Source organism: Myodes glareolus, chromosome 14 (genome assembly GCF_982192425.1).
Source record: "Myodes glareolus chromosome 14, mMyoGla1.1, whole genome shotgun sequence".
Classification (NCBI taxonomy): Eukaryota; Metazoa; Chordata; class Mammalia; order Rodentia; family Cricetidae; genus Myodes; species Myodes glareolus.
In genome coordinates this window covers 66,330,743-66,474,012 of record NC_142039.1, presented here as the reverse complement: position 1 = coordinate 66,474,012, position 143,270 = coordinate 66,330,743, and the positions used below count along the sequence as shown (strand labels likewise).

At 43.9% G+C, this 143,270-nt stretch overlaps 3 protein-coding genes, 2 long non-coding RNA genes and 1 pseudogene across 13 annotated transcripts; 3 read left to right on the top strand and 3 right to left on the bottom strand.

Moving 5' to 3' along the window:
* The first annotated feature begins 24,355 nt into the window (after positions 1 to 24,355).
* Positions 24,356 to 27,932, top strand: LOC148119904 (sperm motility kinase 4A-like; annotated as a pseudogene).
* Positions 27,933 to 35,767: 7,835 nt separating this feature from the next.
* Positions 35,768 to 53,261, top strand: LOC146892080 (uncharacterized). Of its 4 annotated transcripts, XM_087896588.1 has the most exons (10): positions 35,768 to 36,258; positions 42,700 to 45,216; positions 45,351 to 48,195; positions 48,577 to 48,697; positions 49,469 to 49,897; positions 50,431 to 50,608; positions 50,702 to 51,585; positions 52,377 to 52,511; positions 52,674 to 52,781; positions 52,955 to 53,261. In XM_087896588.1, the coding sequence occupies exon 2, from the start codon at positions 42,727 to 42,729 to the stop codon at positions 45,175 to 45,177; it is 2,451 nt and encodes an 816-aa protein (XP_087752714.1). In that variant the 5' UTR covers positions 35,768 to 36,258; positions 42,700 to 42,726; the 3' UTR covers positions 45,178 to 45,216; positions 45,351 to 48,195; positions 48,577 to 48,697; positions 49,469 to 49,897; positions 50,431 to 50,608; positions 50,702 to 51,585; positions 52,377 to 52,511; positions 52,674 to 52,781; positions 52,955 to 53,261. The 4 variants fall into 4 exon arrangements, with proteins under 4 accessions (XP_087752714.1, XP_087752710.1, XP_087752713.1 ...); XM_087896584.1 differs by having other exon boundaries at positions 49,469 to 50,608; XM_087896586.1 differs by lacking the exon at positions 35,768 to 36,258 and adding an exon at positions 41,061 to 41,504 and having other exon boundaries at positions 49,469 to 50,608.
* Positions 53,262 to 63,847: 10,586 nt separating this feature from the next.
* On the bottom strand, positions 63,848 to 76,610 carry LOC146892076 (uncharacterized). 2 transcript variants are annotated; one of them, XR_015734901.1, is made up of 5 exons: positions 76,468 to 76,610; positions 74,168 to 74,348; positions 69,192 to 72,973; positions 66,590 to 67,107; positions 63,848 to 66,030 (listed from the first exon to the last, which is right to left on the bottom strand). It is a non-coding gene; the product is annotated as an uncharacterized LOC146892076 (long non-coding RNA). The 2 variants fall into 2 exon arrangements; XR_015005202.2 differs by having other exon boundaries at positions 63,848 to 67,107.
* Positions 76,611 to 76,916: 306 nt separating this feature from the next.
* On the top strand, positions 76,917 to 117,993 carry Kdm1b (lysine demethylase 1B). 4 transcript variants are annotated; one of them, XM_087896582.1, is made up of 21 exons: positions 76,917 to 77,034; positions 81,466 to 81,566; positions 82,526 to 82,653; positions 84,044 to 84,133; positions 85,184 to 85,295; positions 87,896 to 88,012; positions 92,688 to 92,726; positions 93,556 to 93,772; positions 95,451 to 95,635; positions 96,706 to 96,882; positions 97,211 to 97,285; positions 100,323 to 100,460; positions 101,370 to 101,541; positions 105,017 to 105,144; positions 107,240 to 107,371; positions 107,735 to 107,809; positions 110,512 to 110,628; positions 111,865 to 111,990; positions 112,737 to 112,853; positions 114,118 to 114,270; positions 116,130 to 117,993. In XM_087896582.1, the coding sequence occupies exons 2-21, from the start codon at positions 81,480 to 81,482 to the stop codon at positions 116,211 to 116,213; spliced, it is 2,469 nt and encodes an 822-aa protein (XP_087752708.1). In that variant the 5' UTR covers positions 76,917 to 77,034; positions 81,466 to 81,479; the 3' UTR covers positions 116,214 to 117,993. The 4 variants fall into 4 exon arrangements, with proteins under 4 accessions (XP_087752708.1, XP_087752706.1, XP_087752709.1 ...); XM_087896580.1 differs by having other exon boundaries at positions 112,734 to 112,853; XM_087896581.1 differs by lacking the exon at positions 76,917 to 77,034 and adding an exon at positions 79,269 to 79,287 and having other exon boundaries at positions 112,734 to 112,853.
* LOC125399544 (uncharacterized) lies at positions 111,726 to 115,981 on the bottom strand. Its single transcript, XR_015005201.2, has 2 exons — positions 115,921 to 115,981; positions 111,726 to 113,152 (listed from the first exon to the last, which is right to left on the bottom strand). It is a non-coding gene; the product is annotated as an uncharacterized LOC125399544 (long non-coding RNA).
* Positions 117,994 to 118,139: 146 nt separating the features above from the next.
* Dek (DEK proto-oncogene) lies at positions 118,140 to 140,694 on the bottom strand. 2 transcript variants are annotated; one of them, XM_085699496.2, is made up of 11 exons: positions 140,574 to 140,694; positions 140,014 to 140,176; positions 137,333 to 137,434; positions 136,954 to 137,063; positions 135,471 to 135,565; positions 134,613 to 134,733; positions 133,134 to 133,319; positions 122,961 to 123,099; positions 122,521 to 122,669; positions 119,944 to 120,012; positions 118,140 to 119,521 (listed from the first exon to the last, which is right to left on the bottom strand). In XM_085699496.2, exons 2-11 carry the CDS (start codon positions 140,162 to 140,164, stop codon positions 119,510 to 119,512), a joined length of 1,134 nt encoding a protein of 377 aa, XP_085555622.1. In that variant the 5' UTR covers positions 140,165 to 140,176; positions 140,574 to 140,694; the 3' UTR covers positions 118,140 to 119,509. The 2 variants fall into 2 exon arrangements, with proteins under 2 accessions (XP_085555622.1, XP_085555621.1); XM_085699495.1 differs by lacking the exon at positions 118,140 to 119,521 and having other exon boundaries at positions 119,914 to 120,012.
* Between the last annotated feature and the right edge of the window lie 2,576 nt (positions 140,695 to 143,270).

Genomic DNA, 143,270 nt, shown 5'->3' with positions numbered 1-143,270 from the left:
CATAGTTGAACAAATGCTAAGACATTTTTATGAGATCGCCTAGGAACATTCCCAGGAGCCTGCTTAGATATTCGGGTTAATTTTCCAAACCTGTGACTTTGATGGTAGAGAACTAGGCAGTCTGCTCTAACAGGGAGCAGGGGAGTGAAGGTGCAGAAGGACCTACTGCAGCTGTGAGGAGGATGCTTCCGGAAAGAGCTGGTGCTCTACAGTTGGTGAGAACAGCTTTTAGAGTTGGCCTTCTTTAAGAAGATAGACCTGTTTTATGTTGGTTTGTTTGTTTTTGCTTTTGTTTTAGCTATGAGTGGCTACTGTAGTTGCTGACGGAAGCCAAGGTCTTGTCCTGTATCTGAGCTCTAGTGTGTGTAAGTGTAAGAGAATCATGAGTGGGAAATAGTTGTCCACACAACATTTTATATGGCCAAGTACAATGTCCCAGAACTGTGGTCCCTGAAATGTTAAGGAAACATAATTTTAGTTTTGGTTATATTTTCCCACTGGGTGCTCAAGATTATCTAGGTAACCAAAATTAATTTTAAGTTTTGTACCATTAAGGAGTCCTCAAGGGCTCCTGTGGCTTTTGAGGAACCTCTGGCTCCTTGAACTGATCTTCACCAGTTGCCCATCTATGTGAGGATAAGCAAAGGCTTTTCCCACCCTGGCTGTGGCTTCCCTGGAAGCACAGAAGTGATCATCCCTCTGTGCTGACCCTCTTTGTAGACTGGACTCTATTAAACTCATTAGGGGTCTCCATGGTCTCCCTGAACAAGAGAACAGGTGATTTTCACAGTTACAGAACATTTCTAGAGATGATCAGAGACCCCTGGGACCTCATTAATCTTGTGGGTCAGGGAAAGGTATTTTTCCTTTTAGTCCCTCTGACCATATGAGAATAACCTTCAAGGATGGTTCCTAACATCCAGAAGACTAGTTACACCCGTGCTTTTAGCTATGATTTGATATTTTATTAGTCAGATACTTTTAGATAAACTTTGATAAGACTTAGATTTTATCCAGTTTTTGTAATTGTTGTTGATAGACGTCAAGATATTTAATACCATATATAGTATCTTTAAGTCTTATTCTTTATGCACCTTAAATTACTTACTCAGACCTTCATAACTTCCAAAAGCTTAATCTTCATACACAAATCTTTCTGTATTTAAACAATTTCCATCTTTTCATCATTATAACATTTTTATTTCTTTTTAAATTGATTTTTATTGAGCTCTACATTTTCCTGTTTCCCCTCTCTGTCTCCCCCATCCCCGTTCAAGGTCCCCCCCCCAAGGTTCCCATGCTTCCAGTTTACTCAGGAGATCTTGTCTTTTTCTACTTCCCGTGTAGATTAGATCTATGTAAGTCTCTCTTAGTGTCCTCATTGTTGTCCAATGGGATTGTGGTTTGTAGCCTAATTTTCTTTGCTTTATATTTAAAAACCACCTATGGGTGAGTACATGTGATAATTGTCTTTCTGTGTCTGGGTTACCTCACTCAAAATAATTTTTTCTAGCTCCATCCATTTTCCTGCAAAATTCAAGATGTCATTATTTTTTTCTGCTGTGTAGTACTCCATTGTGTAAATGTACCACATTTTCCTTATCCATTCTTCAGTCAAGGGGCATTTAGGTTGTTTCCAGGTTCTGACTATGACAAACAATGCTGCTATGAATATAGTTGAGCACATGTCCTTGTGGCACGATTGGGCATCCTTTGGATATATATATCCAAAAGTGTTATTACTGGGTCTTGAGGAAGATTGTTTCCTAATTATCTGAGAAATGCCACACTGACATCCAAAGGGGCTGTACCAGCTTGCATTCCCACCAGCAATGCAGAAGTGTTCCCTTTTCCCCACAACCTCTCCAGCGTAAGTTGTCATCAGTGTTTTTGATCTTGGCCATTCTTAAAGGTATAAGATGGAATCTCAGAGTTGTTTTGATTTGCATTTCTCTTATGACTAAGGATGTTGAACATTTCCTTAAGTGTATTTCAGCCATTTTAGATTCCTCTGTTGAGAGTTCTCTGTTTAGGTCTGTACTTGATTTTTAAATTGAATTATTTGTTCTTTTGATGACAAATTTCTTGAGTTCTTTATATATTTTGGAGATCAGACCTCTGTCTAATGTGGGGTTAGTGAAGATCTTTTCCCATTCTGTAGGCTGTCATTCTGTCTTGCTGACCATATCCTTTGCTTTACAGAAGTTTTTCAGTTTCAGGGGGTCTTATTAATTGTTTCTCTCAGTGTCTGTGCTGCTGGGGTTATATTTAGGAAGTTGTCTCCTGTGCCAATGTGTTCAAATGTACTTCCCACTTTCTCTTCTATAAGGTTCAGTGTGGCTGGCTTTATCTTGGGGTCTTTGATCCATTTGGACTTGGGTTTTGTGCATGTTGATAGATAGGGTCTATTTTCATTCTTCATGTTGATATCCAGTTATGCCAGCACTATTTGTTAATATGCTTTATTTTTTTCCATTTGATATTTTTTGCTTCTTTGTCAAAAATCAGGTGTTTGAAGGTGTGTGGATTAATATCCGGGTCTTCTATTCAGTTCCATTGGTCCCTCTGTCTGTTCTTATGCCAATACCAGGCTGTTTTCAATACTGTAGCTCTGTAGTAGAGTTTGAAGTCAGGGATTGTGATGCCTCTAGAAGTTTTTTTTTCTGTACATGATTGTTTTGGCTATCCTGGGTTTTTTTTTTTTTTTTGCTTTCTCATATGAAGTTGAATATCATTCTTTCAAGGTCTGTGAATTTTGCTGGGATTTTGATGGACATTGCATTGAATTTGTAGATTGCTTTTGGTAAGATTGCCATTTTTACTATGTTAATTCTGCCTACCCAAGAGCATGGGAGATCTTTCCACTTTCTGCTGTCTTCTTCGATTTCTTTCTTTAAAGATTTAAAGATCTTGTCATACAAGTCTTCTACTTGTTTGGTTAAAGTTATTCTGAGGTATTTTATGCTATTTGTGGCTATTATGAAGGGTGTTGTTTCTCTGATTTCTTTCCCAGCCCTTTTATCATCTATGTATTGGGGGGCTACTGATTTGGAGTTAAATCTTGTATGCTGCTACATTACTGAAAGTGTTTATGAGTTGTAGAACTTTCTTGGTAGAATTTTTGGGATCACTTATGTAAACTATCATATCATCAGCAAATAGTGAGAGTTGACTTCTTCTTTTCTGATCTGTCCCCCCACACCCTGATCTCCTTTTGGTGTCTTATTGCTATTGCTAGGATCTCAAGAACTATATTGAATAGATATGGAGAGAGAGAGTGGACAACCTTGTCTTGTTCCTGATTTCAGTGGAATCACTGGGAGTTTCTCTCCATTTATTTTGATGTTGGCTGTTGGCTTGCTGTATGTATATTGATGGAGGAGGGTCATCTGTCTATGTGTTACTTTCGTTAGTTAATAAAGAAAGTGCTTAGCCTGATAGGTCAGAACATAGGTGGAGTAGACAAAACAGAATTGTGGGAAAAAGAAAGCAGAGGCAGGCAGACGCTATAGCTCTCCTCTTCAAAATGGATGCAGATTAAGATTCTTCCCGGTAAGCCACCACCTCGTGGTGCTACACAGATTATTAGGAATGGGTTAATCAAGATGTGAGAGTTAGCCAATAAGAGGCTGAAACTAATGGGCCAAGCAGTGTTTTAAATGAATACAGTTTCCGTGTAATTATTTTGGGGGTAAGCTAGCCGGGATCCAGGCAGGAATGCAGCCCGCTGCTCTTTCTACAGTATATTGCCTTTATTATGTTTAGGTATGTTCCTGGTAGCCCTGCTTTCTCCAAGACCTTTGTCATGAAGGGATGTGGTATTTTTGTCAAAAGCTTTTTCAGCATCTAATGAGATGATCATGTGGTTTTTATTTTTCAGTTTGTTTATATGGTGGATTACATTGAGAGATTTTCGTATGTTGAACCATCCCTGCATCTGTGGGATGAAGCTGACTGATGTGTTCTTGGATTCAATTTGTCAGTATTTTATTTAGTATTTTTGCATCAATGTTCATGACTGAGATTGGTCTGTAATTCTCTTTCTTAGTAATGTCTGTCTGGTGGTTTGGGTATGAGGGTAATTGTAGTCTCATAAAAAGAGTTTGGCATTGTTCCTTCTGTTTCTATTGTATGGAATAATTTGAAGAGTATTGGTATTAGTTCTTCTTTGAAAGTCTTATAGGATTCTGAACTAAAACCGTCTGGTCCTGGGATTTTTTTGGTTGGGAGACTTTTGATGACTGTTTCTATTTTTCCAGCAGTTATAGGTCTGTTTAATTTGCTTGTCTGATCTTGATTTAATTTTGGTAAGTGATAGTTATCCAGAAAGTTGTCCATTTCTTTTAGGTTTCCCAATTTTGTGGAGTACAGGTATTCAAAATATGACCTGACGATTCTCTGTATTTCCTCTGTGTCTGTTGTTATGTTCCCCCTTTCATTGCTGATTTTGTTAATTTGGATATTTCTCTCTGTTTTTTGGTTAGTTTGGATAAGTGTTTATCTATTTTGTTGATTTTCTTGAAGAACCAACTCTTTGTCTCATTGATTCTTTGTATTGTTTTCTTTGTTTCTATTTTGTTGATTTCAGCTCTCAATTTGATTAATTCCTGCCATCTAGTTCTCTTAGGTGAGTTTGCTCCATTTTGTTCTAAAGTTTTAAAATGTTCTGCTAATTCACTAGTGTGGGATTTTTCCAGCTTCTTTATGTAGGCATTAAGTGCTATGAACTTTCCTCTTAACACTGCTTTCATTGTGTCCCATAAATTTGGGTATGTTGTGTGATCATTTTCATTGACTTTTAGTAAGTCTTTAATTTCTTCCTTTATTTCTTCCTTGACCCATTGATGATTCAGGTGAGCATTGTTTAATTTTCATGTGTTTGTGGGTTTTCTGGAATTAGTATTGCTGTTGACTTCTAGTTTTAAACCATGGTGGTCTGATAAGGTACATTGGGTTATTCCAATTATTTTGTATCTGTTGAGGTTTGTTTTGTTACCAAGTATATGGTCAGTTTTTGAGAAGTTTCCATGAGGTGCTGAGAAGAAGGTATATTCTTTTCTGTTTGGATGGAATATTCTATAGATGTCTGTTAAGTTCATTTGAGTTATAACATATGTTAGTTCTCTTATTTCGCTATTTAATTTTTGTCCGACTGACCTGTCCAGTGGTAAGAGGGGAGTGTTGAAGTCTCCCACTATTAGTGTGTAGGGTTTAATATATGATTTAAGCTTTAGAAGTGTTTCTTTTACATATTTGGAGCATAGATGTTCAGTATTGATATTTCCTCTTGATGGATTTTTTCTGTGACTAATATGAAATGACCTTCTTTGTCTCTTTTGATTGATTTTAGCTTGAAATATATTTTTTTTAGATATTAGAATAGCTCCACCTACTTATTTCTTAGGTCCATTTGAGTGGTATATTTTTTTCCCAACCTTTTACTCTGAGATGATATCTGTCTTTGAGGTTGAGATGTGTTTCTGGTATGCAGAAGAAGGATGGATTCTGTTTTCATATCCAGTCTGTTAGCTTTTTTTTAATAGGTGAGTTGAGTCCATTTACATTAAGGGATATTAATTACCAGTGATTTATATCTCTTGTTAATTTAGTTTTTATTGTTGGTGATGTTAATTTGTGTGTTTTTCCCTTCTTTGGGATTTGCTGCTATGAGACAATCAATTGTCTATGTTTTTGTTGGTGTAGCCAACTTCCTTGGGTTGGAGTTTTCCTTCTAGTATTTTATGGAGAACTGGGTTTCTGGCTAGGTATTGGTGAAATCTAGTTTTGTCATGGAATATCTTGCTTTGTTCTTGTACGGTGATTGAAAGTTTTGTTGGGTATAGTAGTCAGGGCTGGCATCCGTGGTCTTTTAATGTCTGCACAACGCTTAACCATGACCTTCTGGTTTTCATTGTTTTCAATGAGAAATGAGGTGTAATTCTGATAGGCCTACCCTTATAAGTTTGTTACTTGGCCTTTTTCCTTTGCAGCTCTTACTATTCTTTCTTTACTCTGTATATTTAGTGTTTTGATTATTATGTGGCGAGAGGTTTTTTTTGGATTCAGTCTATTTCATGTTCTGTAAGCTTCTTGTATCTTCATAGGCACATCTTTCTTTAGGTTGGGAAAGTTTTCTTCTATGATTTTGTTAAATATATTTTCTGTGCTTTTGAGGTGAAATTCTTCTCCTTCTTCTATACCTATTCTTAGTTTTGGCCTTTTCATGGTACCCCATTTTTCCTGGATATTTTGGGTTAAGCTTTTGTTAGATTCAATGTTTTCTTTAATTGATAAGTCTATTTCCTCTATAATATCTTCAGTTCTTGAGATTCTCTCTTCCATCTCTTGTATTCTGCTGTTCATGCTTGCGTTTGTGGTTCCTGATCATTTTCTCATAATTTCTGTTTCTATAATTCCCTTGGCTTGTGTTTTCTTTATTATCTATATTTCAGTTTTCAAGTCTTGAATAGTTTTTTTCATGTTTGATTTCTTTTTCTTGGTTTCCTTTGAGGGATTTGCTGATATTTCCAATTTTTAGTTTGTCTTTTCCTCCATTTCTTTAAGGGAATTTCTCATTTTCTCTTTCAGAGTTTCAAACAGTCTCTTGAGGTTATCTTTTAGGTTATTTCTTCTGCTTCATCTATATTTGGTTCAGGTCTTGCTGTTGTAGTGTCTTTAGGTTTTACTGGTGTTGTGTTGCTTTTAGTGGTGTTGCCTGTGTTCTTACCTTTTCTACTCACCTTTTCCTCTAAGAGATGTGGTTGGGGCTGTCTGGGAGTCTGTTAACTAATCTTCTGTTGAAGTGGAGATTGCTTCTGACTCTGGATCAGGTTGCTGGCTCAATAATCCTGGTCTGCCAGTGTCCCAGGACTGGATTGGCTCCTGGGACCGGATTGGCTCCTGCCTTCTGCTCCCCTGGAGCTTATTTCCTCAGGCCCACTCTGTCCTAGGTAGCTGTGTGATCTAGTCAAATGGAAAGTGACCTCTGAACTAGAGGTCAGACAATTATGATAGGGAGGAAGAGTGAGAGAAGCAGGGGTAGAGAAAATGAGAGGAAGGTAGAAGAAAAACAGTCTAGCCATCACCCAAGCAAATGAGCTGGGTTTACATAGAGCTCCATTAAAGCCCAAAGAGACTGTGTCTGGGGACTTGACCTGTTCACAGAGGTAGAGGCCACAAAGATCAGAGCTCTCAAGTAGGCTGGAGGCTGTTTAGCCTTTATATTAAGATCACCAAATATGTCTGTGCTCCTGTAGGAATAGATCTCAAGAGTAGGCAAGTGCAGGAAGGCAAATTAAGAAGAAAGACCATGAACCACCAGTGGGCAGTGGCCCCAGAAGTTCTCCCATGTTTTGGAAGCAAATGTTAGATTTAGAATGCAGGATATAGAAGCAAAAGTCAGGAAATAGTCAGGATCTGACCTCAAGAGATGAGGCTTAGAGCACACAGCAAGGGCAGACTCTCTCCTGTAGGAACGGATGTCTGTACAAAGGAGGGAGCTGGTCAGGACTCATGAGTGGGGGTGGGAGACATAGGAATAAAAGTTGATAGGACTGTGGCGGGTACATGCAGTCTAAGACAGTCTTAAGGAAGACTCCTCATGACCTTCTTTACTAAGAACTGTTTTGCTCAGGCAAAATGTAATATTTTGAGAAATTGCTTGTCTCAATAAACAGTCCTGTCTGAGATATGACTGTGACTGACCAGTAACAGTTGAATAATGACAGAAAGACAGTCTAGTCTGAGGGGACTTCCGGTTTTCTTCAGCCAGGCATTTTATCACTTACAGACTGTTCCTGTCATGGATAGTGCCGGTCCCTTCAGAGGAGGTGGGCTTTCAACTGACATCCAAGTGCAGGACAGCAGCAAATGAGAGGAGATCCTGCCCTGCCTCCAAGAGCCCCAAACACCCAGGATCCAGGTAGGAGCCTGGGGGCTGTGAGACAGAGCACAGGTGTTATGGAGAAGGCTCCAATTTCCTCTGCTCTTCCCCCAGCAGTAGTTTAAGTCCATCTGCTCCCGAAACAGAAGATCTCAGGTGGGACATCCTAGAAGATCAAGCATCCAGAAACTAATGAGAGCAACAGGAAAAATAGAATACACTACGTACACAACAAGTGGTCTAACAGGATGGGCTCCCATGTCTCCTATCTCTGCCATCCCTGCCCTGTGCCTCCTTCACCACGGGCATAGCCAGGATAGGAACATGCTTCTCCCAAAAGCCTGTTTTACCATGTACTTAGTTTCAGTAGATAAATAAGATGCAAGAATATGTGTGGGAGGGGCTGGAGAGATGGCTCAGAGGTTAAGAGCATTGCCTGCTCTTCCAAAGGTCCTGAATTCAACTCCCAGCAACCACATGGTGGCTCACAACCATCTGTAATGAGGTCTGGTGCCCTCTTCTGGTCTGCAGGCATACACATAGACAGAATATTGTATACATAATAAATAAATATTTTAAAAAAAAGAATATGTGTGGGAGTGTAAGCACCCCTAAAGCTGAATAGTTTACTAGAGCAAGGGTGGCAGCATGTGTCACACGCTCCCCTGTTTAGGAAGTCCATGAAGAGAGTGGGGCTGCTGCAGCTCATCAGCCAAAACCACCTGAAGTCTCTTGCTTTGCAGAATTTTTGCTGTTAATCTCTCTAAAGAAATTACTGAGAGCTTTTTTGCCAATGTTTACTTTCTTCCCATAATGAGGTCATTTCAACATTAGTAAAAGGTACCACAATTTCTGCTGGGTCTATTCCTGCTAGTTGATGAAGTCCCATTTTTGCTTTCTGAATCAAACCTTTTCTACATTGGTTTTTAATTTCCTACTCTGTTGGTATGGTAAAAATATCCATTCTAAGGTACCATCTTCTCTGTGCATAAGAATTCCTGTGGAAGAGTGAGTAGAAGGCAAAGTAACTAAGACAGAATCAAGCTTTGGATTCAAGCAGTGCACGTGTGGATCCTGCAGCCTCTTTTCTACCAGAGTCAATTCTCTGTATGTCTCTGCTGATAATTCTCTTGGACTATTTAAGTCCTTATCACAGTGTAAGACTTGAAATAAATTGCTTGGCTCTTGGGTTGTTTACTTAATTGTGGGGCTTAGCCAATTAATTTCTCCCATCAATTTTTGAAATCATTAGGAGTTTGTAATTGATCTCTCCTTATTTGTACCTTCTGTGGCCAAATTTTCAGTAAGTCTATCTTATGTCCTAGGTAATTCAAAGAATCTCCTCTTTGTATATTTTTCAGGAACAAATTGTAATTCCCAACAAGGCAAAATTCTCTTTACTTCATCAAACATTTTTAATAAGGTATCTGTTTCTGAATCAGCCAGTAAGTTATCATCCATATAATGATAAATTATAGATTGAGGAAACAATTTATGAATTATTTCTAATGATTTTGTACAACGTATTGATATAAGGTAGGACCGTTTAACATTTTCTCTGGCAAGATCCTACAATGGGACCTTTGAACAGGTTGAGAATTATTATAAGTAGGCATTGTGAAATCAAATTTTTATCTTGCTCATGCAAAGGGACCATGAAAAAGCAATCTTTTAAATCAATTACTATATAGGCTATGCCTCATGTAAAAAAGAAGTTAGTGGGATTCTGGTTGTAAGGAACTAATTGGCTGAATGACTTTATTGATTGCTCTCACATCTGCTAACATCCTCCATTTCCTAGATTTCTTTTTAATGACAATTAAATTCTCCCATATGGAGAATTCCTAGGGCTGATGAACTCTTTTATATGTTGAGCCTCCAGCTGCTCTTGGAATAGCTGTTCTAATGCCTGTAACTTTTGTCATATAGTAACCAAATAAGCTAATGTTGGTTTTTCTAACAACTTTTGACTGGCCATCTTATATTTCATTATATGGTGATGTGGTGGCTCTTCTCTTAATCCTCCTGTCTCTGTCTTAGTATCTTTCTCATTGTTATTTATAAGTCTAATTTTTCTTCTAAGGCATGTCTTTTATCAATCCACATTTTATGTTTTTCTTTTTCCTGTATTTTTAAAGCTTTGTTTTCCTTTGAGAGGGCACAGAAAGCCACTGTGGCTATTAGAATAAACTATGAGGTGCCAGAATGAGAGTAATCTAATCAGTGTTATGCCAATCTCAGTTAAGTTCTTTATCTCTTCATTTTTTGTTTCTGTTTTTAAAACATCTAATGTAGCACTATACAGGGTCCAAATGCCCTGTTATGGTATTTCCCATCTTTACATGGCTTATTCTTTTTATATTGATTTTTTTCTCTTTAAGAATTTCACTTTATTATTTTCAAATATTTTTTCTATGACTGTCTATACCCATTTCTTTTTTTCTTCAACTCCTAAGCACATTTTCAAGCATACTTACTGCACCTCTTCAGAGGTTTTCTTGGTTTGAACCTGGCCCTCCGCATGCCTGTAGCTGTTCTCTGACCATGTGAGCCAAGCCTTAAAGGACCAGGCCACTCACCACAACCTACCCAACAGGAAGAGGTGGCTGCATAGGTAGATGCATACACCGAGCACTCACAAGCTTGCCAGAGAGAATGGGGCAAGTGCACCATGGTCCCGGGAAGTGTTTGTTTTGCCTTTCCATGCATCTGCAGGCTCCTTCTGTGGCTCCACTTGGCACATGGCACTGGCAGCTGGCTCTCCCTCCCACGTATGTCTTTCTAGCAGGCTACCCTACTGGTTCTGGTATGCAGCAATTGCTTGCCCTTCTGTGAGGGTTGAGCCTTATGCCTGTGGGCACTGGCCTGGGGTGCCTACCTGCCCCTGCTCTGGAAAGTTGCTAGGCCGATGCTGGGGCTGGCATTTCCACCTAGCTTTCACTTAAGTAGTAGGGAGCACAACAGCTGCTCACAGGCCCCACTCAAGTGCTTGGCTGCACAGCGAGGCCTCTTAAAGGAGCCGTGCTTCTGTATATCACAAGGACAGAGCCTGTCTGAGGAACTGCTATTGCTAGGGAGCCACATCCAGCTCCTTGTCTGGAGCTTCTCTCAGCTTTTTCGGGCACTATGCCTGGATAAATGTGCTTCACATTGGGCACCAAATATAACAACTCTTTCTTTGGACCACCAGCTCCTGAATAATGACATGGAGACTTAATTATGAAAGCTTGGATTTAGCTTAGGCTTGTTGTAAACTAGCTCCTAAATTTACTCATTTATATTATCCTATGGCCTGCCACGTGGTTAATTATCTCTCCTCTCCTCACTACCATAGATCAAACTCCTTTACATCTGGTTGAGGAATCTCCTGTGTCTCAGATTCTTTCCCAGAGTTCCTATCTCTCCTTGGAAGTCCCTCCTATCTTCTCCTGCCTATCTATCGGCCATTCACCTCTTTATTACGCTAATCAATAGGTACCTTAGGCAGGTAAGGAAGGACAGACATACATGTTCACACAGTGTACAAAAAGATTGAACATCCTAATTTTGAGGTGGAGTGAGTGACCACCAACTTGTTTATGTCTTGATCAACAGTCAACAATTATTGCCATCTCTTGATCCTGATTCAGGCTATTGAGCAGGCACAGATACTATTCTTTTTTTTTTTAATTATTTGCCTTTGTTTTTTTGAGATGGGGTTTCTCTGTATAATAGCCTCCCATTCTGGAATTTACTTTGTAGGCCAGGCTGGCCTGGAACTCAAGAGATTTGCCTGCCTCTGCCTCCTGAGTGCTGGGATTAAACTGTGTGCTACCATGAGCAGCTACAGATACTGCTCTTATGTTCTATGTTGAGGCTTCTGTTTGGCAGTTCATTGAAAAGCTAGTCATCTGCCTAATACAGGTACCATAAACTATAATGCAAACAGTAGAGGATCATGGAATCTGCTGTATCATTGGTGCCATTTAGACACCGTCTAATCTGTGCTGTAGAAGCATGGAGGGTCCATACATAGAATGAAGCATGAACAAGCCTATGCCATCACACCATAGTGGTGCTCATTGGCCCCTTATAGAGCATGAGGGCTCAATGAGTTTTGTGTCTGTAGATTGAGCACCACACACAAACATACCTGTTCCAGCATTCAGACATATAAATACATGTGTGTGTTCACAGGCACACACATGCACATGCACACATAAAAAGATTTAAACAAACCAGAAAGCAGCAATGCACGGCGGTCATCAGTCACTGTCATCTACAGATGAGCACTCCTGCCTGCTCCTGACTTTCTACAATTCAACAGGTTGTGAAATAATTCAGGTATCCATGAAAGACACATGAGGTGATGGAGCAAAACCTATGTCCATTAATCTTTTATTACCCATTTTAATAATTTACCGTTATCTACAAGCTTCCTAAAAGTTATATAAAATCAAAAGTGGGAAAACGTCACATTTACTAGTTTCCTCTTTTTAAAAAATCACTTCTAACATACATGTATCAAAGGAAACATATTTCCTTTAGATAAGTAAATCAAACAAAAACCACCAGAAAAAATAGAATGTGTGCTTAATTTTTGAATAGAATAAACCATTTTATTGGTTTTCCTAGGATAAAAATATTAGAAACACTGGCTTAAGACAGTCCACCATCTTCTAAGCCACTGAGGCCCACTGAAAGGCAGCCATGTTTGAGGTCCTTGGGGGAAACATTCAAACTCATGAAGCTCGCAAGGCTAACATCCTTGGGCCTATCACTGTATACTCCACCTGTTGACCTTCTGAGCCACCTTCTCTTTCCCTCCTAGGGCCTTTGTGGGTTCAAAACATTCACCTACTACTTGTGGAAACCCCAGATTACCCTAGCCTCTTGCCCCACACTGAGCCCCGCAACCTCTCCCAACCTTGTCTTCCCCCCAAACCCCCTCTTACTTCTGCTCAAAAGCAGTGGAGACCCTCTGCTCTCCCTGGCCTGGGCTTTTGAACCAAACATTTGCAGATCCTGCCTCACTACCTTTGTAGATGGGAGCTCACTCATGGACAGATCAGGAAACTGCCAACAATCTATGCAGTGGTCATCCATACCAAGATTGTGGAGGCAGTCTGTCTACCAGCGAAGACCATGTCACAAAAGGCGGAGCTGATTGCCCTCACTCGGGCACTCCAGATAGCTAAAGGGGAGGGTCAACATCTATACTGACTCAAAATATGCTTTCTTAAAAGCCCACACCAATTCTGTCTTATGGAAAGAAAGAGACTTCCTCACTACCAAGGGCAATCCCATTGTCAATGGACCCCTTATAGCCAAACCCTTGGAGGCCCTCCAGCTCCCAGCAGAGGTAGCTATAATCTACCATCTGGGGCACCCAGGCCTCCAAGGATCCAGTGGCCTTGAGCAATGCCAGGGCCAACTAGGTGACCCAGAGTCTGGCCTCCAGTTCCACCGAATCCATGAGATATGCATTTTATACTTCCTCCTATTAACTCTGTTACCAACCAGAGGAAAGAGACAAAATCCCAAATAAAGGCCACACAGACAAAGATGGATGCTCCACCTAAAGAACTGCCTCATCCTTCCCAGGACCAGGCACTCCTCATCATTTCTGACATCCACGACACCCCACATATAGGTCCCAAGGCTTTGTTCCACTCCTTAGAGCCCTTCTTTGATCTCACCAATCTTCAAACCCATATATTTTTTTTTTTTACAGATTCACTCTTCCTGCCAGAGATGGCTGGGGAAAGCAGAAGGATGCCCTAAACCTTAGGTGGGCCCTGAAGAACAGAAGGACACCCTGAACCTTAGGTGGGCCCCAGATGGTAAATCATTTTGTCACTCTCCACAGGGCATCATGTTGTAAGACTGGGTGGCAAAAATGACCTGGCTCCTAGAGCCAGTGCTACACTCCCTAGGAGGCCCTACCCACATCACAGACACCACAGCTCCTCAGTGACAGCATTAGCTTAAGGAGCCACGGGAGACATGTTACAACCACACTTACTGTCAGAAATTCCCCATAGCAAGGGCTGTGTACATGGCAGAGAATGCCGAGTGTGTGGGATTCAGGGACTAAAGGGGGAAATACAGTGCCCTTCCTATGTGACCTCTTTCAGTGGACACCAGCAGGGAAAGCTCAGGGACTTCTGTCTGCAGGAATGAGCTTGGCCTGGCTGGACCTCAGCTGACCAGAACCAGTTTCCCATCAACATGGGACAAGCTCTTGGAAACAATGTTTCTCTTCTGCCGGAAGCTGCTCAGATTCTCATTATGGTTGTACTACACAGGACCACAGGACACACTCTTGGAAACCGTTTCTCTTCTGCAGGCTGCTGCTCTGGATCTTCTCATGGCCATGCTGCATGGGCCACAGGACATGCTCTTGAAGCCCTGCTTTTCTGAAATCTGATGCTCAGATTCTCATAGTTGTTCCGCACGTGACCACGGGGCATGCTCTTGGAAGCTCCATTTCTCTTCTGCAAGCTCCTCTTTAAGAGCTGCTCATCAAGGTCACATTGCACAGGACCACAAGTCACGATCTTTGAAGCCATGCTTCTTTGCAGGCCGCTACTCTGGAACTGCTCACAGTCATGCTGTACAAGACCACAGGCCATGCTTTGGATGCCATGCTTCTCTTCTGCAGGTTCTTTCTCAGGAACTGCTCATGGTCATGCCGCAAGGACCACAGGACACGATCTTGGAAGCCATGCTTCTCTGCAGGTTCTTCTCAGCTTCTCATCATGGTGATACTCTACAGGACACTAAACAGGCTCTTTGAAGCTACCCATCTCTTCTGCAAGCTGCTGCTCAGGAGCTCCTTGTGATTAGGCTGCACAGGATCACTGCACACAGTTTGGCAGCCCTGCTTCTCTTTGGCAGGCTGCTGCTCATGATCTGTTCATGACCATGCCACAAAGGACCACAGGACATGTTCTTGGAAGCCCTGCTTCTCTTCTGGAAGATGCTGCTCAGATTTTCATCATGATTGTGTTGCAGGGGGCCACAGGACATGCTCTTGGAAGCCACACATCTCTTCTGCAAGCTGCCTCTCTGGAGATTCTCATCATGGCTGGGCTGCACAGGACCACAGGACATGCTTTGGGAAGACATGCTTCTCTTCTGCAAGCTGCTGCTCAGGAACTGCTCACTGTCATGCAGTATAGGACTACAGAACATGCCCTTGTAAGCCACACTTGTCTTCTGCAAGATGCTTCTTGGGAGATGCTCATCATGATTGGGCTGCACAGACCCACAAAACGTGCTCTTGGAAGCCCTGCTTTCCATCTCTAAGACCATGCTCATGGGGTGTTTTTCATGGTGTGCTGCACCACACCAAAGGACATGCTCGAGGAAACCCTGTTGATCTTCTGCAGGCTGCTGCTCAGGAACCATGCATAGTTAGGCTGCATAGGACCACAACACACACTTGGAAGCCCTGCTTCTCTTCTGCAAGCTAATACTCAGATTCTCATCGTGGTCATGCTGCACAGGACCCCGGGACACATTCTGGAAAGACCTGCTTCTCTTCTGCTGGCTGCTACTAACAAAATGCTCATTATGGTCATGTGCACAGCACAACTGGGCACGTACTTTGAAGACATTCTTATCTTCTGCAGGCTGCTCGGGAACTGCTCATAGACATGGTGTACAGAAACAAATGACATACTCTAGGAAGCCATGCTTCTCTTCTGCAGGCTGCTGCTTAAGGGATGCTCACAGTCATGCAGCACAAGACCACAGGACACACTCTTGGAAGCCACACTTTTCTTCTGCAACCTCATCATGGTTGGACTGCACAGAATCAGAGGACATGCTCTTGGAATCCACATTTCTTTCTGCAAGCTCCTACTCAGGAGCTGCTCATCATGGTCATGGTGCATAGGACCACAGGACACATTCTGGGAAGCCCTGCTTGACTTTTGCAGGCTGCTACTCAGGAGCTACTCATGGTCATTTTGCCCAGGACCACTGGACATGCTCTTGGAAGCCAGGCTTCTCTTCTGCAGGGTGTGGCTCAGCCTCTTATCACAGTTACGCTCTACAGGATAACGGAACATGCTCTCAGAAGCCACGCATCTCTTCTGCAAGCTGCCTCTCTGGAGATTCTCATCATGGTTGGTCTGCATAGGACCACAGGACATGCTTTTGGAAGACATGCTTCTCTTCTGCAAGCTGCTGTTCAGGAGCTGCTCATGGTAAGGCTGCACAGGACCACCAGGCACGCTTTGGCAGCCCTGCTTCTATTCTGTAGGCTGCTGATCACTTGTTCATCATGGTTGTTCTCCACAGGACCACAGGGCGCACTCTTGGAAGTCCTTCTTCTCTTCTGCAGGCTGATGGTCAGGAGTTGTTCACAGCCATGCTGCACAGGACCACAGGACAGGCTCTTGGAAACCCTGTTCCTCTTCTGTAGAGTGCTTCTCAAAAGCTGATCATGGTAAGGCTGCACAGGACCACAGGACATGCTCTTAGAAGCACTGTTTCTCTAATGTAGGCTGCTGATCACTTTCTCATCATAGTTGTTCTGCACAGGACCATGGGACAAGCTCTTGGAAACAATGTTTCTCCTCTGCAGGCTGTTGCTCAGATTTTTCTCATGGTTGTGCTACACAGGCCACAGGACACATTCTAGGAAGCCCTGCTTGACTCTTGCAGGCTGCTACTCAGGAGCTACTCATGGGCTTTTTGCCCAGGACCACAGGATACATTCTGGGAAGCCCTGCATATTTCCAGCAGGATGCTACTTAGGAGCCTGCTCACAGTCATGCTGCACAGGACAACAGGACACACTCTTGGAAACCCTGTTTCTCTTCTGCAAGCTGCCTCTCTGGAGATTCTCATCATGGTTGGGCTGCATAGGAACACAGAACATGCCCTTGGAAGACATGCTTTTCTTCTGCAAGCTGCTGCTCAGGAGCTTCTCATCATGTTTGAGCTGCACCAGAACACATGACACACTCTTGGAAACCCTGATTCTCTTCTGCATGCTGATGCTCAGGAGCTGCTTGGGGTTTAGTCTGCACAGGACCATAGGACATGCACTTGGAAGCCCTGCTTCTCTTCTGTAGGCTGCTACTCAGTTGTTAATCATGGTTGTTCTGCACAGGACCATGTGATATGCTCTTAAAAACAAAGTTTCTCTTCTGCAGGCTGCTGCTCTGGAGGTGTTCATGGTCATACTGCATAGTTCCATAGGTGTCCCACGCTGCCGTCTCGCCAGCAAGAACGACGCGGGACACTTTAGGATCCTTCTGCAGAAAAGCTTTTAATGCGTCTTGAGAGAGAGAGCATAAGCTTACATGGCGGAGACCCAGAACGAGGGGAACCCAGCCCTTATAAAGGAAACAGTCCTCACGTCGGACGTGTCACTCTTGGATTGGTCCGCTGCCCATTATCCCAGATGATGCCTCGGGAGTAGGCAGGGACAGTAGTGGAAAATTACCGAGCACATGTGCGTTACCTTGTTCACCTGGCGGTGAAACCAGGTGCTAGTGCCATCTTGTGGTGGAGAATGTGGTTGTGGTCCTCTACACATAGAAAGCCCTGCTTCTCTTCTGTAAGCTACTGCTCATGAGGTGTTAAATCATCGTTGTGCTGCACAGGACTTGGAAACCCCGTTTCTCTTCTGCAACCTGCAGGTCAGGAGCTGCTCATGGTTAGGCTGCACAGGACCTCAGAACATGCTCTTGGAAGTCCTGCTTATGTTCTGTAGGCTGCTCATTATGGTTGTGCTGCGCAGGACCACAGAAAATACTCTTGGAAGCCAAGCTTCTCTTCTGCAGGCCGCGACTCAGGAGCTGCTCACCATGGTCTGCTGCACAGGACCACACTGGGTGACTGAGGGGTGAGGTAGGCTTTACTATTGGCAAGAGGGGATTGTGGAATGCTGTGATTCTTGCTGTCGTTCTTCTTTACAAGTTTGTGATCACCATGAGATTGATATTTTGCTGTCAGGGTAGAGGTGGAATTGTCGAGATCACTCCCTATACTCTTTAGGACGTAATGGCAGGTGGGAGGATCTGCGGATGCCAGGGCAATATTGGGCTGCATGAGCTTGCCATTATGGTTGGTGTTGTCCACACAGGGCAACTGATGTTATCAAATTAAGTAAGTTGCCATGATGCTGTTAAAATTTTTTTCAGGTAAGGAGTTTCTAATGTCCTTTGGGCTATAGGTTATGCACCAAATGGCTGCCATAATACTGAGGTTGGACTTGTTGGGGAGTGTTTCTAGGGACAGGGTCGGTTTTGAAAACTCTTCACTGCCCTTGAGCCACTGATGTTCCATAACGTCATGTATCTTGGGCCTCTGCCCAGGATCTGTAGTGAACATCTGCACGATGAGACCGGCAATCTGTCCTGGGAGCTTTGGCGGAATGCAGCAATGTGGCTTTTGCATTTCCTCCATCTTTTCATAAGTTGTTGCTTTGAATGTGTAGTGCAGAACATTTCAGACATGAAGGGACCACTAGACATGGAAGCAATAGCCAAAACTAAGGATATATGAAAAACGCATGTGAAAACACGATCATATAAGCTTATTAAAAACTATAATCTAAAAAGGAAATTTGTATGATAGTGTCCTCAATGAATGAATAGATTTCCTTCTAATAGCCATAGGTTAAGTAAATAACCCAGTGTCAGATACTGTCAGCCAAGGAAACCCCAAAACTCTCAAAACAATACAGACCATAGCCACTGTTCTTGGTTGTTCACCAGACTTGGTGATGAGATCCTATTACTGGACACCACTCACTTGGTCGCAGAACGTACAGAAATCAAGTTGAAGATGAGCTGCAAGTTTTCTCCCCGTGGGCTACTCCTCACAGTGCCAAAGGATGCTCTGCAGACTGCTGGGGGAGAAGAGTCACCAACAGTCTGACCCAGCTGTGAACCCAGGAGCTACAATAATGACTTCCCAAGCAAGACATGCTCTCTAGTGAAACTGTGGCTTAACTGGTATGAGGTTGACAACCACTTTCTGATTGGAGGGAACTCATGTCTGATTCTGAAAACCGGTCAAGAACCCTTAGTAGGGAAGGTCATGGGCCCAGGGGGAACCTGCTGCTGTTGTTGACTTCATGTTGTCAGGTGACCTTCTAAATACACACGTTGATATTCATAAATTCATAGATTGATGCTGCAGCCAACCGTCAGTGAAGCTTCCTACTACTGCAACCAAAGTGACGAGATTAAGAGATAGATGGTGGGGTGCTCAGCCCTAACTCAGACAGTTCTATCACCCCCTCCAAGACTCCGGGAATACAGTCAAAGAGAGGCAAAGAGATGCCTCTGGACATGGTATGGCTTTCACATTCATGAACTCACTTCATGCAGTCATCCACACAAGCCTGGGCTCCTCAACTCTTTATCATTGGTAGGGGAGGGGTCTATGAGACCCCATGGCCTTCTGAGGGACTACTGGAAGGTACCATTGGTTGGAAAGGAATCATTTTCTTCAGTGACGTAGCCACTGTTAAGATGCCCTTGCTCAGGGGAACACTCCTCCATTGCTTCTGGGAGTGCAAATCTATACAGCAGCTGTTCAGAATCCTACCACAAGGTCACTCTTGCTCAACTATGTTCATTGCAGCTTTGTGCATAATAGTCAGAAACTGAAACTACCTAGACATCCCTCAACCAAAGAATGAATAAAGAAAATATGGTACACTTATACAATGGAGTATTACTCAGTTGTTAAAAATGACATCATGAAACTTGCAGGCAAAGGGATGGAACTAGAAAAAATCATCCTGAACAAGGTAATCCAGATTCAGAAACTCAAACATAATATATATTCACCTATAAGTGGATATTAGCTGTTAAGTAAACGATAACCACACTATAATCCACAGACCCAGAGAGGCTAAGTAGCAAGAGGGGGCTCTAGTGAAGGGGTACATGGATCTCTCTAGGAATGGGAAATAAAAAGATTTTGTGGGTGGACCTGGGGCAGGTGAGGATGAGAACAGGACAAATCAAGTTGGGGAGGGAGATGGGAGAGAGTACTGGGAGAGATGATTGGAATTGAGGGCATTTGGTGGGCGATGTGGAAAACTCGTCCAGAGAAACTACCTGGAACCTATGAGGGTGACCCTAGTGAGGACTCCTAGTAATGAAGGATACAGAGCCTGAATTGTCCATCTGTGATCCTGGTAAGGTTCCCAGTAGTGGGACTGGGACATCAACCCAGCCACAAATCCTTCAATCTACAACCTATCCTGCCTGTAAGATGTGCTGGGGTAATGGTGGCTCAGAGCTTGTGGGAGTGGTCAACCAATGGCTGGTCTAACTTAAGACCCTCACCAAGAGAAGGAGCTCAGGCCCTGACACTGCCTGGATCCCAGAAAGCTGGATCTCCCAGAGACCTAGGATAGAACCAAACATGACTGGCAAAAGAAAAGTGAATGAAATGATTCCTAATGATATTCTGCTATACTCATAGACTGATGTTTAGCCCAGTCATCACAGAGAGACTTCCTCCCACAGTTGATGGGAGCAGAGGCAGAGACCCACAGCCAAACATTAGGTGGAGCTCAGGGAACCCCAAGGAAGAGGAGGAAGAAGGATTGTAGGAACCAGAAGGGTTGAGGATACCAGGAAAACACAGCCCACAGAGTCAACTAAGCAGGACTCGTAGGAGCTCACAGAAACTGAAGCAGCAAGCACAGAGCCTGCATGGGGCTATTCTAGATCTTCTATAAATGTGCTGTGTTTGTTTAGCTTGGGTTTTTTTTTTTGTGGGACTCCTAACAGTGGGGGTGAAGGTGTCTCTGAGTCTTTTCCCTGCTCTTGGGACCCTTTTCCTGCTACTGAATTGCCTCATCCAGCCTTGATATGAGGGTTTATGTTTCCTAGTCTTAATGCATCTTTATGTCTCATTGTCATCTTTATTGTTATGGCATCAGGTGATATCCTTGGGAGGTCTATTGTTTTGAAGGGAAAGAGAGGAGGAATGTATATGAAAGAAGAGAGGGAGCTGGGAGGAACTGGAGGAGTGGAAGAAGGGGAGGGTGTGGTTGGAATGTTTTGTGTGAGCGAATAATAAACAAAAAACCCCAGGCAAACAGGGGGATGCCCTTGCTCTGGCAAATACTCTCTCAAACACACCAGAACAATACTTTTTAATGAAACTTAGGAAGCCACACTTTAAAAAGAAGGTATGTATGTTGGAGGGGGGCTTATTGAGAAAAAGGGCTCAGGCAGGACAGGGAGAGGCATGGGAATGAGAAAGGGGACGGGAATTCGAAGGAGTAAAATTCATCCTATAACTATCAAACAATAATCAGAACTATACTAACCAACCTAATGATGCACTTCAGGCCATAGAAAACAGAGCAAACCAGTTCCTAAGTAGTGGGCAGCAATGCATAAAAAAGAACAAAACTGAAATTAACAAAATGTTACCAGAAAGAAAAAGAAAAAGGAACAAAGCTATTTGAAAAAAACATACAAAACTGAAAACCCTTTATCCAAAACTAACCAAGAAAGAGGAAACACAAATTCATATTATTAGAGAAAAAAGGAGACAATATCATTTCAGGTACTATTCAAATCCAGGACTCCTAGGAAATGTTTTGAAAACATACTTTAGTGAACTGGAGAATCTGGAATTAGCAGGCACATTTCTAGGCACACACGGTCTATCAAAATTGAAGCAACAATTTGTAAAACATATTAGTAGATCAATAATACAGTTGAAAAGATAATAAAAAAAATCCCTAAAGAGAAGAAAATTCCAGTGCCACAATGAAATGTGGAGAGAGCCTATAAGACATACTGAAGAAATGATCCTTGGACTAGTCCATTGAAAGGGACAGAATGCTTCCAAACTGCTTCCTCAGAACCAGACCACCTTGATGTAACGAGGAGCTGTGGGCAGGCCTGCTTTTCGTCCCACCCAGCTCCCGCACAGCTAGCTTAGCCCCGGAAATAACAACACACAAATTGTATTCATTTAAACACTGCCTGGCCCATTTCCTCTAGAGAGCTAGGTACTGGCTAACTCTCACATCTTGATTAACCCATTTCTAATAATCTGTGTAGCACCACAAGGTGGTGGCTTACCGGGAAAGATTCAGCATGTCTGACTTGGTGGCTGGCTCCATGGCTTCTGCCTCATTGCCCTCTTTCCGGCATTCTGTTCTGTTTACTCCGCCTACCTAATTTGCTGTCCTATCAAAGGGCCAAGGCAGTCTCTTTATTAACCAATGAAAATAACACATAGACAGAAGGCCCACCTACATCACCCTGATACCAAAACCTAATAAAGATGTCATAAATAGGAAAAATTATAAGCCTATTTCCTCCATGAGGCTTGGCTTGAAAATCTTAAGTGAGAATACTCAGTATATTCTAGAATATTGAGAATATTCTAGGCTGAAATGTAGAATCTGAACCTAACTGAATATGTGTTAAGAGGTAACATGATAGAGTATCCCACGGAGCTTTACATCTCACAGCGTTTGTGGAGGTCAGTGTGCAGCAGTGAATAACACTTCGTAGTATATTCTGCTTGGCAGCACCAGGAGAGGATGATGTCTTCCAGGTTCTGATGCCCAGCAGTGTGTATGTGGAGGCAGAAACTATCCAGCAGGGTCTGATACTCTATGTATATGGAGAGGAGCCCAGGAGGGCATAACGTGTTCCAGTGTGTGTAGGGAGTTGATGGGGGTTATCATCCAGGGTATGGCAACCACCAGCATATGTAGGGTGTTGTGAGGGAGGGTGTAGCCAGGAGTGATAGCTCACCATTTTTGAAGGTACATTGGGGGTGTTTTCCAGGGCCTGATACTTCATAGGGTATATAGAGCAGTTGAGTGTAGGGAGCCGCCAGGATGTCTCCTTGGCGAGATAGTGCCAGCAGTCCTACAGCCTGGAGGTATACAAATCCTTTGATGCTGCCGTCCAGGCCAGTGTGCTTGGAGTCTTGCTTTGCATTTCAGAGACTTGGTTCCCTGACCTGTCCTGTGGCCTTGGGCCCTAGCAGAATGGCATCAACCAATCAGCATTCGAGCCTCTCACCCTAGAAAAAACGGCTGTCTTTGGGTTTTTCGCTCTCTCTCTAAGCTCTCTCTAAGCTCTCTCTAATCTTTCTCTCGTATCTTTCTCTCATCCCTGCGCTCTCTCTTCTCTCCCTTGCTCTCCCTTTCTCTGTCTTTTCTCTCTCTTCCCTTCCCCCAATTTTCCTCAACCGAGTGCTCCGAATAAAGACGTGATAGGGAAGGAATCTCGTTTTCGTGGCGTTCATTCCTGCTGGTCAGGAAGCGTGTCGCAGTTGAGTTCAGGTCATTCAGGACTTGATGCATGGCAATGTACTCAGGGTGCCTATGGTAGAGGGAGAGGTGTCTAACAAGGCTTGGTATCTAGCAGTAAAATTGGATGGTGGTAGGTGGCAGGTGGAATCCGGCAGGACCTAACTGTACTGGATTGAGATAGCATAAAATGGTGTAATATTTTATAGAGACATTAATTCTCTTGTAACATTTATTATTTCTTATATTTTTTTGCCAATAAATAAAATTCAATTTTCCATCCATCCACTGGACACTTAGGCTTGTTCCATCTCCCCCTTGCTGTAAGCAGAGCAGCAGTGAATATGGAAGTACAGGTAAATCTATGTAGGGACGAAGTCCTTTGGGGAGATGCCCAAAAATGGGATACTTGAATCGTATAGCAGTTCTATACTTTGATTCTGAGGACTCTACAAACTGATTTCTATGGTGGCTGTACCCATTCATACTCCCACACACCCGTTCATGCTCCCATACACACGTCATACTCCAATACAACGTTCATACTCCCACACACCCGTTCATACTCTTACACACCTGTTCCTACTCCCAGAGACCTGTTCATACTCCCATATACTTGCTAATAATCCCACACACCTGTACATACACACCTGTTAATACTCCCACACACCCGTTCATACGCCCACACACACATTCGTACTCCCACTCACAGTGAATAAAGGTTCCTCTTCCCTAAATCCTTGCTGGCTCCTGGCATTTCTACTGATTTGCTTTCCTGATAATACTCATTCTGATTGTAGTGCAATAAAATTCCAAAGCTCTTTTAAATTTGCATTTCCACTTGTTTTGAGCACTTGCTGCTAAATTCCTTAGGCTGTTTTGAATCAGATTGTTTATATCTCTGATTGTTTTATGAGGGAATTTACTGATGTGAACTTCCCCCTTAAAAAATGTCCTTCATAGGCTCACATATTTGAACACTTAGTCTCCAGTTTATGGAACTGTTTGAGGTTACTGAACATTTAGGAGTTCAGCCTTGCTAGAGTCCATCCCTTGGGGTGAGCTTTGAGCATTTATAGCCTCCCCTGCTTTGCTCTTCTGTGTGGCTAACATATGACCTCTTAGCTATTTGCTTCTTCTGTCTTCAACCACACCTTGCCTGCCATTATGAATGCTCCCTCTGGAAGCCAAAATCAACTCTGCTATATGTAGTTTACAGCCATAGTAATTTAATATAACAATAAAAATGTAACAGAACTGCTTTTGATTTTTTTTACATCTAGTGTTGTGAGTTGGTACTGAGAGAGACAATGGATGGAAGCAGGGCAGAGGAGGCGATGATGCAGCAGGATCCTCAGGACAGATGCTCTGAAGAGGATGTCATCATGGATCACTACAAGATCCTCAAGACCCTCGGCACAGGAAACTTTGCTCAGGTGAAACTGGCCGTCCACCTCCTCACAGAGGTACCAGTTGCTCTGAAGATGCTAAAAAAGGGTAAAACAAATTCTACTCTTATTGAAAATGAGCTAGAGATTATGAAATTCCTCGAACACCCTAATATAATCTAATTGTTCCATGTCATGGAAACCACTGAACACATCTACTTAGTTTTGGAATATGCCTCTGGGGGTGATCTGGCTAATCGTATCTTAGAAGTGGGCTATATGCCGGAAGTGGAGGTCTGGCACATATTCACACAACTGGTGTGTGCCGTTAAATACTGCCACGAGAATGATATTGCACATAGAGACATCAAACCAGAAAACATTCTGATGGATGCAAATAAAAATGTTAAGCTGTGTGATTTTATAAGTCAATGTGAGTACTGAGCCAGAGTCAAGAGTGTTCTGTGGCACCCTTCCCTATTGTGCCCCAGAGCTCTTCAGCAGCCAAGGCTATGATCCCAGGACACTGGACATCTGGAGCATGGGAGTGGTTCTATATATCATGGTGATAAAACACTACTCTTTCAGAGCAACAATTTAGGAAAAGATAAAGAAGGAAATGCAAGAGCCACGTTGCTACATTCCACCAAAGATCCCAGGACACATTGCCAGTCTCATCATAAAGTTGTTCACTACTGATCCTGGGCAGAGGCCCAAGATACATGATGCTATAGAACACCAGAGGCTCAAGGACAGTGAAGAGTTTTCAAAACCCACCCTTTCAATAGAAGCACTCCTCAGAAAGCACAAGCCCAGTATTATGGCAGCCATGTGGGACGTGGGCTATAGTCCCAAGGACATTAGAGACTCCTTATATGGAAAAATTTTAACTGCTTCCTAACAAGTTAATTTTCAAACATCAGTCACCCTGGGTGGTCAACACTAACTAACTAAGCTCATGCAGCCCAATATTGCCATGGCACCCGCAGATCCTCCCACCTGCCATTACTTCCTGAAGAGCACGGTGAGTGAGCCCAACAATTCCACCTCTACCCTGCCAGCAAAATATCAGTCTCATGGTGATGGCAAACTTGCAGGAAAAAAGACAGCAAGAATCACAGCATGCCTGTATCCACTGCTGCCAGCAAAAAGTCAACCCCACCCAACAGATACCAGTGTGCATACTAATGGCATTAGCATCCATTACAGACAGACTGAGAGTTAACATGCACCACATCATTGCTGGACAACCTGTGCTACCTCGAGGACACTGATTATGAATTCTAACCCCACCCACAGGGTAAGAACGCTGTGGATGCCTAGAGCAGGAACACTAGTTCCCAGCAGATTGACAATGACATAACATTCAGAAATTCATCCCTTGACATACTGTGTTACCTGGAGGATGTGACCTGCCATAGTAACCCCGTCTATGAGCGATGCTGTGTCTGCTAATAGCGGCAATAGCACTTTTGAGGAGATTGAAATCAAATATCACTGATGATATATGCTACATAACTCACCCAGAATGGGAAAAACAAAAATGAAAAGAGTTGATGAGGGTTTTTACTCCAATGAACCATCACCAGCTGTCATCAACAAGGATCAGACTCAAGTGGGACCCACAGACCCTAAGACCACCAGACGAATAAGTTGGAAGGGGATAAGGAGGCAAACCATTCACATGTGTTCCTGTTTATTCTGCTGCCTTTCTATCCAAGTAAAAGCAGTACTTTCCTCAAGTAGGGGGCAGCAAAGAAAGAAAATGTGGTCCCATGGGAAACACAGCAAATGCGTGACCACCAACATTCACCTGTGCATGTGATCTTTGCTTTGTAAAGGCTCTTTGCCAATGACAGGCTGCACCCATTGATAAAACGTGAATTTTAAGACATCTTAGGACGTGAATCTTAAGACATCTTTCACATTAGAATCTTTCTTCCTATATCCTGTTGGGTCAAAATTATCTCAGGGCCTTTACATCAAGGCCTGTAAGACAGGAAAAAGCCTGGCTGGAGATAGAAGGATATTCTCAATTATCATTTGAAGCAACAACTTGTGAAAAGATGAAGGAGGAAATCCAAGAACCACGTTACTACATTCTGCCAAAGCTCCCAGGACACATTGCCGGTCTCATCATGCAGTTGTTCACCACTCATCCTGGGCAGAGGCCCAAGATACATGACGTTATGGAACATCAGTGGTTCAAGGGCAATGAAGAGTTTTCAAAACCCACCCTTTCAATGGAAACACTCCCCAACAAGCCCAATCCCAGTAATGGCTGCCATGTGGGCCAGGGGACTTAGCCCCAAGGATATTAGAGACTCTTTACATGAAAAAATTTTAACAACATCATTGCAACTTTACTTAATTTTTAAGATATCAGTCACCCTCGTTGGACAACACTAACCATAATGCTAAGCTCATGCAGCCCAATCTTGTCATGGCACCCACAGAACCTCCCACCTGCCATTACTTCCTGAAGAGCATAGGGAGTGAGCCTGACAATGCCACCTCTACCCTGCCAGCAAATTATCAGTCTCATGGTTATGACAAACTTGTAAAAAAGAAAGATAGCAAGAATCCCAGCATATCTGCCTCTACTGCTGCCAGCAAAAAAGCCAACCTCAACCCACAGGTGCCAAGTATGGTCTTTTGCAGCATGACCATGAGCAGCCCCTGAGCAGCAGCCTACAGAAGAGAAGCATGGTATCCAAAAGCGTGCCCTGTGTTCTGTGCAACACAACAATAATTAGCATCTCCTGAGCAGGAGCTTGCAGAAGAGAAGCGTGGATTCCATGAGCATGTCCTGTGGTCCTGTGCAGCCCAACCATACTGAGCAGCTCCTGAGCAGCAGCAGCCTGCAGAAGAGAAGCAAGGATTCAAGAGCGTGTCCTGTGGTCCTGTGCAGCATGACCATGATGAGAAACTGAGCAGCAGCTTACAGAAGAGAAACATGGTTTCCAAGAGTGTACCACATTCCCACCAATACCAGAGTAACCGCCAAGGTCTAGAACAAGTTTATCAACAAGCTCCCAGGGAGCACCTCTTGGTGGACCTCATGAAAAGACAACAGCCTTATACCTGGAGGCTATTTCAGTTAGTGAGCAAAGCAGCAAAAGCGTTTTATGCACAGAATTTGTTCAGGGGAGATTGGGTCAACCTCATAAGCAGCTTTTGGACTTACAAGGAAGGAGGTGCACCCCACTTCCCAGCAGGTGGTGCCCACAGTTGAGTACCTTCATAAAAGAACTATCAGCCACTGGGACATAAAATTCAAAAACATCCTACAGATGTGGCTGGAAATACCAAACCATGTGACGTTGGAATGGCAATCAAAGCTGTCATTTGCCAGATGTCACAGAAGATTAGTGGCACATATCATTACTTAGCACAGGAGGTTGGGGAGGGCAGAGGCTACCACGGACTAGCCAATGACACATGGTGCCTTGATTCACTTTGTAATACACAGTACCAGGGGAACATCATCTCCCAACGCGTCTGACTCCACACAACTCCACACATGTGGCAAACCTTATCTCCTACTTTACTGTTGTAGATCCCACATGAAGGTTGAGTATCTGCCAGCTTGTGGGGCACCCATGGCTATGTCTCTGAGAAGGTTTGCCACTGGCCTACAGAAAAACAGCTTCCATGATTCCAGTGGCCATGGTTGTGGAAGCCATTGGAAGCATGGGATACAAAGGTCAAGAAATCATGTGAATTCTAGGAAAGCAAAGTCTTAAAGATGCCATGGCTACCCACAATAAATATTCATTAAGTAGTGGATACATTTTTAAATGAACAGGGAAGCTTGTACAGCTTAGCTCAAACATGAGCCCGTCAGGTGGTCCCACCTGCTTTGCCCACTTTCATCTAATCTGGGAAGAATCAACTGCAGGAGGTGGATGAAGAAGGAAGGAGCAAAGCTGCTCAGGGCTCAGCTGACATGATCTGCAATGATTCCTGGACTCCAGCTGCCCTTGGAATTCTGCTCTACAGAGTGACAATGTGCATGTTAATGGCATTAGCATCCATTGCCAATGGACTGAGAATTAACTCACACCACATCATTGCTGGGCATCCCATGCTACCTCAAGGACACCGATTATGAATTCTAATCCGACCCGACAGGGTAAAAACGCTGTGGATGCCTAGAGCATGAACACCAGTTTCCAGGAGATTGACAATGACATAACATTCAGTAATTCATCCCTTGACATACTGTGTTACCTGGAGGATACGACCTGCCATTACAACCCTGTCCCACAGAGCGATGCTGTGGCTGCTAATAGCAGCAATAGCACTTTGGAGGAGATTGAAATCAAATATCACTAATGATATATGCTACATGACCCTCCACAGAATGGGAAAAACAAGAATGAAAAGAGTTGATGAGAGTTTGTACTCCAAAGAACCATCACCAGCTCCTATCATCAACAAGGATCAGATTCAAGTGGTACCCACAGACCCCAAGACAACCAAACATAGGGGCTGGAAGGGGATGAGGAGTCAAATCATTCACATGTGTTCCTGTTTATTCTGCCGTTTTCCTACCCAATGAAAAGCAGTACTCTCCTCAGGTAAGGGGCAGCAAGGAAAGAAAAATGTGGTCCCATGGGAAGCACAGCATAGGCGTGATCACCAACAATCATTGTGCATGTGATCTTTGCTTTTTTTTTTAAGACCCTTTGCCAATGACAGGTTGCATCCATTTATAGGATGTGAATCTTAAGACATTATTCACCTTAAAAATCTTTCTTCCTGCATCCTGTTGTGCCAAAATTGTCTCAGGGTCTGTACCTCAAGGCCTGTAAGACAGACAAATCCTGGCTTGAGTTTGTAGTATAGTCTCAACTATCATTCAAAGCAACAACTTATGAAAAGATGAAGGAGGAAATTCAAGAGCCACATTGCTACATTTTGCCAAAGCATCCAGTGCACATTGTCAGTCTCATCATGCAGGTTTTCACTACTCATCGTGAGAAGAACCAAGATACATGACATTATGGAACATCAGTGGCTCAAGGGCAGTGAAGAGTTTTCAAAACCCACCCTGTTCCTAGAAACACTTCCCAACAAGCCAAACCCCAGTGTTACGGCAGCCATGTTTCTTTTACATATGAACAACCTGTACCTCTGTGAGGAGGTGGACGGCCAGTTTCATCTGAGCAAAGTTTGCTGTGCCAAGGGTCTTGAGGATCTTGTAATGATCCATGATGACATCCTCTTCAGAGTGTCTGTCCTGAGGATCCAGCTGCATCATCGCCTCCTCTGCCCTGCTTCCATTCATTGTCTCTCTCAGTTCCATCTCACAACACTAGATATAAAAAAATCAAAAGCAATTCTGTTACCTTTTTGTTGTTATATTAAATTACTATGGCTGTAAACTACATACAGCAGAGTTGATTTTGGCTTCCAGAGGGAGCATGCATAATGGTAGGTAAGTGTGGTCAAAGATGGAAAAAGCAAAAAGCTAAGAGGTCATATGTTAGCCATATAGAAGAGCAAAGAAGGTGAGGGTATAAATGCTCAAAGCTCTGGTGCATGAGAATTGTCTGTATTCTGTCAATCATCTTTTAAAAAATGCTGATTGGCCTGGCAGGAAGTATATGTGGGAAAACCAGACAGGAAGTAGAGGCAGGGCAATGAGAACAGGAGAATTCTGGGAAGGAGAAAACCCTTTCCTCCGCAGTCCTGCCCAGATCATGGAAGAAGCAGGATGTGACCTGCCCTGCTGAAAAAGGTACCAAGCCATGTTGCTAACATAAATAAGAATAATTGGTTAATATAAGCTACAAGAGCTAATACAAAGCTTGAGCTAATGGGCCAATCTATAACTTATGGAGACCTCTGTGTGATTTTCTTTGGTTTCTTGGTAGCAGCAATTTCTCAGGTCTGCTCTGCTTGCTAGAAGCAAGCAAACACTCTCATTTAAGAGAGGCTTCCTGACTCAGATTTAGCTGCAAAATCTTGCAGCTCTTTTAAAAGGTCCTGCCACAAAACACTTAAATGTTGTTGATGAAAAGTTGACCACATGCTTTTTGGTTTTCAGAAAAAATAGCTGCAATGTTTTAAAATGCTGGCTTTCTGGGCCATCCTGCCAGGGCAAATTCTGATTCTTTCAGGCAGGAGTTCTAACTATGAAGCATTTGAATGTGGTTTGCTAGCACACTGCGGCAGCTTGCTTGCTGATAGGGACCTTGAAATGCCATAGAGTTGTGGCAATAAACATGGCTCTGGCTGGTACCTCTGCCATGAGGCTGGAAAGCTAAGGAACGGGCTGGATCCAGCCATCAAAGTTATGGCTTTAATCCTACCCATATTGCTTAGTAAATTAAAGACTTTTGTAGTCAGAAAAAGAGAGATATACAATAAAGAGAAATTCAAAGGAAAAAAACCTATCAACAGTTTACTGTATGTTAATAAAATATGCAGGCTTGAAAAAAATGGTTAAAGCCCTTAAAATAAGAAAGATAGTAGTTGGGTGTGGCAGTACACACTTTTAATCCCAACACTTGAGAAGCAGAGGTAGATGGACCTCTGTGTGTTCAAGGTGTGGTAGCACATGCCTTTAATCCCAAAGCTTGGGAGGCAAAGGCAGACAGATCTCTGTGAATTCAAGGTGTGGTGTCAGACATCTTTAATCCCAGCACTTGGGAGGCAGAGACAAGCAGATCTCTGTGAGTACAAGGACAGCCTGGTCTACAGAGTGAGTTCCAGGACAAAGATACACAGAAATCCTGTTCTCAAAAAGCCAAAAATTAAAAAATAAAAGAAATAGTTTAAAATAAAGCTGCATAAAAATGGAAAATACACAGAGAATCTTGATACTGTATGCTATTATGCTCTCTTTGAACTATTTTAATGCTGAGGAAGGAGCAACAGCTGCTAAAAGATACTTGTTTATAAATGCTGCTAAACTCATTCAAGACAGGTATTTTGAAAATAAGGTACCTTGACTTCAAAAGTCAAAAGGTATGTTACTTTGGAGAAGAGATTTTGCTTTTGTTTCCACAGGAAATGAGAGGCTGTGGATTCATTCTGAGTTAAAAAAAAATTAGGTTTGATCAAGGAAGACCACCTGAGAAATCTCTGGCATGAACAGATGGCCCAGAATGGATTCAAAATGCTGCCTGAGATGATCAAGCCTCACAGGATACTCCACTCAGGACTTGATCATAACTCTAAATTTTCTTTAGGTTTCCATAAGATTATGAGTGTCCCCAGCCAACTGGAAGTAGCCTGGAATACTACACCCACATTCCCAAAAGAAATGGACTATGGGTATTTTCTTTTGTTTAAAAAAAAGAGGGGGGGGGGGAGTATGAACGGGTACCGTCACATTAGAAATCAGTTTGTAGAGTCCTCAGAATCAAAGTATAGAACTGCTATACAACTCAAGTAGCTCACTTTTGGGCATCTTCTCAAAGGATTCCGTCCCTACATAGATTTACCTGTACTTCTATGTTCATTGCAGCTCTGCTTACAGCAGGGGGAAGATGGAACAAGCCTAAGTGTCCAGTGGATGGATGGAAAATTGAATTTTATTTATTGGCAAAGAAATATAAGAAATAATAAAATTTACAAGAGAATTAATGTCTCTATAAAATATTACACCATTTTATGCTATCTCAATCCAGTACAATTAGGTCCTGCCAGATGCAACCTGCCACCTACCACCATCCAATTCTACTGCTAGATACCAAGCCTTGTTAGAACCTCTCCCTCTGCCATAAGCACCTTGAGTACACTGCCATGTATCAAGTCCTAAATGACCTGAACTCAACTGCTCTATATACCCTATGAAGTATCAGGCCCTGGAAAACACCCCCGGATCCCCTCAAAAATGGTGAGCTATCACTCCTGGCTACACCCTCCTTCACAACACCCTACATATGCTGGTGGTTGCCATACCCTGGATGATAACCCCCATCAACTCCCTACACACACTGGAACACGTTATGCCCTCCTGGGCTCCTCTCCATATACATAGAGTATCAGACCCTGCTGGATAGTTTCTGCCTCCACATACACACTGCTGGGCATCAGAACCTGGAAGACATCATCCTCTCCTGGTGCTGCCAAGCAGAATATACTACGAAGTGTTATTCACTGCTGCACACTGACCTCCACAAACGCTGTGAGATGTAAAGCTCCGTGGGATACTCTATCATGTTACCTCTTAACACATATTCAGTTAGGTTCAGATTCTACTTTTCAGCCTAGCATTGCCCAACATCAACTTGTAAGTGTAAGGCCTTTCTAGGTACTCCCGTCCTGCTCTCAACGCTCTTACACTGCTACATATAAGGTCCTGCCCTCCATAATGTATCAGAAAGCATGTCCTCCTGAACACCCTGATCGCTGGAGATGACCCACATAAACTGCTACATTAAGACCCTGATGGACAAAAACCTGGCCTGCTACATCATGTATACCGCCATGTATCAGGCCCTGCTGGACACTCAAGTGCACTCTTAGGTTTAAGGCTCTCCTGGGTACCACCACACTGTGGCTATTTCACTACAAGACTAGGAATCGTGTGGGATGCATGTGGGGTGGGGGAGTAGGACCTGATCCACAGAGGTTTGGAGGTGGTGATATGGAGGCTTCTACCGGTAGAGTCTCATGAAGAGCAGTGCATGTTGAGAGTCCCCAGGAGCGTATGTAGCAGAGCAGGATACCTAGCACATTATGTATGGTGGAAGGGGTGTGCAGCTGGAATGGATATGCAGAACTGTTTTTGCAGCTACAGTGGAGAAAGGTCCAGAAGGGTCTAATACCTAATTGAGTATGTGGGCACACCCATTATGTGCCATCCTGGATGCACTGCTAGGCATCAGACCTGGCTGGACATCCCATAGTTGACACCCCCCCCACAGTTTTAACTCTCCCAGGCCTTTGGACTCAAGATAGCTTTTAGCTCAAGACTGGGTAGGTACAGGGCTGTCCTTAACTGCTGGACCATTTTCATAGTAACACATTATGATCTTGGGGATTCTGGAAGCCCAGTTCTAGTGCCCACCTCCAGCCTAAGCCTATGGATTAGGGCCACCATGAATTTGCCAAGGTTTCTGTGTGACCTACATAGCAGTGTGCTGTCATCTTTCATAGTGAAGAGCAGGGATGCCTCAAACTCTGTCTATTCATGACCGTTTTCATCCAAGAAAATTTCTCTCCACCCAGGTCTACCTAATATAAAGATATCAATCAACTGTGTACTGATAGTAAATCTTAAAACATTTACTATAGATTTAATTAGACTATAAAACATTATTGTGTATGTGTCTACCATTCAGTAAGGACAAGTGCAGTTTGCACACTGTTGGGATGAACGTCGTTATTCACTCTCGTGTAATACATTAATTAGATCTTGGCTGAATGGTTACTGTAGAACCTCCTCAGTGTTTTCCGAACTTGGTAGGCATTTTGATTTCATAATAGCCAGTGTTGAGAACACTTTCCATCTTACCCTCTACCCCAGCTTTTCTCAACCTATGGGTTGTGACCCCAAAAGCAGTCGCACATAAGATATACTGCATATCAGATGTTTACATCATGTTTCATAACAGTAGCAAAATTGCAATTATGAGGTAGCAACGAAATAATTTGATGTTTGGGGGCGGGGTCACCACATCATGAGGAATTGTATTAAAGGATCACAGTGTTAGGAAGTTTGAGAACTACTACTCTGGCCAAATTTCATTCAAGGTTTGTTTTTTTTTTTAACAAAATTCTTGTTTTAAGCCTATGTCTCTTGAAAGCTGGCAAGTTCTCAAACCGCTAAAAGAAGCAGGTGGCTGATGTGTTTTTGCTTCAGTGGAGCATGGTTTACAAACTCAGTATAGTGTTTCAGAATGTAGATTCGAAGGGACACTCCTGAAACTGTATCCAGGCCCTCTGGGAAGCTTATTTTCCATCATAAAATCATCTGTAGCCATCAACATTCACAAGGACCATTTCCTGCCCTGTTCCTATGGTAACGTCAGTAAAATGTGAATACCTTTACCCTTAAACAGAGATGCATCACAATTGCTTTGTTGAAGTAACATGTCCAAATTGACAGGTTTGGGAGCCGTGGAGATGACTCAGTGGTTAAGAATGTTTCCTCTTGCAGTGAACCTGTATTCAATCCCCAAATCTACATGATGACCACAACTGTTTATAACTCTAGTTGAGGGAGAGCATCTGGTACCCACTTTTGACCTCTGACAGGCATACATGTAAGCAAAACACTCATCCACATAAACACAATTTAAAATATCTAATTTAAAAAAGAATCAGCGAGTCCCTTTTTAAAAATTTATTCTTCTTTCATACAATATATCCCAGGCACAGTTTCCCCTGTTATCCAATAGCACAGTTTTAAGAGCCATGGATCATTATGAAAACAATAAAGAAAAGAAGATTCCTGCTCAGTTAAAAGTATAACAAGGTCACCTTTCAGTTCACTCCAGCTACGCACGTAGTAATCAGCTTCTGAAATTGGAGCCTGTGTTTTTGCAGAGGCTTGGAAACAAATGGCTGCTGACCACACAGCTTTGCACAAAGTTCCCTATTTTCATAGCACCCTGCTACATAACCTCTTCAGAGTCCTCAGAGAGATGAGAGAATATTATCCATCCAGCAAGCAAAAACTGGATACTTTAAAAGGAGTGTTTAAACAGGAATATTAAATAAGCATATAAAGGAATAAAATCACAAATGGAGATCTGGAGGCAAAACTCAGGGCATCAATAAAGCGTAACAAGAAATTGAGGACAGATTGAAAAAGAGGATGAAAGCGTTTTCAGATACAGCAAACGAGAGATAGTTTATGAGATGTTTGCGGGAAAGTTTCCAAGTCTGAGAAACAGAAATGTGTGTTGAGAAACGGCCCATCACATACTCAGGGCAGAGACTAGAAAAAGACTCAGAGTGAGGAAAATTCTTCAATTTTTTAAAGATGTTGGACACCGCAAGAAGGTGCATAAGCCATGACTTTTTATGATGTAAACTTGGAATTCACTAAGAAAAGGTTTTTTAACATAGATTGGGCAGAGGCACTAAGGAGGAGAGAGGGGCAGGGGTGGGCATGGTACACACTCGGGCTCCTCAAGGGAGAGCACTTGTCCTTTTAGACAACCAGCTCCTTGAAGCCATGACTATCTGCAGTCCTGTTGGTCCCTGACTCCAGCAGCTGACAGAGACCCACCCAGTAGTGAACAGTTTCTTGTCTGCCATGTTCCTCAGAAAGAATGCTAGTGGCTGGAGAAAAATCCAACCTCCAACCTTCAGAAAGTCAGTGCAGGTTCTTTACATGTGAGATGGGGACTGGGGAGGGAAGAAGTGTGCCCTGAATTCTGTGGACAGAGGTCAGAAAGGTGGGGGAGGCGGCAGGAGCAGGCACAGCCCTGGGGAGCAGTCACAATGAATACTCATGTTGTGTCACTCACCCCGCCCTCCTTAAAGCCTCCTCACTACAGACCCACGCAGGTCACATGACTTCAGCCTTCCCAATCAGATGAGCTCTCCCGGCTTGGCTGGCTTGATTGGTCAGGTTCTGCGCATGTGACCAATTTGGTCGTGAATCAGGACTCATAGTTGGAAGTTGGGCTTAGATAGCTGAGACAGTTGGCGTCCATCTTGTATTTAAAGCAGAGCTTTCGGTACAAGGACGCCAGTGGCGAAGACAGTGTGCAGAGTCACACATTTCGGAGAGGCGTTTTCTGTTTTCCTCATCCAACACCCAGGTACAGTCTTGCCTGTTGGCATTTTGTAATGAGCATGGAAACAGATCCCTCTGAAAAAATAAAAAAAGGAATCTGTAGTGTAGGTAAAGTAGGAACGCTGTAGTATACGGATAATAATATAGTATAAGGATAAGCATAATATAGAAAATATATAAGTATAATTTAGAAAATAGAAAATTAAGTAACTAAACTGTGAAGTAGCAAATTATTTTTTTATATTTATTTATTTATTATGTATACAATATTCTGTCTGTGTGTATGTCTGCAGGCCAGAAGAGGTCACCAGACCTCATTACAGATGGTTGTGAGCCACCATGTGGTTGCTGGGAATTGAACTCAGGACCTTTGGAAGAGCAGGCAATGCTCTTAAACCACTGAGCCATCTCTCCAGCCCGAAGTAGCAAATTATTAAGGAGGAATATTAAGGGAACATTTTTCCCACTTGGAGGCTGTCACACCCATCTGGCCCTGCCAGAGGGGAAAGCTGCAGCCAGTAACCTTGGAATGACAGTAATCTTGTCACACGAGAAGGACCCCACCCTCCTGTGTTAGGTCGATACTGATAGCCTAGGACTTCTGGCTATTAGAGGGATCGGACGGGAGGCCGTTTCCCATGGGCATAAAAAGAGAGGGCAGAAGCAAGGCAGTTACCTCACTTTCGTGATGGCCCTGGCATGTTGCTGAGCCTCGTGGTGGGAACCTCCAAACGCCTGCCTTCTGAGAGTACAGCCATGTCTCCTGAAAGTAGAGCTTGCTTCCTGAGAGCAGAGCCTCGTAACAGCACCATGGCAGAGCAGATGGAACGCTTTGCCTCTTGGGAGCAGACCCCAGAGCAGACCATCGCCAGACCATACAGATTACGTGGTCAAGAGTTGAGCTTCCTGCGGTCGGGCATACAGTCTGAAGAAACCCAAAAGTCCCTTTCAGGACTGAAGACATCTTTTTAAAAAAAAAAATCAATTTATTTATTTATTTATTCATTCATTCATTCATTTATTATGTATACAATATTTTGTCTACATGTATGCCTGCAGGCCAGAAGAGGGCACCAGACCTTATTACAGATGGTTGTGAGCCACCATGTGGTTGCTGGGAATTGAACTCAGGACCTTTGGAAGAGCAGGCAATACTCTTAACCACTGAACCCTCTCTCTAGCCCAGGACTGAAGAAATCTTACAGAGCATATCAAGTCATAAAATGCCATTTAAAGATTAGGAAATGTTATTTGATAAGTTTTATTAAGGTTAAGAAAGGTTTTATAATTGGTAAAATTAGGAAATGTTAATTGATGAGTTGTATTAAGGTTAAGAAATGCTTTATAGATAATTGGTATGTCAAATGGAGGTTAGGAATTGGTTTTATGCATTAGGATTAGTAGGATTAATAATAGTGATATGGAATTATTTATGTGTTGTCTATTGCATGAGTGCTAAGAGTGTGAACCCCCTTAATGCATTGGCTATAGAAGCTACTAGTAAAGAATCATTATAAAGACAATTCTCTTGCTTGTTCTGGTTACTCATCGCTCTCTGGGGAGAACCTTGAGCTGAGAAAAGTCACAGTGACTAAAGTAACTAAACCCAACAGCTCATGACACATTTGCCATTACACTGCTGGCATGTATCCTTCACTCTGATTGTTTCATGGTTTGTCAAAGCCTCATTGGGTTGGGTTTTATGTTACTGGCTACTGCTCCTACAGGCTACCTAGGTCACTTCTTCCATATACCTCTCCTCTCCCCTTTCTCTCTCTCTCTCTCCTCTCTCCCTCCACCCCCTCTCATTTTCTCCCCACCTCTGATTATGACACTGGCTAGTCACATGATACACAATCACCTCCAGCTTCTGAGAATTGTCTACATTTTATTCTTCTTTATGGTGAGCATGTGAATTTTCTGTGGATTCTGTTTATACGCAGTATCCCTTATCAGTCTGAGTGTGTGGAACCATCCCTGAATTGATGAGCCCTGGATGAACTCACTCCATTGTGACCTGGATGGCCTGTCTCATGTGTTGCTGAAATTGGTGTGAAATACTGAGTATTCACACTTAAGATTTTCAAGCCAAGCCTCATGGAGGAAATAGATTTATAATTGTTCCTATTTATGGCATCTTTATTAGGTTTTGGTATCAGGGTGGTCTGGTTTTGAAGAAGCAGTTTGGAAGCATTCTGTCCCTTTCAATGGACTAGTCCAAGGATCATTTCTTCAGTATGTCTTATAGGCTTTCTCCACATTTCATTGTGGCACTGGAATTTTCTTCTGTTTAGGGATTTTTTTCATTATCTTTTCAACATTATTATTGATCTACTAATATGTTTTACAAATTGTTGCTTCAATTTTGATAGACTGTGTGTGCCTAGAAATGTGCCCACTTATTCCAGATTCTCCAGTTCACTAAAGTATGTTTTCAAAACATTTCCTAGCAGTCCTGGATTTCCCTTCAGAAAAGAGCAGACCCCCCCACACACAGAGATATCACCTGATGCCATAACAATAAAGATGACAATGGGACATAAAAATGCAATAAGACTAGGAAACATAAACCCTCATATCAAGGCTGGATGAGGCAATCCAGTAGCAGAAAAGGGTCCCAAGAGCAGGGAAAAGACTCAGAGACACCTTCACCCCCACTGTTAGGAGTCCCATAAAAACCCCAAGCTAAACAAACACAGCACATTTATAGAAGATCTAGAATAGCCCCATGCAGGCTCTGTGCTTGCTGCTTCAGTTTCTGTGAGCTCCTACGAGCACTGCTTAGTTGACTCTGTGGGCTGTGTTTTCCTGGTATCCTCAACCCTTCTGGTTCCTACAATCCTTCTTCCCCCTCTTCCTCGGGGTTCCCTGAGCTCCACCTAATGTTTGGCTGTGGGTCTCTGCCTCTGCTCCCATCAACTGTGGGAGGAAGTCTCTCTGATGATGACTTGGCTAAACTCAGTCTATGAGTATAGCAGAATATCATTAGGAATCATTTCATTCTCTTTTCTTTTGCCAGTCATGTTTGGTTCTATCCTAGGTCTCTGGGAGATCCAGCTTTCTGGGATCCAGGCAGTGTCAGGGCCTGAGCTCCTTCTCTTGGTGAGGGTCTTAAGTTAGACCAGCCACTGGTTGACCACTCCCACAAGCTCTGAGCCGCCATTACCCAGCACATCTTACAGGCAGGATAGGTTGTAGATTGAAGGGTTTGTGGCTGGGTTGATGTCCCAGTTCCACTACTGGGAACCTTACCAGGTTACACAGATGGACAATTCAGGTTCTGTATCCTTCATTACTAGGAGTCCTCACTAGGGTCACCCTCATAGGTTCCAGGTAGTTTCTCTGGACGAGTTTTCCCCATCGCCCACCAAATGCCCCCAGTTCCAATCATGTCTCCAGTACTGTCTCCCATCTCTCCCTCCCCAACTTGATTTGTCCTGTTCTCATCCTCACCTGCCCCAGGTCCACCCACAGAAGCCTTTTTATTTCCCATTCCTAGAGAGATCCATGTACCCCTTCACTAGAGCCCCCTCTTGCTACTTAGCCTCTCTGGGTCTGTGGATTATAGCATGGTTATCTTTTACTTAACAGCTAATATCCACTTATAGGTGAATATATATTATGTTTGAGTTTCTGAATCTGGGTTGCCTTGTTCAGGATGATTTTTTCTAGTTCCATCCCTTTGCCTGCAAGTTTCATGATGTCATTTTTAACAGCTGAGTAATAATTTATTGTATAAGTATACCACATTTTCTTTATTCATTCTTTGGTTTAGGGGTGTCTAGGTAGTTTCAGTTTCTGACTATTATGCACAAAGCTGCAATGAACATAGTTGAGCAAGAGTGACCTTGTGGAAGGATTCTGAACAGCTGCTGTATGGATTTCCATAGTGATAATGAAGTTTGCACTCCCAGAAGCAATGGAGGAGTGTTCCCCTGAGCAAGGGCATCTTAACAGTGGCTACATCACTGAAGGAAATGATTCCTTTCCAACCAATGGTACCTTCCAGTAGTCCCTCAGAAGGCCGTGGGGTCTCATAGACCCCTCCCCTACCAATGATAAAGAGTTGAGGAGCCCATGCTTGTGTGGATGACTGCATGAAGTGAATTCATGAGTGTGAAAGCCATGCCATGTCCAGAGGCATCTCTTTGCCTCTTTGACTGCATTCCTGGAGTCTTGGAGGGGGTGATAGAACTGTCTGAGTTAGGGCTGAGCACCCCACCATCTATCTCTTAATCTCATCACTTTGGCTGCAGCAGTAGGAAGCTTCACTGATGGTTGGCTACAGCATCAATCTATGAATCTATGAATGTCAACGTGTGTATTTAGAAGGTCACCTGACAACATGAAATCAACAACAGCAGCAGGTTCCCCCTGGGCCCATGACCTTCCCTACTAAGGGTTCTTGACCGGTTTTCAGAATCAAACATGAGTTCCCTCCACTCAGAAAGTGGTTGTTAACCCCATACCAGTTAAGCCAGTTTCACTAGAGAGCATGTCTTGCTTGGGAAGTCATTATTGTAGCTCCTGGGTTCACAGCTGGGTCAGACTGTTGGTGACTCTTCTCCCCCAGCAGTCTGCAGAGCATCCTTTGACACTGTGGAGAGTCGCCCATGGGGAGAAAACATGCAGCTCATCTTCAACTTGATTTCTGTACGTTCTGCGACCAAGTGAGTGGTGTCCAGTAGTAGGATCTCACCACCAAGGTGGTGAACAACCAAGAACAGTGGCTATGGTCTGTATTGTTTTGAGAGTTTTGGGGTTTCCTTGACTGACAGTATCTGACACTGGGATATTTAATTAACCTATGGCTATTAGAAGGAAATGTATTCATTCATTGAGGACACTATCATACAAATTTCCCTTTTAGATTGTAATTTTTAATAAGCTCATATGATCATGTTTTCACATGCGTTTTTCATATATCCTTAGTTTTGGCTACTGCTCCCATGTCTAGCAGTCCCTTCTTCCCCCTTCATGTCTCATATGTTCTGCTATCCCCTTCCCCTTAAGGCCTCTTTCATGACTCCATCCATCTAATGGTCCCTTTATCTTTCTGGCCATCACTAGCATTAAATGTTAAACAAGTAACTTTAAAAATGTATTGCTGAAATTGACCTGTAGGAGACTTCTCATGGCATCTGTCTCTCCCAGTGTGATATTTTACGGAGCCATCCATTCACCTGTAAATTTCATTCATCCACTGGACACTGAGGCTTATTCCATCTCCCCCCTGCTATAAGCAGAGCAGCAGTGAACGTGGAAGTACAGGTAAATCTATGTAGGGACGGAGTTCTTTGGGGAGATGCCCCAAAGTGGGATACTTTAATTGTATAGCTGTTCTATACAAAGATTTTGAGGACTCTATAAATTGATTTCTATGGTGGCCACACCCATTCATATTCCCACATACTCGTTCATACTCCCACACATGCGTACATACTCCCACACATGCATTCATATTCCCACACACCTGTTTGTACTCCCACATACCAGTTCATACTCCCATACAACAGTTCATACTCCCACATACATGTTCATACTCCCACACATGCGTACATACTCCCACACACTCATTCACGCTCCCATATACTTGTTCATACTCCCACACACCTGTTTGTACTCCCACATACCAGTTCATACTCCCACACACCCACTCATACTCCCACACATTCGTTCATGCTCCCATACACCCGTTCAAACTCCCACACACCCGTTCACACTCACATACACCCATTCACACTCCCAGACACCCGTTCACACTCCCACACACCCGTTCATAGTCCCACACACCTGCTTGTACTCCCACACACCTGCTTGTACTCCCACGCTCCCATTCGTACTCCCACTCACAGTGAATAAAGGTTCCTCTTCCCTAAATCCTTGCTGGCTCCTGGCATTTCTACTGATTTGTATTTCTAATAATACTCATTCTGATTGCAGTGCAATGAAATTTCAAATCTCCTTTAAATTTGCATTTCCATGGTGGCAAAGGATGATAAACACTTAAAATGTTTATTAACCACTTGTTTTGAGCACTTGCTGCTAAGTTCCTTAGGCTGTTTTGATCAGATTGTTTATATCTCTGATTGTTTTATGAGGGAATTTACTGATATGAACTTCCCCCTTAAAAAATGTCCTTCATAGGCTCACATATTTGAACACTTGATCCCCAGTTGGTGGAACTGTTTGAGATTATTGAACATTTAGGAGTTCAGCCTTGCTAGAGTCCATCCCTTGGGGTGAGCTTTGAGCATTTATAACCTCCCCTGCTTTGCTCTTCTGTGTGGCTAACATATGACCTCTTAGCTTTTTGCTTCTTCCATCTTTGACCACATCTTGTCTGCCATTATGGATGCTCCTCTGGAAGCCAAAATCAACTCTGCTGTATGTAGTTTACAGCCATAGTAATTTAATATAACAATAAAAATGTAACAGAACTGCTTTTGATTTTTTTTGCATCTAGTGTTGTGAGTTGGTACTGAGAGAGACAATGGATGGAAGCAGGGCAGAGGAGGTGATGATGCAGCAGGATCCTCAGGACAGATGCTCTGAAGAGAATGTCATCATGGATCACTACAAGATCCTCAAGACCCTCGGCACAGGAAACTTTGCTCAGGTGAAACTGGCCATCCACCTCCTCACAGAGGTACCAGTTGCTCTGAAGATGCTAGAAAAGGATAAAACAAATTCTAAAATAATTGGAAATGAGGTAGAGATTATGAAATTCCTCGATCACCCTAATATAATCAAATTGTTCCATGTCATGGAAACCACTGAACACATCTACTTGGTTTTGGAATATGCCTCTGGGGGTGATCTGTCTAGTCGTATCTTAGAAGTAGGCTATATGCCGGAAGTGGAGGTCCGGCACATATTCACACAACTGGTGTGTGCCGTTAAATACTGCCACGAGAACGATATTGCACATAGGGACATCAAACCAGAAAACATTCTGATGGATGCAAATAAGAATGTTAAGCTGTGTGATTTTGGCTTAGCCGTCAATGTGAGTACTGAGCCAGAGTCAAGAGTGTTCTGTGGCACCCTTCCCTATTGTGCCCCAGAGCTCTTCAGCAGCCAAGGCTATGATCCCAGGGCACTGGACATCTGGAGCATGGGAGTGGTTCTATATATCATGATGACAAAGCACTACCCTTTCAGAGCAAAAACTTATGAACAGATGCAGATAGAAATGCAGGAGCCACATTACTACATTCCACCAAAGATCCCAGGACACATTGCCAGTCTCATCATAAAGTTGTTCACTACTGATCCTAGGCAGAGACCCAAGATACATAATATTATGGAATATCCGTGGCTCAAGGGCAGTGAAGAATTTTTAAAACCTAACCTGTCCCTAGAAACACTCCCCAACAAGCCCGACCCCAGTATTATGACAGCCATGTGGGGCATGGGCTATAGCCCCAAGGACATTAGGGACTCTCTACGTGATAACAACTTTGACAACATAATGGCAACTTACTTACTATTACAACATCAGTCGCCCTGTGTGGACAACACCAACCATAATGGTAAGCACATGCAGCCCAATATTGGCATGGCACCCGCAGATCCTCCCACCTGCCATTACTTCCTGAAGAGCATGGGGAGTGAGCCTGACAATTCCACCTCTGCCCTGCCAGCAAAATATCCATCTCATGATGATGAAAAACAGAAAGACAGAAAAAATCACAGCATGCCTGCCGTCCACAGCTGCCAGCACAAAAGCCAACTTCACTCCACAGGTGTGCAGTGTTCTTCTTTGCAGCATGGCCATGAGCAGCTCCTGAGCAGCAGGGCTTCCAAGGGCCTGTCCTGTGGTCCTGTGGAGCATGTCCATGAATACCACCTGTGCAGCAGCCTGCAGAAGAGGGACATTGTTACCAAGAGCATGTCCTGTGGTCCTGTGGAGCATGTCCATGAATACCACCTGTGCAGCAGCCTACTAAAGAGAAGCAGGGCTTCCAAGGACCTGTCCTGTGGTCCTTTGCAGCATGGCCATGAGCATCTTCTGAGTAGCAGGGCTTTCAAGAGCGTGCCCTGTGGTCCTGTGCTGCATGCCCATGAATACCACCTGTGCAACAGCCTGCAGAAGTGGGACATTGTTCCCAAGAGCATGTCCTGTGGTCCTGTGCTGCATGGTCATAAATACCACCTGTGTAGCAGCCTGCAGAAGAGGGACATTCTTCCCAAGAGTATGTCAGGTGGTCCTGTGCTGCATGGCCATGAATACCACCTGTGCAGCAGCCTGCAGAAGAGGGACATTGTTCCCAAGAGTATATCAGGTGGTCCTGTGCTGCATGGCCATGAATACCACCTGTGCAGGAGCCTGCAGAAGAGGGACGTTGTTCCCAAGAGCATGTCCTGTGGTCCTGTGGAGCACAACCAAGACGAACACCTTCTGAGCATCACCTTACAGGAGAGAAGCAGGGCTTTCAAGAGCTTGTCCTGTGGTCCCATGCAGCCCAACCATGATGAGCAGCTCCTGAGAAGGAGCCTGCAGAAGAGAAGCAGGGCTTCCAAGAGTGTGTTCTGTGGCCCTGTGCAGCATGACCTTGAGCAGCACCTGGATATTCTTTCTGAAAACCTCATCACCCAGGTGGAGGCCCAGAATGAAAATCCCCCTAAGAGCGGCTCATTCCTCCAGCATACACCATCTTCGAGGAGCTCCGAAGAGGGACTTGAGAATGTGACCACCACAGATGCTCATCAGGACAAGAACTTGACCCCCCAGAAAACATCGGGACCAAACCTCACCAGTGCCCAACCCCAGAGAGTGACCATAGCCTCTCCTCGCCGATGGGGTGGATGGAAGCAGGTGAAGAGGAGACTAGTGAAGGGCTTACGAAGATTATGCTGCTGTTTGCCAGCTGAGAGGAGAAGCTGTACTTTCCAGAGAAGAGTGGCTCCACAGGAAGGAGGGGACAATCGAGTCGCATAAAACAACGTGTAAGGGAAACAGGGGAGTACCACAAACCAGGTAAGGGGGACCAAGATGCACTTCTGTATTTTATTTAATTTATGCATTTCTAACATCCTTTGGTAACTGGCACGTGGCAGTTGCACTTGCTTCTGGAATATTCACCTTAACATATGTCCTGTGGTTCTGTGCAGCCTCACCATGAGCAACTCTTGAGTAGCAGTTTGTAGAAGAGAAGCACAGCTTCCAAGGGGCTGTCCAGTGGTCCTCTGCAACATGGCCTTGGTGAGCAGCTCCTGAGTAGCAGGCTGCAGAAGAGAAGCAGGGCTTCCCAGAATGTATCCTGTGGTCCTGCACAGCATGACCATGGTATCTCTTGAGTAGGAGCTTGCAGAAGAGAAACGTGGCTTCCAAGAGCATTTCCTCTGGCCTTGTGCGGGATAACCATGATGAGCATATCCTGAGAGGCTGCTTGCAGAAGAAATGCATGGCTTCCAAGAGCATGCCCTGTTGTTCTGTACGGCATGACCATGACAAGAAGTTGAGCAGCACCCTGCAGAAAATATTCAGGGCTTCCAAGAATGTATCTTGTGGTTCTGTGAAGGTTGACCATGATGAGCAGCTATTGAGAAAGAGCTTGCAGAAGAGAAACGTAGCTTCCAAGAGCATGTCCTGTGGTCCTGTGCAGAACAACCATGATGAACAGCTACTGAGCATCAGCTTGCAAAAGAGATGGGTGGCTTCAAAGAGCCTTTCCAGTGTCCTGTAGAGTATGACCATGATGACAGCTGAGAGGAACCTGCAGAGAAGCAGGGCTTCCAAGATCGTGTCCTGTGGTCCTTGCGGCATGACCATGAGCAGCTCCTGATCAGGAACCTGCAGAAGAGAAGCATGGCATCCAAAGCATGGCCTGTGGTCTTGGACAGCATGACTGTGAGCAGTTCCAGAGTAGCGGCCTGCAAAGAAGCATGGCTTCAAAGATTGTGACTTGTGGTCCTGTGCAATGTGACCTTGATGAGCAGCTCTTAAAGAGGAGCTTGCAGAAGAGAAATGGAGCTTCCAAGAGTGTGTCCTGTTGTCCTGTGCAGCACAACCATGAGGAGAATCTGAGCATCAGGTTTCAGAAAGAAGGGATTCCAAGAACATGTCCTGTGGTCTTTTGCGGCATGGCCATGAACAGATCATAAGCAGTAGCCTGCAGAGGAGAAACAGGGTTTCCAAGAGTGTTTCTTGTGGTCCTGTGCAGCCCAAACATGAAGAACAGCTCCTGAGCAACAGCTTGCAGAAGTGTGGTGTGGATTCCAAGAGTGTGTCCTGTGATCCCATGAAGCCCAACCATGATGAGCAGCTCCAGAGGAACAGCTTGCAGTAGAGATGCATGGCTTCCAAGACCGTGTCCTGTGGTCCTGTACAATATGACTGTTGTAAGAAGCTGAGTGGCAGCCTGCAGAAGAGAAACAGGGCTTCCAAGAACATGTCCTGTGGTCCTGGGCAAAATGCCTGTGAGTAGCTCCACAGTAGCAGCCTGCAAATGTCAAGCAGGGCTTCCCAGAATGTGTCCTGTGGCCTGTGTAGCATGGCCATAAGCAGATCCTGAGGAGCAGCCTGCAGAAGAGAAACAGGGTTTCCAAGAGTGTGTCCTGTGGTCCTGTGTAGCACAACCAGGAGGAGAATCTGAGCAGCAGCCTGCAGAAGAGAAACATTGTTTCCAAGAGCTTGTCCCATGGTCGTGTGCAGATCAACTATGATGAGCAAGTGATCAGCAGCCTACATTAGAGAAACAGTGCTTCTAAGAGCATGTCCTGTGGTCCTGTGCAGCCTTACCATGATCAGCTTTTGAGAAGCATTCTACAGAAGAGAAACAGGGCCTCCAAGAGCCTGTCCTGTGGTCCTGTGCAGCACAAGGATGACAAACACCTCCTGAGAAGCTGCTTACAGAAGAGAAGGGCTCCCAAGAGCATGTCCTGTGGTCCTGTACAGCCCAACCATGATGAGCAGCTCCTGAGTGGCAGCCTGAAGAAGAGGAGCATGGCTTCCAAGACCATGTACTGTGGTCCTATACATCATGACTGTGAGCAGCTTCTGAGAAGCAGCCTGAATAAAGAAGCATGGCTTCCAAGATCTTGTCCTTTGGTCCTGTCCAGTGTGACCTTGACGAGCAGCTCCTGAGTAGCAGCCTACAGAAGAGGAGCAGGGCTTCCCATAATGTGACCAGTGGTCCTGTACAGGATGACCATGATGAGCACCTCCTGTGAAGGAGCTTGCAGAAGAGAAACGTGGCTATCAAGAGCATGTCCTGTGGTCCCGTGCAGCACAACCACGATGAAGATCTGAGCATCACTTCCAGAAGAGAAGCAGGGCTTCCAAGAACATGTCCTGTGGTCCTGTTCAGCATGACCATGAACTCCTCCTGAGCATCAGCCTACAGAAGAGGAGCAGGGCTTCCAAGAGTGTGTCCTATGGTCCATGCAGCATGACCATGATGAGCAGCTCCTGAGTAGCAGCCTGCAGAAGAGAAGCAGAACTTCCAAAAAATATGTCTTGTAGTCCTGTGTAGTATGACCATGATGAGCAGTTTCTGAGTAGCACCTTGCAGAAGAGAACCATGGCTTCCAAGAGCATGTCCTGTGGTCCTGTGCAGCACAACCATAATAAGAAGCTGAGCAGCAGCTTAGAGAAGAGAAGCAGGGCTTCCAAGAGTGTGTTTGTGACCCTGTGCAGCATGACCTTGAGCAGTACCTGGGTATTCTTTCTTGAAACCACATCACCCAGTTGGAACCCCAGAATGAATAACCCCCTAAGAGCAGCTCATTCCTCCATCAAACACCATCTTCAAGGAGCTCTGAAGAGGGACTAGGGAACGTGACCACCACAGATGCTCATGAGGACAAGAGACAGACCCCTAGGGACATCTGAACCAAACCATACCAGTGCTCAACCCCAGAGAGTGACCATAGCCTCTCCTCACCTATGGTGTGGATGGAAGCAGTTGAAGAGGACAGTAGTGAAGGGTTATGAAGATTATTCTGCTCTTTGCTGGTATAGAAGTTTTTTTCTGTTTATGCATTGTTTTCATTGGTTAATGAATAAAGAAACTGCCTTGGCCTTTTGAGAGGGCAGAACTTAGGTAGGTAGGGAAAGCAGCTTTGAATGTTGGGAGAAGGAAGGCAGAGAGACAGAGAGCAGCCATGGATCCACCACCAGAGTAAGACATGCTGCCGAAACTTAGCCTGTGAGCCACTGCCACATGGCGATACACAGATTAATAGAAATGGGTGAAACTAAGATGTAAGCATTAGCCAATAAGAAGTTAGAGCTAATGAGCCAAGCAGTGCATTAATGAATACAGTTCTGCATGGTTATTTTGAGACTAAGCTAGCCAGGTGGCTGGGAAGAACAAGTGGCCCTCCCTTGCAACAGTTTGCCAGCACAAAGAAGAAGCTGTACTTCCAAGAGAAGAGGGGCTCCACAGGAAGGAGGGGACAATCGAGTCACATAAAACAAGGTGTAAGGGGAACAGGAAAGTCTCCCACAAAACCAGGTAAGGGGGACCAAAATGCACTTCTGTATTTTATTTAATTTATGCAGTTTCTAACATCCTTTGGTAACTGATACATGGTAATTTTACCTGCTTCTGGGATATGCACCTTAACATATGTCTCATATCCTGTGCTGCCAGCAGTTGAGGACCCAATCTCACATCACTCTTCTTAATGTGGAACCTGAGAAAGTTGATTGTAAACAGAAGTTTCTGTCCTGCCTGGTCCTGCAGCCATTCAGTTCCAAAGAAACACACAAAGGCTTATATTAATTATAAACTGTTTGGCCTATTAGCTCAGGCTTATTATCAACTAGCTCTTGCAACTTAAATTAACTCATTATTCTTATCTATGTTTAGCCACGTGACTTGTTAACTTATCTCAGTGAAGCAATTTTGTCTTGCTTCCTCAGTGTCTGAGTAGCGACTGCAGATTGAGCCTTTCCTTTTCCCAGAATTTTCCTAGTCTCATTGGCCCACCTATATTTTCTGCCTGGCTACTGGCCAATCAGCTTTTTATTAAACCAATATGAGTGACAAATCTTGGCAGGGTACAAGAGCATTATCCCACAGCAGTTGACTAGAGGTAGACAACAGAGGATGGTGACCAGAGGCTGGGGGAAAGGGCAACTGGGGGGCTGTTGGCTAAAGGGAGCAAAGATGAAGGTAGGAGTCGGGTGGGGCCTATGCACAGCAGGACCGGCACAGTCAGCAGTAAATTCCGTGGGTTTCAGCCACAAGACAGTGCCTTTCATGTGTCTTTCTGCTTTTAAGCAATGAGCCTCCATGGATGCCGAACCACAGGGTGAGTGGGGATCTGCCTGGGGTGGACTGAGACAGTTGCAGCAGGAGTCAGGCAGGACATCTCGGTGGCAGTGTGTCTACATGTCCTGCACAGAAGGCTTTGTCCAATACAGGAGGAGGTAAGTGAACTATCACAGGCTTCTCCCCAGGAAATCTCAGCCAGGAGCAATCTGGCCCAGCATTTCACAGTGTCCTGCTTGGAGTGGGATTGACTGCCTGGGTGAGAAGCACCTGTAGTCCTTACTTGGAGCAAGCATCAAAGGTACCTGATGGAGCACATCCCCCTGCCCTGCTCACCTGTCTTTTTCTCGTGTGTGAGAGGAGATGGCTTAGAACGTTGGAGCAATGATCTTCTTACCAGACAGATGGTTACTACCTCCCTACCCCAGCTGAGCCTAGGTAGGTTAGCCTGATTGAGTCCACACCCCCAAGCGGTCTTTTGTGACAAGTTATTGACACTTGTCAGGGTGGACAGTCCTACAAAAACAGTTTCAGAGACCTCCTGACACAGGTGGTGAGCTCTTTGTAGACTTTGGTGAGGCCCTTGTCCCTTTAGGGACTCAGAGTTCCTCCTTCTATATTGCCTTGACAACGGTGTTACTCGTAGTCTTGCCAAGGTAGAGTCACCTTAGGGGGATGCTGGTCTCAACCTGTCACACAATAGAAGCTGCATCTATTGGTGCTGTAGGATTTGGATTCCAGTGTGGCCAGGTTAGTGGATGTCATGTGTGGTCAGGAGGCAGATGAATTCCTGTGTTAGAACGCCTCTTGGTATTCTTCTCAGTATGGCTGAGTCCTGTGGCTCAGTTCAGAGCAAAGCCTGGGTAAACCTGAGCTTGACAGTGTCCCCAGAGTGCTGTATGTCCTTACTCCCCAGACTCCCCGGCAGGTGTTGGTTTTGCTTCCTGTTCCATGGCCTTCATCCCTTCCAGGATAGAGGACCCAGTCTCATGTCATTCTGGGCCAGTGAGTCACAAGGAGGAAGCAGCCCCTTTTGCATGGACTTAAATCAGAGTCAAGCCTGTCTTCTGTCTGTCAGGACAGTGCTGGCAAGCTGGAGAAGAATGTATGTCACTTTGGATGGCTGAAATTGTGCTCCGCTTTGTAGAGGTGAGTGGGCCTTGCCAGGCCTAGGGCATAGCAACTCCAGATGCTATTTGTTAGTAGCTGTTGAACTAATTTGAACCCCATGTCCACATTTAGGATCAGGCCTAGACAGAAACATTGATCATCATCGGGCTAGGGGTTTTAGCCACACTGTCAGCTTGTCCTGTGCAGCATGACCTTTAATAGCTCCTGAGCAGCAGCCTGCATAAGAGAAGCATGGCATGCAAGAATATGTCCTTTGGTCCTGTCCAGTGTGACCATGACGAGCAGCTCCTGAGTAGCAGCCTGCAGAAGAGAAACAGGGCTTCCCATAATGTGACCAGTGGTCCTGTACAGGGTGACCATGACGAGCATCTCCTGTGAAGGAGCTTGCAGAAGAGAAACGTGGCTATCAAGAGCATGTCCCATGGTCCCGTGCAGCACAACCATGATAAAGATCTGAGCATCACTTCCAGAAGAGAAGCAGGGCTTCCCATAATGTGACCAGTGGTCCTGTACAGGGTGACCATGATGAGCACCTCCTGTGAAGGAGCTTACAGAAGAGAAACGTGGCTATCAAGAGCATGTCCTGTGGTCCCGTGCAGCACAACCACAATGAAGATCTGAGCATCACTTCCAGAAGAGAAGCAGGGCTTCCAAGAATATGTCCTGTGGTCCTGTGCAGCATGACCATGAACTCCTCCTGAGCATCAGCCTACAGAAGAGAAGCAGGGCTTCCAAGAGTGTGTTTATGGCCCTGTACAGCATGACCTTGAGCAGTACTTGGGTATTCTTTCTGGAAACCACATCACCTAGATGGAACCCCAGAATGACCCAATCTTATGTCATTCTGGGCCAATGAGTCACAAGGAGGAAGCAGCCCCTTTTGCATGGACTTAAATCAGAGTCAAGCCTGTCTTCTGTCTGTCAGGACAGTGCCGGGGAGCTGGAGAAGAATGTGTGTCACTTTGGATGGCTGAAATTGTCTCTGTTTTGGAGAGGTGAGTGGGCCTTGCCAGGTAGGACACAGCAACCCCAGATGCTGTTCTTAGTAGCTGTGGAACTAATTTGAATGCCGTGTCCACATTTAATGTCAGCCCTAGACAGAAATGTTGATCACCATCAGGCTAGGGGTTTTAGCCAGCACTGTCAGCTTGTATGTCTTGCTGTACGAGTTGTGTGCATGTTCTCCTGGGTAGAGAGTGGCTCCTTGCATTTAAGAGTGGCCAACCACACAGTGTTGAATGCAGGGGCCAAATGTATGGGGCTCTCACTGCTGAAGATGTCACTGAGTCCTTTGGGAAAAGATAAGCTGCAGGGGTCTGATCTAACCTCACTACTGGCCTGAGTACAAAGGGAAGTATGAGGTTGCTGAGGCCAGCCTGCCTCGTCCCCAGGAACAACTGTCACTGGCCTGCCCTACAAGGGAGGACAGGGAGAAGGCATAGGTGTGACTTTGAAAGGGTCTTGAGGACAGCTCACCTTCACCCTGGCCTTCTATGCTGCAGTGGTTTGAAAAAAACAGCCACCAAAGGGATTGGCACTATTGGGAGGTGTAGCTTTGTTGGAGGAGGGGTGGCCTTGTTGGAGGAAGTGTGTCACTGTGGGGCGGGCTTTGAGGGCACATATATGCTCAAGTCACACCTAATATCTCAGATCATTTCTTGTTGCTTTCTGATCAAGACCCAGTCAGCACCATGTCTGCCTGCACACTGCCATGACCCGCCATGATGATAATGGACTGAACCTCTGAAATACAAGACACCACAGTTAAAAGCTTTTCTTTTATAAGGGTTGCCATGGTCATGGTGCTCTTCACAGCAGTAGAAACCCTAAGACATGTGCCTAGACCATCATGGAGAAAAGCTTGTACAGCCATCCTGTATCACTGCCATGAGGATCAGCCTCCAAGAGCTCAGCCTAAGGAGTCAGTGGATCTTTGACTTCTCTGAGGGAGTAAAACTTAACTTGGGGCCTGCAATGAAAGGAAACACACACGCACACGCACGCGCACGCACACGCACGCGCACGCACACGCACACACACACACATCTCCCCCGCATCTCCAACATCTCCGGATCTCCCCCAGGGTGCTGATGAATGGCAAGCCTTCAGCGGGTCAGGGAGACTGAAGAGGAGATGCAGAGCAGGTGAACTAGCGGACACAGACACAGGAGGACTTTTCTGAGGGCCAGAGGTTAGTTCTTCATTTTATTACTCTTTCTGTCACTTGATCTTCTCTATTTTTGTTTCCTTTTTGTCTCTCTTGACGTCTTCCTTCTAACTTTCCTTGTACATCTTTTCGTATGTTTTCCTTTCCTCCTTTTGGATGTTTTCCTTCTAACTAACTTTATTTTTTCTCCCTTATAGGTTATATACCCCAGAAAACTGTTTCAAGCAATGTAAAAATTACAATGTGGCTATATTCTCTTTTTCAAGAATGATTAAAATTTAAATTACAAGTTAAAAAAACACCATGTTTTCCATGTCCCTTACATGATAAGATGTTTTATGTATTACAAGTGAAAAACAAGATGTCCCAAAACCCACGTACATTCATACCCAAGCAACTCACTATCGATTAACAGTGTAAGAAATCAAGGTATTTTTCTCAGCCATTTTTTTTTTGCTGGCAGGCACCACTTTGCAGTTAAAAAGAAAGAACTAGTGCTAGAGAGATGGCTCAGAGGTTAAGAGCACTGACTGCTCTTCCAGAGGTCTTGAGTTCAATTCCCAGCAACCACATGGTGGCTCACAATCATCTGTAATGAGATCTGGTGCCCTCTTCTGGCCTGCAGGCATATACACAGACAGAATATTGTATACATAATAAATAAATTTAAAAAAGGAAAGAACCAATCATTTAATTATTTATCTCAAAAGATTATCTTGTAAAGAATATCTTATAAAGAATCTTAAAGTAATCACAAACCTAAACTTTCATAGATGAAAAACAGTTGTCTTTAAGTTCTCAGGGTGCATACCCACTCATCAACAGGATTTTTTTTTTTAATCTGAAATCTAAGGGCAGAAGTGGATACAAGAAATTAATCATCGCCTTTGGTCACCAACCAATCCTGGCAAGAAAGGCATGTCACTTCATAATATTTGGGTAGTGCGGGAGAATTATCTGTATTCTGTCAATCATGTATTTTAATAAAACGCTGATTGGCCAGGCAGGAAGTATAGGCGGGTCAATGAGAATAGGAGAAGGCTAGGGAGGAGGATGCTCCCTCCACCACTCCTGCGCAGACCACAGAAGAGGCAGGACGTAACCTGCCCAGCTGAGAAAGGTACTGAGCCGTGTGGCTAATGTAGATAAGGATAATGGGGTAATATATGTTATAAGAGCTAATAAGTAGCCAGAGCTAAAGGCCAATCAGTTTATAATCTTATGGAGTCCTGTGTGTGATTTTCCTTAGGGCTTACCGGCTGTCCAGCCCTCACTACATTTGGGCTGCTTTGTTCTTGTTCGCCAACGTTAATGAGTCCCTAACTCAACCATGTGCCTTTCTAAACTTTAGATTAGTTCCTTGGGTTTTTCACCTCAAAACTGTTAACAAAACATATGAATATAGCCTTAAGTCATTTTCATAGCTTTGTTTCAGCTATGATGTACTCTGAAACCTGTGAACACATCTCCCAATATTGAGACTGAAAGAGTTTAAGCTACTGGGACACAAGTCCTTAATCATTAACTTAAGTTACAGCCTCTACAGCCCCTCAACAGAAGCTCATGCGTTCTAGCTGTGTGATACTTCCTACTTTTATTTTTTATTCTCTGGAGCCTCTGCTTTATCAGAGGCAGGGACAACATTTTATCTACCTGTATTTACCCAGGTTAATTTTTCCACTAAACTAACCTCTTTCGTAATCCCTTACTATGTTTATTAAAAATCATCAAATTCCTATTTAAACTAACACTATTATTATATAAGATCATTGCTTCAGTTAAACAGCTTAGGAGGAAATCACCTTCACAGTAATCCACAGGAGAAAATGCCCAGTAGAATAGGATATTTCCAAGACTACATGGAGGGCAGCGGGGATCTTCCCATGCCCATTCATGCCATGTCAGATACCAGAGAAAGATGACAGTGGCACACAAGCAAAGGCACAGCAGTAGCAAGAGACATGCTGGGGCTGAGGTTGCCGGGGCCTTTGCTATTGGAGATTTACCCAGCAGAGCTTCATCCACCAGAGCTTTCCTTCCTGGTGGGCCCATGCTCTGAGGTCAATGGCTCCCTGCTGCTCCTCTGATGTGGCCTCTGGCAATTCTGTCCCTGGCCAGACAGTTCATCTGAATGGGACCAGGGTCATGAGTAGGAGGCAAACCTCACACAGCCTAGCCCTGAGCTTGTTAGTGGGGCCAGAGTGAGTCCGGGTCATTGGATAACTACTGAGTTAGGCCCTTGGGCCAGCCACACCCCAGTAAAGTCAGGGCCTGGACAAGGGGAAGGTGGCAGCTATGTCCTGTTAGCCCCTAGACAGATGCTCCAGAGAGTCAAGAGCTTGAGCACTAACTCGGTGGTCTTTTCTGAAAGAGGCTTTATCCAAAGACCATAGGGGTAGCTGGGTAGCTCTGTGGGGGTGGGGGATGATGTTCTCTCTGCTTAGTAAACCGTGTTGTTGCTTTTAGTCTTCAACATGAGAGAAGATAGTCAGGCGATGAGCAGGTCCACAAACCCAACACCACACTCAGTGCCTGGCTGCACAATACCCACGCTGCTGGAGGGATGTGTGCAGTCACCAGAAGCTACTGTGCACCAGGATCTTTACATACACCATTCCAAAGTAGCCCTGATGTCCACCCCACAGGGGAAGAAGCTGAGTCTCAGAGATGCTCAGTAACTTGCTCACTGGGACAGAGGATGTTTGGTGGGGATGCTCTTTAAGTTATGAGCCAGGCCATTTGGTCCCAGCAACAATGTCTGCTGTGGCAACATCCAGGCCCCTTGGAGTTTCCAAAGTGCACGCCAGTGCTTTGCTTTCAGAGCTTTTAGCTCAACAGCTGTGGTGGGGTGTGACCTGGAAGCTTCTTTGACCACATGTTTACCCCGACTCAGGTGGAGAAGCATCAGGCAGAGTACAGCAAGGCAGAGGGCCCAGGTGTAATCACGTTGATGGGGAACTGGTTCTGGCCAGCTGAAGTCCAGCCAGGCCAAGCTCATTCTTGCAGACAGAAGTCCCTGAACTTTCCCTGCTGGTGTCCATTGAAAGAGCTCACATAGGAAGGAGGCGGGCACTGTATTTCCCCCTTTAGTCCCTGAATCCCACACACTCAGCATTCTCTGCCATGTACACAGTCCTTGCTATGGGGAATTTCTGACAGTAGGTGTGGTTGTAACATGTCGCCCGTGGCTCCTTAAGCTAATGTTGTCACTGAGGAGCAGTGGTGTCTATGATGTGGGTAGGGCCTCCTAGGGAGAGTAGCACTGGCTCTGGGAGCCAGGTCATTTTTGCCACCCAGTCTTACAACATGATGCCCTGTGGAGAGTGACAAAACCATTTACCTTTCCGGGGCCCACCTAAGGTTCAGGGTGTCCTTCTTGTTTCCCCCGGGGCCCACCTAAGGTTCAGGGCGTCCTTCTTGTTTCCCGAGCCAGATCTGAGGTTTAGCAGAGGCTCTCCTTGGGAAGGAGGAAGGTCTCAGTGGGAAACTTGGTGTGAGAGGACAATTCCCTTGAGCCCTGTTTGCCTTGTCCCAGTCAGGTCGCTCGTCTCTGGCTGCTGGGCTGGCTCTCCTGAGGAGGGCAGTGACCATGGGCTCCGTCCCCCGTCATCCAGGTGGGCCATCTCTCTCTGGTATCACATAGATACAGTTTCCCACAGACCCTAACACTGCAGCACTAGAGGAGAAATCCAGAGTAGTTGACATACATTGGCATTGAGAACACTGCGGCATGGCTGGAAGAATCTAAAGGGGTAGACACTCAGCGCCCTGTTCTTCAGCCCCACAGTTGTTAAGGTAACAGATCTTTTGAACTTCATCTATAGACTCAGAAGTATGATAAACTGATGCCCAACACATCAAATGTAGCTACAAGCAACTAGGCTTAAATTGGAAGAGTTGGTAGAAGTTGGAAGACCCCTGAAGACCCTGTACTTAGGTCCCAGCACTCACAAAAGCCTCAGTGATGCAGAAAGTCCTCAGGGGAAAGAATGAAGGCCTGACAGATGGAGCCGCCCACAGAGTCCAGCAACAGACCCCCTAAATCAAGTCATCTAATTTTGTCAGAGGCAACCATGGAAATCAAGGCAGAGAAAATGGTCTGTCCACAAATGACTGCAGAACAAGTATTAGAAAAGCAAACAATACAAAATCCATGTGGAAAAATTCCCTGTCACAAAGATCATGGTTGATATAAGTCTAAAACTTCAAACATGATGTGGAAGGTGTAAAAATCATAGAAGAAACCCGCACAGCCTTGTGCCCTATGACCAGGAAGCCTGAGACACAGAATCCCACAGGGAAGATGACCTGAGGACACTGGAGCTCTGCTGCCACCAGCCTAGGAAACAGAAGCTGGAGGTTGACTGGAGCAGACCCCCCCCCAAGGCCACTAGAGGACTTGGACCTGCCACACCCCAGGACCTCAGATCTTGGAGAAATTCCTGTTCTAAGCCATCTGGGTTGTTTGTCGATCTCACTGCACAGGAATTGGTTCAGGCAAATGTACTCTGCCCTTCTTCCTTGTCCATAGGTGCCTCTCCATCCTCCATCCTGCAGTATGAGGGGTTGGGCTAGGAGCAGAACCCTTCCAAAGACTAGGTTGGGCTATTTCCAGCTCTGACGGTCTTGGGCCCTGCCCAGGGCTGCAAAAATGCCTTGGCCTGATGAAAGAATTTAGCTGAGAAGGGAGAAGAGGTGGAACATGGAACTGGGAGTCTCCACCCTGCTGTGTTTAAAGACCAGAAAGGCTAGGGCTAAACACACCATCACTGCTCCACATCCTAAGTATTAACTTCCACTGAACAAACCATCCTGCAGCTGCACATCAACACTGTTAGGCACCAGGCCCTGCTGGATATGCCCGTGCCCCACAGGAACCTGCCTGCTGCCCCATGTCCGCTGCTACGAATCAGCACCTACTGTCGTCCCCAGCCACCCCTCATACACTCCTAGATGTACACTCTGGTGCTGGCATGCATGCATTGTGACGTGGCAGGCTCAGTTTGATACTGTCACCCTACATGCCACATACAGAAAACTAGGTATATTGTGGGTCCCCTGACCCCAGTCGGACATTGTGCACCAGTGGTCCCAGGATTCGGAGGAACTGAGGAACAGGATCTCAGGTAGCAGTGAGTATGGCACATATGAATGACCCAGGAGACTGTTTTGAGGACAGCTAATATATTGGAATAGTGGGGCTAGCCTATATAGCGTGGCCCCACCCCTGCTGCCACCTCACATACAGTGCCAGGTATCAGGCCCTGATGGATATCCCCAACCGCCCCACATACGACCGTAGTTATTGGGTTCTGCTGGCCACTTCCCCACCTGCGGTTGCCACATACTTAGTGCTTGACATTATGCCCGGCTGGACACCCTACGGTTTCCATGGTCATGCATATATTCCTAAGTACCAGAGGCTGCCAGCCATGCCTCCCGTAACGAATCCACACATAGTGCTAGGCACATAGTGCATAGGTCCTACTGGGTACCTCACCCCATCATACCACAAGCCACTAAGTACCTACCCTGATACACAACTTCCTCAGTTCATAAATACTTCTAAGTATTGACTCTGCTATATACTCATTAGACTCTGCTCTAAATGCAATATCAGACATAGGCCCTGCAAGATCCCTCCCACATAGGCTGCTGACACCCATGCTGGAAGCTCTCTCAGCACCTGCACAAAACACAAAAGTTACTATGTATTTGGTTCTGATGGACATCCTTCCCTGCTGATGTCATTCTTACACAGCTTAACACAGGTGCTGGATCCCTTCTACCATCCCACACAAAGTGTTACCCATCAGGCCCTCTTAGCATTCAAAACGCACCACTCCTTTCCAGCCATGATGAACAGTTCTCTGCCATGGCCTAGTAGCGTATGTGGTATAGCAGAAAGGTAGGGCATCAAGCCAGGCCGGATACCTACAAGTTTATATGTGGCAGTGACCTGCATTCCAGCAGTGCCTGATAAATAGCCAAGTCAGGGTGGGATGGCACAGTGATGCCTACTGTATTATGTGTGATGGAGGAGTGTCCGTGTGCAGCTGGACCAGACACAGAGCACTGTATGTGCACTCGCCGTGGAGGTGAGGTCATATTCAGCTTGACCTGATTCCTAAAAGTTACATAAAATCAAAAGTGGGAAAACCACTAGCTACCAGTATCTTAATAATTCCCATATTTGCTTCCTTTTGTCTACGCTACGGGTGTCTGTCTATGTAGAGCACTGGTTCTCAACCTTCCCTATGCTGCGACCCTTCAATACCGTTTCTCATGTTGTGGTGACCTCCCCAACAAAATTATTTTCGTTGCTACTTCAAAACTGTAATTTTGCTACCGAGTGGTGTCTCAGTTTCTAAGACCATCAGAAATATGTGATTTTCAATGGCTGCGACCCACAGGTTGAGAACCAATGATCTACTGAGTAACATCTTCAAACAAAAAAGTTCCTTAAAAGTTTTAGTATAAGCACAACAATAAATAACCCCACGGTTTTACAAAGATCACTACCTCAATCCTCTGCCTCCACCATCAGACTGGCCTGCTGCAGTCTCGCTGGAGGACCTCAGTCCCTGTGTCCCTCGGAGGCTGCAGCCACCCACACCGGTTCAGGGCTCTTTGGACACCAAGGAGGCCTTCGGGGTGCCAGGAACTGAGCCTTGCTAAGCTCCGCGGTCAGAGGCAGCAGCGAAGCGGAGGGCGAGAAGGAACCGCAGCTCCAACGTGTCCAGTCCGTGATCACTGGACTCAACGACTGTTGTACATTAGGTCTGGCTCCGTCCCCGACACAGGCCCACCCCTTCACAGGACCCCGCTTCTGGCATCTAGCCCCACCCCTTTCCCAGCGTGTTGTCCCGCCCACCAGCAGCTCCACCCCAAATTATCAAGAAGGCTCCTCCCTTAATGGACTGTGAACTGAAAGATGAAACAAACCCTTCGCTTCCCTAGGCTGCTTTTGGTCAGTGTTTTGTGGCAGCAACAGAAAAGCAAATCAATATCTGTATCTGGTCTTTGCAGCAGTTGGGGAGCTGCTTTCGGGTTTTCTGGTTTGAAACCCTCTCAGTATGTATGCCTGGATAGATGAGAACTACAGTTCTACAGCCTCAAACTACCAAGTGCTTGGATTCCACAGCACCACTGTGATGGATCTGTTTTTTATTAACTAATTGCCCTTATTCTTGAATTCATACATATATACAGTGAAATAGGATTATGTCTACTCCTGTTTCCTCCCTCCAGTTCCCCTCCATCCCTCCCCGGCAGAGCCCTTCCCAACTCCATGTTCTCTTCTAGCTGTTTCTATATGTCTGCGGCCGGTGGCTAAGAGAAAGTCAGGCAGAAAGAACGCAGCCCCCTGAGCTGCATGAACAGCCCTGAGCTTTCTGCTGTGAGCCCTTTGAGCAGTCTTTCAGCGTCTTCCATATGTGCTACTTGGTAAATAAAATGTGTGGTGCAATTAGCACTAAAGTAGGAAATGAACAGTTTAAAAAGTCTGCTTGAGAACAGAGTTAAGAATTTGCCCCAGTGCTGTCACTCCAGAATCCTCATAATCCTTTCAAAAAGTTCCACTCCTGGTGACTAAGCCCTGAGATACATAAGCCTATGGGATCCGTTCCTATTCAAAGCACCCTTAGCACCTTCCCTAATCCTGAAAACTCACGCTTCCATTGCTGTGTGTATGTATTGTCATAGTTCATAAAATCTTTTCCTTCTCCTTTCTCCTCTCCCCTTCATTGCTCTTTTGAGATCCTAACTGAACACGCTGCTGCCCCAGGCCTGACTCCGGGAGGGTGGTTTCTCTGCTGGCTGTGTTCCCTTTGCTTTCAGTTGTTACCCTGCTCTATAAAGGTTTGTCCAGTGCCGCAGTGTATTGGTGGTACTTCTTTTCTAGAACGCCTGCCGGTTCCTTTAGGGTTATACCAAGTTTTCCTCTGTGTGGCTTTCATACCAAGTTCTATTCTGGGATCCCTTCTGTTTCTCTAATCTTCCTGTAATCGGTGTTTCTTGACTCACCCATCACTCACCCTCACTGTAGGACCCAACCATGACAAACAATACCCAGAAAAGGCTGGGAAAGCTGAAGGGGCCCTGGGAATTCAGGCTCTACACCGCTCCCTGTGGGCTACGGGAAAGGTGCAGGTCTCCTATTTTGCTCTTTTCATCCCAAGGTCACGGTGTGGGGCCCAGGTCTGGGACCTGTCTGGAGGAGGAGCGAGATACACCAATACAGGAAATGGAGTGGAGCAGTATGCAGCTGCTGCCAGCCAGGCTGAGGCTTCAGGGTTCACATTCGACAGCAAAGACATCTTCCTTTCCGTGCCTCGGTGCCCTTCAGTGACTGTAGGAGCGGGAGAGGCTCTGTCACTGCATTCAGATCCTAGACATGCTGCTGACTGCCTGTTCCTTACTTGGACATCAGCAGGTAAGTCAGGGGAGTCCGAACCCCACCCAAGGGGCAGATGTGCACAGGCTGATTAAAGGAAGTGGTTTGGAGGGACCGAACTCCATAAGACCCATGTTTTCAGGGTCATTTGCAATAACTTTGGGGCTGTAACAAGACTTTTACCGTCAGAGGAAGCTATCGAGGCCCTCACCATGCCATGTGCCAGGAAGTGACCTGAAAAAAAAAATGACCTGTGCGATTATCCAGATTATTTTATTGTGTGTACGGTGACTTCTAATGTATACAAATGCTAACTTTTGTGCAAAAATGACATTGATTTTTCTTTTGGGAAAAAAACTTTATTGTGCATGGTTTATTTAGCAAGTGAAAATCACATTAGTAACAATTCATAAAAGTATAAAAGCAATGAGAAAAAAGCGATCCAGACGCCTCCCAGAGTTCCCAGTTTTGCAATCCATTTTCCACATGCAATGTTAACACTCAGTCCTGCCCCTTTTCGTAGATGAAGCAAGGAAAGTTTCCAAACACCGAAGTTTGCCTCCCTCCAGGGACCACAGTGCCCAAAACATGAGCACGCTTCTCTCTGAGCTCTCCGTGACACTGAAAATGGTGTGTCAAATGTTCAACAGCTTACCTCAGGAACATAAGGGAAGTGCGTGGGGTGCTCACTCCAAAGCTTCAGAAGGATCCCCAAACTGAGAGGCATCTTGGGGCCATGTGACTATTGCTGAGGAATGGGAAAGATCATTCAGGGACAGTGAGCAGGTAGGTAGAGGGGAGGGAGTCCAGGTCCTGAGAGAAGGAGCAAGTGCTTCCCTGTCATCATCGCAGAGGAGGGCAAATCGCTGGAGCCAAGTGAAGTCACAACCAAGAGTCCCTGTTGGCCACCTTTCCTAGACAACATGTTAGCATGTTCCAGTGTAGTGTGGCTGGCATGGTGACGTGAACATGCCTGGAAGGGTTTCTGTGAGATCTCTGGACACTGAAGCTCATGCACTATGGCTGTGTACTGCAGGTGTTACTGCATGAAGCTCTTACACTACTGCTGTGTGCTGCAGGTGTTACTGCATGAAGCTCATATACTACTGCTGTGTGTTGCAGGTGTTATTGCATGAAGCTCATGCACTACTGCTGTGTGCTGCAGGTGTTATTGCATGAAACTCATGCACTATTACTGGGGCTGGGACAATGGGTCATCAGATCACTTGTTCAGGACCTGGGTTTGGTTCCTGGTATCACATCAGGTGGCCCATAGCTGCCGGTAACTCCAGTCACAGGGATCTGAAGCCTCTGCAGACACTGCAGGTGTGTGGGCCCATACAGACAAGCAGGCACACACATGCACTTAAGTTAGGAAAACGGTGCTGATGGGAGTTGCTGTGGCTGCTCTTCTGTTTTGATGCATCCTCGTGTCCTTGTGGATGGGTCCTGGGACTCAAAGCCTGGATGGAAGCTGAGGGAGGCCCAGGCTGCAGCCACATTTTGACCAAGTCCCTTCCCTGTGTGAACCAGCCCTGTAGGATAGCCTGGTCTCATGCTGGTCATGGGAAGGCAGGGCTGGAAGCCCGGAATGACTTGCTGTGTGATTCCCAGGTCATGTTCTGATCATGTCCCCTCTCTGCCCTAAATGTGGTGGTAGTGCCATGTGTATGCATGAAGGTCGCCAGACTAGGAGTCCCAGAATTCCTAGGTCTAGCTTTCCCATCAATTAGTGATTCATCCCTCTGGAATTAAACGGGCAAGAACAGCAGAGGTGTCAGCTCTGCTTTTAGGAAATAACATTCCCTGTTTGAAGGCTCTGCTTGCTCTCAGAAGTCTGGGATGGAGCTGGTCTCTTCAGGCTTGTGGTGGAGGCCAAGAGCAAGGAACCCTGGAACCGTATCACAGAAAGGATGGCTCAGAGTCAGAGATCTCATCGGTAGAGTTAGTGCCATGTCCTGTGAGAGCAGAGGTTTGCTGTCCGTGGCAACCATGACTACACACACGGGCCTGAGCAGATGGAAAGGCAGGAGACCCCTGGGCAGGGTGACACACTCTTCAAATGCCACCTTGTAGCCACCACACTGCAGGACTTAGGTTCAGTGTGGCACAAGAGGGGGCAAGGCAAAGACTGGGAGATTGACATTGCATTGTTACCCAGGCAGAACTCAGGGACTGCGGGGCTCAGCTCCCACAGGCTCCATCAGGGAGAACAGGGGCTTCTCTCCTGTGGATTTATTTTCCCCAGGAAACCCATGATGCAGGAGTCTCCTTTTAACTGAAGACCACCACACCCCAACATTCCTGAACCCTCCTGTGACATGTGAGGTACTGGCCTTCCTGTGTCTCTGCACACCCATTCCTTCATTGGCACAAATGTAAAACAAGGCCAGAGTGCAAGGCTGAGACGACCCTGAGGATTAGTGCATCTCCACATATGTAAAGGCTTTCTGCGTTGGCTTCTCTGATGTGGGATGGTGAGTCTTACGGTGCAGCTAGGGATTTGGGGTGAATGTGAGTCTCAGAGCCACTGTCATGTCTCTGTGCCCTTCACTTCTAGAAGCTGCTTCAAGGGTGACCAAATGCTGACCTTGCCTTGTGCCCAGTTCAGTGCAGACAGAAGCCACAATGCTGAAAGAAAGAAAATCAGGAAGCAGTCCCCATACCGGGAAGAAGCAGCCACTAGCAAACAGGGTGAGCTCGCACAAGAAAAGCCTTTACTCTATCAGGATGAATTTTTACTGAAGAATCTTTCCTATGCCAACATGCCTGAGAAACACTAAGCTGAACGGACATGGCTGATGGACATGGTAAAGGTAGCCCATAATCTGTCCCCTGTGGACTAAGAGGAAAAAGTCTCCTGGGGACATAGACTCTCTGGGCAGCAAGGTCTGATTGCTGTCCCTATCAGTGACCCACTTGTTCTTCATTGGGTGGCTGTGGCTTCTGGGGCTGGTAGGATGGCACAGCCCATGCACCACTCAGCTTTCGTCTAAGTCATAGTGCCCCCTGCTGGTGATGGGAGTAGCTGCTCTCAGAGGGCTGGGGTTCCTCATATGGTCATCTTCAATATGCTGGGCCTCTGTGTCAGAGCCCATCCTCTGCAGCAGCTTGTCTCTAATGACGTCACGAGCATCCTACTGTCCCGTGTATAGGAAGAGATTCCTTTGGACTTAGGCCCGGACTTAGGCAAGGGCTCAGCTTGCAGGCTTGGCAGGCCCTCGCTCCTGCAAGCTTTTTCCTTTCTTGTCCTGCTCCGGGCCTCCCTGGGCCACCTCTCTCCATGGCTGTGGAAGTATCCTGCTGGGACTCCTTCTGAAACCTTCTCTGTAGTGACCAGCTCCTGCTGCTCTGGGCTGTACCTACAGTTCATTCAGAGCACAGGAGTTCACCAAAGTATCCATGCTTCTCCTAGATGCACTCTGAGAGGTGCTCAGAGAGATGCAGGGAGCAGGCTGGCTGGGGTGGAGAGCATGGCACAGCAGGGGGAGACAAGGAGAAAGTAATTGCGTTAAGTGTGTATCTTTGTCACTATTGTATGTACCTTGTCACTATTGTGCTTTTAGGGCCAGATACCAACATTTTAGAGAGGGGAAGGCTTGTACTGGTCTCTATGGAACCTGGCCTCATCAGAGTCATTGATAATTCCGGCAGTGACACTATGTTGTGCACTCAGCAGACATCTGCTGCATCACCAGTGACTCCACGGTGGTTGGTCACTGGTTAATGGAACCCTATTTCAGTCTCCATGGTGGTCACACTACTTCAGTGTCTTCTGAGGCTACACACCCACTCACATGCCATGTGTCACCCATCGCCTTTGCAAGGCATGGGCTTGGCTGCAGCTGCCTCTCTGGGTTCCCAGAACAGTCTTGCTCTGCCAAGTTCCCATCCAGGAGAGCAAGCATGGTCCTGAGATGGCAGGCAGTTTCCCTATGCAGTTGTGTGGCCCATGACAGCCAGCAGAGCAGATGGGGTCCTCTGAGTCCCTGAATCCCTGCAGGTGACCGGGAAGAGAGGATTCTGCAATGTAGCAGCTGGTGTTGATCTTATCGACTCTTCTGGACCTTTCAATGAAGTTTTTCTCCACAAACGCGGAAACCTTAGCAAGAAATGCAGACAGCAGAGGTGGGAAAGGCAGGCCAGGGAAGGGATGAGGTTGGTGTGTCCCTTAGCATGGGGCCATTGATTCCAGGGCCTGTAGGAGTGGACCCCATGTGAGCCTCACAAGATACTGGTGTGTTTCCTGACTTAGATGAGGCCTCGGGTCAAGGAATGATGCTCCTGGGTGGTATTCTCATGGAATGTCCAATCCTTCCAGGATGCTGGGTTTGTGGGTTCTTTGAGGATACTGGACTTGGGCAAGTGTGGTCAAAAGCAGGCCATGACCAGCACACACACACAGGGGAATCACACTGAGTGTCCTGCCCCAACTTCTTGCCATGATCGACTTGCAAGATGTTCTATCGATGTTTCTTGCTTGAGTCACTAGCTAAGGGACTTCTGGAGTGACACTGGCCAGGCCTCACTAGGCAGCCCCTGAACCGCTCTTATTACCTCCAGTCCCTTGCTGGGTGATGCTTCAATCCCAGGTAGATCTTCCATGCCATCTTTATTACATCTAGTCTCTTTATTATATCTTTTAGTTCTACCTGTTGGACCTTCTTAGAGGGTCTTCCAGAGCTCGTGGACCCCATCATCTGCATACTTCTTGCTGTCTTCTCAAGCATCTGCGGACTTGTCTCTCCCTGGCATTGACACTTTCTTGTGAATTTACCCTTCCCCACATCAGGCCCAACCCGTCTAAAACAGGGGCCTTGCTGCTGTTCATGTCTGGTGCCCACTCCATCTCTGCTTCTTCTTTGATGCTCATGGAATCTGCAAGAATGACAGAGACTGACAGGGATGACATGGAGGTCTGGGGGGCCTGGTTGCCCAGGGGAAGATTGAGGGTGGGCTCACTAATTGTATCTTGATAATTTGGGAGGAAAAACCCTACCTTTGTCCATTTCAGTCACCTTAAGAAGGTCAGCTCATTTCACTGGCACCTTCTGCTGAGACAGAGGGCTGTTGTTACACAGTCTAATCTAGGATGCAGAAGATTCTGGCTTCTGACAAGAGTGTAGGCATTTGACCTGGGTCTCAACCTTATCCACAGGGTATAGTTTGGGGCTCCTCATTGTGCTGTAGCACAGGGCCTGGGTGAAAGGCGAGTGTGTGGAGCTGACGTCGAGGCAGTAAAGAATGAGAGACTGGAATGAAGCACTTTAGGGTGTGCAGGGGCCAAGTACAGAGCAGGCAGCAGCCAGCAGAGAGCAGACGCCACAGCAGCACTGGCTGCGTCTCTGCTGCGTGTTATCCTCTGAGCTTTTAGGTGGTGACAGCTGCTGAGAACGGGGGAATTGCTCTTCTACTTCATGCTATAGAGTTGACTCACCTGTGGCCCGGTGATAAGCTCTTGTGGTGGCTGCAGGGGACAGGAGGTGCAGACCCCAGCCAGGGGCAGCTGGGATCAAGAGGCTGGTGGGCAGAGTAGATTGTCACCTATTATCCTTTGGCCCACGACTGCCCTGACCTCAGATCACCCTTCCTGTCTCATGCACTGTAGTCCTTGACTTTCCCTTCAAGATACGGCCCAGATCTTAGGGTTGCATCACGGATCCTGGTAAGAATTATGCAGATGTGTGTCAAGTTCCTCTGTTTGCACAGTTAAATGTAGGTTCGGTGTCTCTTCTACTGCTGGCCATCTCTACAGGCTGGAATCAGAGACTGGACAGAGGATGGGCCCACATACTGACTGGATAGAGTTCTTCGGAGGAGCTCAGGAAAGCACTGGCTATGGAGCCCCAGTACAGTGTCCCAGGATATAGACAAGTGACAGTGATTGCGAAGGTTCAGAGGACCCCATCTTTTATAGAGTGCTTCCTCCAGCTAACTCCGTGGCTTCCAAAGACACTGTATGGGCGAGGGAAAGAAATCATTTGAAATAGGAATAGATATAAGGGAACTGAAACAGTCTAGCTACAGAAGGACCTAGGGGCCCCTCCAAATCCAGGCAGCATGGCTCTACTCCTCCCCACATCCCTCTCTCTGAGCATCATCCATGGACACAGCTTTATTCCAAGTGTAGAACCTGGACGGTACCCCCAGTTTTGATTGCCTCCCTGTCAGGGTTCTGCAGCTCACATCCTCGCACATAGCTCTCTTCATTCAGGAACAGGGGAGACGAAACCACCTCGGGGGAGGAAGGGCAGGGCCTGACTTTCACAGCTTCATTTTCCTTCATATTTTTTGTTCTGTCCCTGACAGACACAAAAGGGGCTGGGGACCCACTCCTTCCCTTTCCCCTGAACAAACAAACGGTTTGCATTTGGTTTTCCTGGACATTTGATTTCCTATATTTACAGGACAGTCTCCATGTGTTTTCCTTTTGCTCACTTGTAATGTGGATAAATAGCCCTGTGTGTTTAATAAATTCAGCCTTTGTCCTGTGAGCCCCAGTTTCCCCCAGACACCTCCAGTTCACCACACAGACATTCTGAGAGCTTTAGGTAGACCCCCCCCCCCCAGGCTCCACCTCACCAGTTCCCAGGAATGAGGCCCTGTTTTCTGAAAGTTTTTCTACTGCCTCCTGATTTGGAAAGAGAAAAATGTCAGTAGAAGTGAAGAGAACCTCACTTATCTCCCCCCCATCATGAGTAGTTCTCGAATTTTTTTTTTATTTTATTTTCCTAGGTGGTAGTGAGGTTCAGTCTACTCCCAAGTCTAGGATATTCTCCACTGCTCCAGTAGGTGGAGCTAAGCCTCAGGAGTCATGAGGAAATGATCCTGAGCTGAAAGGTAGCTGAAGCTCTGCCCACCATGAGTGCAGCTTCTATCTGCACGTAGGAGGGGCACCGCCCAGTGCTGGATACATCACTGACGGTCCTACACTGAGTTGTGTGGATGGGTCATCTGCCTCCATCTGCTATAGCCGACCCTGCTCTGTATTGGTGGCAGGTGGTTCATAACACGAAGGCCTCACCAATGGCTGATTGGACCTCTTGTTGTGGGTGCTGTTGGGCTCATTTATTCCCTCTATGAAAATGCCTCAGCCTCTCTGGTGGCTGTCCAGTGTCTGTGACCTCAGAGGCGTGAGGGAGGCAGCACACATCTGACATTGCGTGATAAAGACTCCAGTGTTTTGTATGATCTGTCACTCAATAAAGCCAACTTGACATGGGAAATCAGCAGCAGCAGAGTACCACTTCGGCAGCATGGCTTCCGGTATCTCATGAAACATGGCCGTTGGAGGGTTTTACTGATAAATGGGGAGCATCCTGAGGCCTATATGTGTGGCAAGAGGAGTCGTGTTCTCTACTGGAGGACAATCTATCTGAGCAACGATACTGGGTTTGTAGCGTTGTAGTCACTGACCCTAGCTAGTGGGTCTTAAAATTGGAGTTGAGGAGGTGATTTTACTGAGGCACAGGTCCAGGCCCTGGTCTCGACCCAGGCTGAGACATGGTGCTGTGGATATGTAGAAAGTTCTTTCAAAAGTGCTAAAATCCTGAAGCATAGGCAGGAGAGTCCCTAAAATGTGGCGACTCTGGTGGTCACAATTCAGTGTATTCCTGCCCCCTGCCCTGTCATGTGACACACATGAGCAGCAAATACACTAAATTGTCCAGTGAGTATGGGATTGCCAGTCTGATTACACTTGCCTTTATGAAGCAGGAAAGGACATAGCATGTCCTGTGACCTGAGGAGGCGCAGTCACTGGCTGCAGCAAGCTCTCCTTGTTCCTGAGTAGCAAGGACCCTGCAAAGCTATGAGCAATTCCTGTAATGTACGGCTACCCACCCAGGTTATCAATGGCCCAGGTCCTCATTTCACAAACCATGATGTTTGTCCTGAGAACATGATGTAATATGGCACTAATCTGCCACATAACCCTCAGGCAGCAAGACTGGTACCTGTTTTGACCAGTTAGACCAAAACTCATGGAGAAGCATAAGCCTAACACTGAACAGCCCCACATGGCTGTCCACTATACAAACCTGGGGTCTCTGGCAGTTGTCCCAAAGACTGGCCGTGTCCAAGCTGCAGCCAGATGACCACTGCTGGAGCTGACGGGAACAGAGAACACTGCTGTAGTGTGCAGAATGCCTCAGGTCCCAGGTAGTGGGCCACCCAGGGAGGGCTCAGGTGACTTGTCCTCCAGGGATGGATCAGCTAGCTCGTGTCACAATGTGCGGAGTCTCTGGCCTCCCTGACTCAGTACTCTTGATCCTGAGGGTCTCTTCAGTCACTGGTTACACCCTGAGAGGGCTAAAGAAAATTTCCCAGTGTCACGGTGGTCCTCCTGGTCCTGCATACCACTTGCGACCAGTTCCAGCAATGACACATGGGCTCATCCTGTTGTCGAGTATGTGGTGTGCTCCTTGGTTACACCCCCAGCTGCTTTCACCACAGTGTCTAAGGGAAGGTGTCAGTGGTGCTGGTCAGACGGAGTGGTCCAGACTGACTGCGACAATTCCCTAGTAATCACGTATTTTCAAGTCCATGTCTGAAGGTCTCTACCTTTATATTGTCCGTAGGAAGTGCTGTTATGGAACAAAGTGCATGCTCGCCTCTGATGGGACAAACCTTATATCACTGCTAGCCCAGATTAATGCCTTGATTGATTGTGTCTCTGTTTGGGTGATGCTAAGTCATTGGTTTAGTTCCTGGGGCTCCAAGAGAGGAACAGTTGGTTGCTGCTCTTGTTGCATGATTACTTTATGCCTTAGCAACACTTGCCACACTGCTGTTGAGGGTTCTGTCTCCAAGTCTCACAAATTACCTCTTGACTGTTGTCTACCTGATATGACAATCCCTTATTAGCTCAGGGAACACCACAGAAGAGGGGGCATGTGAGATTGTAAGAGCCTATAATAAAGGATGGAATATTTAGATTCAGGTTAACATGACTGCAGCCATCTTAGTTCCAAAATGTCATTGTGTGTTAAAGAATAATCTTAGCCAGAGTTTTCTGTATATTTTCCTGGAAAGTACAAAGAGATCCTTTAGAGAGGTCTGTGGAACTCGACGATGGGACCCTTGCTCCAGGAGCGATCTGACTCTGGTGTTAAGATAAACTAAATCCCAGTGATAGAGACCCTTTTGCGCTAATTCATATATGCTTCTTCTGACCCAAAACTGTGGGCAACCAGCTGCCTTTTAGGTCCACACTTCTGTAAACTTCTCAATAAAATGTATCTTGTACAACCCTAGATCTGTCTGCTTTTTATTCTTCCATCAATCCTCAGGAAACACAAGCACATACCACACACACACACACACACACACACACACACACACACACACACACACACACACACACACACCTGAAAGTGTAACAGCTGGACAAACAGTACAATGGAGCATGCCCTGTGAGGGAGTCCTAAGGTCGGGTTCAGAAGGCGAGTGTTGGAAAATGTTCTGTTTAAATCGCTGTGAAGGGATGGGCTGAGGGAAACTGAACGGGAAGTTTCTGACACAAAGTGTGGAGGAGAAAGGCTGGGCCTGGGGGTAAACTGAGGTAGCAGGGCACTGTCTGAACAGTACACATTGGATTTAGTCTGCTCATATGCAGCTTCACTCATGGGTTGGAGTTTGGCTTTTATCTCATGTCTTCTGAAGATGAAGCCACAGGTGACCAGAGGTGAATGTTACATGATGTTCCAGCCATTCTTGCATCCGTTAACTGAGAATGGACGGTACATTACAAAACAGGAACAAGACAGACTGTGTCTACTATCGACACAAGAGTGCACGCTCCCAACGTGGGCAGAGCGCGCACTGTTTACAGTTCTAAAGTGAAGTGCACTAACAACCTGTCTCTCATACTGCCCAGGAATCTGTACTCTAGCGCACAGAGACTAGTTCTTCATTCTTCATACATGTTTGTGAGGTTAGAAAATGTAAGCAAAGGAGTTATCCAAATTGGCTGCATGTATTTTTATTTCCCAGCCAACACACGCGCCATCTCCTGGAATACAAATAAAGCAAAAGTGAAACCCTAAAATAACGTTCTTATTTCATTTTAATGCTTTTTGGCTCCTGTTCCTACTTAGTTTACTTGCTCATATCCAATGCCTGAACACACATAGGTCAGTTACCTGAGTGAGAAGATAATTTACATACAATGACAGCAGCTCCGTTATGTATTTGCATTTCAACTTTTATTATTATTTTGCAGTTTGGGGGAATGAAGCCTGAGCCTGTGGATTCCAGGCAAGGACTCTCCCACTGAATTACATCCCAAATCTTAAATTTTTTTGTTATAAATGGATTGAGAACCCAAAAATAGTCAATAAACACCCAGTTAGCTAGCTATACAGTTTCATTACTGTGTGTGTGTGTGTGTGTGTGTGTGTGTGTGTGTGTGTGAGAGAGAGAGAGAGAGAGAGAGAGAGAGAGAGAGGCCACAGAAGCCAGAAGAGGGTGTTCCTGGTAGTTGTGAGCCACCTGATGTGGGTACTGGGAATTGAACCTGCGTCCTCTCAAGAGCAGCAGTGCTCTTAACCACAGAGCCACCTACCTAGCCCTGTAACAGCCATTTAATATATGCTTTAGCTACAAGTTGAGACAGTGCAGCTGCAAAAATTTTACTTTTTGTAGAGGAGGTGACAGCAAAAGGTTCAGAAATTCAAGACCAGCCTTGGCTACACACACACACACACACACACACACACACACACACATTCAAGGGCCACTAGGCTAGGTAAGACCCTGTTTCAAAAAGCCAGTCAAGCAAACATGCAAAGATTAACAACAACATACCATCCTCAAATACAAGAGTGTCTTTACTTTAGGAGACTCTGTCATAGTTATAAAATTAGAGATACTGTTTCCAAACAACAAGAGTGCAAACTGACAAGGTATGACCTTGTCTTTCTGTATTTTGTTTCAAAGGCCCCCCAAAAAAAAGTTTGGGGAGACCTGAAGATTTAACACAGTTGGTAGGGCACTTGCCTAGCATGCACAAGGCCCTGAATTCAGTCCCCGACATTGTTTAAAACAAGGGTGGTGGTATACACTTGTGATCTTGGCAATTACGGGGTGAATTAATTTGGAACCAGCAGGGGAACGCTCCTTTTTCGTATCTCCTGGATCTGTCTCAACTTGTAGCTAAAGCATATATTAAATGGCTGTTACAGGGCTAGGTAGGTGGCTCTGTGGTTAAGAGCACTGCTGCTCTTGAGAGGACGCAGGTTCAATTCCCAGTACCCACATCAGGTGGCTCACAACTACCAGGAACACCCTCTTCTGACTTCTGTGGTCTCTCTCTCCCTCTCCCTCTCTCTCCCTCTTCCTCTCTCCCTCTTCCTCTCCTGCTCTCTGTCTCTGTCTCTGACACATACACACACATATACACAGAGCATACATACAAAGACATACACATAAACACAAATAAAAAATTAACAAGTAAAAACTTTAAATGCTGTTATAACCTGAGACTCAAATGTGGTCATGAAATTAAGGATTATATTTCTTATTAGAGCCACATCATTATGGGTATGCCATGCCATAGCTGAGTCTGAGAATGGTTTTTAAAATTTTTTAAACATTTTTTTCTCATTTTACATACAAATCGCAGTTCAGTTCCCACTCCCTACCCTTCTCCTGCCCCCCTTTTAGCATACGCATATCTTGTTAAATATTCACCCCAAGTATTACTCCACAAAAACCAGTTAATGGTTACCATTTCATCTCAACTGCTTTTCCACAGAGAGAAAAAAACACTCTCAGTCCACTCTGGCCTTTAAGAAATGTATCCAAATGCTTCTTTAATAGCCTGGGGAGAAAAACAAAGTTACAACAGTGCTTGCTTTAACTAGCTCACCGCACAGGAGAAGGAAATAGAATTAATGACACTAAGATCTTCCCATGCTCCCAACAATGTAACAAGAAGATAACGCTAATTATTACAACCTCCAGTTTACACTTGAAGAAGCAGGGAAGCTAAGGAACTTGCTTCATTACACAGCTACTTAGTATTAATATGACTAACGACCTGCGTTTTCACGACTGTAAAATAACTTCTGCTTCCGTGAGTGATATGTTTGGAAAAGTCTATCCTAATCACCACATTTACAGTCTGATTTTTGTTGTGACCTAAGTGGTGTTAAGTGTTCTATAACCCTATCTACATGTTCAATCCTTTCAATACAGAATAGCTTCTCAAGGAGCTTAATTCTTTTTAAATTTTAATTCTATGGTGTGTGTATGTTTGTGTGTGTGGGGGTACACGTCTGTCATGGCACATGTCTGGGGTCAGAAGACAACTTCCAGGAGCCAGTTTTCACTTTCCATCCTGTGGGGCTTAGGGATGAAAGGCAGACTGTTGGTATTGGTGGCACGTGCCTTCCTGGGCGGAGCCAGGTTGCCGGCTTTCACCCTCACTTTTGAACATACAGAGACAAAGCTTAAATCTAGCGTCAGCATTCTGCTGCATGTATAAGCACCATGACCAAAGCATGGGTGGTTTTAAAAAAGAAAACACATTTCATAAATCTAAGATGTCATCGTCTGTAAGTCATATCATTATACCATGAAAGAAAGCACACACTGCTAATTAAAGTATGGCAGCCTATGGATACTTTCTGATATCTGAGAGGCTGCATAATATGAGACGATTACAATGAAAATAAATCCAAAATTGCATTTGAATATTACTTTGAGAGTCAGCTTCTTTTAGCTTTTTCCCCCCTTTCTTTTCTTTCAGAGGCAAAGTCTCACGGTGCCAAGCACTGGCCTCAAACTCACTTACATAACTTCAACTTCTGATCCTTCTTGATCCCATTTCCCAATTGTTATTACAGGCATACACCATCATGCCCAGTTTAGTTCAGTGCTGTGGATCACACCAAGTGTCCTGCATGGTAAGAGAGCTCTCTACTAACTGAGGCACACACTACCTCCCCACCCCACCTCACCCCAGCCAATTTCTGATGAAGCATTTCTCTGTCAGAGACCAAACACGTCTTACCGATGCCCTTATTCCTGATGAAATCCGATGTTACGGACCACCCACCTATCCTGCCATTCTTCCAGGGTTAGTATGAGGTTCTTCTGCACTTCAGCATTGGGGAGCTCTTTCTCATTGAGTGAGGTGGCATCAGCCATAGTTTGTAGACAATTTTTGTCTCAGAGGCTGGTATCTCCAGTGCCTAAATGGAAAAATATCTGCAATGACATCAGGACCTGTGATTCTGTTGATGAACTATAGAAGACCCTTTGGCAATAGCTTTTTAAAAATAGATGGCTCGGTGGTTAAGAGCACTGACTGCTCTTCCAGAGGTCCTGAGTTCAAGTCTCAGCCACCATATGGTGGCTCACAAGGATCTGTAATGAGATCTGGTGCCCTCTTCTGGCCTGCAGGCACAAACATGCAGACAGAATACTGTATACATAATAAATAAATAAATCTAAAAAAAATGTCAACATCAAAGCCAGGAGTGGTATCACATATCCACGGTCCTTGGGGGACAAGAGGGTTGTTGACAGTTCCAGGCCAGCCAAGGCTACATAGTAGGACTCTCTCTCAAAAACAAACAAGACAGGCATGGTGGCATATGCCTTTAAACCCAGCACAAGGGAGGCAGAGGCAAGAGGCTCTCTGTGAGTTCCAGGCCAGTCAGGGCTACAGTGAGACCTTGTATCAAAAGAAACACCAAAACCAACCAAACAACAAAACCCAACTTTCAACATCCAGTAAGTCATACCGAAAATTACATTTCAGCGAGTCTAGGACTAAGAACACTTCATTGTTCTGTCAGGAAAGCCGGCTTCAGAGAAGAACCTGCACCCCACCCTACAAGCCTGCAGATGTAACAAGGAGTGGAAATCTGGCTCTAAGAAGTTGACGAAAGGAGTTTGTGATTTTCGCCTTTTGGAAACCAGAAATTCAGCCGACCATTGCCCTAGTTCCACTCCCTCACCCATTTCCGGGACTAGTACTGTTAAGACAGGAGGGTTCGGGATCCTGTACTGCCGATATTATCCATTGGTTGGCCCCATGGCCACATCAGAGTTCAGCCTGTTGAACCCGTGGAGGGCTTACCCAGCAGTCCTCTGCTTCCTTCATTAATGGTTGACACATTTAAAAATCCTGACATCTGGTAGGGCTTGAGGAGGATGAGGAAGATAAATACGTGGGTTCAATATATTACTGCTACATCATTGAAAGATTGTATTGTCAAATAATGTTCTCATAGTTTTTGGAAGGCTACTGCAAATTGAACCTATGGGTTCATGTGTTCCAGGCAAGCACTGTGCTTCTAAGCTATAGCCCTGCTCCCACTTGCACGAGAACATGATTTAGAGTCTGTGCTTAGGATTAAAGGATACCACCTTTAACTCTGGGAACAAAGATGCACTTCACAGCAAGTGTTTATTAACTAAAGGCTTTTTTCCAGGTTCTGACGTCAGGGGACAAAGCCCAGAATTCTGAAAGATCAGCAGCAAGTATGGGATTATTGTGAATATAGAAAAGCAAGAGAATTGCTCTTCTCTATCTGGATTTCCTATCATCAGAAACTGTGGCTCCAAAAGTTGCCCTCAGAAAGAAGTGCTCTTCTGAACTTAGAATAATCTTTGCCCTGCCCAGCTCTATCCCTTTCACCGAAGCCAGGGCTGAACGTGTCATAAATACAATCACTTAGCTGTAGTAACAGTGCCTCAATGTGGTTTTCACTGTTCGTTTCTGGAGAAATAAAATTCTGCACACAATAAAAGTGTAAAGTACGACGATAAGAAAAGACAAACCCACAATAGTTTCCTCTCATAAATGTTCACTTCCGGTATGTTCATTAGTCCAAGCCCTAAAAAACACTTGTTTCTGCTTTAGGATTATTATTTTTTTTTTTAACAGAGGGTCTGTCTGGAATTCACCAAGTAACAGGGACTGACTCTAACTCACTGAGTTCTTCCTGCCTCAGCACTCTCGAGCTGTGTTACAGGCCTGAACCGTAACGCCTGACGTCTGCTTTAGCTTTATTCCTCAATTTCGTTAAAAATTAACTTCATTAAAGTCCACAAATTTCGAGTATGACTATGGAATGGGAAGTATTTTACACTTGAACTCGTGTAAAACACGTGAAACATGCCATTAAGCTCGGCCTCTGCATTCTGATCTCTCCCCAGGTTTTGCGGCGGTTCCCGAAGCCCCTTTTCGGGACGCGGGTAGCTGGTCATCCGTGCTTTACACACACTCCCTTCTGAAGAACCCTGTAACAGCGCACACAGTCTTAGCAAAAGCACTGCCTTTCTCACCGACTGAGCACTTACCTTGGCTGAGCCCTGCTGCCTTCCTCTGATCCTAGGGGGCACCTGAGTCTGCAACAACCCGACCCGTGCAGTGACGCGTAGGCCCCGCCTCAAAGATGAAGGACCCACCCCATACGTACAGGACCCGCCCCGGAGAAGACGCCAGGGCTCCAGTCCTATTTGCCGTGTCCCGGCGTGAAAACCCCACCCCGCGCGCCGACGTCTCTGCTCGCCAGGCCACGCCCAAGACTCTCAGGCCCCTCCTACGTCGTATTGACCCCACCTCTGGCACAAGAACCCCGCCTCCAAACCAAAGCCTCGCCCCCGCCCCCACGCCCGCAAAAGGGCTTCGCCCAGAGCCCGTAGGCCCCGCCCTTAGCAGGTGCGGAGTTTGCGCAGCAGCGGAAATGGCCGAGGCGGGGCGAGCGCCCGGACCCGCCCACTCCCTGGGCCTGCGAGCTCCTCCCACTCCGGGTCACGCCGTGATAGGGGCGGAAGCGGCGGTGGCCGAGGTGCTGCAGCTGCTGGTGCGGATCCTGCCGTCCTGTGCAGCCTGGGGCAGCGCTGCCGCCTGGCCAGCGCTCGGAGGTAGGGACTAGCGGCTCCGCGGGCGCGCCCTGGGGAGGGCGGCGGGTTTCGGGTGACGGAGTCGCACAAAGCGGCTGGCTGTGGGGCGAGCCCGGGCGGGAGGCGCGCGCGTTCCCCGGGGCTCCCCGGAGTCCCGCGTCTGGAAGGGGTGGCGCGGGGGACCCTGTGCGAGCCGGGGCTTCCCGCGCTGGGCTGCGGGCTTTTCCACTCGCCGCTGTCTCCGAAGCCTGCCTGGAGCCTCTTGCGGCTCGGCCGGCCGGAGGTGAGTTGGGGAGGCGGCTACACCTGGCACGCTGGCCCCGTCTCCAGCCCCAAACCGGGAGGGGACCTCAGGCTGGGTTTCCACCCGGGGCTCTAGGAACCCCGCATCCCGGAGGAGGGGCCTCACTCTGGGAACCCACCCAGGGCCCTCGGACCCTTCAGCATGAAGGCGGGACCCCATTCTGTGCTTCCACCCGGGCTGTAGGAACCCCTAAGCCTGGAACAGGGACCACACGCTGGGCTCTCACTCCGAGCTGTGGGAACTCCACAGCCGCGAAGAGACTCCGGGCTGCGCTTCCACTCGCGGCCGTGGGGAACCCCGTAGCCGGAAGGAGGGACCCTAGCTGTGCTCCCAGCCTGGGCCCTGGGAACCCCGCAGCCGGGAGAAGTAACTCCAGACTGCCCTCCTACCCAGGGCGTCGGGGGATCCCCACAGCAGGAGGAGGAGCCCCAGGCTTTCCTTCCCACGCTGGACTCTCATCAGGGGCTATGGGGAACCCCGCGGCCAGGAGGAGGGACCCCACGCCATGCTCCCCACCTGGGGCATCGAGGCGCCTTTGGGTTTGCAGATGTAGCGGGTACCCCCAGCGCAGCTGCCTTGATTGCTCCCGGGCTGCCCCACTGGGGATTGGACACCGCCAGGTTCGGTCTCTGGTGGCTTAGTCCGCGCAGCTGGCACGTGAGAGAGAAAGGAAGAAGCAGGCCCAGCTGCAGAAAGTTGGGGTTGAGTGATCTGGAACTTAACCACAGAGGCCCAAGTCCTTGAGCTCGCCATAGACCATGTCTGTTGTTGGGGAGTCCCTCAGTTAACACAGGCACAACTCTGGCTTTGACTAGTTCCTCCTCCCACCCCCGCCCCCAACTCACAGCAGTCCTCCTGCCTCAATCTCTCTGCTGGAATACAGAGCCACCACATCTGCTTTGGATGTTTACAAAATATATTGTGGTGAAAGCCTTTGAGGTTTTCTTCTGAGGGTACATGAGACAATTCCCATTAATAATTGTCTTCCATACAGGGAACAGTCAAGAAAAGACAAGGGCAATAGGGAATTCAGAATTGAATTATTGGGTTGGTATTCAATATTAAATTATAGCACTGGGTTCGTATTTCTGAAACTCAGATTGGCATGGGAATATGAGGTGCCCAGCTTGCCTTATTTTAAGTGACCCAAGGGGATTTCAGTTTGCTAACAAAGTTTCTAGTAGTTTGCTCTGTTCTTACAAATAGCACTGCCTCTACCGTGAATTTTTACTCTATTTTGGATTCTTTTTAATTCATGTTTTTATAAATTTTATGATTGGTGTTTAAACTCTTGAATAAGCTACATTCAGAACACCTGGGAGTAATTTTAAACATAATTCTAAATATTGCTCTATTCACTTGTATCTTAATCTTTTAATCAAAAGAAAATCAAAACTCTGTATTTAAAATTAGGAAGAAGTAGGCTTATAAAATATTGACCATGAGGCAAATTCTATGGTATGTCGCCACTTAAAATAAGGCAATCTGGGCGCCTCATATTCCCATGCCAGTCTTAAGTTTCAGAAATACGGATCCAATGATCTAATTTAATATTGAGTACCCAGCCCAGTAATGCAGCTGTGAATTTCCTGTTGCCTCGTGTCTTTTCTTGATATCTTTATTGAAGAACCAGGTGGGAGGGAGCAGCTGTGTGTGGTGCTTCTCTCCTGTAATCCCAGAATTCTGGAGACAGAGGCAGGAGGATTGCCGAGAGTTAGAGTAGCCAGGGCTACACGTAAAAGCCTGTACTAACAAGAAAACCAGGTGGGAAAGCAGTCAGCGTACTTGTTTGTTTTAATGACCCTTTCTTTCGAAGAGTATATTTTAAGACAGAAGTTTGCCAACTTCCAGCTCAAATGATTTCCCCTTCATTTTAATGAGGACCCGAGGACTGAGCAGCAGTGGAAACGCTGATGAATTACATTAACGCTTTAGAGAGTGGAAGCTTTACTCTGATTGGATCCTTACAGGTGAAGATGCACTACCTCAAACTTTCAGATTTGATAGCTCCTACAGTGTTCTCATTTCTTCAGATATTTCTTGCTGCCTATTTGTGCCTGTTTTCCACCATATAGGTGTAAAAATGTGAAATTTCTGGAAACCATGCTTGGTTTTTAGGAGCCATGCGTTTCTGGCTTACGTTCAGTGTTGCATAAATCAAGGCTAATTTCTCTTGTTCCTGAACCTCACATTGAGCTTCAAGTGCTCTTGCTACAGTATGTACATGTACTAACTAGGCTTTGTGAAAACAGAATATTTACATATTCTGTTTGTGGCCCATCTTGTGAATGCAGAATACATGTTTTACATGTAAAGAAATTTATGTATTTTTATGTATGTGAAAATATTTAGGTGAATGGTTAAGTTTGGACACTTTTTGAAAGTACAAATGAGGCACGAGACATAGTTCAGTGGTAGAGTGCTTGCCTACAGCACAACATAAAATAAGTTAATTTTAAAAAGTGCAACTGGAATTTGGAAAGTTCATTGTTGTTGTTGTTTTGGTTCTCTGTGTAGCTCTGGCCGTCCTAGAACTTTCTCTATGGACCAGGCTGGCCTTGAACTCAAAAACCCACCTGCCTCCGTCTTCTGAATGCTGGAATTAAAGGCATGTACCACCACCGCCAGGCTCAGAAAGCCTTTATTTAACAAGAATTGCAGGTAGATTGTATTTCTACTATTAGCACTGCACCGGCGTAGTGGAGTCCGTGGCACTGATTTTATTTTTTGTGTTGGGGACTTAGTTCAGGGCCTCATGCACACCAGGCTTGTCCTTCATCATTGAACTAGTACCCTCCACTCTCCATTGGGGGCCAGTGAGACACAGAGATGGATCAGCAGGTAAAGGGCTTTTGCTGCCAAACCTAATAACCTGAGTTTGATCCCTGGAACACACATGGGAGAAGGAAAGAATTGGTTCCTCCCAGAGGTTGACCTCTGACCTTCACTCTTGTGCTGTGGTATGTGCCCCACCCCCACCCCAGTACATAACATAAAGAAAAAATGCCTCTTTAAAAAGTCGTCTTCTGTATCTTAGAATATGTAGGCTTACTGTGTTTGTAGCTAGCATTCTGCTGGCTTGCAGAAAGTAATGAAAAGTTGAACCACCGACAGTATTGATGTTGTAATTTCTTAGTGTGGATGTGAGAGTTTCCGTGTGCTGTTAATAATTTGTGAGAACTGGACTTGTGGACATGAATGCAACTTACAAGTGGAAACTGAGTATACAAGGTCTTCAGACTTTTCTCCAAGATTAACATGGCGTGGCGTCAGTTCCTGTCCTCTGTGGTGCCACTTTGCTGCTCCCAGTTACTTACCACACAGATGTCCTCCTTCCTCCTCGTCCCTCCCTTGGGTGTGTGAGCAATGGCAGGAAAGGCCGAATAACTACAGATTCTAGGTCATTGTTTACTCTAAGCGTTTTCTTATTGAATATTTTCTAATACTCTTTCATGGTTTCAATGCCTAATTCATAGATGTTTGGTTTTGTTGGTTTTGAGACAGCGCTTCCCGTCCAGACTGGCCTTGAACTCACTGTGCAGCTGAAACTGTCTGTGAATTCCCAGTCCTCTACCACCTTCTCCTTCTCCACTGGAATTGCAGGCAGGAGTGGCCACACCCAGCTAGATGTTTGCTCTCAATGCTTGTTTAGCCTTGCTGTTAATAGACTAGTTGGAAAATTGTTAAGATTTGTCTAGTAGAACATAATAGTGCTTTTATCTAATCCAGATTCTCGTATTCTGTGTAGGAGTATTCTTGTCCAAATACAAGTTAAGTATTTCTTAATTGTACTCAGGAGAAATAAGTAAGTCTTATACTAAGACACCTAGATCGAGGAAACCCTGAGAGGACAGTTAGGTGGAGGGGCCATAGCAGAAACTGACAAGGTAACCCATGCAGCCCTGGCTGGCCTGGATTGTTGTGTAGCAGAGGATGACCTGGAACTTCTGGTCCTCCTGCCTCTGCCTCGCAAGTTCAAGGCTGACAGGTGCACATCAGCATGCTTGGCTTGTTCTCCTTTTATACACGACAGACATCAGGAGGCTAAACAACTTGGAAGTGGGGGTTTTATAACTCAGCCTCCTCATGACAATGGCTTGAAATATCAGAACATGCTAATAATTTAATGGTTTATTCCCCCCCTCCAGATTTTCCAAAAACAATGGCAACACCTCGAGGGAGGTCAAAGAGGAGAGGTGCTTTCGAGGTGTCTTCGGATAGCCTGCCTTTGAGGAGCTCCGGGAGGCAGGTACTCCAGCTGTGCCCCCAAGGATGGGCTGATGCGGAGTGAGAGTCGGAGCTGCACCAACAAGGCCCTAGTCCTTGCCTGGCTGTCTGTGGAGGAGCCCATGGTGCAGTGTGTGGAGTGTGCAGCAGGAAGTGGAGGATGAGGAGACTGTGGATCACGGGGGGTGGGGGGGGGGTGGGGGGAGGTGGGCGGAGCGGGTGATGGGAGAATCACAGCTGGGGGTGGCTGCTTCCAGAATGGGACTCTGAGGCCAGATCCTGCCTGGCTTGGATGCCATTCAAGGGGATTTGGACCTGAGCTTGTTGTAGCTTGAGTGATGGTGGATTTGCTTTTAAATCTTCCGCATTGAAAGATTTAACTGTTTTAAGAAAAGGAAAAGAATTCTTAGTTTGTAAATAACGTTTTTAAAGGATTTATTTTTATCTTATGTGTATGCATGTTTTGCCTGCGTGCATGTGTATATACATATGTGTGCGTCTGCAGAAGTCAAGAGAGGGTATTCTGTCTTCTGGTAGGGGAGCTACTGACAGTTGTAAGCCACCGTGTGAGTGCTGGGAACCAAACCTGGGTTTTCTATAAGAGCAGTAAGTGCTCTTAACTGCTGAGCCATCTCTTCAGTCCCCAAGAATGACTTGTTTATCTTGGCTGTCAGGTTTTCCCTTAAGAAAAGCTCATGTGGATGTTAGTTCTGAACTTACCTATCGTGAAGGTGCTGTTTCTAGATCCTCTAGTAATAAGTAAGTTATTTATACAAGCCGTTGTACTGGCCAACCCTGTCCTATTGCCAGGATGCTGTTGACCTTCACATTTAGGACTTCCGGAGCTGCGGATGTAGCTCAGTTGATAGTGTCTGCCTGTCATGCATGTTTGGTCCCTAATTGCTGCAAACATAAGGACCTTCGACTGTGGTCACCCTTTCTCTACCTGTGAAATCTTGACCTCCATTGATTCTCCTGTAGGCAAAGAAGAAAGCAACAGAGACCACAGACGAGGACGAAGATGGCTCGTCGGAAAAGAAGTACAGGAAATGTGAAAAGGCTGGCTGTACGGCCATGTACCCTGTGTGCTTTGCAAGTGCTTCTGAAAGGTCTGTGTGAAGGGCTCCCTTGGCCAGTGCGTTTGCCTGTGAGCGTGTGTTTGTGGGAACGGCACGCTCCGTGCTACTCTCCACAGACAAATGCAGGAACTGTAACCTGCTGATTCTGACTGCTTAGACAGTCACCACACACCGCAGCTTCCTCGACACTCTGGCTGTATCTAGCCCAGTGAGAGAAATCACATCCAGATCAGCTGTGCCAGTGTCCTCAAATGCACCTAGCCGTCGCTGTGCCAGCCCTTGGGCTTGAGGGTCAGAGCATAGGACATGACAGATTCAAGGTTCCAGTAGGAACCCACGTGTGTTTGCATTTTGTTATGTTTTTGTTTACTTCATGTAGCACGCCTACTTTTTTCCATTTCTTAATGCAGGTCTCAAAAACGGCAGAGTTGGGGAGAGGTAGCTCAGTTGTAGTACATATACGTGCCTAGCCTGTACCAGGAACTGGGTTCCATCCCAGTGCTCTGGAAAGTGGACATGCCAGCACATGCCTGGTAATCCTAACACTGGGAAAATGGGGGCAGGAGAACCAATAGTTAATTCAAAGTCTTCCTCAACCACACAGCAAACTGTGTGCCTGCACAAGGTGCAAGAGACCCTGCCTGAAAACAAAAACAAAACCCTAAAAGCCTACGGTGCCAGCTGTATGTAGACTCACTATTCTTGTTTGTTGTGGCACAGTTAGGGCTTCTTTTTAACTCCATAGGAAAATCTTCAGTAATGGCTGAAGATTCAGTAAAATCTGAACAAACGAAACCCCGTTTGGGTCTGCACACAGAGTCGGCCATGTCGACGGCCGCATGGACTTCTCATTCTTGTGCTGTGTCATCAGCGGTCTGGCCAGTCGTTTTGCTGGACAGCTTGCTTGCTGTCGAGGGTGCTGTCAGTCGGATGTTATTACAGCCTTATCACACACATGCAGCCTTAGAAAGCCCCAGCCATGCTCCCAGTCTGGGTTGGACTTCCAGTGCCTCAGGCAGCCATGAAGGTTACATCTGGCTGGCCTGAGTCTTCCTTGTATTGTCACTGTACCTGAGGGTGGTAAGCATGCCTGCCTGCAGTCTGAAATCCAAAATGATTGAACTCTAAAACTTTTGAGTGTCAGTAACCTTTATGTCCATATATGTTGGGCCCCCCCCACCCCCCACATTGTGTGGTGCAGATATTCTAAAACCCATAGAACAACTGAGATTTAAAACAGTTTTGATCCCAAGCATTTCAGATCAGGGGCTCTCAGCCTGTGTGACCTTTCAACCTATTCTAACTTCCCTTGCTAGCCCCTGGCTGTTAGAAGTGGAGATACTGCAAAATGGGCTGGTTAAATGAACATGAGTGAGAATTAGTCTTCATTACCAACGCTGCCTGATTCCGCTCTTTTCAGATGTGCCAAAAATGGCTACACCTCCCGATGGTATCACCTTTCCTGTGGGGAACACTTCTGTAATGAATGCTTTGACCACTACTACAGAAGGTTTGTTCACTGATGACTCTGTGGTCGAGGGGATGTGACAGGGCCCGGGGACGATGGTCACAAAGCTTAAACTTGCTGGGCTTACTGAGTTACTGGGTCATCCCTTGCCTGTGGTGACCTGAAGTGTGACCAGAAAAGTCAGTGCTGTGAACACTGTGTACGGTGACTGAAGCTGGGTACCCAGAAACAGGAGTGAATGCCTGGGAAAACATACATACATAGTGAAGTCATGTTATTTATAGGAAAATGAATGTAACTGGAGATACTCATATTGATTGACTTAAGGCAGATTCTTAAAAATAATTATTCGATATTATACACATTTTCTCATTTCTGGTCCCTAGATTTTATATAGGTAACAAAATCACATAGGTACATTAGAGATAAACGTAGAAGCAGAACTGTCTAGGGACTGATGAAGGAAAAGGAAAAACGGATTGCAATCAACATACACTGTACGCATGAAACTTAAGAGTAGAAAACGGGTGGTGGGTGTGCAGGCTTATGTGTCTGCCATGACATGTGTTAGGTGTGTATAAGGTCTAGAGAGCTCCGATGCTCTGCCGTTCTGTCACAGTGCACAGGGATAGGGTGCAGAACTGTGGGAGGAGCTGGCAGAGCACTGGGCAGCCGTCCTAAGCAGGCCTTGAGCTTGTGTCTCTACTGAGTAGCTGGGATTACAGGCTCGTGCCACTCGGCCTTGCTTTGGCTTTTACTAGTGGATTTCTGTACTCACTCTTTTTCTTCTGATTTTAGTTGAGTGTTTTATTATGTTATTTCATCCCCTGATATAATTTTACAGTTGCTATAGGATTTACCCTGAACATGAGAAAGTTTTCCCCCATTTAGAACTCTGCCCTTGTTTGTCACAGTTCTGTACTGCCCAGAGCATGCTCCTCTGCTAGCTTACTTTAGGCGTGCCATTGTTAACATCCCTCTGTGTGCCTAAGAATAGTGAAGTCTTTTATGTAAATGTGATCAAAGTTGAGTGTGAAAACTACAACTTAACGTGTAGGTTGATTTTTTTTTTTCCCCCTGTATGGTTTCCAGCCACAAAGACGGCTATGACAAATACATGGCGTGGAAAAGAGTGTGGACTAGCAATGGCAAGACAGAGCCCAGCCCCAAGGCATTCATGGCAGACCAGCAGCTGCCCTACTGGGTAAGGAGGGATGCTGCTGCCCCAGCGCACCGAGGAGCAATGATGCTGCGTTGTGGGAAGTCTTCTCGCGGTCATTTCTAGGCTTGTTAAAGCAGAGTCTTTAAAACTGTGCAGAAATCTTTGCTAACTCAGTATAGTCTAAGGAAGAAAGTAATGTCACACACTGCCTCATGTTTATCCACCCATCTTTTGATGGATACTTGGGTGGTTTCATCCTTCAGCTAGTATGAACAGGATTACACATAATTAGATTCTTTTCTACAGTTCTTCAGACATGTATCCATAGGGATAGGCCATAGGTCATTCATGGTTGGTTAGTTTTTGGTGGTCTTGGCATTTGAACCCAGGGTCTCAAGCTTGCTACTGCACTACTAATGTACACTCCCACTCCCCCTCTGTGTTTTGAGCCAGGGCTTGCTAAGTTGCCCTAGAGGCCTGGCTCTTGCCATGCTCCTGAGAAGCTGAGCATTAGCTCCCTATTTCTCTATTGTGCTCCGCAGTGCATGGTGGTCAGATTTCGTCATACCATTCCCGGTTCTTTTTGGTTTTTTTCTTTTTGTTGTTGGAGACAGGTGTCTCACTATGTAGCCTTGGCTGGCCTGAAAGTCACTATATAGAGGAAGACTTTCCTCACACTCAGAGAATGCCTGCTTCTGCCTTCCGAGTGCTGAAATTAAAGGCATGAGCCACCACATCTCAATATTTTTGCCTTTTTTGAGATGGGTGTCATGTAGAGTAAACTATTCTCACACTTGCTAAGTAGTTAATGGTGACTTTGAACTCGTGATCTTCCTGCCTTCATCCTTATCCACTCTTGTTTGTGTTTTATAATGCTGTCTGTCTGGATGGTGACGAGGTGACTCATTGTGGTTTTGCTTAGTTCCTCAATGCTGGTGCTGTCTGACCATTTGCAAATGTGCAGCTCTGCTCATTGTCAAGGCTTTTTCTTGTAAGAATTACTTCCATATTGTGGATACAAACCCTCATCAATTCTGTGATTGGCAGGTATTTTTTCATCAGATGGTTTTTCCTTTGCACGAATCATTTAGTTCTGATAAATTCAGTTTATCTATATTTTCTTCATGTCTTTGGTCCCTGCTGGGAACTCATTGCCAAATCTGAGGAGATATAAAGACCATCTCTGTGCTTTCATAGAATTTCACTGTTTCAGATTTCACATCTAGGTCATTAATCCATTTTAATTTCCGGGTATGTGGGAAGCCAGATATGACTTCATTCATTCATGTTTGGATATGCAGAATTTTCTGTTTTGGAATAATGTAAGGAGTTTACAGAGTTGCCACTAAAAGCTGTGTGTGAGATACATACCGTGTCTGTGTGTTAGATACATACCGTGTCTGTGTGTTAGATACATACCGTGTCTGTGTGTTAGATACATACCGTGTCTGTCTGTCAGACTGAGAAGTTAGCATGGGTACAGTGTGTGAGATACATACCGTGTCTGTGTGTTAGATACATACCGTGTCTGTCTGTCAGACTGAGAAGTTAGCATGGGTACAGTGTGTGAGATACATACCGTGTCTGTCTGTCAGACTGAGAGGTTAGCATGGGTACAGTGTGTGAGATACATACCGTGTCTGTCTGTCAGACTGAGAGGTTAGCATGGGTACAGTGTGTGAGATACATACCGTGTCTGTCTGTCAGTTAGATACATACCGTGTCTGTCTGTCAGACTGAGAAGTTAGCATGGGTACAGTGTGTGAGATACATACCGTGTCTGTCTGTCAGACTGAGAGGTTAGCATGGGTACAGTGTGTGAGATACATACCGTGTCTGTCTGTCAGACTGAGAGGTTAGCATGGGTACAGTGTGTGAGATACATACCGTGTCTGTCTGTCAGACTGAGAGGTTAGCATGGGTACAGTGTGTGAGATACATACTGTGTCTGTCTGTCAGACTGAGAGGTTAGCATGGGTACAGTGTGTGAGATACATACCGTGTCTGTCTGTCAGACTGAGAGGTTAGCATGGGTACAGTGTGTGAGATACATACCGTGTCTGTCTGTCAGACTGAGAGGTTAGCATGGGTACAGTGTGTGAGATACATACCGTGTCTGTCTGTCAGACTGAGAGGTTAGCATGGGTACAGTGTGTTAGATACATACCGTGTCTGTCTGTCAGACTGAGAAGTTAGCATGGGTACAGTGTGAAGAACTGCATTGCCTGACTTGATTTGAATTTTATCTATTTCTCATCCTTTCAGTGACCTAGAACCTGACCCAGGACATCACAATTTGCGTTTCATGGCATAACTTTTTGAGTAATAGTATCTAAGTTTAACTCATTATCTTCTTGGGCTTGAGCTGGAAAATCTTCCTGATAAGTTTTCAAAACTTATATCATTATCCCGTTGCCTGAGCTAGCATTGAATCAGAAATTACCCTGATCACGTCATAGGAAAGAAATGCAAGATAAGGGGTCTGGAGGTATAACTCAATACTAGAACAGTTTCCCACCATACAGTTCCTAGGGTCAAAACATGGGCCAGATCATGTGGGGACGGCAGTAGAGTGAGTGGGGCGTACATGTGGTAGTTTAAGAGCAGGCGCTTTATTGATCTCACCTTAACTTCCCCTGTAGGTTCAGTGCACAAAACCAGAGTGTGGAAAGTGGAGGCAGCTTACCAGGGAAATCCAGCTCACTCCACACATGGCAAGAACTTATCGCTGTGGCATAAAGCTAAATACTATCACCAAGGTATGATTTCTGTGGTGACCTTTTATGTGCCAATCTATTTGTAATTGTAGCCTGTCTTTTTCATTCTGTGTGTTAATCCTTGTGTTGGTCTGAATGTAAGCAGAAGTTCAACAACAATGAGTTAATTTAACTCTTCTTGTACTATAGGGAATTTGGTAATGGGCTGTTCAGGGTTGGCTTAGTTATCCAAGAACGCTGTCTCATGTCTGGTCCATCTTTGATCTATTCTCAAGTGACAAGGTGGTTGTTGTTGTGGTCCACTGTGTCCGAGTTCAAAGCAGAAGAGAGGGAAAGTGCCAAGGGCACGCATGGTGTGCTAGCTGGGATTTGTCACTCTCCATTGGGTAACAGCTTACCTATTAGAGTTTTCCTCGTGTCGTTGGCTAGACTGCATGAGGACAAAGGAAGAAAAAGCTTCACTCTGTGTTATAATGCCAGACAACGCGGAGCTTTGTCAGTAAGGAGGCAGGATGAGCAGGATAGAATTGGCAGTTAGGGATTAGCCGTAGTTGATAGACTGCACCTCTCCTGAAACTTGGCAGCTTGTATTTTAAAATGCATTAGGTGTACTGATCCTCTCAAATGTCTCATACTGTAAGTATTAAAGAGTATTAGGTATCAAATCCCAGAATCAAAATAGTATTTTGTTCTTTTGGTTTTTCTAACTGGAGGGTCCTGTCAGATTGTGAACTGTGAGGTTTCGGGGCTTTCGGGGGTCTGTGGTATAGTCACACAGCCATTGCCAGCAAAGGGACCTGTGCTTTAAATGCCTCCATTCTAAACAATACGTGCAAAGTTTTGTGAGGTTTAGGATCAAAGCTTTTTTTTTTTTAACTTAGGGTTCAAATTACAAATATTATTGGGTTCGTGATGTAGCTCAGTGACACAGCATTTGCTTAGCCTTCGAGTGGCCCTGGGTTTGATCTGCAAAGGGAAAAACACCCCCTCCCTCCCGTGTGTAAAATCAAAGTGGCCATACTTACTGTATAAAATCAGTGTTGAGACCTGTGGGTAGAGGCCAGTGGTGAGCGCTTGCCTCGCAGTCTTTTGCAAGGTGAAGTGACAAAGATACAAATATTCACAGGTCAGATTGTATGTTTGCATATAGTATATTGCATGTAAATGTTTATGAATATATATGCATCCAAATAAACTCCTTCTGAGCCATCTTGTTTATGTCTTTAGAAGTAAACTCTTGGACTGAACAATATGGCTCGGTGGTTAGAGTGCTTGCCCAGCATACATAGGGCCCTGAGAATAAACTTTAGCTGAAGAGGTGGGGGTGGGTCATCCTAATGATTCATTCATCTCTCCAATACAACTTTAAACATGGATTTGATAGAGGCTCATTTTTAAGGCTTTACATAAGTGCATCCAAACTGCTTTTTTAAGATTTTGGAAGGGAAAAAATAGGCTCAGTGAGGCGTGGTGTCTACTGCCTATAATCCCAGCCCCTGGGAGATAGAGGCAGGAGAACCAGGTCTTCCCTACATAACAAGTTGGAGGCCAACCTGGCTGTGTGAATCACTGGCTGTGTCTTGAGGAGGGAAAGGAAAGAATAAGTCTGAGACAAGAGTGATGGTCTAAAAACTGCCCACATTGAATGGTAGTACTTTTGGGTTTTGAGGTGTGGGGAATTGAACCTGTAACTTTGCAAATGCTCTACTCTGGAGCTCAACCCCAACCCCTAAGCATATTGGAGCTATTTTTAATATATGAAAATGTGCATCTCATTTTCATTTCTGAGAGACGATTTTCTACTATAGTTTTATTCATGGAACATGGGGTCTTGTTGAGTTTTAAGAAATGTCTTCAGTGCACAGCCAGAATGCCAGTCTAAGAGGCAGTATTTCCTTCATCCTGGAAACTTCCCATGTCCAGAGTCAGCTCTAATTCTAGTCCCGTAGATTTATTTTTGTTTCAAACTTCACAAAACTGGAATCATCCAATGTATGCCCTTTCAGTGTTTGGTATCTTTCATTATATAAAATACTTTTAAAACAAAATGAAAGGGACAGGAGGAATGGTTCAATAGTTAAGAGCACTGACTGTTCTTCCAGAGGACCTGGGTTCAATTCCCAGCACCCACATGGCAGCTCACACCTGTCTATAACTCCAGTTTCAGGGGACCCAACACCCATGACAAAACACCAATGCACATAAATAATAAAAACAACAAAATAAAACAAGCTGATCGTTGACCACATGGGTAGTGAGCAGTAGGGCCTTCTGTTCTGACTGTGCTGCTTACAGTGCTGACCACTGAACCAAGGGCTCATAGGTGCTAGGCAAGCACTAAACCACCAAACTGTATAATTAGCCCTGTTTTTGCCTTTCTTCGAGGTAGGGTCTCCCTAAGTTGCCCAGACTAACCTTGAGGTCACTCTGTACATTCCAAGCAGACCATCAGGATGCTGTCCTCCTGCCTTGATGTTGTGCAAGCCCGGCCTGTTCAGTATTCTGTTTAGACTTCTCAGTCGTGTTGCATCGTCTAGGTGCATGCCAGTTTGTTTCCACACTGGCATGTGGAGGGACATCTGTGTTGTAAATGTTAGCCGTGTGAGTGAAAGCAGTAGTGATTCTGTGCGAGTGTCTTGTGCTCCATTTGTGTGGGCGAGTCGGTAGGAGACTCATCACGTGGCAGAATTAGTGAAGGAGCTACTAGCTGGCGGCTGTGCTCGGACGAACGGTGGCGTCTCTTTGGTGTTTCTCTGTGTGCTTGTGCTCGTTCCGTTGTTGGGGTATTGAATAGTCTTCCTGACTGATTTATATAATCCAGATACACATACATTTGAGTATTTTCCAAGTCTATATTTACCTTTCCATTTTCTTAGTCTTACACAAGGCAGAATAATGGCAATTTTGAAAGAGCTTTTAAACTGCGGGGTCCTGATGCCTCACCCTTCTGAGTCCTGGGATTACGGGATGCCCCTTAACACCTGCCAAGAGTTTTCAACTGTTTGTTTCTGTTCTGAGCAGGCTTTCACTGTGTAGCCCAGATTGATTAATTTTAATTAACAACTTAAGTATATTTACATCCATGTCCTGGAATGTGTATCCATTTTGGAATGGTTAATTTGGGTTAGTGTGCAATACTGTACATACACATATTTTATGAGAACACTTATAATTGACTTAGTGGTTTTGAAGACCATAGTTGATTCTTAGTTTCACCTTCCAGGTAGGCCTCTGGATGGTAGAAGAGGAAAAAAAGTACTAGGGCCTAGGAAAGAAAGTGGCAAGTCCCCCTCAGATTGTTTGCTGCACTATTGGGAACAGCGTCTAGGGAGGCACCTAGGGTGTGTTTCAGCCGGTGAGAACAGTTTGTGTGTGGCACACCACGTTTTTCTTCCTCTGCTCTTCTCAACACTGAGCTGTTTGATTCTACAGCTCTGCTGCAGTCTTACTGAGTACTGTCGGAATGCTGTGCACCTACTGCACAGCGTTTGCTTCCCTGTTCAAGGAGAGCAACGTTTGTTTCCAGATGTTGTCTGTCTCTGCTGTGTTTTCTGGAGTGTTGTTGTGCTTGCTCAAGTCTCTATTAATGTGAGAGTTTCTTTGGACTGTGTCCCGGAGATTAGAACTGCTAGGCAATGTGCTCTCCAGACCTTCAGCTAGGCAGTGTTTTTTGTTGAAACAGAAGTTGCACAAATCAAAATGCCCCATGCAGTGAATTTTCACAAGTACCTGCTTATCTGGCTCCCAATACAGAAATGGAATACACGGCAGGTGCCTGGTGTCTCTGTCAGTAAGTGTCCAACCTTGCTCCCCCAGAGTAAATTGTCTGCTTACTTCTCTAGCTTACAGTATTGTGGATTTGGCTTTGCTTGGTTTTGAACCTCACATAAATGGAATCATGCAGTGTGCTGTTTCAGAACTGCTGGTGCAGCCCAGTCTGTGGTGGGCTTGTAGCTGCCATTTGTCCTTCCACTGCTGTGTGACATGACAGTGTACTCAGTTTACCTCTTCTGTTGCCGACAGACTGAGGTTTGTATTTAGCTTTCTTCTGTCACAAAGAAAATTTACTTGAATTTCAGAAATATATACATTGAATTTTGTTTTATCTGCTTTTTCAATCCTTTGAGTTTTGCTATGTAGCTCAAGCTGGGTTTGGAGTCTGTGAATCATCCAGGCTAGCTTTGAACTCATTGTATACTGCAGACTTGAACTGTCCATCCTTCTGCCTCATCCTTTGAAGTGCTGAGATTATAGTGGTGTGCCTGGCTTGAACTTTTTTTTTTTTTTTGAGCTCTTTTTGGTAGAGTGCTGCTGGGGACGGAACTTCTTGCCTGCTAGACAAACACACTAGGAGCTGTATCCCCAGCCTTTAGTCTTTCTTGTAGTACATTGTTTGGTGCACAAGTTACAAGGGTCTCTAGGAAATACACCAAGGGGAAATTGACAGGTATGTCTTATCTGATAACACAACTTTAGTTCCGTTAGATAATAATGCCAGGCCTCTGTGTATTCCAGATGTGTGTATCTCGTCAGAGCCCTCTCTGTCACAGGCATAGTCCTTTGTTTTCATGGGGAACATCTTGACAAAAGCACACATCTTCCCACACTCTCATTCTAGTGACATGCCAAACATTTTTCTTTGCGATGTTGAAAGGAAATGAACACCTAGGACTGTATGTTACGGAAACACTTAATCAGAGTTGGTTTTCCTTTGCAGACTGACACCCCTGATCATTGTTCTCTGCCTGAGGATCTAGTGAGTAGTTTTCTTCGTGTTCTGGATCTTTAATAAATTCACTAAGTAAATGACTAACACTGTGTGGATGTACGTCAAAGCCTTTTGACTCTAACGTGACTGCATTGTGACAATGCTACAATAGTTAGAAGAATTTAAAGTTATATTGTTTCACGCTCAAGGGAACAAGGAAGATGCTTCTGCCTTGCTGCAGAGATCTGCCTTCATAATCTTGTTTGTTGAGGATGCCATAGAGTCCTTCCAAGACGAAGAGCAGGATGGCCATGGTTTGGTTGTCTTGGCCTGGACCTTGCAGTGGGGAGGACTTTGGTGCTTTCTGACCACAGGGTAGCCACTCTGCCCTGACCCTGCTCACATACAGAATTGGGTCTAGCCCTGGCACAATCCAGCTGTTTCTGGCAAATTTTTCTCTTTAGTTGGCAAATTCCACTTGCCATGTAACCATATTTGGTTTAAAATGATTTCAAATATTCTAAATTGCTAAATTCTCAAGTCCTGCTTTTCCATGATTTGGGACTGGTAGTTTGAGTTTGTTCTCAGTATCTCAAGTTCTAGGCCCACAGGAGATTTTCAGACAAACGGAGAAGAGGCATGTGTTAGATCCACTTTGAATCCATTCTCTTCTTTGCAGGAGTTGTTCTGTTTTAGTGTTAGTGGAGGTTCAGTTAAGAAGGACTGTCTCTGGTGTGCTAGCTGGTTTTGTTTGATCTCTGTATGAAACTCTGAGACTTGTTGAGTCTGGATGTGGGTGGAACAGGAGGACTGTGGATAGCGAGTATCTACCATCAGCATGTGCATTTCCCCTTTCTCTCTCCCTGGTACATCACAGAGAGTGCTGGAAGTTTCCAACCACTGGTGGTACTCCATGCTTATCCAGCCTCCTTTGCTAAAAGACAGCGTGGCTGCACCGCTGCTCTCTGCCTACTACCCTGACTGTGTTGGCATGAGCCCCTCCTGCACCAGCACAAACCGTGCCGCGGCCACCACCACCAGCAGTGCCAGCCCAGGGAAGATGGAGCCCTCCAAGGCAGCCCCCTCTCCACTTGGTGAGAGATGTTCTGGTTTCCCCTTTCTCACATCCCCTTCCCCTCCTTGGAAATTTAAGGGTAAGCAGACTGCAGAAGACTCTAATGTGACATGCTACAAAGCACTCACTGTTGCATGCGTTTGACTGTGCATCACAGATTGAGCCAATCGGGGTGGAAAGCTACTCGGGAAATGGTTCTGTCTATATTCAGTATATACAGCTTCCGTATTACAGATTTTATCGTGTGTGTGTGTGTGTGTGTGTGTGTGTGAGAGAGAGAGAGAGAGAGAGAGAGAGAGAGAGAGATCGAGAGATCATGACCGTGGAGGTCAGAAGAGAGAGTTTCTGATCATTAGCAGCTGTTTCCATAGCATTTACATTGTATTAGATGTTAAAAGTCATCTAGAGATGGGCCTATGCAAATACTGCACCATCTAAATGAGGGACTTGACCATGTGTGCCTTTGTTAGACTTGTGTGGATAGGGGTTCCTAGAACTAATTCCTTGAGGATGCTGAAGGAGGCAGCACTGGATCTATTGTACCATTGTATACAATGTATACCTTACTTTGTAAAACCTAAAACTCCTGTTACTATTTATAGAATTTGATGAGTGTCTGTTGCAAAGTTGGACAGCTGTGCCATTTACTGATTTCACAGACTCTGCCTTATCAGAAGGAAGTTTTAGGCTGTGTGAGCACTGATTTTTAGTATTTTTTTTTTCTCCTTCATCTTTCTGTCTCTATTAACACCAATAGAGATCCACTCTGAAAGATTCAGAATTTCGTGTCAGGCAGAACGTTAGTGGCTTCAAAGGAATTCCGGGCAGGACATAAACCCCAACAAGCAGGCCCCTTACGAGCCTGGCCTTCATGTTACACACATCTGTACATGAACAAAACACATTTTTGATTATGAAACTAGATTTTTTTTTTCCCTTTCAAGGCCCAATACTGGACGGCCCCTAACAGTGAAGATGTGGGGAGCTCCACACTGAGACTGCTGTGGGACATGGTGCACTGCATTGGGCATTCAAGTACTAAAGAGTGCACATTTGTGAAGACAGTTTGGCAGTGTGTAGCAAAGGCCTTCCCATGGACTGTGAACTAGCAAGCATTTCTAAGATGCCGTCCTAAAGTCCATCAACTCAGAACTGCATGTGCAAAGAAAAGTGCTTTGGTTGCTGCTTAGAACTGAGTGTGAGAGGTGTGATCTAAGTGCCGAGGAGAGGGGATGGTTGACTGAGACACAGAGCCTCTGTAGTTATTTAATGACATGGGAAACTGTTTAGAAGTAGGTTTGACAACAACACCTTCATTTGCCCAGCTTTGTAAAAACTAGCATCTGGTATGTTAATGATAGGACACTTTGGGTCCTGGAATATAGCCTAGCATGGGATATAATCAGGGCTTAGGGGTTCCACTTTGTAGTCAGTAAGTGCCAAAGAATGAACTTTTTGTTTCTTTTTAATTCTAAAAATTACATTTATGTGTGTGCCACAGCACATATGGGCGGTCAGGGGACAGCTTCAGTAATGTCAGCTCTCTCATTCCATATGGAGCTGGAGCCAACCAAGGTTGTCAGGCTTGGTGACAGAAATCTTTACTCACTGAGCGATATTACCAGCCCCTTTGTGTGTGTGCCATGTGATGTACTTCTCTAAGGTCTTACAGAAGCTGCTGCTTCGTCTCCTGTCAGTTCTAGGCATGAATCGCTACTTCCAGCCATTCTACCAGCCCAATGAGTGTGGCAAAGCTCTGTGTGTGAGGCCCGACGTGATGGAGCTGGATGAGCTCTATGAGTTCCCAGAGTATTCTCGAGACCCCACCATGTACCTGGCTTTGAGAAACCTCATCCTCGCTCTGTGGTACACAAACTGCAAAGTAAGTGAGGCCATGCCAGACAGTGGCACGGGGTAGAGGACGGCAGTGAAGGAGAGGAGTGCTTGACGTGGGTAGAGCCTGGAGGCCAAGGGCTTTCCACAGTGACACTGTTGCCCTCTGGGGCACATGACTCAAGGGTACAGGGAGGCTGTTCTATATACACAGTGGTATATTTGCTATACCCCTGGCCTCTGCTCTGGAGACTATAGTACCACTTCCATGTTGACAACTGAATACATTTTAACAACTTCTTTTCTGAAATACTTGGGACCAGAAGTGTCTCCAGCTTTTGGAATTTCAAAAAAAAAAAAAAAAAGATAGAATATTTGAATAGACTTCTCCAGGTGTGCATCCTAATCCCAAAAGCCTTCCTGTGCTCTGAAATCTGAAACTTAAGTGTTCTGTTGGCAGTCAGGATTTGTAATATTTCAGATATCATGTTTTCTAATTAGAGATCTCATCTGTCTGAGTCTAGGCATCTTCAAGTAGAGAGAAGGTCAGCCCTGTTAAGAACAGCTTTGGACCTTATGGAGTCAGAATTGTACAGTGCATGAGAAGGTGCAGACTTGGTTCAAAGAGCCATATGGGGTGTTGCCAGGAAGGCAAAAAGCAATCAAAAAGGGGATTATAAGCCCTTGTGTAAGGGTTTTTGTTCAACTCTGTCCCTAGCCAAGCGAGACCAGTGATTTTAACTCTGTAGGACTGCATAAATATTTGGGGTGTCAAGATAGCATCCGCTTGAAAGACTGAAGGAGACCTGGAAGCAGGGAAGTGTGAATGCTAGTAGGAGAGCAGACTAGCCAGCCATGGTGATCCATCCACACCTTCCTCCCAGTACTCAGGAGGCAGAGGCCGTGGTGATCCATCCACACCTTCCTCCCAGTGCTCGGGAGGCAGAGGCCAGCAGAGCTCTTTGAGCTCCAGGACAGCTAGAGCTGCAAAGTGAGAACCTCTCTCAACAACAAAATGTAAAAATAAACTTTTAGCCCTAGTTTTTGTATATTATATTTTGTTTGTTTTTAAATTGGGTGACTTTCTTACTGTTATTTTTGCTTTCCTTGTAAACACAGGAAGCTCTCACTCCTCAGAAGTGCATTCCCCACATCATCGTCCGGGGCCTTGTGCGCATTCGATGCGTCCAGGAAGTAGAGAGGATTCTTTACTTCATGACGAGGAAAGGCCTCATCAACACAGGAGTTCTCACCGTGGGAGCCGGCCAGCATCTTCTCCCTAAACACTACCACAATGTAAGCAACTGGCTGCAGCAACTCTGCCTTTGGTCGTGGTAAGCTATAATATATAACAGAAACCACAGAAACCAAAAGGAAGACTTGTGAAGACCTTTTCCCAGGAGGAGGCTAGAAGCACAGTTTCTCCAGGGTGTAGGGAAAAAGAGGTTACTTAAGACAGGTGCCATCCTGTACTCTAGGAAAACAGAGCCTAGTAACACCAGGGAAATACAGACTAACCCTGCCTGGCAGCTGGAACCTGCCAGAGCAACTGTAGGAACCTTTGTCACCACTGTTCTAACTAGAGTTTCTTTGTGTTTTGTTTTTTGTTTTTCTTTTTTTGAAGAAATCGGTTCTGGTTGTTGGGGCTGGTCCAGCAGGCTTAGCAGCTGCTAGGCAACTACATAACTTTGGTATGAAGGTGAGACACTGGGGAATTGGGGGTGGGGACAGGTGGTTCGCTGCTCCTTCGCTCCAAATTTTGTAAGACTTATAGGCCAGTTTGTAAATCTAGTGAAGAATGATGCACACTTTTTTTTTTTTTTTTTTTTTGAGAGAAGCTCACCTAGAACTGGGGTCACATGTCTGCCTCTCGAGTGATGGCGTAAAGAACACATTTTTTACAGCAGGTCCTAGAGAAGCTTTGGATTGGAATGAGTCAGTCAGAGCAGGTAGAACCTGGAGAGTACTAGACTGTAGGAAGGAACTCAGATAGTCTAGCCTGGAATCCACAGAAGATCTTGGCAGGTTATTATTAACCAGTGGAGGTGAAGGATAGTTTGGGGCAACAGATGGAAGCACAGAAATTCACTGTCTGTCGGAAAAGTTTTCAAATACCCAGTTAGCTACCCTGCCCCAGTACTGAGGATGAAACCCAGGGCTTGTGTTATGCTAGGCAAGCACTTTGCTCTAGCCCTCGGATTTCTTTATGCAAACCAGTCATCCTTGGGATCTTATTCAGGAAAACATAAGCCCTGGCTTTCGAAAGCAGAATGGAATGAATGATCACATGGCTGAGCTGGAATTCTGACTCCTTAGCACCTTGGGAGGGCAGAACAATGTGCCAGTTGCTGACAAATGCCTTACTCCAGCTCACAGCTAGCCAAGATAGAGGCTGCTAGGGGGTGGGGTGGTATGGTTCAGCTGGACCCAGAAGTGCACACCTTCATCCCAGCACTAAGGAGACAGAGGCAGGCAGATCTGACTTGGAGGCTATCCTCGTTCTAGGCCAGTCAGCACTACATAGTGAGACTCTCTAAGAATCTGGTATCTAATTTTTATCAAATTGGGAACCTTCCCCTAGCTTTCTCTGATTTTCTAAATTGGGTACATTCTTCTTAAAACTTTTCAAAGACTTTGATTTTCATTGAAGGTAAAGTTAAATATAATTTTTGTTGTTGTTGTTGTTTTGAGATAGGATTTCTCTGTGTAGCCTTAACTATCCTGGAACTCTCTGTAGACCAAGCTGGCCTTGAATCCACCTGCCTCTGCTTCCCAAGTACTGGGATTAAAGGTGTACACCACCATCACCAGGCAAGTTAAGTATAATTTAAGATTCAGACCTTTCACTTTTCCATGTCTGGCCCAGAGAGTTTAAATTTTTGGCAAGGTGTTCAAAAGTCACATTTCAGATTGTCAGAAGTATTTAATAACTGTGCCTAAAAGATTTTTTTCTCCTGGGTAGATAGAGGATTCAAATTGTGGACTGCGTCATACTAGCAAAACAGGAAAGTCAGTTGGGTTAGAGGAAGTGTTTGTGGTAGGAAACCTCTTCTGTGAGCTGTAGAAAGTGAGTGTGTTATTTCAGTAGTTGATATCAGGCTCAGTGTCTCTTGTTTGCTTTTTACTTAGAAAACCTAGATTATATTATAGGTAAAGCTGTTACTATCCAAAGTCTGGGAGACCACCTTTAATGTTCAGCCCTTGTATACTAAAAAGAGATAGGAATGAAAAGAAATTAGAGAAGGAGGGTAGGAAGGTAGAACCACAGCTGTAGCCCTCCTAGTTATGTTGGCGGGGGGAGGTCTCAGAGGACTCATTACTCTCTCAAGTGATTGTGATAGCCTTGGAGACCATCCATCCCCTTAAGGTTAGACAGCAGAGTGTTCTGGGTAGCCTGGGCAGCGCTTAGCTGGAGAGAGCAATTCAGAGTAGGACTTCCGAGGGTCCGGAGGTATGACTGATATTGCAGCAAGGAGCACTCAAGTTGCAACCTACTGCAACCCCCAGGGCAAGGGCACTTGGAATTCTGGGGTCATGCAGAAACCTTGCTTGCTGCCAGAGAGCAGTTTTGCATCTCACTGGCATTAGACACTTGGAGATCGGTGTGGACTCGCTAGATTGAACCAGCTCTGTTCAAGTCAAACTTCCGTAGTTGAAAACGTCCTAGCAACACTGAAGAACGGGTATTTGGTGGAAAATTCAGCTCTTGAACATAGTTCTTGTTTGCTTTGTTTGAGATGCAGAATTCCCCAGTAATCCAAAATGGCCTTATACTTGAGCATTCTGCCTCAACCTCCTAATGCTGGGTTTACATTCATGACTTAGACTAGATTTTAATGTGATTTCTAGGGTCTTGAGAGATGGCTCTGCAAATTGTGTACTGTGAAAGCATGAAGCCTTGAGTTCAGGTTCCCTGCTTTCCCAGAAAGGCTAGACGTGGCAGCGTGTGTCTGTTACCCCAGCAGACTGGGAGAGTAGAGACAAGTGCGTCTAAGAGACTGCTACCCAGCCAGCCTAGGTCAAGGTGAAGCTCCAGGTTCAGTGAGAGGTAGCCTGTCACAAAATACACGGTCAAGCACACCTCTATACACATATAAATATACCCACTGCCACACAAATTAAAATTGGAAAAACAAACTCATGCAGGGACTGGAGAGTTGAATCAGTGGTTAAAGAGCACTGGCTGCTCTTCCAGAACACCTGGGTTTGATTCCTAGCGCTGACATCGTGGCTCCCAACAGACTGTAACTCCAGTTACAAGGGGATCTGATGCCCTCTTCTGACCTCTAAAGGCACTGCATGGAATGTGGTACAGACGTGTGTATTTCCACAAAACACATACATTAAGAAAAAAAAAAAAAACTTGTAGAATGCTGTTTAAAATTCAGTGATGGATTTACTCAGATCTTTCTCTTGTTTTATGATGCATTTGTGATAGAGTCTCACTCTGTAGCCAGTGCTGGTGGCCTCAAATTCATGGCAGTCGTCCTGCCTCAAACCCCAGAGTGCTCTGTCACTGATCCTTACCTGATTTGAGAGAAGTGGTGTAAGAGCACCCACCACTACCGCTGAAGCTAGGCTGGTCTCAATGTGTCCCTGGTTCTCGTCACACTCGTTGCAGTTGTTTGTGTGGAGCGTGAGTCTGAGCATGGAGTTGTTGAACAATGTCACTCTACGTTTTTGTAATTCTGCATCTGATGTGACTGTTCTGTTTCGATTCCCAACTATCTTTCTAGGTGACTGTCCTGGAAGCCAAAGGTCGAATTGGAGGCCGAGTTTGGGATGACAAGTCTTTTAAAGGTGTCGTAGTGGGAAGAGGACCTCAGATTGTCAATGGCTGTATTAATAACCCAGTAGCACTAATGTGTGAGCAAGTGAGTGTCCTGAAGACTTGCAGGCAAAGAAAAGAAAACTTGTCTCTGTTTGCATAGAGCATTAATATGGAGCTGAGGGTACGGCCCTGTGGTAAAGCACCTGCCTAGCATGTGTGAGGCCCTGAGTTCCATCCTCAATGCTGGGGTGCGCTAAAGTATATTAATATGCTTCCAGAGTAGACAACATACATAATTTCCTTCATACCCTCTGCAAAATATGTAATAATGGTCACATAGATGCCTTTCCGATTAGCATTTAAAAGACTTTCCCCAAGATCTTTATTTTTTATTTCTGGATCATTTTCAGGCCACTTAGTTGGTTCATAAGCAAGCCCAGGGTCGCCAGGTGTATCAGGTGAAAATGTAGGATTCTTAGGTAGGTTTGTCTTTCAAACAAGTAAATTTTTTAGTGTAAGTATGCCCCAAATATTATATGAGATAGTTTACATGCAACGTTTGGGGCACAGTTAATACTTACAAAGTACAGTATTTCTCTAAAAGTGTCTTCTAACACCCTGTCTGTTATCTTGCCGACCTGCTAGGTCTGAGGTGATTGTTTCCCCTGAGAGGTTTCGGCCTCTCTGAGTGTGTATGATCATTTGCATGAAGATCTGAAGTAGTGACAGAATGTTTAGTGAGGACAGGCAGCCTACAGCCCCTGAAACATGAGCTGAGATTTTAGAGTGCGCTGCCTGGAAGCTGCTGTTGTCACCCTCGTGTCCCATAAAGTGGGGTGTTCCTGACTTCATTCTATTTCTGCTTCCTCACTTGGCTGTCCCCCAGCGAGCACACAGCTGCTGTTGAGTTCTTAGACTCTTTTCATGAGAGCGCTGCCTAACGTCAGTTTAGAACTTGTAGGTATTTTTTTCCAGGAAAGACTTTCACCCTGTTCTTCTTGTTATTTTGAAGCTTGGCATCAGCATGCATAAGTTGGGAGAAAGATGTGACTTAATTCAGGAAGGTGGACGGATAACTGACCCCACTATTGACAAGCGCATGGATTTTCATTTTAATGCTCTCTTGGATGTTGTCTCTGAGTGGAGGAAGGATAAGACTCTGCTCCAAGATGTCCCTTTAGGAGGTATGGGGAGAACGGTGGTGTGATGGTTCCCTCGTAGTATCTGCAGGAGGGCCAGTCTTTACATACATTACTCTCACTGAATGCTGCAGATTTTCTCAGAGATGGGCAGAACTTCCCTAGGGAAGTTCACGTGTGTGCACGTGCACACACACGGAAACACACCTTACTTTGAGTGGTATATTGTTTAACACAATTATCTAAACATTTATTTAAGTCTCTCAGAGAAACTTACTTTAAACCTTTGGTAAGTCCTCTGTGTATATGGTTACAATTGTTAGCCCATATATGCTTTCTGAAGGTCTGTGAACATCAGTATTTCTTTCCTTTCTTTGACTTCAGTTATAATAGATTTTTTTAGTATGTTTTGCTTAATGTGTATTTTAAAGTAAGCATATAAAATCAGAACTTTGACTGTGGTACTTAAATGGGCAATAATAATCACAGCTCTTAAGCCCTTGACTTCTTATGGTGACCCATTTCCATAAAGGTACCAGCTGGGACATTGTGTACTGCCCCTTACATTTCTGTTTATGTGACTCGCAATTTTTTGATCTGCATTTTTCACTTGTAGTTCTTGAAAGCATGATTTTTTTTGAGTGTGAATGTTTGAACTCTTTAATATGTTAATTTCTTTAACTATGTATTTTGACAAGTGTGTTCTCAGTTCTTCAGCTGATATTGTACTTTACTTCAGTAGCTAGGTGTTTTGGTTTTCCTTTCTGTTGCTGGGATATACTCTGACAGAAAGCAGTTTAGGAAAGAAAGGGGTTATTTAGCTTAAGTTATAGTCCATCATAGCGGGGAAGTCCCATCGCATCCACCATCTAGAGCAGAGAAAGAACGCACGTGTGCATTCTGCTCAGCGTGGCTTCCGTGCTTTAACAACAGCTCAGTCCCAAAGCCCAGGAGTGGCGCTGCCCACTTTGAGGTTTTGTTTTCCCACATCCATTAAGGCAGCTGAGACAGTCCCCCACAGACAGCCTGATATGTGCGATCCCTCCTGAATCTCTCTCATTTCCAAGAGATGCTACTTTGTATCAAGTTGACAATTAAAATTAATGGGCACACAGGGCATGTCTCTCCCTCCTCCTCTGCCGCCTTTGAGAGACCTGACTCACAGTCAGATGTTGTTGGGAAAAAGTGTTGGCAGACAAACCCTGACAGAATTCTCAGCAATGCCCTCTGGGCAGCAGGACCATTGAATAAGATGTGTGGTGTCCAGATCAGTTAATCAGTTGTTAATCTCTTGAAACTAAAATTAATAGGCTGACTTGAAGTCTCCAAATTTTACATTTTTCTTTTCTTTTTGAGTCCTCCTGCCTCAACCTCCTGAGTGCTGGGATTTTAGGTGGTGTCATCGTCACGCCCAGCTCTCTCCCCAATGGCTGATTCTTCACATCCCTTCCTTAGTTACTCGCCTTGTTACAGCTTTTCTCTTGACCTTGCTTTAAAACATTAAAGGAGGCCTAAGAATAATTTATAAGTAATTGCTTAAGCTTAGTATTCTATTTGAAAAGTTTTGATAGGGCTGGAGAGAAGGCTCAGCGGTCTTCCAGAGGACCCGGGTTCAATTCCCAGCACCCACATGGCAGCTCACAACTGTCTGAAGATCCAGTTCCAGGGGATCTGACACCTTCACACCAATGCACATAAAATAAAGTTAAATAAACTATAAGAAATATTTAAAAAAATAATAAAAAGTTTTTATAATGCATGCATATATCTGTATGACGTTATGGTTATATTCTGCCTATCATCTCAGTTGTCTGCAGTCTCACTCAGTATAGCTAGAGAGAGAGTGAGAGAGAATATGCTTTGGGGCTAGAGGTCATTTCACAAGGAATATGTACTAAAATTATAAGATATTATTTATGTGACAATTAGGTTACTAGGTTGAAGCCCCTCTTAGTCTGCTTGTGGTTGATTTCATGCTGGGCTATGACAGTGGTGTCTCTTTTTCACTAAGTGACAGGAATGTAGAGACTGTCAGCAGGCGGGAATGGGGCTGCTGCAAAGGGCTCTGAAAGTGACAGAGCTCAAGACACCAGAGCAGAAATCTGGGTATCTCGATGTGACTAATTAGTTAAGAATTACAACATTTTAGTGAGAATTTGGAATTGAGGCTGAGTCAGGATCTAGAGTTACACTCATACACACTGGCTCTCTCTCTCTCTCTCTCTCTCTCTCTCTCTCTCTGTCTCTGTCTCTCTCTCTCTCACACACACACTGGCTACATACTGTTAATACATGACGTACCTTGTCTCAGAAAGCCAAGGGCTCAGGCTAGGGCTTAGTAAGAAACCGTTTGTCTACCCTGCCCAAGGTGCTGAGTCCATTTTCTAGTTCTGAAAACAAAACAACAGATATTCCCTGGTGGTTCTAGTCAGGTAGGTTCACAGCACTTCATAGAAACCTGGAGTCTGTGACATGTGTGGGTGATTGTCGTCACTAGTTACCAGCCTGTACTAAGATGCTTGGAATTAGACCAGAGCCCTCAAATACCAAGTGTGCAACCCCCCATTATTGTTTAGTTAAGCCAACCAGAACAATTTCACAGGAATGTCTATAGTTAAAATTGCAGTTGAATGGGATAGATAAATCCTATACACACCTGTAATACAGCACTAGGGAGGCAGAGGCAGTCGCTAGATAACACTAGACTGTAAGGCATGGAAGACCCAGGCACTGGAGGCTGTACTTAAACTAGACAGCAGGAGAAGCAAGTCTAGCAGGGCTAGAATTTACCCTGAATGGATTTAAGAGCTGTGTGGTCAAGCCTCAAAGTGAGTAGGTCATAGTTGCTGCATGGGCAAAGCCAGCAGGCCGACCCTGCTCAGTCAACTTTTGGAACTTAACTGTGTGTTGCAACAGGAATTCATTAGTGGTGTTGAGAAAGATTGCTGACACAGCAAAAGGCCACAGGAGAGACTGCACTCAAGCCGTCTTTTCGTATTTCTGTTGGTTGAGAGGAGATGATATAGGAGCTTCAAGGTCAGAGCAGAAAGGACATGGTGATCCTGTCTGCATGTGTAAGGGGACTTTTTCCATCTCTGGAGCAGAGGAGACAGCTTCTCAACTAAGCAGGCGTTTAAAGTGTTTTAATGGCCAGCTTTCATTTCCATCAAGATTAAGCATTTGCAGCTGGGTGGTGGTGCATGTCTTTAATCCCAGCACTCGGGAGGCAGAGGCAGGCGGATCTCTGTGAGTTCGAGGCCAGTCTGGTCTACAAGAGCTAGTTCCAGTATAGGCTCCAAAGCAGCAGAGAAACCCTGTCTCGAAAAACAAACAAACAAACAAACAAACAAAAAACTTGCTGAGGAGTTGGCCCCATCAAGAATATATTGCATTCTACTTATTCCTGAGTTTTCTTGGGAAGACTGGAAATTTTGGGCTCTTTTGGGGAAAGCAGGATCAGGAATTGGACAGGAAATTGCTCCTCAGCTGATTTTTCCGCTCTGATCCGTTCTCACCACAGAGAAGATAGAGGAGATCTACCAAGCTTTTGTGAAGGAATCTGGCATCCAGTTCAGTGAGCTGGAAGGACAGGTGCTGCAGTTCCACCTGAGCAACCTGGAGTACGCCTGTGGCAGCAGCCTGCACCAGGTGAGCCCGTGGGTCCTCAGATACTCTGGCGTGCAGCTGGGGAGCGGGCTCATTCAGTAAAGTGCTGCTGTATAAGCATGTGGATCTGAGTTCAGATCCCCAGTACCCCTGAGAAACCAGATGTGTGTGCTTATGATCTCAGTGTTGAGGAGGCAGAGAGGAGGCTTGCTCAAGGTCAGTGAGCCTTGCGTTCCCCCGTCCCGTGTGTGTCTGTACAGTTGCTTGAGTGCCACTGCATGCATACACTGGTTAGAGGCCAGCCTTCCAGAGCTGGTTCTACGCCTTCACTGTAAAAACTCTGACTAAATTCAGGTCCTAGGTTTATGCAGCAAGCACTTTCAACCAGAGAGCCATGTTGCTGGCCATTTGTGTAACCCAGGCTGGGTTTGAACTGGCCATATAGCGCCAACTCTTCTTGTCACCACCTTCATGTTGCTGGGGATACAGGCACATACCGCCACTTGGCTGGTAGTTTATCTGATTGTAAAGTTAAATATTGCTTGGTAGCACCAACTGGTCCCGAACTCAGGTTTCTCATCCCTCAGCCTCCCAGGTGATAGGGTTGCAGACATGTCCTACCATACTGCCTGTGAAAAAGTTCACTCTGTAACACCAAGAAGGGAGGGATGGGAGCTGGACCTGAGAAGGGACCAGGAGTCTATCTTTGCTGCTCTTTACCCTGTGCAGTGGCCCTGAGAGTCATTTTAGTGGGGACATATTGTTTAAAAACACTGCTCCAAGAAACTAAACTAATGTAGCATTGCAGTTCTGTCCTGTTGGTCTTGTAGAAGTGAATTTCAAGCTTGCATAAGTCACTTAGCCAGCGGCGAATCAACAGTCCACTCCCCTGCAAGGAAGCAGTCTTGAGAACACCTCCGCCTCCATGCTACTCTGCAGTACAATTTGGATTGAACCATTTCCCCCAAATGTGCTGGGTCTTGGCCTTTATGGAACTCCTACCTGTGTTGAGGATAGAAATTTGGCGGATATTCCTGTGGAGTTGGAAAAAATGCATGCAGTTTGACCTCCATAGAATTTGCCTTTACCAGAGTTGCTGATGAAGGGACCTAGCCCACTCGAGCACGTGGCCCTGGCAGGCCTTGCCCTTCTCCTGTTCCCTCTGCCTTGTAAAAAACTGTTAGATTACATTCCTAACGCTAGCTACCGACATTTTTACCCACTCCACCTCCTAAGGCTGACTACCAGGGTTCAGCTATTGAAGAATTGAAGTCCAGCAATCTGAAGGCCCCTTTGGCTCACCTAATTAATATGCCCAATTAAAATGAAACATCTCATCCTAACACGAGGTCTCCCCCTTTACTTTTTTAAACTGCCATTTGTCTATGTGCTATGTCTGTCTCTCTCTATTCAGAGGAGGCCTTTGTCCCTCTGGGACACATACCTGTGCTCCCTTTCCCTTGTTGCTTCCCCCTCTCTCCCCTGTTCCCTATCTCCTTTACCACAGCATCCCAGCCCATTCTAATGCAGGCCTCCCTTCTCTTCTCTTAGAAATTACACCTATGAGGTCATTTGCAGCTGCTTTTCTGCCAGAGTCAGAGCAGCCACTTTAACTTTTCTTCCCTGCTAAATAAAGGGTCTCTGTGAGCAGAGATGTTTGGGTGTGGTTTGTGCTTACTCTGGGGTCTGGGAGGGAGCCCCCTTCATCTGATGCTTCAAGTAAACATTTTTTTCTTTAATCAATGAGTGGTACCTATTCTGAAATAATTTAAACCTTCTTCCCCCATTTGTCACGTGTGTGGGTGTATATGTGCACGCGTAGACCAGAGGACAATCTCAGGTACTGTTCCTCAGGTGCTGTCCACTTGTATTTATTTTGAGACAAAGTCTCACTCCGTAGACTAATTGGCCTGGAAGTTAGGGCAATACTTCAGTTTTCTAGGTGCCAGAACTAAAGGCATGAGCTGCCATGTCTGTTTAGATCTTTCGTTCTAATGTAAGCTTTTCTGTGTGTCACATAGTTTGCCTTCCCCAGGCACTGGTGTGCCCTGGGGCTGGTTGGTCCTCATTTTTTTATGTCCTCCGGAGCAGCTTGTAGGTTTACATTATGGCTTCCTAACACTGTATTGTTTCCTAGGTGTCTGCTCGCTCCTGGGACCACAATGAATTCTTTGCCCAGTTTGCTGGTGACCATACTCTTCTAACTCCTGGATACTCTACTATCATTGAAAAACTGGCTGAAGGACTAGACATTCGCCTCAAATCTCCAGTGAGTTTGGATGGGTGGGAGACTGGGGAGGGTGTGAAGTTTTGGGAGGATGTAGTTTTAAGAACAATACAGGGCTTCAGTAGCTCATGACCTCGCTAGCCCTAATTTAACACTAAGTTCTTCACCACAGTGGGCTTATGTCTTCATAGTTTCAGAAGTGATCTGCCTTGCTTTGTGCTATAATAAAGCCTTTTCTATTATCTTGCCATATTTATAAACTTTAACTGAGTTCAGCTGTAACCACTCAAGAGTGCCACATGCCCAGCACACCCTAGTCTGCATGCATAGCTTGGCTGTACACACACATATATCGTGGGAAAGGTCCTGACCCTCACGTTGTTGCTAAATGTTTGTCTTGAACAGGTGCAAAGTATAGATTATACTGGAGATGAAGTGCAAGTTACCACGACAGATGGTATAGGGTATTCTGCACAAAAGGTAGGTGCTGGGGTCCTACTAGGATAGAGCACCATACTACCAAGGGCCCATCTTAGCCATCAAGCAGTTTGTCCTTGGAGTCTGCCTAGAGACTTGTTGGTTTTTAATGAAGCAGGTCTACCCACAAGTTGTTAGTAGCTTACAAATCTGAGATATTCAAGCACTGTCTAAACACATGGCAGATGGAGTACTGTCTGTGTTCCTTAAAGTGGGTTCTATGGCCGAATAATTGAATAAGAAAATTCCCAGGGTTGGCGATTGAGTTCCAGTGTGAGGACCTGAATGTTGTCCTCAGTTCTTCCTCCTGAAAATGCCATGGTCACATGAGTTTGGGAAGTTGTATAGCACAGCACTCTTAGGATTGAAAGGGATGCTGGAACCCTTTTCAAATTCAGATTCTCATCTTGAAACTGTATTTCATGGAGCTTAAGTACTTCGATGTAGCTTGGACTCTTGATAAACAGCTTCAATAAGTGGATAGTGCAAGATGCTGAGTCTAGTTGCTGAAATCCCAGTGTGAAGCGTAGTACTGGAAAATGAAGGCAGTTACCCTGAAAGCTTGGTTATTTCTGGAGTTGAAATGATGATAGAGAGATCTCACTGATGGACCCTGTCACCTGCTGGCAGACTAGCTTTGCTTTCTCCTCTGTCATCTGACGGCTTTCATGGTCCTGGATATTCATACAGAAACAAAGGATTGCATATCACACAGGGAGGATGGGGCCTAGAGATACAATGGGTTGGAGGTGTCTTAGAACTGCTGTCATCAGCTGGCTGGGAGCCACTGGGTAGTCGTGTCCACTGTAAGCTCCTACTATGTAACTTCCTCCAAAGGCTAGCATTTTAAATATGGGCTTTTAAAATTACAACTCGGCTCCATTCAAGGGAGGGAATTCTTTGTGTCTGCATCTTAGTGCCTAGGATAACATGCTACTTGCTATTTCCCTGCCTGGTCACCCTCTCCCTCTGCTGATGTTGGCTAGACACATGCACTCCTGAGGCCTTCCAGATGAATCAACATAGCTGCAAACCACACTTTAAAATGTTCAAAGCAGATATTTTCATTATATGGCTAATACTCATCACTGTTTGTATTGGAAGTCTTCCTGCTGTGCAGCCCAGCTGGACAGACTGTAACTCTGTCTAGGTTGCTTTCCCAGATAATGAGCCCCACTGTCCTACCAGGGTGAGTTTGTACCACTAGTGGCTTACTCAAGAGCTCGTGCCTTGGAAAGTTTTGTTAGTAAGACTTCTAGAACTTATTTTTGACAGTTGTCATGTCAGCTGTTCTTTGGCAATGACTATTTTGGTCATGTGGATGCTAGTACATACGAATAGATTGTAAGCTTTAGGAGGGAGAACATCTTTTATACTTTAAGGACTTTGGGGTGGCAAAAAGTAGTGACAGAACTCAGAAGAACTCTGGACTTGCTCTGATCCCAGAACTGGTGGTTAAACCAAGTACATGGAGTGTCTGAGGATGAGAGTACATAGGATGTTGAGATTCCAGTGCATTCTTGTTTCATCTAGTCCTGCAGATATTGAAAGGCAGTTGTAGTTCTTCCCTTCCTCTTATGCAGACTCCCTTGTCTCCTTGTGACATCCAACCAGTTGTATACACATCTGAGAAGTGCTGTCTGGCTTTGCTTCACTGTTGCTACCTCTGCTGTGCCAGCACAGTGATTAAAGTGCTTGGTTCTGCTGTAGCAGGGGTAGCAGAGGTCCCATGAAGCCAGAGGATGGGGCAGGAGACACCTGTTTTGCTGGTGCAGGTCTTTCTATATGTAGAGTGATTCTGGTGCTGGTAGCAGTGATGACTTCTTGGTTGATTCTGGAACCAGAACTTTCTGAATGGTAAACTGAGACAGCAGTTATTCTTGATGGCTTGTTTTTATTATGTGGCTTCAAGGATCCCATTTTTCCCCAATAGGTCCTTGGTATGTAGCCTTGGTTGCCTTAACCTTCTAAGTGCTAGGATTATAGTTGTGCTACCATACCCAGCCAAGAGTTCACTTTGACCTTTAAAATTACTTGAAGTCTTGTAGTAAAGCCTTACCGCTTAAAACGTTCTCATGTGGTTTCACAGTTTATAATATGCTCATCAATTATGGAGCATACTATTGCCTCCTAGTTTAGAGTAGTACTCTGATTCTGAGATCAGTAAGGGCAGACATTTCCTTTATTTTATAGACTGTTGGCAAGGAAGGGATTGAGAATGACAACAAGCTCAGATTATTTTGGGCACTCCTACCCCCTTTCTTTTTCTTCATTTTTTTGTGGACAAGATCTCACTGTGTATCCAATTGGCCTTCAACTTGTTATATAGTCCAGGCTGGCTTTGATCATCTTGGTCTTTATCTCTAGAGTGCTGGGATTACAAGTGTTTACCATCATGCTTGGGCCACTTCCATAAATAGCACTGCTTTTCAGAGATGAAGTGTGCTACCCTGCCAACCCAGCTTATCATTAGCCATCAAGAAGGTTCTCATGTACATTCCTGTGTGACTGCCACTTCTGCTCAGCTAGGCACTCCTGTGTAATGAACAACCTATGTGAACGCACATAGCACCCCATTCCTAGAACATAGTGGGATATTGGCAGTTTTACAGCCAGGAGAGCAGAGAGCAATGTTCCGGTGTTGGCTAATATGAGCACCGAGAAGTGTGGGCGGTTTCAGATGCTGTGTTAATTGTTCCCCACAGGTACTGGTCACGGTGCCACTAGCCATTCTACAGAGAGGTGCCATCCAGTTTAATCCACCGTTGTCAGAGAAGAAGATGAAGGCCATCAATAGCTTGGGTGCAGGCATCATTGAAAAGGTGACCTAAATTACCTTAGCCTCAGAACTCCGAGATCAGTGCTGGCTGATAGTTTTGTTTGGATAATAACCTTCTGTTCAGTTAGGCAAACAACAGGGAGTAAGAGTAAACAATGTACTATATACATGTATGTCAAACAATTAATTTTACTCAGTTAAAAAATGGGAGCAGGAGCCGGGGCGATGGTGGCACATGCCTTTAATCCCAGCACTCGGGAGGCAGAGGCAGGTGGATCTCTGAGTTTGAGGCCAGCCTGGTCTACAAGAGCTAGTTCCAGGACAGGCTCCAAAGCTACAGAGAAACCCTGTCTCAGGCAGGAAAGATATTTTTAAAAAAGTTTAGCCTTATTTAAAAATTTCTGATATAATTTGGATAAAAAAAGGCCAGCTGAATTCCATCTTGACTTTTAGTTCTCTTGAACCCCTAGATGGAATTTCATGTACTCTAGACTGCCTTCAAACTGTAGCTAGGGGTAGATTTGAAGCCTTGATTTTCCAGCCTCAACCTCTCAAGTGTTAAGATTATCCGCCTGCCTACCAAGCCCAGCTGAGAAATGAATCTAGTCATCTGAGTTTGACTTTGCTGTAAGCAGCTCTTAATTTGTTTCCCATGTCCATGTTATGGACTCCGTTAGAAGTCAAGGCCATGCTGCAGATACTAGAAGGCCTTTTGAGTGGTGTGTAGCTTATGGAGCTCAGCACTAAATAGGTGGGCAGTTTTGAAACTAGTGCAGTTGTCTGTGAGTAGACTTCGAGGTTGTGTCTATACTGTACCACCTGTCTACCACAGGGTTTGCGAGTCGGGCAAGGGGCTGGAGATTGAAACACACGAGAGAGAGAGAGAGAGAGAGAGAGAGAGAGAGAGAGAGAGAGAGAGAGAGAGAGAAACAGAAACAGACTGACAGACAGACAGACAGACATGGGTCATCCTTGAAACAAGAATACCCTTTTTACTATGTTCCCGGGCAGCTTATATAGGGCTCTCCTTGACTGACAGCCACGCCCCAGCTCTAGGGACTTCTCAACTGCAAGCCCACCAGAAACCACCCCCTTGCCATCAGGAACTCATGATGGTCTCGTGCTCAGAGCAGCAGCAAGCATAGGAAAACAAGTTGTTTACTCCAGCAGGCAAAGGGTCACAGAAAATTCAGGGTCTGAGGGTCTGCAGTCCCCAACACGTGTCGAGATGGCCAGTGATTGACACAGGGTGGACTTATTCTCCCTGCTTGCTTTCCAGATTGCCTTGCAGTTTCCATATAGATTTTGGGACAGTAAAGTTCAAGGGGCTGACTTTTTTGGTCATGTTCCTCCCAGTGCCAGCCAACGAGGGCTCTTTGCTGTATACTATGACATGGACCCCCAGGTAAAATTTTGTCGTGTGGTTTGAGTTCCTTCTTGAATGTTAGGGTTTGCAAATTATGTGCCATGAGCAGGAATGAGTGATGGTTGTGTAGATCTGTGCTATGTCTTTATATTCTGGGGAGGATGGACATTTCCTTTGGGAAAGGAATCCCAATCCTTGCCCTGTTTTCTTAAAAGTATCAGTTCTGCTCTATGGGGTTTGAGTCAACAATGCTCATGAAAGCTTATTTCAGGTTGAAAGTGAATTCCTCACGAAAGGTCAGTGGCAGCACAGGAAATCAGTGGACCAAATGTAACTGTTGTCTCTTCTGAGCTAGGTTAGGTAGGAGAGGGCCGTGTGAGGGCCGGGTGAGAGCAGACAAGTAGACAGCTGTGGGAACTATGCTGTCAAATGAAAAGGGGCCTCGCCACTGTTTCCTACTTTCCCCCATTTTGGGGAAATGCTTTAAAGGGTTTCAAGTGGAAGCCTATAAGCCTTTATTTAGTTATTCTTGCAGATTTCTTTCTCAGTCTTTCTGCTGCTTCTCCAACAAAATTTCATAAACAGCCAAGGGAACCTTGAATTTGACCTTTGTATTATTTCATGAGTGTTTATGCTGCGGGGGGGGGGGGGGCGGTGAGTAGTGTGCATGAGGAGAGTGGATGGGGACTGAAGATAAAGGGCAATGGGACACAGTGATATTGTATGTGGAACTGAGCCTTTACAGCAAGTGCCCTGTGCTTTTCTCTGTGTGTCTGCAAAAGCAGCAGAGTGTACTGATGTCCGTGATCACAGGGGAGGCAGTCGCATCCCTCAGGACCATGGATGACAAGCAGGTGTTGCAGCAGTGCATGGGCATCCTTCGGGAGCTGTTTAAAGAGCAGGTGCGAAAAACCCTCCTTGACAGGATAAACGTGCTTATTGGGGAAGGGATGTGAGCCAGTCTGTGTCACTGAATACCAAGGGATCAAGACAGACCATATTGATTTTCATCTCCACCTGGGTACCCAGCTAAGTATCAGGGCTTCCAGAGCAAAATGACAGAGCACGGTGCCGAGACTTAGTCTTTTATAGTTCTGCAAGCTCAGGCCCAGGATGAAGATGTCTAGCTGGGTTGGTCTCTGTAGACTCTTCATGGTTAGATGTTTTCCTTGGTATCCTCAAATACTTTTCCTTCTGTAGTCTAAAGACAGAAGCTGGTTGTACTGAATTAGGCCTTCTCTAACACGCCTTTTGTAATCCAGTTACCCAGCTAAGATTCACACTTCCCAGTTCCATTCGGATGGCCTTAGTACTTAAAACTAGGATCTGTCAGGGCTATAGAGCAGCATTCTTTTTCTCGTCACATCATTTACACTTACCTTCCTTTCCTAAGATTGTAAAAGGCCATTTCCTTATAATTCCCATGTTTACCCAAGCTGTAACAGCTTTGACTATCATTCTTAAAAAACAAAAACAAAAAAACCTATGTATTTAAATGTGCATACTATTACACATATGTGTAGGTCAGAGGACAGCTTCCTTCCACTATGTAAGTTCTGGAGATCACTTAGGTCCTCATGCTTTGGCAGAACTGCCCTTATCCACTGGGCATTTTCTAAAATTTCCTAGTGCACCAATAAGCAACTCTCTCCAAGGAGCTCCAGGTACCTTCCCCATTGCTTAGAGGTCTGGAAGCAGCCTGATTAAAAGCAGAAATAGAAGTGGAGCAGCTCAGAATTTCAATTGAGGGGCACTCAGAGATCTAACTAGTCATGCAGTCCTGTCAGTCGTTCTCAGCCTGGGTTTGGCGTTATTTGGAATTTAGTTATTTCACCTGTAGTTTTAGTTATTTGGAACTGTAGTTTATAGGGAAGTGTTTTGCATGTTAAAGTTGTCCAAGGCCAGTGGACAAAATCAAGTTTAGTTTACAGCCACTGTAGCAGGTCGTTGTACAGAGTGTGTCTTTGGCAGGTGAAGCATAGACGTGAAGGGATCAAGTGTGGCTGGAGAAGGGAAAGAGTGCACAGGAAGGAAGGACACACTGCTGCTTAGGCTGCAACAGTAAACAGGCCTAGAAGGGGAAAAGTTTATTTCTAACTGGGTTGTGCTGTATCCAAGGTTTTTTTTTGATCCTTTTGTTAAAATAATTTTTGTTTGCACATCAAGGAGGTCCCAGATCCCACCAAGTATTTTGTCACACGGTGGAACACAGAGCCATGGATCCAGATGGCGTATAGTTTTGTCAAAACATTTGGAAGTGGTGAGGCCTATGACATCATTGCTGAAGAAATACAAGGATCTGTCTTTTTTGCTGGTGAGGTACATATCTTGACATCAGTATTTTCAGTTAAAGTGGCTCAGTCTTAAAACTCAAGTCAGGCATGTTTGAAAGTCTCATGACCACATATGGTAGAAGCCCTCTCCATTCTGAAAGTCTGCCTTATATTTCTGCTAGCAGCCATTTTTAACTGTCTAGTTTTCCTATGAACACACCATTCTTTAGGTTTATCTGTCTTAAAGTACTTATACTGACATTGTGTGATTTAATATTAGACTCTGACTTACTTTGTTATGCTAAAAATAGAACTTACATAGTCTCCATATACCATTCTTTTAATGCAGCTATTTTACTTGGTATCCGTGCTCTTTTGAGCAGGTCTCACTCTGTAGTTCAGGCTGGATTGCAGCAATCCTCCTGCCCCATACTCTTGAGAGATTGCAGATGTCAGCCAACGCATTTGGTTGGTATCTGTGTCTTTAACTGTCATGTGCATTGTAATGTTTATTGCTGAGCCAAGGTGTTCATGGGTTCCATTACTAAAGTTTTTTGCTTTTTTGATAGCTGTCTGCCCTAGCCTTCAGTCATCTCCAATTCACAGTATACTCAGATCTCCCTCCTAGCTGGCTTATTATTATCTGAAACCCTGGAGTCTTTGCACTATTCACTGACATGAGATTATAGTACAGTACTATATAGTATAGTACATTCTCCCATTTTCTTGATCCTTAGATCTTCTGTCCTTCAAACTCTTGAACTACCAACCTTTCTTATTTCTATTCAACTTTGGGAGAGATCTTTGGTAATCTTTTCACCGGAATGAGTATTTTCTTGGCATTGTTTTTATTGCCACCCCATTCTGACTCAGTTGTCTCACTGGCTTTGGAAAAATGTTTCCTGTTTCTCTTGCTGGTTGTAAAGCACATTTGAGCTGCCTTCCCAGCTCCAGCAGTGGCATCACTGCGCCTGAGAACCTTTCCTTTTGGTAGTAACTTTGCTTCTGGCTTTTTATTTAACATGACGCCTGTGTTTTCATGAGAAGAGGGGCATGTTTGATGGGGAAATGTATGCCATCCCCCTGGAGCTGTCCACCTTGTTTTGTTGCTGTTTTGGAAACAAGGGTTTCATAGGCTGGAGTTACCAAGTGGATTATGCTTGCTGGGCAGAAAACATACCCTAGAGATCCACCTTCCTAGAATTGAGTACAAGGGTGTGACACTACATCAAGTTTTTTAAACGTGTAGATCCTCATGTCTGAAGTACTTTATCAACCAGAGGAGGCACAGCAGCATCTGTCACCTAGAGCTTTGGAAACCAGGTGCTGTTGTGCTATGCTTCAAGTCCCAAAGATTCTTCTAGAATTGGTTTGCCTTTTGTTAGTTCCTGTCCTCTGTCCCATCATAAAGGAAGCTCTATTACAAGTCTACCAGCAGTCAGACTTTTTATATTGTAATGTGGGATTACAAATCAGGTTTTATCTTAAGACATCTTAAGCCAGCTGTGGAAATTGTACATAATGGCCATATGAGGCAGCATTTGCCATCTCCTTCTAGAGGTGGAAGTTTTTTAGAAGCTAAAATAGGATTTATTTGGACTTCCTTGCTTTCCCTGGGTAGTTATTCTCATGTTTCTCTGAACACCCAACCCATTTCTGAGGCTTATGTGATCATACTTTCCAGCCCAGTACTTACCTTTACTGTCCTAGATAGTATTTCCATGAATGCCACAGTACTTGGCATACTGTAGAAGTCTGTTAAAGCATAGGAAAAGAAGCCAAAGTTCAAGGCTGTCGTGAACAAATAAATCGTTTTTAGGTAGACAAAAAAGTACACGGTCTTATGACCTATTGTTGATATCAATTTTTTATGCACAGTCTGAAATAGTTTTTTTCCCCCCACAGGCAACCAACAGACATTTCCCACAAACTGTTACAGGGGCATATTTGAGTGGCGTTCGAGAAGCAAGCAAGATTGCAGCCTTTTAAATAGAACATGTATGGATGGACGTACCTACCTTTCTTCTGTGTCCCAAATAGAAAAGTTTGAAACACAAGTTAAACTTCAGTTTTGTAAGAGAGAGGAGACTGTATAGTAAGACTGAAATGTATCTGTGGTGATAGGAAAATGTGTACCATTTCTCTTCTGAAATCACTGACTCTCAAAATCCTTCTAGGCACTTACATTGAATTTTATCTTTCCAAAGGCCAAATTAGTGCTAAGTCCTGTGGTTTTCAGAAGGCGGCACAGTACAGCCTAAAATTGAGACCTTATGGATCCCTTCAGACGGGACATTTCATTGGCAGATTACTTTTCCTATATTATGAATCACGTCATCCAGCAGGAGTCACTAGGAAACTTAGAAAGCCATGTGTTCTGTGACAATTTTTTCAGTCCCTTTACCAATGAGCCTTAATATTTCTACACAGCTCCAATCTTTGGACTTTTCTTAAAATTTTCAATTCTTTTTTGATACAATTTGAAGGTATGACATTAAGCTAGGCTATTTTATACTACATACTTTTCATTGGGTATTCAAAACTTAAGATTCAGGTATATTTTGATATTTTAGGTCTGTGCACTCATCAGCAACACGAGAGTATGTATGTTACATTCTCAATGGGTGCAGAATGTTTTCACACTATAAAACAAACCATTTTTGGGTGGGCAGTATACTTAAAATTTGGCAAAATTTAAAAGCCCCTCTTATTTTTAAAGTAATTTACAGTGTCTACTATTTTATATAGTTTATAGTAAGTTTCCCATAGGCAGGTCCACTGGAAAACTGCAGAAAAACTTAATTATGTTGGTACATAGCACATACTTTATAAGCCATATGTTAAAGTCTGAATATGGCAAAACTTTTCCATTTAAAGTTTGTTTAATAAACATAGGTTTCAGGGTCTTTTAGATGCCTATTCTGCCAAGAGACTTCAGTTGACAAACTAGAAATATGCTTTTGTTTTAAAAAGTCATTGAACAGTTCTTTGAATTATATTGATCTGCTTTTAAAAGGGGGCTACAAAGGACTTTAAAGCCACTTTTTGAAATTAGGTATTTCTGAAATTCAAAATTAGCTTGTTAACAGTGAAGTGAGCTCTAGACTGTCTAGATACAAACCCTCCCTGTCAAGGTATGATACAAGCCAATGACTACATATTTAAAAGTGAATCATTCACTGTACTTAGAGGTTATTTGTTGAGACTCATTGGTACTGATAAGGGAAGTATTCTGCTTTAAAGTGTAAGTAATTAAAAATGTTTAGTGTGTGTGAAGTGATAAATACAAAATGTTAAAATTTTAGTCTAAGTTATTTAGTTTCTAGGCACTTCAGCTTGTGTTATGCCATTTCGTATAAATGTGTATTTAAGTTTCAGTTTTAAGTGACATACTTAATTTCATACGTTGTTCTACAGGAACTATGGTACTTTTGAGTTGCTATGTTTTTCAACCTCTTTAAGATTTTTGTTAATGAGAGCAGGGCAGTGGTGTTGCACGCCTTTAATCACAGCACTCGAGAGACAGAGGCAAAGGAATCTGAGTTCAAAGGCAGCCTCTGGTCTACAGAGTGAGTTCCAGGACAGCCAGGGCTATAGAGAGAAACCCTGACATATAAAAAAATAATAAATAAAACAAAAAAAAATTGTTACTGAGCAGAAGTATTCTTACAGTGATTTAACTACACATCATGAATGATTGGTTATGTAAAACTGCTTAATAAGAACTTTTGCAAATACCCTTAATAAAAGGTTTTAGCATCACTGTCAACTTTGTTTTCAGTCTTTTCAAACAATCACTTCAAAAGTGGTCCGTTATTACTGAAGAAATCTAAGTCATCGGATTAGGGGATTAATCCTCCCACACCCCAGAGAATGACACGAAAGCAAATAAATGGAAAGACTAGATACAAGACATTTAAAACATCAATTTATTCTTTATTGCCAAGATTTATAACAAATTATTTAAAAGTAAAGGCCAATTTTTAGTCCCCATTTAGTTACTTGTTCCATTTCACTCTATGCATACTAAAGTCAGATATGTGAAAATACCTGTTAATGCTCAACATTAATCTGATTTATGATGCAGAAATTAAACACTCAGTTGGTACATCAATTGTCACTCTTGTCAAAGCAGCTTATTTGTATAATTCACAAATAGGTTATTAGGACAGTCAAAAGGCAAAATTTAAATTCAGGGGCAGACCATATTTACTTGATTGACCAAAATTTAAAAATCAAACAGCCTTCATTTCTATAATACTTCAAAAAAATTTAATGTATGGTTTTTGAGAAATACTTTCAAAGATACCTACATTGCCAGCATTACAATCTGATACTTTTAGAGTTACCCTACACTGTTCATATACCATCTTCTGGCATCACATCTGATACTTTTAATCATAATTATTATAATGGTCAAAGAAGTTTAGTTACTAGTTACTATCAAATTCACATATATAAGCCAAGTGTGCTCACCCTTTCCCAGTTTTTTGAAACTCTTGATGTGTTGATTTTGGTTTATCCTCAATATAAAATTTCTATGACACTTAACATACCAAAAATTGATGACACTTTCAGAGCAAAGCAGAACTGGGCAGTCCCCTCCAGTGCTGCCACCACTGAACAGACTGCTCTGTCATGCTGCCTGGCTGAACACTGACATTCTTTAGTTACAAGTGTAAAGACACCTACCTACATGAGTTTAAAAATTGATCTGCACAAAAGAAATTAAAAAATTATATACAACAAATTGGTTTTTAAAAATACAAAAATAACATCTGTCACTTCTGTCATGCTGACAACTTGACATATATACGCATGCAGAAAAAGTTCCAACTCGGTCATCTGAACGGCTGTGCTCTAATATGATGAACAAACTGCCACTACGTTCACACTGACGGAAGGTGTATTCAAAATATTTCATATACTAAATACTGCAATAGTCTCTGCATGTATAAATGCTGGTTATAATAGTTTTTGCTTTGATTAAAAGTGTCTTAAGCTAACATTAAGTGCACTAAAATCCACAACAGTTCAGAAATCTATGACCTTACAATAAAGAAATCCAAAATGTACAACTATAAAAGCAAGAAACAATTACTGCCATGCAAGACTTAAACTGAAAACTGCAAGGAAATGCAATTTAAAACAGCAAGCTCAAATATATTTAACACTCAAAGGGTCAGCAGCGAGTTCTACCAACAATAGACTTAAAAAAGAAAATATTCTCTTTGCTGGTATAAATCATATCTTCAAATCTGAGAGCAAGCCACCTGTCCTCTGGTTTAAGAGATTAGCTGCAACAAAAAAAGAAATCACTTTACCACACCCAACACAAAATCAATTATGCATATATCATAAAATCTTACTCATAAGATATTAATGTGACCTTGGGAAATCAGGTGAGCTAAATATGAAGCAGTGGTTACTGCTGACCTTATCATGCCTTGGAGTGAGCTGTCTTGAAGCTAGTGAGTACCATTCTCAGAAACAAAGCTACTATGTGCCTATGAACCTATCTTAACCTAGGCTAAGTAAGGCTTTATCAAAAAAAACTGCTCAAACTTACTAAATGTATTTCTTCATCTATGCTTATTAACAACTCTGCTGTCTCAGATGTGAATTTTTTCACTGTCATTAATAACTAAAAATGCAATAATTTGATACTTTTGGTTTCTATGCCAAATGATCAAATAAGGAAAAATTAGGAAATATTTACCTCTTTTACAGTTGTTTTAATGAAATCTTTCCTCTCAGTTAAATCATAAGCAGGATAGTTTTCATATACCTAAAAACATTAAAAGCAAATTTAAAAGTCCATAATACTGTTTTTTTGGATTAATAAACATAGATAAGTGTTCCATGGTTCACAATAGACTTATACCTGCAAATGAAATTTAGTAATATTGTATTCAGAGTAATATAGTCAAGTGACATTCCCAGTGCTTTTATAACTTCAGAGTAGTAGTGAATCAAAACCACAGGGACTGGAAGGCTATCTGTGGAGTGTCTTTTAGAGGTCCTAGTCTCCATAGCACCCAATATTCTGCTTAGAATTCTACAGTTTGAACTTCAACCTCTCTATATATGTAATTCTCTTAATTAAATCATGAAAATTCAAATGGTCTCTTAAGTGCTTTACTCCTAGAATTTAAACTAATCTGTCCCCAACTTTCTTAGTCTCAAATCTATTGCTTAATTTCTAGTCTGAACTCACAAGCCTACAAATACCCTGAAGCTGAACTCCTGCCCTCATTTAGGGCCTATAAAACTTTTGCTATAAATAGACAAGCAACAAAATGCTTGGAGCCTTGTTAGGCAGAGTTTGTTACAACTATGCAACTGTTCAGATGTATGAAACAGATGTAGTAGGTATACAAGTAGGTGTAGCTTCATTGTAAAACTTTATTCACAAAATATAGTAATATTGGATGACTTAGCCCACGCCTATAGTTGGCCTGACTTTGCAAACATGTCTGCCACTTACACCATTGCAGCTATCCCTTGTTTGGCTATAAAACTACAACCCTTAATATATTTAGTAAGTTGTACTAATTTCCTTTGGATAGTCATTTACACAACTTCTGATTTTTCAGTATTTATAGACAAAGTTGAATGAATATTCACATTGGCATCATACAACTATGCCTTTAATGAGAGGCCTTGAAATGGAATTGCTAAGTTAAAGGGGATGTACCATCTAAATTCCAAGAAGCTGTTACAAATAGTACGTGATTTTCTACATTTACTAATATTGAAAACTGTCGATCTCTATAGTGCAAATACTATTATTTCCCCAGTCATATACCAGTTGCTTTTCTACCTCTATTGTCTTTTGTCAAATCACCTTTTTTGATGTTTGTTGGGTAACTTTAGATAATGTAAATATTGAGTCTGGAGTAAAACATTCTTTTAATGCTAGCATTAAAGCATGAGCTAGAGGCCATCCTAGTTTACAGAGACCCTATCTCCAAACAAACAAAAGTAGCTATTATGATATGTTCCTTTCAACTATCTCAATATTCTATCCAGATTCTCAATTACCTTAGTTTCAAGAAAGTTAGTTCCAAGGCACTTACAGATTTTCAAACCTCTAGTTCTCTCCTTACTTCAATAAAGACTTCCTTGCCAGACTAGTTTTAAGACAAATTACTGTTTCTTACAGTCATTAGATCATGTGGTACTGGCATACTTAAATATATCAAAGTGATAACATTGAAAATAAAATTAACATGCAATTAGAAGTATGCCATTGTTCTTCGACAATAAAGCAGTGGCTTTTAACCTGGGAGTTGAATGACCCTTTCACAGGAGTTACCTAAGACCATCAGAAACATGTATTTACATTATGATTCATAACAGTAGCAAAATTTTAAGTTATGAAGTAGCGACAAAAATAATTTTATGGCTAGGAGGCACTACAACATGAGGAAGTAAATAAAGGGTCAAATCATGAAAGTTGAACGGCTATAAAGGGTTTATTATTTTATTATTATTCTGTTTATTTATTACTGTTTATTTATTATTTTGGGACTCAGTGAATAATTCTAGATGCTTTTGCATACTCTTAAGCCCTGGCCCCCATCTGATCCCAGGAAGGAATGTATGCTCTGTGGTGCTGCACTCCTCCCGAAAGTGTTCAAACAGTTTGCACACACCCTCTGCTGGGTATTTCTCCCTGTCACTGAACTGCCCGCATATTTAAAGACAAGTAATAACTTCTCTGCTTTATCTCTTCACACCTAGTCTTACCTTGGCATGTAGTAAAGGCTCAACTGAATGTCTAATAATTTAAAAATAAGTTCAATAAAAGTACAGGCCATTTTACCTTTGGTGTATTTCATATTCAACTTCATTTATTCGTAAGAAACTAGATTTTTTTTCAATCTCCAAATCTATCTATAATATGGATAATGACTCATTCAAGAGTAACATTTCCTGAAACGTATTAAAAGAATTCCAGAGAAGTTTAAGTTAGTGACAGTCATCTGCACACTAAGTAAGGTGACTTCTGAGATGCTCTTTAAATAATATAAGCCAATAATGCATCACTAAGTTTTCAGACCAGGAAAAGTCTGTGTTGTGAAGCACATCATTTTAATTTACTGACTATTCATAAAAATGTTTAGAGATGTTTGATTGTTTTATGATTACTACAGTACCCAGTACCCACAAGAGGGCCTGAAATAGTAGTTCAATACTCTCTGAATGGATACATAAAAACATGCACTAACAGTTTCAAATTAAGTGACTTCTAAGTCAAAGGAGAGTAACTAGAGTATGTGTGCCCAATTACCTCTTTGCAAATCTGCTTCATTGTGACTTCTTCCAAGTTAGCATCAGCCAGTAATTTCTTCACTGTTTCCTTTAATTCTTCATCTGTAGGTGGTTTTTTCAATTTTTTAATTAATGGTTCATCATCAGAACTGTCTTCAGATTCAGATTCTAAAAGTTAAGATACCAAGTATGAATAACTTTTTTCGAAGGTGTAAGACAAGTAAAATAGTCTTTAGGTTTAAGAGAACATAAGCCCTCCCAATTATAAATCATTTAGTTTTAATTTTAAAATAAAAAAGTTCTACCTTAAAATTACAAAGCATGCACTAATTTTTTTTTTTTAAGATTTGAAAACTGGCATGCTATGTCTCAATGTTCTTTGCAGCTGTCTTACACACACACTTAAACATGTACATGCATATGGTGTCCCCAGAGTTGCTGTCGTCATTTCTAACGTACCTTTTTTGGAACTGTTTTGATTCTTCTTGGTAGTGCTGCTATCTGCCTTCTTAACATTAGCACTTTTTACAGACTTATTACTTTTAGCAGCAGCTTTTTGTTTTGCTTTTTCTTTTTTAGCTGTCTTTTTTGGTGGTTGCTAGAAGGGAAAGGAAAGCACACATAGATGAGTCACTACTATTTTCCCCTCTCCTTTCTCACTGTAAATACTAGCTATGGCTGCTTAAATGTAAATTGTTAACTGTTGAGAATAACTGTACCCTAACACTATTTATTTCAACGTAAATAAGTCATCTACATTATTCCACTTAATTGGGACTGAAATAAAATTCAAAATCTTCTACTCTTCCCCAAATAGAATCCAAGCTACAAGGAGACAAGCTTGTGTTCACTAATAAACCCTTAACTTCGAAAATTAGTTCCTGGCATACAGCAGTTGTTCAGTAAAAATTTGTGAATATGAAGAAAACAGACTCAGTGAAGTCATCTTGTTCCTAATCACATCAATAAGCTATGTCTTGAACATAGATCCAATTCCAGAACACATGCTCTTAAACACCAATCCACAAATTCAAAAGCTAAATGCTGGACATTTGGACAAATTACAGTGTATAAATTCTAGCTTATAAGCACTTTGTTCCAACTAAAGTCTCTGAAACTTATTCGACTTAACAAAAGAACCACAGATAAATTCTCATCTTTATACATCATAACCACCACAAATAGCTAGACAGAGAATGTTCTACACTCCTGATTTTCAGGTTATACAATATCTGCTTTTTGTAGTCTGTGAGATACTGCTGCAATACATACTGAGACTAGTTTTGAAGGATCTTTCTGTCACTAAAGCCTTATATTACTGGTACGTTATACCTCACTTAACCCCTTCAAAGACAAATACTGTGCTCAATCTGTTCTTCAGATCAAATTGTTTCAAAAATCTAGGTGGACTTATACTATTATATGTAAGTGGAATTAATTCAATTTTTACTGTCTTTTTCTTTCTGTTACATTACCATTGTGCAAAATCTACATGAACCTAGACACACCCTGTAATACTCAGTAATATTCTATTGGCTGGGCACTAACTAGCAGACCTTTCTATTTTGGCTGCGACTAACAATATATAAGTGGTATTAGGAAGCAGATAAAATATGGGAGTGTTACCAAGCAGCATCAATAGAATTAGTTTTCTCATGACTAACTTAAATGAATATTTTTTAATTAATGTCCACCTACTTCATGTAAACTCCAGTAGGCACTTAAAGGGAATAATAAAGGTTCAGCTTTTAGTAGAATACTCTTATTACACAGAATCAAATATTCATTATCACTCTTCAGTCAAAGGCTAAAAAAATCTGGCCTTGAGTATAAGAAACTAAGTTATACTACCCAAAAAGTTGTGAGAAGTAAGCAATAAAACAACATACTACTACACTGCTACTCAATCTCATTACATTAAGTAATTTGAATTAGGTAATTAAAACCAAGGTTATGATTAAACTTTTAGTAGACATACACAATATGATTAATTTTAAACCTATTAATTGGTACAAATTAGTGGTTTAACAAAGTATAAACATCTGTGGTGATAAAAGGGTAGGGGAGGAAATGAAGCCATTGTTAAATAAAATGTTGCTTCTGAACAAATATATACATCTTTCTATATTTAACACCATGGCTTTTAAAAGACAGCTAGCCTATTGTTTACCAAAATTTCTAAGAGTGCAATCAGACCACACAAGAACTATAGAACAAGGTAAATTATAGTTCAGAGTAACAGGGTCTTGAGGTACGTTGCTTTCAAATTCCAGCCTCAGTTCATCTCCAGGCCTTACTTTCCCCAATTATCAAATAAAGGAACTGATCTAAGTCTTTATGAGGGTTAATGTACAACTTGTGAAAATACTGCCATCATTAAAATACCATCTACAAAGTGCTCATTTTGCGATTGAGAAATTCCTCCAATATGCAAATCAATTTCCCCAAAATGTGATATTGTAAAATGTCTTTAAAAACAAGGTAGCTACTACAGAATGGGAATTATAGAAATGATACCTCACTAACCATGATACATCATACTTAATCACACTAGTAGATACGACTCGACTCACAAACATTAATTTCCATAAATTTATACTGGATTTCACTCATTTTCATTAATCAGTTGTAAATTTTTCATGACACACTTAAGGCAGAAACTGATTTAGACTTGATGACTCAGGAAATAGTGAAGACTGAACAGTAAACCAACAAGCTCAAACTTAAGTGGGACCCAACATCCAGTTCACAGAAAATAGCGGATGAACTCACATCTTGTCTTTAGCTCCTACAAATATTAAGAATCACTTTCACCTACCCTGAAGATGAAGTTATTAGGTACAGATCATTCAAACAACATCTCAGTTTTGGGAAATGGACAATTTCAGCAGTTAAGGCAAATAAAGGTCACTGGTATTTGGAGGTGTAAATGATGGACGCTAAGAAGACAAGTTAACCACACCCATTTAAAGTTTACACTTATTTTCAATCCTTATCAAAATCTTAAGAATCTAAAGTCAGCTTAAGGATCAACCCTCAATATCTCACAATGTTACCAATTTGATTACTTCATAATCCCACAATACTTGGGCTATAAATCATTAATCCTAACCTTGTGAAAGATACAGTACAGAAGTGAAGAACATGCGCTTACAATCAAGCTTTGCTTTAAATTGACTTCACTGTTAATTCTGCATTCTCAGGCAGATTACTTACCCTTTCCAGTACTCTTTTCCTGGTGAGTAAAAATGCATATAAGAATGGCCCCATAAACTGGGTGGTGGTGGGGCATACCTGTAATCCCAGCACTCAGGAGAGAAAGGCAGGCGGATCTTTGTGAGTTCGGGGCCAGCCTGGTCTACAAGAGCTAGTTCCAGGACAGGCTCCAAACCTACAGAGAAACCTTGTCTTGGAAAAAAACAAACAAACAAACAAAACCTAAGTAAATGTGCCCTATATTATTAGCTCTTGGAATAATAAGAACCTGTTGGAGAATATTATTTTCAGGTGTGCTACTTTTGTTTACGCTGCATTTGTTTAACTCTGTGAAGCTGTGCTACTCTGCCTGTCTAAAACTCCTGATGGTCCTAATAAAGAGCTGAATGGCTAATAGCGAGGCAGGAGCAAGTATAGGTGAGGCTGGCAGGCAGAGTATAGCCTGGTTACTTATCATACCGACCTAATTCGCGACATAGGCTCCCCAAAAAGACAAGAATAAAACACCGCACAACAAAAATCACCCAGCTATGTGTTCCTTTAAGCTAGGGATGAAACTGTAAATTTAAGTGGTATACCACAGCCTATTTGCTATATGCTGAATACAGATCTTTTTCTATTAGAAAGCAGTACTAATAACGGATGTGTTACATTTGACTAAACCCTTTTTCCTAATCCTATGTGGCCAACCCTCCCATTCACTAATATATGAGGATATCTATGGTTACTGTTACTAATGTCTTGATCTCTACTACAGAGCTTAGAACCAGTGCTCAGTAACTGCTACACAATTATTAAAGTGGGAAGTGATACTCAAGAACTAGATACACTTTAAAAACTGCCCCAAAGTTCCCTTGTTAGTCATCTTGCAAAAGCCACACATGGATTTGTAACAACACTATCTCCTGGTGTAATTTACATGTATAGACTGTATTTGAGAAAGAGGAAAGGGAAAAAGACCACTGTATCAAACCATCCTTGAAACTAGGGTGGCTGAAGCAATAGAATTACAAGCCCAAGGCCAACAAGGAATAAAACAACACTTAAGAAAAAATAAAAAGAATCATAATAATGCTTAAACTATATAAATAAAAGTGCACATCTTATTCCCACGAAGACCAACTAGAATAAATTTAAGATGTGAAAGATTCTTTTTTGTTGTTTGTTTGGAGACCGGGTTTCTTTGTGTAGTGTTGTCTCTCCTGGAACTCCTTCAAGTAGACCAGGCTGACCTCAAACTCACAATGATATGCCTGCCTCTGCCTCCTGAGTGCTGGGATTAAAGGTATGTACCACTACACCAAGCTGTAAAAGATTCTTAATAGACACCTTTGTTATTTAATCAAATAGATGCTAAGACTAGGTCTTTTTACAAAATGAATGTGGAAAAAAAATTAAGTTTCAATGGATAAAAAGACAGAAAAGGCTAGTTCCCAAACTGCAACTTTTTTCCAAAGATGTGTGTGTGTCTGTCTGTCTACTGGGTACCCAAGGAGGCCAGAAGATCTGATCCCTTGGAGCTGGAGTTACAGCTGTCTGACATGTGGGTTGGGGTCTGAACTTGAGTCCTCTGGAAGAGCAGCAATGCTCTTTAATGGCTGAACCATCTCTCCAACCCAAAGGATTAACATAAATCTTCAAAAATTTGAAGAGGATTTTTCCATGTATAATCAAGAAATGGCACAAGCACTTTTTGCCAAAAATCTTGTGAGAACAAAGCTTACCTATCTGTTATAGGCAGCAGGGCTCTTGGAGGAGGGTCACCAAAAAAGATGCCTGTCACAGAGCCAGAATTCTGTCCTCACAGCAGAAAGGTTGTACTGGGAGAATAGATGAACAAAATAAAAAATTAGCTTAAAATATATGATTCTTCTAACTTGGTTGAAAAAACCCAGAATGACAAGAAAAAATATGTAATTCTAGTTTGAGTTCACAAAATGAAGTTTAAATGGATTTTTATCAAGGTGATCTTTCAACTGTAATTTCCAATAAAAAAAGATTATTTAGTTCTGTAATTTCCTCCGTTCATATTATGAAATATTAAGGAATAGCAGAACATGTATGTCCACATCCCACCACTATCAAGAAATTTTTTCAACTAAAAAGGCAATTTAACAAAAAATTCCAATTGCAGGTTTCTCTGAATTGTAGAATTTCTAAATGAACAACAATCCCACTTTTGATTCTTTTTCCTATAAAGTCAGGAAACAACATGGCTTCCAAAAAAAAGTAAATCCACATCAGATTTGCAGTGTAGCAGCCACTAGAAGTAAAGTACTAACACCTGGATGTCTTCATTTGTCCCTCACAGCTAAACAGGGAACATTGTGGTCAATGTCACACAGGTCACATAGAGCCTATGAAGGTATCCCTTCCAAGGGATAAAGAGAAACACTGTTAAGACAGCCTGTTAACAGCCTTGCTCTTCTTTGTCTGTAACACTGATGAATATCTGGACATAAACCATCACCCTGTGATCGTATTAACTCTGATGAGGATGCTGAGAGAAATCAAGATGGAACTGACCTGGAAACTCCCTCCCTCCCTGTCAGCTAGGTATACTGCCAGAAGGTATAGACATGGGGGGGGGGATAAAATAAAAGCTGTAGGGCCCGGGTCTACCCTTGCTCCTGGGGTGCATCTTGAGGACAGTTTCTGGTCAGCCAGCTAAAAAATCCTGTTTGTTCCTGTGCTCCCTCTACCTCGCCTGGTGATTAGCTGTAGGGCATTGTTTCATCTTTGGGCTGATCTCCTTTGGAATGACCCAGGTCTCTTGTGTGTTCTTTCAATCTCCAGGCCCTTGCCCGACTTGCGAATGGTACAGTGGCAGGCGAACTGTACCGAGGGGGTAATACAGAATTGGGTGTTACAAAAAGCTATGGATATGAAGGCTACTGGGAGAAAACACATTATTACTCTGCTACAGAACACATGTGTACTACAATACCAGTTCATCAGGCAAGATATACCCACTAATGTAATAGTGGAAAAATAAAATTATTTTCCAGATGAACCAATCTGATGCGACCTACACAGGAAAATATATATACATATACCTAGATACTGTAAAAAACTGGTCAAGAGCCTATGGCTGAGGATCAGGACCCACAGAAGGAACATATTACTAATGTTCATCTACATGAATAGTCAGATTGCATTCTAGTTATGTGTTTATATCCAGATTAGGGTAGCTCTCATCCTAGGGCAGAAAAGCACCTTTTTACAGAGGGTAACAGTTAATACAATGAAACCTATCTGGTCAAAGCACAGAAAAAATGATGAACACCCATCCTTAAATAGGACATCTATATCAACTCCTACCCAAGGTTCAGGGAACATGACAGAAGAGAGAACAGAATGAATTCAAGAGCTGAAGAATGGGGTTGATTGTCATGAAACACAGCCATCCAGACAAGACACTACCACAGCAACCACAAACATACATACAGCAGCTACATACAAGATTGGCCCAACTTTTCATCATGGATAGTAGAGACCCTTCCTTAGGAGCTGATGACTATTAATGGTAGCATTTTTTAATCTAACCATTGGGAAGAGGATTCAGAAGGAAAGAGGGATACCAGAGGGTAATGAGGGGTGTTAAAAAGCACAATACACTTTTATCAAAGAAAGGAAAGAAGGAAGGAAGGAAGGAAGGAAGGAAGGAAGGAAGGAAGAAAGAAAGTAAGTAAAGAAAGAAAGAGACAGACAGACAGCCTGCCCAGTGGTGGTGGTGGGTGCCTTTAATCCAAGCAATCAGGGAAGCAGAGGCAGGTGGGTCTCTGGCATTCAAGGTCAGCCTGCTCTACAAAGTTCCAAGCTAATCAGAGATACACAGAGAAACCTTGCCTCCAAAACCCAATCAAAAAAACAGAAAACAAAGTGTCACAAAATACTATTCCTTTTACCAGGGTTTACCTTTCTAAGTCAATTAGAACTTTCAGAAACTAAACCGGTCATAAAGTATGTATGTAGTTCTAAATTTAAAGGTCTTTTAGAGCAATATAAAATTAATCTTACTAGAGGGAAATTTACTAAGGAAAAAAAAGTGTCTATAGACTTTACTGGAATCGTATCTTATAAAGCTTGACAGGATAAACTCATACACGAAAAAAATTACATTTTGGGGGGCTGGTGAGATGGCTCAGTGGTTTAAGAGTATTGACTGCTCCTCCAGAGGACCAGTGTTCAATTCCCAGCACCCACTTGGGTAACTCCAGTTCCAGAGAATCTGACATTATACCAATGCGCATGAAATAAGGTTAAATAAATTTTTTTTAAAAAATTATATTTTTATATGGTGAGAGGTGATGTCTGCAAATCATTGTCTTCTTTCCCCCCATGGATTTCCACCATTAGACCTAGGTTTCCTAGTTTATGTCACAGGAGGAGAAAAAAAAAACTGATTTACATTGGACAGTTCATTTGTGCCTCTTCCTAAACTGTATCTGGCAACAAGACTGGATTTAGGAATGGTACTTGGAATAAAATGTCTTCTTTTGGGGGAAAAGACCTTTGAGACAGGTTGTCTCTCTACAGTTCTGGCTGTCGTGAAACTCATTCTGTAGACCTGGCCTCTGCCTCACGAGTTGGGATTATAGGCAACCGCTGCCATGCCTGACTAAGGATTCTAACAGTAACAGTATCAACGAATACAGAATGTATGTATTTTGAAGTCATTTAAACTGGCCCTATGAGGTTGCTTCCAATTTTACTAATGGGAGATTGAGTACAGAAATTAAGTAATTTGTACAAATATAGTGAAAAACCAGGGATTTGAACCCAGTTCCCAAACCTATTTTGTTTTATGAAGACAAAACAAAATTTATATACTGTAGTAACTTTAATAATTTAACTTTTCATGATTTGTCCTTAAAGTATTAGAAACCATTAAGGACATATGGTAAATGAGCAAAATATTGGACAAGGAAAATAATTAGTTTAAAATCGTGAAGGTTAGTGAGGTAGTTCATGCCACATAAGCATAAAGACTTGAATTCAATTTCTATCACCCACATAAAAAGCCAGGCAGAGGGATGCAATGGCGATAATTTTAATGCTAGGAAATAGAAGAATCCCTATGGCTTCCTTGACAGCCAGCCTAACCTAACCTATCCCAGGTCCCAGTGGAAGACCCTTTCTCAAAACAGGTGGATAGAAGCAGGGTATAGTGATATATGCCTTTAATTTCACCACTAGAAGGACAAAGGCAGGCTATCTCTATAAATTCAAGGCCAGTGTGATCTACACAATAAGATCTAGGCTAGAGGGTTTGGGAGCAATGGCTCGACAGCTGCTCTCTGGCATCCACATACACAAATCTGTCACAATAATATACGTACATATAAACAAATGTTTTCCTCTCAGTTATCAAACCATAAAAATCTGAGAGTTCAGAGTATTCATCTTCCCTCCACACCAAAATACAGTAGAGGTTGGAGGGATGGCAGAGGAGGTTAAGAGCACTTGTTCTTTTAGGAGACCCAGTTTAATTCCCAGCAACCATGCCAGATGGCTTACAGTCACCTGCAACTCCAGCTTCAGGGGACCTGATGCCCTCCTTCTGGCCTCAGAAGGCACTGTACTCACACACACAGACATGCATATGCACATAACTAAAAAAACTGTTAAATGTATGAAGTACCTGTAAGATCTGCAAAAAAATTATTACATTATGAAAATAGCTCATACTCAGATTCAGAGGCACCTTTAATAATCTGACATTAGGAGCTGGAGAGATGGCTGAGCTCTTCTTCCAAGAGAGCTGGATTTAATTCCCAGCACCCATATGGCAGCTCACAACCGTGTATAACTCCAATTCCAGGGGACCTAATGCCCTCTTCTGGCCTCTGTAGGCAACATACATTAAAACAAGAATGAATTTTAAATATCTCAGGTCAAATAAACACACACACACACACTAATATTCAAATAAAACAAGTATATTACGTACCTTCTCAAAAAAGGTTTTATTTTTAATTATAAGTATGCATGTGTATTTGTGTGAGAATGTATAAATGAGTTTAGGTTCCTGCAGAAACCAGAAGAGGGCATTATAACCTCTAGAGTTGGAATTACAGGCAGTTCAACCTGGGTACCAGGAACTCTGTTCTTCTGCAAGGGTAGTATAAGCTCTTAAACAACTTCCGCGTTCCAGCCTCATAATTTACCTTATTTGTCTAATTCTGTGGTGTTCAGTAGATAAAAAGCACCCTTCCCGACCACATAAAGTACATTTGTTAGTGTTCAAAGATATTTCTGGCTAGTACAGAAATGTGTGGTGCTTCCCACAAGAAAATATCTAGACTACAATATCAATCCAGGATTAATCAAACCTATAGAATAAATTTATAGAATTAAGTTCAAACCACTAAAGAAAATGAAAAAAAATAAAACATGGCATACTAAACATCAGTAAGAACAGGAACTCACTCACCTGCTGTACCTATTTTCCCTGACCCTTGACTGAGTACAGATACAGCAAAGGCTAAATGTCTTAACACTTTTCCTCCTACCTCATATGCACTATGGAAGCATTTTACAAATATGTGCAAACAGAAAATGTCCCATTTCTAGGTGACATAAACTTCAAATGCTATTACACTCATTAAATAATTCCCCAAAGATCAAAGGAAAATGACAACCTTTAACACTTTACTTTTTGCATCAAATTACATCAGTTCAGGTCAATTATAAAATATTGAGAAAACCTCCTAAGAATGTGCTCCCATGGGCTGGAGAGATGGCTCAGTAGTTAAGAGCAATGGCTGTTCTTCCAGAGGTTCCATATTCAATTCCCAGCACCCACACGGCGGGGGGGGGGGGGGGGGGGGGGTTGCGGCTCATAGTCACACGTAACTCCAGTTTCAGGGAATTCTGATGTGCTCTTCTGGCCGCTGCAGACAGCAGGAATGCATGTAGTGCAAAGACATGCTTGTAGACAAAAGACCCATACATAAAATACTAAGAAAAAGAATACACCCCTCTGTGTTTCTGTTTAGTTTTGCTGCTTCCTTTCCCATTTCTCTCTGGATAGTTCAAGGCACACTTCAAATCTAGGTCACAAACTCAGCTGTTTTAAAACTTTGAAGTTTGATGGGGGGGATTATAAACCTGCTCAATTATTTACGTAGCTTTCATGAAAAAGAACTAACATTGCTGGTGGGTGGTGGCATACACCTTTAATCCCATCACTCAGGGGGCAGAAACAGGCGGATCTCTCTGCGTTTGAGGCAAGCCTGGTCTACAGAGTGAGTTTACAGTGAAACCCTATTTTAAGAAACAGTGAAACCCTATCTTAAAAAACAAGACAGAACACAAAGAAATGACATCGAACTATTTGCTTATTTATATAGCAAGATATTTATCTCTCTGATAGAAAATAGAGAAAACAACAGTTAAAAAAATGTATCTTACCTCCTCTTCACTTTCTTTCTCATCTTCTGAAGACTCTTCCTTATTTTTCTTCTCATCTTCGTCACTACTGGATTCATCTGACAGAATTTCAGGACATTTGGTTTGCTTTGACTTCCTTGTTGTTCCGGAACTGTTCCGTTCCTTTTTACTACCTTTGCTTGAAGATTTTTTGGATTTTGGCAATGGCTTTATATATATATATAGAGAGAGAGAGAAAAAAAAACAAAACTTAGTAACATCAATAAGGGCATTTCTAAGTCAATCAACTTGTTCTGATAATTACGTCAACTCAAATTCTGTCAGAAAGCATTTAAAGGATTAGCAGAGAAATCATCTTTAAATGTGTCAGGCTACCTAAAACTGCATTACCAGTTCTCTCAAATGTCTTGTAAACATCTGGCATAACCATCTGCAGAAGGTATGGTTGGTTCTGAAAGGACTAAAGTATGCACTGTAATGAGTTCAGGTAGTGTCTACATTTGATCAAGACAATAATTGACACCAGACTTAATGTAATTCACTTTTACAAGCAATAAAGATACCATTTCTAGGAGCTTCTTGCTTTAATTAATCAAAGGAATGGCAACAACTATGCAGAGAAAATAAAACTTAATTAGCAATCATATATCCTCAATTTATACTACCTCTTTCAGCAATGCCAAGTTCTCAGCAACATCTTTCAGTATGGAATAAATGTTGAATAAGTTAATTATGAAAGTAATAACAGGCATGAAATAGGTTAAAGTGTGATATATACCTTCAGTTAAACCGTATCCATTTCTAATCACACGAGAAAAATTATTTGATAAGTCAATGAATTTAAATTTATTTTTCAATGCTTTCTTAGGAGTAGTTGCTAAATTCTAAAACTTAAAAACTGTGTATCAGTCCCACATAACCATTTCCTCAATGTATTCCCCTTATTCCAATGCCTTCCAGACAGAAAACACAAAGAAATATCTTTGTGACATGTAGGTACTTTTATCTTTTTATTTGTTTGTTTTTTTGAAGCAGGGTTTCTCTGGGTAGCCTTAGGACACCGGAACTTGCTCTGTAGACCAGGCTGGCCACTAACTAGAGACCCGCTGCTAGGACTAAAGTGGGATCAAAGATGTGCATCACCACTTTTCTTTCTGGATTTTTCAAGACTGGGGTTCTTCTCTGTGTAACAGCCCTAGCTGGACTGGACCTCCTGGAGTTCCGCCTGCCTCCGCCTCCTAAGCACTGGGATCAAAGCTGTGTGCTGCCACCACCAGACTACTTTTCTTAATCTTGTACTACTCACACCCGATTTGAAGGAAAATATGCTATTTTATATTATGAAAATATTACAGTTCTGTCCATGAAAGGCATATATTTTAAATGCAGATGACATCACTAATTATCAACACAATTCTGTGGCTAAATTACCATTCCAGTAAGAGAAAGGAAAGGCTGTTAATAACCATTTTACTGAGATGGTAAAAAACAGATCCTTACTTTGCCAGAAGGCTTTGGATGCATTAAGAAATTCAAGATCCTCTTCACTAGTTTGCTGTTCACGCCTGATCTCTCTAAGTCAAGAACCTCACAGATGCTCTTTAGCATGGCATTTCTAAACCTGAAACAGAAAGCAGGGAAAAGGGTAACTAACTACACATGAGTTCATAAATAATCTTCATGATATAGAGCCAGAAAAATTGGTCTGCTTTGTTTCCATAGCAGTTATAAGTATTTCCCTGTAGGTTACTCTTATTAATTACCTGACCACAGTGTACAACCATTAGAAAATGAGTATTTACCAACAATTGAAGTAAATTCACTGGAAAATTACCTAAATTTCCAATACTACAAAATTAATGGACTTGAAAATTGTTTAAATTAGTAATTCAGCATTACACTGTCTCAATGAAGACCTAATTTTTATTTAAATTCTCTATCTACAGGCATTTAGTAAACAAAAGTTCTAAGGTTTGTCATTTTGCTAGCATTATGGAAAATGACAATTTCTCATCAAAGATGAGAACAAATGTTCAAGGCAAGTTTAAAACACTTAAGAAGAAATAGTAACAGCAGGGAACAGAAATACATTTCATTACATTTTCTTCAGACTGTATGAGCTTTGAACTCTCAGATTACCTGTATCTTCTGGAAAATGAAGTTTTAAGGGTTTTCAATAATTTTAAGTCATTATTTACTGGAACATAACAGATAACCCAAGGTGATGCTATGAAAGACTTGTCAAGTACTAACTTAAAATTAGCAATCTACTAAAAATGAGTAGTCATTCATTTTTAAATATTAAAGATAAGCTTATAGCATTATCAACCATTAACAATATTTATAAAAATAACTTACTTTTTCAGCATTTCTTCCTTCTTTTTATACTGGGTACTGCCTTTTTCAAATGGAAAGCCACTAAACTGACCCACATTCTTCTTTAATGAGGACACCTGAAAATATTTTTGATATTGTTAATGCTACTATTCAGTAATGTACAAATAAAAAAATTCAAAGATAGTGTCTTTATTTTCAAAGCCATCACCCAAGTTAATTTACTAAACAAAACTGAAAAGTATGTGCTACTGACATATTAACATTACAAAAATTCTACAAACTGAATTAATTCTTTGAAAAGTTTGAATCTGAACGTATTTTCACCTAGCAAGTTACCAGAATTGTTTCTTATGTAGGGGTAGAAAGTTACTAGTCAATGAGTACTTTTTAAAAAGCAAATAATTTTAAGTACTCCAAAAAGTTAATTCCATTCACTAGTTATGGAACATGTGTAAATTAGATTATTGTGCCAACTGAGGTTAGCACATGTTAAAATAAACTAGACCGTGCTTCAGACAGCCTTAATAACATCTAACTTGTTTTACACAACTCAAAGCAAAGCTTCTTATTTCAAATACAGTCAGTGTCATGGGCTGAAGAAATGGTTCACTTGTTAAGACCACTGGCTGTTCCTCCAGAGGACCCAGGTTCCATTCCCAGCACCTATATGGTGGCTGGTTCACAACAATCTGGAACTTCAGTCCAGGGAATCCTAATACCCCCTCAGGTAGCAGCAAGCACACAACAGACAGGCACTAGGGAAAACACACATACAAATAAAACAATCCCTTTCTTTTCAAGTAGTGATATGTAGAGCAATTAACATATCATTTGGCAAACAACTTTCACCCACTTTTATGAGTATTACAATTACAAGGGAGTATTTATTATGAGTAGTCAAAACACTGAAAACCAAATTTATTCTAATACAGTTTTTTAAAAAAAATCACTAAAATCACAACAGATTGTATTATATAATTTAGATTTTCAGTTTGGAACATTTTTGTTCTTGTGGTTATGGTGTTAGAAACCCAACTTAGGGCCTTGGGCATGGCAGATAAGCAATCTATCTCTGAACTACTCATCTATCCCAGGTTGGGATGAAAAACAAGAGAAAGCCCTAGGTACTGTCTTGTTAATAACCAGCTACTTGCTAGGCGGTGATGCACACTTTTAATCCCCACACTGGACAGACAGGCAGGCAGATCTGAGTTCTCAAGGTCAGCCTGGTCTACAAGAGCTAGTTCCAGGATAGGTTCCAAAGCTACAGAGAAACCCTGCCTGGAAACCCCACCCACCCAAAACAAACAAAAACAAAAAAATAAATAAAAATAAAATAAAAGGAAAAGATAACAAGCTACTCATACTACAAAAAGTCCGTGTCTGAATTTACTCACTGGTATCTGACCATTAAAGTCTTACAGGATTAAAATTATGGCTCTATAGTGAAGCATCTTAACATATTAAGTATCAAAAACATAGGGAAAATGTTCAAACGTCTTACTGTGCCTGGTCTGTTGTAAAGCAGTTTGTGTAGATTTCTAAGTTCATCAGTTTTTTTCTTACTCAGAAAGAAATGTATCCTTTCAATTTCACAAAGTTTCTGACCCTTCCCTGGAAAAAAAAAATCATAATTAAGTACCTAGGCCTCATTAATATTTAGTTACCTTAATGAAAATTATAACTACAACATAGTTTGTATAACTTTATGTTAATAGAAGTTTAATTCATGGAAATTAATGTTTAATTTTGGGAAAATTAAAATTATCCCAAAATAGACCACTACTTCCTAAACACAAAGAATGCTATTACCAAGTATTTGCTAATCACTTTCCTGCCTAATTGGGCATTTTCATTATAAAAGAAATATAGAATAAACTTACCTTGTGCAATTGTAAATGGCTCTCTTTGTAAGGAAGACACCTGCATTGTCAATCTTTCTACTTTCTTCTTTTCTCTCTTGCCCTCCACAATGAGACTCTTTTCTAGGAATTAAATGAATAACTTTTAAATTCTTAAATAACAAAAAGCTAAAATAACGTGTCAGCTTTATAAACAGGTGGGGAAAAAGAGCTCCCAAACCCAATACCATACTTTCCCACTAAGCATGTCTTAAGAAGCAAATGACATGAAACACTGTGGAAGATTTTAATTACTTAAGTTTGTCAAGCACCCAGTCTAAAATAACAAAAATTCTTATCCAATTACATTAAAATCTAGTCACTGGACTCTTGAAAAAAAAAATTACTTAGTTCCTCACTAACCTTTTTGATACACAAGAGAAATTTATTTAACATGGACTAAGCAAGAAGATTAGTATTTTAATCTCATTATTTCATTGTTTGTGGGGCTTTGAACTCTTCTAGTTTTTCATACAAACATATATTTTAAGCTAAGCAGCCATACTACTGTGTTTTAAGCGCTAGCGCATATTTCCCTATCCGACTATACTTTGGTACCTGTTTTGTAGTATGATAATTATATTCATGACAGCTGTAAGTCACTCTAACAAAGTTAACTACTGCTTAGTCCAGACTTCTGAGAAAAACCCAGGAAATATCTAATATATAAAGCTTAAAATATGGTTATATTTATCAAAAACTACTTATTGATTAAAACCCAGTCAACAAAATAATTAATTAATTAATAAAGAATAAATAATATCCCCAAAAAGTTTTGTGAGTTGAATAGGGATTATTTTGTGGTCAGGGAGGAAAAAGGATCAAAACATAAGTGTAGGTTTTACAAAATAGTTCAGATTTGGGGCTATATAATGGTAACTTATGCCATTCACTTGCTTTGAATCAGGATCTACAAACTAACAATTACTTAGTCCAACCCTGGAGTAGAGTTTTCAAATTAATGTAGGCTGGCTGTAACCTGAACAACTCCTCTATGTCCTACAGGAACCCAAACAACACATCTGAGACCTTATAATCTTCTCCAAGCAAGCTTGTTCCCGTCTGTATTTGTTTTCTGGAGAATAACACCCAACCCTATAGACAAAAGCTGACAGTCACTGCTCCAGTGCAGTCTGTCTCATCTTCCACACGGTCTTGCTAACAATGCTTACTTCCCAGACTTCAGTAACTTCATCGGCGTGGACCTTTCTATCATTATACTGAAGGTATAGTCTGGGCTAAGTAGAATTAAAAACTGACAATTCCAGCATCTCAAGCACCTCAAGAGAAAAAATGTGTTATAATGAATTAGTTTTGAAACTATTAAGGACTAAACCTACAAAGAAAGTTTTTAAAAATAACTGACTTATACTCAACAAAATCCAGGATTCTGTGAGTTATTTTTAGCCTCAAAAACATGTTTTGGCCTTTTACAGTGTATTTACATAACTTCTCAATTTCTTTCTGCCCAAGGAAACTCACTACCTCTAATACCAACTTTGGCCCCCTAGGAAGACAAAAAAAAAAAAATAGTAAAATATCAGAGGTCCAAGTGCTAAGAAAGTCTTAACAATTCTGACAAGGCAGCCAACTTTCAATTATTAGATTGCAAGTAGTCTCAAGGTAATTTAAACAATTCGTATTAAGATTTATAATTAAAGCAAGTGCTGTACTTAAATGACACACTCCCATAAGGTCTTAGGGCACATACCACTTCAAATAAAAAGTATACCTTGTTCCCCTAGCCCATATGACATTTACAAAAAGAAAGGACAGCTTGGGACGAGCGCTTGAACCCTGAGACCTGCTCTGGCCATTCGCAGTCAAGCTGGACCCGACCAGCACCGGAATATGTGAAGAGCGGTATCTGGGGTGTTTTAATATGAGAATGTCTTGGGAAAACTCATGTACCCGCGGAGGGACAGCAATAAGCATCCCGGGCACCTGACAATCCTCCTGCGCGTCTCTAAGCGTGCTGCCCCGTTCAGCCTCTGCTCACACAGCGCTGGTCATCACCACCGATCTCTGAACAGGATTAGCTCCAAAACCGAGACCGCTGTGGGTTCACGGTCTAACTTTCAGTTCAGTTTTTATTTCGGTCTGAAACCACTTTCTCCAACAGCAGCAGCTTTCACGGGTGATTCCTAGGCAAAGAAGAACGCGCCCACGAGAACCCTCCCTCCAAAATCGGCAGCCCCCGAGGGCTGGAAACACGGAGCCATTTCCAGGATGAGCTAGCATACCTGTGGTGTTAGGTTACAGCGCGGAACTCAGGGAACTTCAAAAGGCCAACGCTGCAGACTGAGATTAGCACAATGCAACACTCGCGCCCCACACAGCAGAGGCGTGGAAGACAGATCTCAGCCTTACAAACTTCCTGCCAGGTGACCAAGTGTTCAGATGGCACAGCGCGAAAACTCAGCTACACTCGCCATCGCAACCCTGGCAAACGCTCAAAGCGAAATAAGAAACAAGAAAAATCCCAATATTCTCTGCCACTGATGGTTGGCAAACGTACACGACATCATTCGCCTGAAACCAACCACTCCGACCTGCTGCCTCCGAGCGCCAAAAAGCCAGAGCACCGCTTCCCAAGGGAGGGGGGAAGAAAAAAACTTTTGATGTGAAAATTCCACCCGTGAGGGATGCGCGTCCCTGCCCACCTTTCTCTTCCTCCTCGTCGTCCTCCTCTTCTTCTTCCTCCTCCTCCTCCTCACTCTCGTCCCTGGGGCCCGGCATTTCGGGCTCCTTCTCGGACGCGGGCTGCGTTGGGCCGTCCTCTGCCTCCGCTGCGGGGGCCGCCGCCGTCGCCATGCTGCTGGGGACCTGCGGGCAGAGAGGAAGCCGCACGCTCCGGTTGGTTCGCTCGCTCCCTCGCTCGCACCGGCGGGACCGCGGCGACCGCTCGGCGGCAGCTGCTTCCCGAGGCGCCCACTCCGGAGGCTCAGCCACTCCGCCCGCCTCCCCGGGGATGCCCGAGGCGGGAAATCGCACCGCCCTCCTGCCGCCGGCGCGCGCGCTCCCGCCCGGCCTGCGCCGCGCCGCGCCGCACCGCCCCGGGCCGGACCAGGCCAGTCCGGCCAAGGCGAGCCTCGCCGCGCGCGCCGCGCGTCCCCTCCCCCGCGTCGGGCCGCCGGGCGGATGGCCGCGTCGTTTCCCTCCCCCCACCTCCCGACCGCCGCGGGGGCAAAGCCGCCACGCCGCTCCTCGCTGCGGCCCTCACCGCGGGTGCGCACGAGGAGGCCGCCGCCGAGTGAGAAGGCGCGCGGGCCGAGGTTCTCGCGCCGCCGCGCTCTCGCTCGGCTCCTCAGAATCAACAAGATTTTCAAAATGGCGGTTCGGGAAGCAGAGCGGGAATGCGCCGGCCAATCAGCGCGCGGAGCTGGGAGTTGGCGCGCGCGGGCGGGCGGGGCGGGGAAGGCGGTACGGCGGGGCGGGGCGGTGTCTCCCGCCGCGTCCCGGGTGGGCCTGCGGGGGGCTTTGGGCGGCGGGACGAAGCGGGCTCGGTGGGCGTTCGGCTTAGCGGGTGCGAGCGGGGCTTCCGCGCTGCTCGGACGGGCGCTAGGGGGCCTGAGAGCTGCCCGTCGCCCTCTGGTCCTCCCGGGAGAAGATGACCGTCCTGGGCCGCCGAGGGACGGGTGGCGGCTGGAGATGACAAAGTTGACGGGATCCGCAGAAGTCGCTTTCACCGACGTGGAGGGGCTTGGACCGGGAGCCATCTCGTTTGCCTCCTAGAGGCCGTTCAGGAGGAAGGCTCCCAAATGTGACCTACTTGTGAGGATTCGCCTGGCCTGTACAGGGCACCCTGTCATGGACCCACTACGTTAAGTGCTCACACCACCAGCGACGTAAATAGGTTTCACACAAGTGCATGAAAGGGACAGTCATTCTTCCCCTTTCTCTCCCCGTAGGTTTCTCCTTCCTGTAATGCAAACCGGGTATCTGTCCAGTTCACACCCTCTTGCCCCGAATTCTAGGGAAACCCCACCCGCTTTTTAGATTCCTCTCTTCCAAAACTCACATTAAGTCACGTGCTCTACTACATGCGTGGCTTCATTTTCTCCCTACCCCGAGAACACTGGCTGCCCAACTGATTTTTTTTTAATCCTACACATTTGGTGGAAATATGATTAGTTACATTTGTGGCAATGGAGTCCAAGTTGCAGGACAAAATTCAGACTTTTTTTTTTTTCTCTTGTGTCGCTTTTTAGTGAAGCAAAGCCCAGTTATTTCTGCTTTCATTCGGACCTTGGGTCGGTAGCCCAGTTATTTCTGCTTTCATTCGGACCTTAGGTCGGTCATCATGCTGCTGATTCCGCTCACATCCCATGCACTCTCCTCTGAGACAGTTTGGACTGCAGCACAGCCTTCCAAATACTAACATGCCTGCTACTATTCACACCCCAGCCAAAGTGATTCTGTTTAATTTGACACTCTCTTCCTTAAAAACCTCTTATGACCCTATCATACTTGGAATAACCTCCAAACTACTTCTCACAATGTGTAAGATGCTACATAGCCCAGCTCCTGACCTCTGTCTGCCAGCTCTCTGACATAGTCGGCCATTTAGTCTCGCACGCAAGACTGTCATTCATACATACCATCTTTCCGGTTAATCTTCAGTTAACCTGCTCCTTCCCATCACATATTTCTGCTCAAGTAGTTGACCTCCCTCAGACCATCACCTCATTTGGACACCATTCTCATTCGTTCATTCCTCTGTCCATCACTAGAGGCTGGAGAAGGGCTGCGTGCCTGCCATCTTGAAGTAGACTGTGGTTGAGACAGTGAGCAAACACAAGCATATATTGTGTGGCAGTGATGTAACAATTAAGGAGATAGGAGAACCCGCAGGGCAGGTGAACTCTTCTTTTAAAATGTCAATGATTAAGGGAGGTTTTGTTAATAAAATGACATTTGGAAAAAGAATTCTGAATGGAAGCAGAGAGATGGGGTATGCTCTGAAGAATTATCTAAATTACTGGATGTGGGAAATGAGTAAGAAATCAATGATTACTGGGTTTTGATTCAGACAACTGGAAGAACAGAGGACCTATTGGGATGGGGAAGACTTACAGAAATGGGATAGGCAAATTTTGTAATTTTTTTTTTAGGGAGGAATTTTTTTGTGGGAGGTCTGGATTTACTTTATTTTAGATATGTTAGGATTGAGATTTATGGTCATCAAAATGGAAAATGCCAATAAACAGTTGGATATGAGTATCTAGCATTTGAAGGAAGAAGCTGTAGCTCAGGATAGTAAATTTAGCAGCTGCAACATGTAGTTGATGTTTAAAGATCTGACACTGGACGATGTCACAAACAGAATTTATAAAAGTAGCGATGAGAAATTGATAGAAGCAGCAAGGAGAGATAATTTCAAAACAGTCTCTGACTGCTCCAGGGTTTATGGGTTCAAGAGAGGAGGGCAAGCTAGCCAAGCAGCTGGGCAGCAATAGCCAGGGGTGGAGGAGAATCGAAAGCTGGGTCCCAGAAGCCAGGAAGACAAACTGTCTTCCGAGGAAAGAGTGACCAATTGGGTGAGACGTGAACAGAGAATTGACCTAAATATAACAACATTCTCTGACCCTGCAGAGCTGTCTCCGTTAGGTAGTGGGTATAAAGGTATCGGGAGTGGGAATAAAGAGCCAAGTGGACAAAAGGGAATTCAGACACTTCGAAGGAATTTGACTTTCCAGTGGGTCCAAGAGAGCAGGAATTCAAAGGGACTCTGTTTTTTTTAAGAGGAAAATGTGACTATGTTGTGCTAGGATTGAATTGGTAGAGGTTAAAATTGATGATGCAGTGGAGAGAAGGGCCAACAGCTCGAACCACTAACGTAGGTTTGTCAGGTTGGGTTCTGTGTGGGCAAAGGCAGAATTGGAGCACTAAATATATTTTTTTTAAGTCGTCAAGAACT

Coding starts and splice junctions, on each gene's coding strand:
- LOC146892080 (XM_087896588.1), top strand. CDS start 42,727: ATGGATGGAAGCAGGGCAGAGGAGGTGATGATGCAGCAGGATCCTCAG.
- Kdm1b (XM_087896580.1), top strand. CDS start 81,480: ATGGCAACACCTCGAGGGAGGTCAAAGAGGAGAGGTGCTTTCGAGGTG. Junction 85,296..87,895: donor ACCAGCAGCTGCCCTACTGG/GTAAGGAGGGAT, acceptor CTTCCCCTGTAG/GTTCAGTGCACAAAACCAGA. Junction 110,629..111,864: donor GTGCAGGCATCATTGAAAAG/GTGACCTAAATT, acceptor CTTGCTTTCCAG/ATTGCCTTGCAGTTTCCATA.
- Dek (XM_085699495.1), bottom strand. CDS start 140,164: ATGGCGACGGCGGCGGCCCCCGCAGCGGAGGCAGAGGACGGCCCAACG. Junction 135,566..136,953: donor TTTACAACAGACCAGGCACA/GTAAGACGTTTG, acceptor AAATATTTTCAG/GTGTCCTCATTAAAGAAGAA. Junction 133,320..134,612: donor ATCCAAAGCCTTCTGGCAAA/GTAAGGATCTGT, acceptor ATATATATAAAG/CCATTGCCAAAATCCAAAAA.